Raw genomic sequence first — 113,000 nt, 5'->3', positions numbered from 1 at the left:
GGCTTGTCTCAAACTTGGAATTCTTTGCTTCTTCCTTTTGACTACTCAGATTACAGGTAAGGGCTACCATGGCCAATCAGAGCTTTCCCCCTTCTTTTTTTTTTTTTTTTTTTTAAAGATTTTATTTTTAATTGTGTGTGTGTGTGTGTGTGTGTGTGTGTGTGTGTGTGTGTGTGTGTGTTTATATGTGTGTACCAGACAGAGGACAGAGACATCAGATCCCCTGATCCTCTGAAGCCTGAGTTACAGGTGGTTGCTAGCCACCTGTTGTGGTGCTTGGAACTAGGTCCTCTGCAAGAGCAGGACAAACATTCTTAACCACTGGGCCATCTCTCTAGCCTCTTAAACATATTTTATATATTCAGAAGAACTTGCTTTCACACTCTAGGAAAAGTTACAGACATTTTAGTGTATTACACAAAATACTCAGACATTTATAAAAATGGGGTTAGAACAAGTTTCCAAAAATATATACAGAATGTTAACATGTAATGTGCTTTGGTACTGGGAATCAGTCCAGAGCACTTTATCTTGCCAGCATGGGCTGATACTAAATATTCCTTTTGCATCCTCTGTTTTTAGTTCACATTTTATTCTCACAGAAAGGACTAGAAGGCTTTAGTGACAACAGGAGCCACTGTCAGATGCTTTGCTTGGCTCTAGTAGCTTTCTAAAGCACAACATCTAAGACTAATTTCTTCCTTCCTCCCTCCATCCTCTTCATTGTTCTCATGTTTTCTTGACTCAGCATTTCTAAAATCTCAGTCTTCCTTTGTCTCTTATCTTAAGGACTACACTCTCAACCCTTCTTTCTTTCTTCTTAGCCATACTTACATGTTTCCTTCCTTAATTGTTGTAAAATGCTTACTCTTTCTGCAAGGGCGGTGAGAAGAACCCTGTGGGAATTAGTTTTTGTAGTGGCTGTCTCTTGGCACTCAGTACCTTCAGCTCTATGGTGTCATAGGGAGGGAAACAATGAGCCTCGGTCTGACAGGTTGGATGTGAATACTGACTATATCAAGCACTTGCGGTGTGTGACTCTAGGCAACTCATTTGGTTTCTAAACTTCAGTGACCTCATGTTGCTAATGAAGACTACTTTTTTCACAGGGCTATCATAAGGATTAAAGGAGGCAATACATTTTAAACCTTTAACACTCACTTGGCAAATGAGAGGCACTTAGTAAGTCATTATCTTTTGCTGGTTTTAAGAGGCACAGAGAATCAGATGAGGAATTTGCTGACACCTAATACAGGGGGAAGCAGCTACTAGCAGAAAGTGACCAGAACCTCTGAACTCTACTTGGACAGAGAAGTGACCACAGAGCAGAGAACCTTACTCTAAAAACTGCCTAAGTAATAAGATATAAATGTCTGTTTCAAAGCAAGATGGAATACTAGGAACTAGATTGAAAAAACTGGCCGTGGGTCTGTAAGACGGCTCCACGGGTAAAGGTGTTGCCACCAAGCTTCAACTCAATTCAATCCCTGACCTCAGGGTGGAGGAGTAAACCAAGGACTCTTGCAAGTTGTCCTTTGACCTCTACTTGATAAACATGGCATGCCCCACTCCCAGTAAATAAATGTAATAACATAAAAAATATGGTCAAAATATATGAAAGTTTTCAAGACACAGGCCACCAAGCAACAAGACAGTGGTGTCTGGGAATGGAAACAATTTGCTCAACTTACTGTCAGAAAAAGTTTCCAGGCTGAGGACGGTGTGCCCTGTGAACTGAGGAGTGGAACTGGGAGTTCATGAAGGCCAAGGCGGCTAGAGTTCAGACCGAAGTAACAAGGAGAGCAGAAAGAGATCCTTGCAGAGGAAATTTGCAGAGGCCTCAAGTCTTCAGCTGAGAAGTGCTTAGTATATGAGTATGAATAAAGTAGCTGAGCTAGAATAGAACCACCTAGAAGGATCAGAGAAAATTATCTCTAGAGCTCACACAGGTTTGGAAATGACTCCTGTTTCCCCTAAGGCATAGCACATCAGGTGGGGGCTCACAGAGCATCAGTAAGAGTATGGAACACACGGGCAATGCCACCAACTCGATGTAACTGCATTTGTAGAACACAGTACCCAACAGCAGCAGAATGCACACTCTTATATATCACATACTGGGTCACAAAAGAAGTCTCAGTAAATTTCAAAGAACTGAAGTATGTTACTGATCTACAGTGTAACTAAATTAGAAATCAAAGCAGAAATGTATCTGGAAAGCCTCCCCAAAATTTGGAAACTCAACAACATACTTCTAAGTAAGTTACCACTCAGTGAAGACACTGAAAAGCCAGTCAGAAAGTATCTTAAACTGAATGATAACACATTAGCAGAACCATGCAAAGAACCTAAAGTAATATGTAGAAGGAATGTTTACCAAATGCCTCCACAACAAAGGGGAAAATGTCTAAAATCAATATCCCAGCCTCTACCTGAAAAAGTCATAAAAGAACAAATTAAATGCAAATTAAACAGAAGAAAGGAAATAATTAAAATCTAAGCAGAAATTACTAAAACAGAAAACAACAACAAATGAAACCCAAAGTTTGCTCATGGCGGAGAGCCATCTATCTGATGGACCACTATTAGAAACAAATGACCACAAAAACCAGGAGACAAAACCAACAGAAACAGAGTGGTGACTGGCATACCTACAGATGCTCCAGATGAGCAGATATCACAACATCATAAACAACTTCATACCAGGACCTTCAGTAATTTGGATTGAACCATTTTTTTTTTTTTTTACAGTAACAACAAAACCCAAGCTAAATTATCAGTCTATTAAAAGGAGAACAGCCTCTGGCTGGACACAGTGTCAGCATCAGCAAACCCAACAGAGGAAGGTAGACCATTCAAGGTCAGCCTGGTTTACATAGTGAGTTCTAGGCCAGTCTGGGCTATAAATGGAGATCCTGTCTCAGAAAGTCAGCCTTTTCCCAGCACTTTTTAAATTTTTAATTTTGAGATAGGGTTTCAGTAAGTTGCACAGGCTGGCCTTGAACTCACTCAGTAGTCTAGATCTTGAACTTGTGATCTTTCTGCCTCAGCCTGCAAGTAGCTGAATCATAGACCCGTGTCACCAGGATGTTTCTTAAAACACTAAATATATACCCATTATATATCCTAGTCAAAAGCATATGTTAGTAGTATTTATCCTACCCAAATTCAAGACTTATAAAATTATGATAAGTAACAATAATAAAAAATAGCCCAGAACAACCAAATGTCCACAACGAGTAGAAGGATAGTAGACATCTACAGCTATACAATGCAATATTGCTCAGTAATGAAAACAAATGAACTGTTAACACACAGTAATAATGTGTGATCCTCAATATCATCACACTGAGCTTTCAAAGTTCCATGCAGAAGAGTAGATATGATTCTCTTTATATAAATCCAGAATACAAACTAACCTAAAGTGCCAGGAAGTAGATCTGTGGTTAACTGAGGAATAGAAAATGAATGAGATTACAAAAGAGAATGAGGAAAATTTGAGAGAATAATAAATACGCTTATTGTCATAACTGGAATTCTTTTACTAGTGCCCACATATGTCAAAACATATCAGAATGTATACATTAAACATGTGCAATTGAATGTATGTTTTTCAACCTTCAATAAAGCTGCTGAAATATTAAGCTATATGTCAACTGGTCACACAGTACACAAAGATTTAACACAATCACTAATGGCACTGGAAATAAAACACCCAATGATACTTTAAAAAAAAAAAAAAGACCTACACAGTATTAAAACGACAGAGACTAGACGAACACAGAGAAACCCCATAGAGTAAGGGCATGAGGTCTGAGGGCTGTAGAGGCAGACACCTCTGGGTTCAAATGTCACCTCTTCTCACTCAGACTTTAAGGAGATACTGAGTCTCCCAAGCCTATCAGTTCATCTGTAAACACACTCAGAGTAACATATTAACTAACTGTTCTCATGTAGATAATGTACAAATACATCTGACATAACTAACACTCGAGCCCTACTCCTTGCTTTTAGTGGTGATTTAAGCTTAGATGATAAAATGGGGGAAAGTGCTTATCTTGAGGATGAGATGAATATTTTTTGACATGACTATGGGTAAGAAACTGTCACAGAACTTTAGTAGTATTATCGCTATTTTAATTATTTTTGAGAAAGGCTCTCATGTAGCCCAGGTTGGTCACAAATTCACTATGTAGCTGAGAATGACCTAGAACTTTTGATTCTCTTGCCTCTATTTCCTAAGTGCTAGGATTATAGGTATATGCCACCACATTTGGTTTAGGTGGTACTGGGGATTGAACCCAGGAGTTCATGCATGTTAGGCAAGTGTTCTAACAATCTAGCTACATCTCCAGCATACTTTTAAAAAGAAGAAACTAATTTTTGTATTCCATTGAAGTCAAAATGGATAAAACATTGAGTTTTAGCTGGGCAGTAGTGGCACATGCCTTTAATCCAACACTTGGGAAGCAGAGGCAGTAGATCTCTGAGTTTGAGGCTAGCCTGGTCTACACAGTGAGTTCTAGGACATCCAGGGCTACACAGAGAAACCCAGTGTCAAAAACCAAAAACCAAAAAAACTCCCCCCAAATTAAGTTTTTACAACTGTGAATTAGTAATTTCCTAAAAACTTTCATTACACATAAAATAAATATTGTTAACAATAATATTGGTAACATTTACATATTATTCCATTACTTAAGGGAAATATCACTACCTTTTTGTGTATTTATTTTGTTTTGGCTGCTCAGGCTAGCCTCAAATCCCTTCTCCCTTAACCTCTCAAGTAGCTGAGATTATGTGTACCAACCTATCTAGTTCATCTTCTTCTTTGTTGGACATTCAAGTGATTTCAGATGCACATGCACACTTTATTTAACCACACATTTCTGTGATGAGATCACATAGCATCTGCTTTTCTTACTATTTTTTTTTCAAGACTATGATAACAAACATTGGCAGTATTTCTCCCAGCATTGGGAAAAATACAGTAAACACATCACCACTGGTAACTATAGGGATTTTTAAAAAGAGATTTATATTATTTTAATTATGTGTATGCATGTGTAGGGGATATATGCACATGAATGCAAGTACCCAGAGGTCAGAGGTGTCAGATTCCCCCAGAGCTGGGGTTACAGGCTGCTGCATGCTGGGAATTGAACTCAGGTCCTCAGGAAGAGCACTATGTGCTTTTAACCACCGAGCCCTCTCCCCAGACCTCTACTATAGTGATTTGTGGCACAACGGATCTCTTGAGTTTCAGTTTTCTGATCTTATTACAGTTAGGTATCCTTTGACCAGTGCTCATCACCCTTGCTTCCTAACCATCCAAGCCTCAGGGAAACACTATTCAATTCTACCTCTAGGAGTTCAATGTTTTAAAATTACCATATTTTTTTGGGTGTGTGTTGTGTATGTGTGCATATAGTGGTCAGAGGGCAATTTCAGAAGTCAGTTTTCTCCTTCTACCATATGGGTCCCAGGTATCACTGAGGTCACCAAGCTTGGTGACAGGTACTTTCCTCTGTATATATGCCTATTAGTGGGATTAACAGTGTATTACAGCTATGCTGCAAGTCAACAAATTGTAATAATACAGCTGGATAGACTTCTCTCAGCGGGATTTTCAGTCCCACTCCCTTTTTGGTCTTGGCTAATGGCAAGTGAGACAAGTTCTCTCAACTGTAGATATTACTTAGATATAGTCAACACTCAGCAAAGGGTCTCATGAGAAGGACTGGCTGAAAGCAGTAAACTAAACTGATCTTACCAGAATTTGAAATGTCAATTTCACCAGAAGCTTGGGCTTTTTAGAGCATGGAACTTACTAGTTTCAATGTAAAAAAGACTGCCGTCCCTTTGAAGGTACTATAAATATGAAAGCAATTGAAGCTTTTTTGCAAGGATATTCTTTTTAACAATTTCTATTTGTTTCATTATAGAAATCCATTCTTTCTTTTAATTGGGATTAGCTCAAGCCACAAACAGGTTTTTCGTATTTTAAAAACAAATTCTATTTGACTGCAAGGACTATTAGGCAGTTGGAGAGTAAAGGTTAAGCATATTAGTCTCCTTGCCTTTCAACCACATTAATCAGCACAGTCTTCAAGATGACTGGAGTCAGGATTTATTTCTCTGCAATTCTGCAAATGTCAGATCCTTAGGGAGACTGCACAGCAAAGCAGACTGTCAGATCGCTTAGTATAACTGTTGAGGGAAGTCATGCAGACAGTGTCAGTTATAATCAGAAAATCTAGGAAAAAGGGAGACTAGAAAGAATAAAAATCTCACGCTTTGGGAATCTGTACAGAAAACAACCCTAAAATTGAAAAAAGAAATTTAGTTGTTTCTTAGTATCCAATGAGGAGTCTATTGAGGATCCCTTGTGGAAACCAATTCCATGGATGAGATCAGGTCCCTTACATAAAATGGTGTAGTATTAAATATTACCTATGCACATCTAACAGACTGTAAATGCTATAGAAATAGTTGCTATATTGTATACATGCTTAAGGTATACTGATCAAAGTCTCAATTTTCAGTACTAATGCAATTAAAAAAAACCAAACATTTCATATTTGTGTTGGTTAAATCCATGTATATAAAAGCCATATTTATTAAGAATGAACAATTGTATATATTCCCAAATGTTACATAGAATGACCATAGAGACTCTAAAAGGAGGATTATGAAGATTATCCAGTGACAAGGAACATTAGACTGAAAAAATTAAGCAAAATTAGTCTATTAGTCTTCCTTATTATTTGTTTATGTAATTTTAAGGGCGAGGCTCTAAACTGAGTTATGGGTTTAAATGAGAGAAGGCAGGACAATAAGAGAAGAGAGGGATGAGTGATTCAGTGGTTCATGATGTCACTGGCAGTAATCCATTCACGGGTAGGCTCTAGTTACTCAACAACTAAGTATCTCTCTGTCCCCTACTCCCTCTCTCAAACTGGGTCTGATTATGTAGTCCTGGATGTCCTGCCTATGTAGTCCAGGCTGAAGGTCAGCCTTGAACTCAGGAGATCCATCTGCAACTGTCACCTGAGTGCTGGGATCAAAGATGCGTATCACCATGCCCTGTAGCTCTTTTAAATGCGTCACCACATTCTGGGATTCTTTTCTTTCTTCCTCCTAATCCTATATTCTATATAACAGCATGAGACAGGAGGAAGAGTTATCATCTAAGTATGGTTCTCTAAGACAAATTATGTAGTTTAGTAACATTTACCTTCCATGAGACACTCTTTAGCTATACTGTTAATGTCTATGATAGTCATCATGTTCCCCAGATGACTAATGCTTTTGTTGGCATCTACAATGGAAGAAAATATTTGGTGGCCAGAATGTGTATTTCAGCCTCATGTTCCTCAGCCAGCTAGCTGTCAGTTTGAAGGGGTACAAAATTCTCTGAATCATTTCAGTGTTACTTAAGAAAAAGGTTAAATAAATATTGGGACCTCTTTAAGCTATTTTATGACTTCAGGTTTCCTTTAGTAATACAGCTGATAGATCTTCCATAAAATATAACCTCTTAAGCTGAAAAGGGGAATACAGGTTCTGTAAGACTGGCTAGAGGGTAGGAAAGGTGGGACAAGATTGCAAAGTACTGCTTTCCAAGGGGCTGACACTTCCTGATGAGCTGATGTCTAGAAGCCCCTATGCACATTTCATTTAGTCGCTTCCTTCAGACTCATAAGCACAGATTCTATTTAGCTCTTATTAAAGTCCATCAAGGCCTACTTCAGATGACATTTCTTTATGGGCAAACTCTTCTGGAACTAGTACTGAGGTTTTCTGATAGTCTGTCACAGAATAAAAAATTCTAGGGTTAGAGGAGATCATAAGAGTTGGTTAACCTAACATTCCCTAAGAAATCCAGAAAGGAGTGATTTTTTTTTTTGCAAGGTGTGCTGATGAATTTGACATAAATGACCTGAAGTTTGCCACGGACAGACCTAGTCACATACTGTCAAATACCACTAAGATCTATAAAGGTCTGCTGGTTCTCCCAGCAGCTAAACACTGAAGAAAGACCAAGTCCCATTCACCTCTAATATGCCTAGGAAGAAAGCCAAAGGTGAGGATATATGCCTGCTCAACGTAATTCATCCTCAAAAGGTGCTGACTCAAGCATAGTCATTTTGACTGATTGAAAGCAGGGCTGCTACAGAGCACAAAGAAGTTTGTGCCTCAAACCTGATGTTACCATAAACTGTAAAACAGAACCACCTGAGGTAGATGAGAAATTTAAAGATGTAATAGGAAGATGCTCCATGACATACAGACAAGCTCTTCTAACCTAAAAGTCAAGTATATGATGTGCATGATTTCCAACCCCACAAGCCAGCTTACCACTAGTAATGGAATAAAATAAACTTTCAATAGATTGTTTTTTTCTTATACCATAACCCCCCATATAGTCTTTTTAAATATATAAATGTATTCCCATTAGGAAATCAGAATGTTATGTGGAAAATGTGACAAAACTTCTAGGAATGTTTTTTAAAACTGGCCAGTTTATGTAACAAGGTTACCTAACATCTGCAGGGCACAAATATTAGAGGCATCGTGAACAAAGCTGGCTTTTTATTTACCACTATTGCATCCTTCCATTCATCCACTCAGGTCTTCCTTCAACAAACACTACGTATCTACTGTACCATGGTACTTTGCTGTGTGCAGCAGAGCCAGAAGACATGGCCATTATATTCCAGAGAGGATGACAGACAATAAAAGAAAACAAAAAAGAGAAACAGACACTGTAAGTTCTATGAAGAAAACAAGCTGTGTGCTGGTTATTACCTGTCAAACCCTACTTGCATTGGGTTCTAGCTCTGCCCTGGTAACTGAATTCACCTTTAAACTGAACCTGTGTTAGACTGAGCCTTGTATGTGTCTGTGTGTTTTTTGTTTTTTAATTTATTTTTATTTTATGTGCATTGGTGTTTTGCCTGCATGTATGTCTGTGTGAGGATGTCAGATCTTGGAGTTACAGGCAGGTGTGAACTGCCTAATGTGGGTGCTAGAAGTTGAACCCCGGTCCTCTGGAAACACAGTCAGTGCTCTCAACCTCTGAGCCATCTCTCCGGCCAGAGCCTTGTATGTGTTTTATGTGTGAGTATACATTCGTATTCACATGCATGTGGAGGCCAGAGGTCAGCACCTGGATATTATTTCTTAGGCACCACCCACCATGTTTTTTGAGACCGGGTCTCTTGTTGGCTAGGAACTTACCATTAGGCTAGCTCCACTGGCTGGCCAGGGAGCCCCAGGATCTGTCAGTCTCTATCTTCCCAGCACAGGAATCACAAACATGTGACACCAAGTCTGGCTATGTTACATAAGTTCTGGAGCTTGAACTCACATCACCATACTTGCATGATAAGCACTTTACTAACATATTTCTCTACCTCTGACCCTACATTTTAAAAAGACATTTTATAACTCTCCAATGTTCATGTCATGTCACTAGACCTCTGGGAACTTCAGAAACACTAGGTTTTCTCTTCTACTTTCAATTAAAATGCTATTTACCTTTAACTGGAATAATGGGTTTGGTGTTCAGACACTAACAGCCCAATTGTTGGCAAAGTATTCTTTACTGTATTAAAAAACAAAACACTAATACACTTGTTTTTTTCTCCCTCTTCTTTTACCTATATTAAGTTTAAATGAAGTGACAGAAACAACCTCCTAATATTTTTTTTAAATTTTCACCAAGTTTGGCTATAGAGCAAATAACAGTCAGTCCATGAAATCCAAGAAAAGAAACCATACCGAATGTAGAGTGCCGTTGCTGGTCACGGCTGGAGGGCGGGCCCACCGCTCATTTTCTAGTTCCTCCATTACTTGGTTCATGGCGCTCTTCAGCCACGTGTCCACAGAAACCCCAATCTGCTTTAGTAGCTCTAACCGGGCTTCAGCTTTCAATTTAATTATCTTAAAAAAAAAAAAACATGAAACAAATAAGGTTGAAGACCAAAGCAATTTCCCTTCACACTGATTAAATTATTTCCAACTTATTAACAACTTGATATTTACCAGCAACTGTTGTATACTAATTTTTCACCTACAGGACAGAGAGAGAACATGAACACAACAATAGGAATCTGGGCCTCCTCCTTGTGCATGTGATGCATGCGCTCTATCACTCAGTCACACCTGCTGCACTTTGCACTGCAAGAACACAGAACTGACGACACATAAAACAGACCATGACTAGGAAGAGATGAGAATGCTCCAAGAATAGGGCTTAGAACATTTTGAAATTCAGCATCTTCAGTAGTCTTCTAAACAAATTCTAATCATGTTATCCCTTGTTTTAAAATGCTATGACTTTGGACTAGGACTGTTTTATTCTTTTTTTTTTTTTTTTTTTTTTTAAAAGATTTATTTATTTATTATGTATACAGCATGTATGACTGCAGGCCAGAAGAGGGCACCAGATCTCATTACAGATGGTTGTGAGCCACCATGTGGTTGCTGGGAATTGAACTCAGGACCTCTGGAAGAGCAGTCAGTGCTCTTAACCTCTGAGCCATCTCTCCATACTCTGGTTTCTCTTCAGATCGTATAAATCTTTCGCCTTTTACTGTTTTATTCTTAAAAGAAAACAAAACACATTTATTTACTTAGTATACGTATGTACACCATATGAGTGCAGGAGCCTGAAGAAGTTAAAAGAAACATTAGATCCCCTGGAACTAGATACAGATGGTTGTGAGATAACATGTGGATGCTGAGATTGAACCCGGGTCCTCTGTAAGCAAAGTAAGTACTCTCAGCCACTGAGCCATCTCTCCAGCTCCAACTCTGGACTTTGCTGTCTTCTCTGTCTTTTCTGTCTTCTTTTCTGTCTTCTCATGGTCTCCTATGGTTCACATCATTACACACTCCTCCAGTACATCACAATCCCACCTGCTTGGTTGACACCAGTCCTTACATGCATTAGGATGGCTGCTTATCTTCTGAGGGTCAGTTAAAACATCCCTTCTGTGAAGGCTGTTCTAATGATTCTCCTTTCTTGGGCAGCAGCACATCATACCCTTCCCTCTATTCCTAAAGCACTCTGTGTAGATCTAGTCATAATGTGGAAGGCGTTAAACACCTAGCTGTTTAGCTCTTTACTTTTAGGACATAACTGAGCCTCCTTTAGCACTGGACACAGACATTCAAAGCTATTCTCCTAACACATGTTTAGTAATCATCTCTGAATGAATTCCTACACAAAAGCACTTAGACTGCTCTTCCAAGGAGATACTTTTCCTTAGAACTTTAGGTGAAATTAATCTTGAAAGACTGCCATTCAATGACACTGACATAAAGCATTTCTTTTAAATAATAATGCTTAATAATATTTCTTTTTAGTAATATTAACATTTTCCAGCGGAAGCTTCAAGAGCTTTGTTTTTGACTTGGCTGCCACTAGTGACTATTAACAAACAGTCCTTTTGATTTTAAATTAAATCATGATGAAGCTGCCGGAAACACTAGAGTTTGAGAATAAAGAGTTGTTCTGCGCCAAATTAAAGATGGAGAGTGATTGTCTACTTTCTGGCCTTTGTTCCTAAACCATAGGAAAGTACTCAAAATGACAAAAACGAGCATGCGTGCGCACACACACACACACACACACACACACATATACACTTATGGAAATTATAAATGTATGTCATTTGACCACTAATGCAGAGAAACAAGTGTATTTTATTTCCTCAACATTAAGTAGTCTAGTTTTACAGTAAGATTTATTTATTGATTGACTGACACAGGGTCTCACATAGCACAACTAGCCTCAAAATTGCAGCCTTGAACTTCTGATCCTAATGCCTTTTCCAACTGCAAGGATTATAGACATATTTTATTATGGCATATAGAATAAAATTTTCTATGATAACTATTTTTCTCCTATTCTTGAGATTATACTATAATTACAACATTTCTCTCCACACCTTTCTTTCTCCAATTCCTCCCTATAGATTCCTCCTTGCTCTCTTTAACAGCCACAGCATCTTTCTTCATTAATTATAATTACATCAGCCACAGCATCTTTTTCATTATTATTACATGCATATATGTATATACGTATACTATTTTAAATATACAGTTTAGTGGGTATTAAATATATTAACACTGTTGTGCAACAATTACACCATCTACTTCCTGATTGCTTGCGTCAGATACAACTAAACTAAGGTCTGGAGAGGTGGCTCAGTGGTTCAGAGCACTGGCTGCTCTTCCAGAGGTCTTGAGTTCAACTCCTAGCACCCACATGGCAGCTCACAAACTTTCTATAATGGGAGCCGATGCCTTCTTCTAGTATATAGATGTACATGTAAGAAAAACATACTCATATACATAAATAAACATTTAAAAATATTTTTTTAAAAAAACCTAAAATTCTATGCACCAAATAACAGTTTCCCATTCCCTTCCACAGTCCTGATAACTATAATTTGATTTCTGTCTCATGAATTCAACTGTTTTGGGTACAACATGCAGTACTTGTGACTGTCATCCTCTGGTTATTATTTGCATGGAATACTATTTTGTCTTTAGATTTAAAGTATTTTTTCAATAGACAACATATGGTTGAGTCATATTTTCAAAAGATTTTATTTAAATTTTATGTGTATAAATGTTTTGCCTGGATGTATATATGTGCACCATATGTATGCCTAGTCCTCACGGAATGTCAGAAGAGGGCATTGGATTCCCTGGATGTGGATTACAGAGAGTTGTAAGCTACCATGTGGGTGTTGTGAACCCAATCCAGGTTTTCTGCAACAGCAGCAAGTGCTCTTGATTCTAGTCCCTGTATCATTTTTAAAAAATCTATTCTGCTGATTTGTCTTTTAGTTAGAGAATTTAATACACTTATATTTAAAGTCATTAATAATACAGAAGGATTACTTCTGTCAGCTTGCATTTGTTTTGTATATGCTGATAGCTTTTTATTCCTCCCTTCCTGAAGTACTGTCTTCTTTGGAGTTTAGTTTTTATTTTTAAAGGTTACTTACTATGTAATTGTGTGTGTGAGAGAGTTGTTTGTCTTTGTGAGCTTATATCCACCATATGCATGCAGGAGCCTCTGGAGGCCAGAGGAGGGCAACAGATTCCCTGGAATCAGAGCTATAAGTGACTGTGTGCCCTCATGAGGGTGGTGGGAAGCAACCTGGGTCCCCTGCAAGAGCAGTAAGTACTCTTAACTGCTGAGACATCTCTCTAGCCCAAAGTTGGTTTTCATTTTTGTAGTGAGGTGTTTTAATTCCTTTCTCATTTTCTTTTACAAATATCTGTATATTATATATATTTAATGTATATATTTATAGGAAATTACATTTAATATCTTAATGCTATAACACTCAATTATTAATTTGCAATTATGTATCAGATAATTAATGTGTGTTTGTGGGTGACAAAAGGCATTACAAAAAATTTAAATACTTAAAAAAACCAGGATAAAAGTATGATTACTAATGTATTATTCAAACAATTGTCTCATTCTAATTTTTTTATTGTTGTTGTTGTTTGTGAGACAAGATTTCTTGGTGTAGCACTGGCCGTCCTAGAACTTAACTCTGTAGACCAGGCTGGAACTCACAGATAATCCGCTTGCCTCTGCCTCTCCAGTGCTGGGCTTAAAGGCGTGCAACACTATGCCCAGTTCATTGTAATTTTTAATTAGAAGCTGATGAGAATACCATGGCTAATGTAAATATTCTTGTGAGAATTGTAGAAATGATAACAATGTAATAATGGCTTATTGTGAGATGTTAATCTTTTTATAAGCATCTGGCACATAGGAAGCACTCATTAAATAGCTGAATTAATCAATATGACTTTGCCTCAAATTAACCAGCCACTTAAGAATTAATCATCACTACACAATCCTTATTTTCTGTATTTGAACTTTTAGTTTCTTCTCACTGAAAAAGTTTCTTTCATCTATTACAGAGTATACAACAGCTCTTATTCTAATTAGCAATAAAAATGGCATGGAACCACATAGAAAAGAGACTAGACAAAGCAGATTGATTAACAAGGAGGGAACCAATCATGCTGGTAGGAATTACAAAGAAAGCATGAAGAATATGATAAAATTTTAATCACTGTTTTTCTCTTTTGGAAAAGTATTTATAATAAACAACAACAACAAAACAATGCAAATAACAATACGAGTTAGGAAAAGGAAAAAACAGTGGATTGATTAGTCAGTTTCTCTGAAGAGTTCAGTGATCTAGTCTATCCAAAAACTTCAATAGGACAATCTTCAATTGTTGCCCTAATAAAATATGTCCTCATATCTGCTAACTAATTTTAGCATGGCTATTTTGACTATCCAATAAGTAGAAACTAAGTGAGAGCTCATTGAAGACAATTTCACAGATATTTAAAATAAGATAATGGCTATGATATCATGGTTCTATATTTTTAGTAAGAAAATTATCTTTGAGATTATAGACTTAACTGCCTGTGTCAGAGAGAGGTAAGACATTCTGTTGTAAAACTCTCACTTCATATTTTTAGTTTTAAAACTAACAAATAGCGAGTTTGGCATACTGAAAGGGATAGTAGTCACTCAATCTAAATGAAGACTGTGACCTATTACTGCTACACTAAGGGTGAAGTGGAGCAGCTTGGTGGAGTTAAGATACTAGACAGTGACACCATGGTGAGTCTGGAAATGGAAAATATAAAGACATCCCTTCAGAAAGTTTTGAGACTTGTCTTAAAATAGTCATTCCTGTTTCACTAATGTTTTCATCCAGTGTGGATAGGAACAAGGACAACTCTTTCACCACAAGCCAGTGTTTACCGCTCAGCAACTGCCTGCCAACAGTATTTGCCACCTTGTAGAGGTTTCCTTGGGACTCTGGGTTTAGAGAGGAAAAAAGTTATTCATTGCACACATTGCTCTCCTCTCTATGGAAGCTTGAGGTTCAGACTGTGCCAGGAATAACGTAGAGGAGGTACAAGAACAAATGGCATGTCTATTCTAACTCAGAGCACCTCCATGGGACAGTGCTCAAAAACTGCTTACATTCCCTGTGCTTACATACACTACCTCTCATTATCCAACTACTGAACCATTTTCTGAAAACTTTTAAAAGAATATAAAAAAAGTCACTAGTTTAGATGAACCCTCAACTAGTACAAGAATTCCTTATTCAGATGCCCTAAAGATTGTGTTTCAGAATCTGTGTGTTATATTATGTATGTATGTTCGTGTGTGTGCATTCGTTATATGGGGTATACACAATGAGGTCAGAGTCAATGTGGGTATCTCCTTGATTTAGCTCTACATTATTATTGTTGTTGTTATTATTTTGAGCAAGGTTTCACTCTGTAGTCCTAGCTGGTCTGGAACTCAGTATGAAGACCAGGCTGGCCTTGAACTCATAGATATCTGCCTCCCTCTGCCTCCCGAGTACTGGGTTAAAGGCAAGCACCACAACACACATATGCATTATTACCATTATTTTTTTAAAAAGGCCTCTTGGTTGGGCAGTGGTGGCGCACCCTTTAATCCCAGCACTTGGGAGCAGATCCAGGCAGATCTCTGTGAGTTCAAGGCCAGCCTGGTCTACAGAGCGATATCCAGGACAGGCACCAAACTACATAGAAAACCCTTGTCTCGGAAAAAAAAAAAAAAGAAAAGGAAGGAAGAAGGAAGGAAGAAGAAGGAGAGGAAGGAAGGAAGAAGAAGGAAGGAAGGAAGGAAGAAGAAAGAAAAGAGAAAAGGAAAGAAAAGGAAAAGAAGAAAGAAAGAAAGAAAAGAAAAAAGAAAGAAAGAAAGAAAGAAAAGAAAAAAAGAATGAAGAAAGAAAGAAAAGGCCTTCTCACTGAACCTAGAAGCTCAGGGATCTACTTGTCCCCACCTCCCCCTCCCCAGTATTAGATGGTGCTAGAGATCGAGCTCAGGTTCTCAGGCTTGCATGGCAAGCACTTGACTGAGCCAGCCCTCACCTAGACTCTTTTCTCTACTTACAACGCTATATGATATTCCATAGGGTGTATGCTTGGCCACCAGAAAGAAAATTTCCTAATCTCAAACTCAGGTTGCTTCCTTCCTATCTTCATCCTTTGGTTCAGATCTGGCCTGGCGGGTCTCATGACATACATCTGTGCTGCTTCTCTCACTGTGACTCATCATATACCACTTACTGGCTACGACTCCACTAAGTTCCACCTCTGTGCTGACAGAGCTCCTCTGTTCTGTGGGGCCCACCCTGTTCAACAGCCACTTTATGCCTCCTTAACAAGAACATAAATCTGGTTCTTTTATTTTATTTTTTTTATTCTTGCTTCATTTGTTTTAACATGTGTACAAGTTCTCAATGAATTGGCTCCAATCACAGTTTATCCCCTTTCCATAACCATATTTTCTTACTGCTACCTTGACTCTAATCTTATCCAATTGCCCAAGCTTACCCTATGTAAACTACTAATTCATTGCTTCACATTTCAACTTCCCCCTTCTACAGAAGAGTAACATAGTGGAACTTTTTTTTGGGGGGGGCGGAGTCGGGTAGGAAGAGTTTCATAGCTATACAAACCCTAAAAAGGTCTTATGACTCTGTGACACAGATGGTTTGTTGTCTTCAACTTAAAATTCCCATGTAGAAACTCAATTTCAAGATGCATGTTAAACTGTGACACCGTGCCTAGAACTGAGTGACATGCTATAACAGGCAGCTGTCCTTACCTCTGCTTTACGGATATTTTCTCTAGCTTCATCTATTTTCTGTTCCAGCTCTGCTCGACTTTGTTCTGATACAGCAACTCCATGACATTCCAGATCATTTAGAACCTATCAAAGAAAATAAAGATGACTGTTTTTGTTCTTGTGTTCTTTCCTTGAGCATTTAGGTAATTCCAAAGGGTTCAGTGGCTAAAGCCATGACTCATTTTTAAACTTTTACTTTTTATTTAACTAATTATAAACTGAAAGTTGTAAAACAGAGTCCCTGGCTTAGCTTCCCTGATGGAAACAACTTACAAAATCATGCAATAACAATGCAACTGGATCTCAAAAACAATGCATTTCAAGACTTCATGGGTACCCTAAACCACAGCAGTACGGAACCTTGTATTTACTATGGTTTCCAATGTGACCTACAGTACTGCATATGGCACCAGAGTTGACCTGCCCTTCTATGGCTCATAAGCTGGCGCCTCCTCAGTATGGCTTGCATGATAAGGCCACAATTAAGTGAAATTTGAACTTGAACACTAGCACTGTGACACTGTGACAGCTCATCTGCTAACAGATGGTGATGAAGTAACTCACAGGTGAGTAGAGTTGACAATGTGACATGCTTGATAAAGCAATATACAACCCCAGGGGGACAGAGTCACTTTGATTTTTTTTTTTAATTGATAGATGTAGTATATTTGTGTTGTTAAAACAGGGTCTTATGAAGTCACATTATTCTCAAATTCACTAGGTGACTAGCCTGGAGTTCTGATCTTCTAGTTTCTCTCTCTCTAGTTCTAGGATTACAGGATGACATTGCCACAATGCAATTCCTCAATGCTTGTACCAAACCTTGTCATGTCTGCAGAGACTGACCTCACTCTCCTTAAAGCACATGCCCAACAGTTTAATGGTAAACACTTACACTTAGAGCACTGCTACTAGGATTTTCAAACTTCTCAACACTGCAAATAGAACTACACAAAGAACCTGAGTAATGACTCCTTGAATGCACTCGAGTATTTATTTGAGATGAAAACATAACAGTGGAATTTGTATATGCTGTTTGTTTGTTCAGTTTTGCTGTATTGTGATCAACCAACTACCTTGCACACTTAATAAGCAGGTGCACAAAATAAAATAAAATCCAACCTCTTAAATCTAGCTAAAATCTGATTTCAGCTGCACACAGTCAGGGTGCAGTACCATACTTACCCGCTGCTGATGAACAATAGTTTTGTGCTCACGTGCCACACGTGTGGCCCATTTCCGAGCCTCCTTATTTAGACTGTGTTCCTCTGTGGTACCAGTTTCTGATTCTAATTTCGACTCTGCAACACAAGAGAGAACAGAGAGAGAAGCACTGTTATTTCCACTGCAACTCTACCAATTCGTAGTTGGACCAGAGGTCTTTCTTCAATCAGCACTGAGAATATAAGACATGCCCTACTACTGTGGGAAGCAAGGTCTCATGTCACAGAAAGTCAATATGAGGCAGCTACACAGAGATTAGCAGCTTTGGAGGCTACTGGGATGAACTCCTTCCTCTTTAAACACTTGATTAGCAACACTGAAAATTCCAGAAAACACCTGTCCTCTGAAAGTCAGCCTTTCATTGTTGGGACACTGTGCCCTCATATACCTAAGAGGATGTATCTATTTACTTAACAGGAGGACTTCCCACAAATTCTCTTATAACTATCTTCTCACTTATGAGAAACTGCTAAATGCAACAAAATTTCCACCAGAGGAAAGAGCCATCCCTCATGTTAAGAATTCTCATCTGGGCAGTAGTGCAGTATGCCTTTAATCCCAACACTTAGGAGGCAGAGTAGGTGGATCTGACTTCAAGGCCAGTTTGGTCTACAGAGCAAGTTCCAGGACAGTCAGGGCACACAGAGAAACCTCTCTCAAACAACAAAACAAAACAAACAAAAATAATCCTCAGGTAGTGCTGGAGAGAAGGCATAGTAGTTAAGAGTACAAACTGCTCTTGAGGAGGTCTGGAGTTTGGTTTCTAGCACCCACACTGGGTGGCTCACAACTGCCTGTAAACTCCAGCTCCATAGTACTCAACACTCTCTGGCCTCTTCAGCACCTATACTCATATATATATATATATACACACACACACACACACATACATACATACATACATACACACAGATACATACACATAAAGATAAATTTTAAAAATTTCAGGTACATTTCCCCAACAATATATTTGCCTTTTATATATTAGGGCAGTTATCAGAAATTATCAAAGCTCTTGTTTTTAAAAAAATTTTATTTACTTATTTTAAATTTTTATCTTTATTTACTTTTATTGTATGAATGTTTTGCCTTAAATGTCTGTCTGTTTGAATTGTGTGTCTGATCTGTGTGGAGGCCAGAAGAAAGTATCAGATCCCCGGAATAGGAGTTACAGGTGGCTATGAGCTACTGTGTGAATGCTGGGAATTGAACCTGGGTCCTATGCAATAGCAGTCAATGCTCTTAAATGCTGGGCCATCTCTCTGGCTCCATAGATTAAGGTAATTTTTTACTAATTTTTAAATAGATGCATAAGTAAAATTTAAATGTGCAAAAATCCTAAAGTAAGTGGGTATTTACTTAACCTGTGGAAAATGAAAATAAATATCAGAAATACTGGCTAGAATTATAGTAAAATATGATACAACAGAAATTTAATGTCAGAGTTTTGCTACTATTATATCCTAAAATCTTGTTATTCATAGTTCAAGGAAAATACAGATGAAAGACTCTTCTCTTTTCCGTCAGGAAATTGGAGGGAGAAACAGTCCTCATTTTTTTCTGCCTGTGTACATACTTATCTACATTTTACGGATGTTGACCTGTGCTTTTTCAAAGATGGTGCAACATTCTGAAGGACAGTCATTACTAGTTCTGGTAACGGGAGGAAGACACATTGAGATGTATGTAGGGTTGGAAATCGAAAATCCTGGTTCAGAACACAGACTGTGAGCTGTCAGAAACAGGTCTCCCGGTGTTGCCCAGGCTATTCTTGAACTATTCTTGATCCCCAGAAGCTAAGTAAAATATAGGGAGGAGTCATGTTGCTTGGATTGACCATTACTTATTCCACACACCTTTTGGGCTTATTGAAATGCTAAAGAACAGGGCAATGAGATCTATTTTTTGGAACAAAGTAAAAAAAATCAAGGGATTGATAGTTATCAGTCCCATAAAGAAGGTGAGTACCTCAGGGTTTCATCATCCTTGTCATCTCTTCTATCTTTGATAGTCTGGTATTTCCTATGGCAATTAGGAACAAAACTTAAAACAAAAAAGGAAAATTAGACTCCTCTTATGTGAAAATAACAAAAAAAAAGATGGCCAGTATTTACTACTATGTGCAAGACACCAAGTCATATTGCTTCTTTTCATACCTAGTAAGGTAGTCATTTCAGGTACAAGAAAGCTGAGTCAGCAAAGTTAAATACATAGAAATCAAACTGTTGGTTTTGGAACGAATCTATTATGTCTCTATCGTACAACTGCTCTATGGATATCTAATGCTCAATGACTCACATGACAGCTGGATGACTCTCTAACACAGATCCAAATAAATGTACCTGTCAATTCTTCACAGACTAGGCTTTATTGGTGTATGTGTAGTGTAGGGGTGTGTGTGTGTGTGTGTGTGTGTGTGTGTGTGTGTGTGTGTTTAGTACACAATATCCTCCCAAATAATTATACATTAAAAACTAATTTCAGCAAAGAAAGGTATACTTTACACACTTTAGGATTTTTTTTTTTTATTTATCTATCAAAACAGGGTCTCACTATGTAGACCTGGCCGACCTGAAACTTGTTATGTAGATTAGGCCAGTCTTTAACTTATGGTGATCCTCCTGCCTTCCGTGGTTTGCGATTATTGGTTTGTGTGAACCCATCTAACTTTAGAAGGACTTTTGATTTTATAGGTATCATCTAAGAAATGATAACATAAGGATATAAAGACTACTTTAGAATAACAAATTGACTATGAATAAGCTACACTAAACAACTTGACATTGGCTGGTGCCATTTGTAATCACATGTAATTAACACTACAATTCCTCAGTTTATGGTAGTAATGAATAACAATAAATATGGCTATAAAAGTTCATTTTAGTGGCTGGGAGATAGCTCAGTGGGTAAAGTGCCTGCCTTATAAACATTAGGATTTGAGTTCAAATCAGTTATAGGCACACATGTAAATGCATGCACAGGTGTACTAGAAAACACACACAATAGCCACAAACATGAACACATGGTACATAAAATTCAGTTTGGTAAGTTCCTTTCACTACAGTATTCTAAAACATAAGTCATAATAATATATTAACTTGAAACAGGTTTCATCAGTATGATATAAAAGATATGCCAAATAACAAGGTTCAATGGCTAGAAAGATGTCTAGGTAGTTAAAAACATGGCTGCCCTTCAAGAAGACCAGAGTTCCATTCCCAACATGCACATGGAGAAGCTGACAACTGCCTTCAAATCCTGATGAAGGGAATTCAACTTCTCTCTGTCTCTTGGGTACCTACACACACATACTCCCATGGGCAGTATACATAAACAGAAATAATCTTTAGGAAAAAAAAAAAAAGAAACAGTTAACTCTAAGCCTTAATAATAATACTGCAATGATATGTTTCAAGTAGATATTCTGGATTTATGCAGGAGTGCTATGTATGGTGCAATCTGAAATGGATATATATGTGAAAAGGTTCTCTTTTTAACAAAGATATATTTTTATTTTCTGTGTATGGTGTTTGCTTGCATATATGCCTGTGCAACCATGTATGTAGTTCACAGAGGCCAGAAGAAGGCTCTGGATTCTCTAGAACTGGAGTCACTGTTGATTGTCAGCCATGGGTCCTGGAACTGAACCTCTGCAAGAGCAGCAAGTGTTTTAATTGCTTGCATCTCTCTAGGTCTCCTCTAAATTTTTTTGTTTTTTTTCCCTGGGTAGCCAAGGCTGAACTCAAACTCACAATCCATCTCAACTTCCCAAGTGCTGGATTTCTAATATGCTATCTTATCAGAAAAAAAAAAAAGTGCTGTTTTTTTTTAATTTTACAAAGGATATGGAATTATTCATAAAAGTTCTATTTTATCATAGCAGTAAAGCTGGAAATCCAAATAATCTCTCATCTAAACCTGGATTAAATGTTAGTAGCTCAAAAATTCTTAATTCAAATTACAAAATTAAAAATAAAACTAAGGAACAATTATTCTATCCTTCCTCTGCAGGATATTACTGCATATCTAAGTATGTATATTACTCATATCTAAATACATTCTATAGTTCTCCACTTATAATAATTATAATTATCTATGAAACTCCCAACAAAAGCCTAGGTTATAACATGGTATTTCTCACATTCTCTCTCATCACCACAGGGTACTTTGTCATTTAGGACTAGATCATTCATCTTCAAACTTTCAGCTACAGTACTTGCTGAATGACTTTGAACAAACATCCTCAACTTTAAAGCAAAGGATTAAAAATTGCATCTAAAATAGAGTTTGTCATAAAGATGAAATGAATTAATAGTAGGCCATATAGTTAGAAAAATGTCCAGCATGAACTAAATGTTCAAAAATACCATCCAATAATTTTTGTTATTTTCCAATTTCTGCTATGTTGTTTCTTGATCCCTGCAGGATAAATTTTAGCTCATCATCAAGATTTAATTCATAACAAGAACCTGTGAGATGCTCAGTGGGTAAAGGCATGTGCCATTAAATCTGATGACCTGAGTTTAATCCCTGAGACCCACATAGAAGAAGCAGAGAATTAACTCTCATAATGTGTCCTTTGAATTCTGTATTAATAAATAAACATTTGAAAACACTTAATTAAAACAAAGACCTTTATAACAAGAAAATAACATAAAAGCAACATAAAATGTAAAAATGGATAAAAGATTGAAATAAAATATTTTACCAAAGTAGATCTATAAAGGTCTATTAAGCTCATGAAAACATTTAACAGCTAGTCATCGAGTAAACACAAACCAAAACTACCATAAAATACTATTTCCTAACCACAAGGATGGCTGAAATCAGAGATGGGCTAGTATGCAGCTCAGCAGCAGAGTGCTTGCCTAGTATGCACAAAGCCTTTGGTTTGACCTCCAGGCCTGTGATAAACAACAAACAAAAATAGACGACAATAACAAATATTTGTTAGGATGTGGAGAAATAAGAACCCGCATACAAAGCTGGTGGAAACAAAAAATGATGCGGTTACTTTGGCAAATAGTTTAGCAGTTTCCTAAAAATAATTTAAACATAATTTACCATAACCCAGCAACCCTAGCGAAATGAAGACACATTAATATAAATAAATACAGTAGCATTATCTCCCCCATCTCTTTCTGTGACTGTTTGTGTGTGCACACGCACTTGTACCATGTGGTCCAGAGGACAACCTTGACTGTTATTTCTTAGGTGTTGTCCATGTTTTTGTTGTTTGTTTTGTTTTTGTTTTTTTGAGATGGGGTTTCTCTGTGGTATAGCCCTGGCTGTCTTGGAACTTGCTCTGCAGACCAGGTTGGTCTTGAACTCAGAGATCCACCTACCTCTTCCTCTTGAGTGCTAGGATTAAAGGCGTGCATCATCACTGCCCAGCCCACCTTTTTTTGAGCTATAGTCTCTCGCTAGCTTGAAGCTCACCAACAAGGCTAGGCTGGTTGGTCAGCAAGCTATGTAGAGTTACCTGTGTTTACTAGCCATAGTACTGTGATTTTTAAAAATTATAATTACATTTCTCCCTTCCCTTCTTCCCTTCAAACCTCCCCATATCCCCATTCCTACTTGCTCTCAAATTCATGCTCTCTTCTTTCATTAATTGTTATTGCATGCATATATGTATACGTTTATACATATATACACACCTAAATATTACCTGCTCAGTCTGTTACTTACTATGTATGTTTTCAGGGCTGACCATTTGGCATCAGACAACCAATTGTTGTGCTTCCCTGTGGACTGTTAAGCAAAACAACAAGCCTGTTGTTTTTTTGTTTTGTTTTGAAAAAGTGGGTTCTGGGTATTGAACTGCTTACAAGAAAAGTACTTTATTGACTTCTTCCCAGCCTGGTAAGAGTCAAGGTGCAAGCAACCTAAATGTCCACCAAATAATTAACAGATAAACGAAATGTGGAATATTCATGCAATGCATATTAATCAGAAATTTAAAAACAAAAAACAAAAAACAAGTACATTCAACAACATGGATAAATCTGAAAGACATGTTAAATGAAAGAAGCAAGATACCACAGACTACACATACTGCATGATTTAATTTAGTGACATGCCCAGAAAAGGGAAATTACAGAGACAGAAAGTATAAGTTTGCCTGGATGAGGGGAGTCTTCTAATGATGATGTAAATGTTCTACAACTATTTATAATGATGCTTACATAATTTGGTAAATATACAAAAGTTATTGAATATACTGAACTGAGTAAATTATATAAGTATGCTTCAATAAACCTGTTTTAAAAAATCTTACCACATCAGGGTTTACTGATTATATCAGTCACTGGACACCAAGAAAATGCCACTACGTGCAGTTAATGCCTTAATCTTATCTGTGTATATGTTAGTGAGCTCATCTAGTCCATGGTCTGTAGATTACCATATAACCAAGTGACTTCCATGTGCAGTAGGGATTCAGTGTTTGCTGAAATTACATATGCTTCAAACAAGATGAGAACAAGAATGTTTTTAGAAATATGAATGAGGACAGAGGCAATTAGTCCTTCCTGCATGGCCAAAGTTCACCTCACAAGATGAGTGAGTTAACAGCTCTGACTTACACTCTTCACTCCATGGTAGTTTAGTGCTACCAACTCTAAAAGGAAGCAGTTAAATAGTGGCCCCATCCTCGTGAAGAAGAGTAGACTATATAGAGAAAAAAAATATTGGAGATGGTCTGTATGTATGTTATGTATGTATGTATGTATGTATGTATTGGTTTTTTGAGACAATTCTCTGTGTAGCTCTGGCTGTCCTGGAACTCTCTTTGTAGACCAGAATGGCCTTGAACTCACAGAGATCCACCTGCCTCTGCCTCCTTAGTGCTAGGATTAAAAGTGGGCACCACCACACCATCTGGCAATAAATTTACTTTTTACTTTATGTACACTGTGTGTTTTGCCTGCATGTATGTCTGTGGGGATGTTGGATTTCCTGGAACTGGAGTTACAGACAGTTGTGAGCTGCCATGTGGGTGCTGGGAATTGAACTCAGATCCTCTGGAAAAGCAGTCAGTGCCCTTAATTGCTGAGCCATCTCTCCAGCCCTGGGTGTTTATTTTTTCTGAGTAGAAAAAAATTACATACAAGAGCTAAAATTAGGCTGCTGGCTGCTCTTACAGAGGACCTGAGCTCAATTCCCAGCCCTTGCATAGTGCTCACAGCCATCTGTAACTCTGGACCCAGGGGATTCAGCACCCTCTTTGGGCTTCTGCAGGCACTAGGCACACACAAAGAACAGACATGCATGGAGGCTTTAAAAAACTCAAGACACATAAAAATTACACACAAAATTTTTATAGTTAACAATCTGGAATGATTTTTGTAAATTCACATTTATCTTCTTCCGTTACAAAAAAATTGTTCCAAAAGCACTGACCATTCCTTTTCAGAAGACAAAATGTATAGCAGGAAGAACATTAATACTGCCATCCTAACAGTTATGTGCCATTCATCCATGGTAAGACTTTGGTCAAGTTTCTTTACTTTTAGGCTCCATTTTTCTTTAATAAAGGTAGGATTAGTTCAATGCCCCTGTACTGAGGAAACTAAAGGTGATTCAGGTAAGGAAGAAGCCACTTTCTTGATTACAAATAGTAAAAAAAAAAAAAAAAAAAAAAAAAGCCTTCCTAATTTATAAGGTAAAACTGATAGCCATGGCTGATTCATTTAAGGCCCCCTAGACATATATATGACTTGTATGCCAACATCAGGCCCCGCCCTTCAACGACATGCAAGCCCACACATTCCACCCTTCCCCCCTTCCCATACCCATATACCTCAGCTATGGTCATTCTCAGAGCACTGACAGGGGAGAGCTCAATATCCACCAGTTGGGCGGCTTTTAAACTCTGCCCAAGTAAAGAGTGCACAAGGACAGAAACAGCAGAGAGTTAGAATTTTAAGGTAAACAGGGACATAACAGCTAAGAACATTAGCACAGTGTCTAGAAACAAAGAGAGGTATTAGGGCTATAGTTAAGCTTGGAAAAGTGAGGTAAGAGTCACTACTATTCTGTGGCAAATGGGCAAAGAAATAATCTCAAATTGGTCAGAATTTTAAGCTTATCAAACTCAAGAAACTTGTTCATACTCTTCATCTTCTTTTTTTTTTTTTTAAAAGCTACATCTCATTCTGTAGCCCATGTTAGCCTTCTCATACATCAGCCTCCCTGCTGCTGGAATTATAGGAATGAGTTGCCATACAGAATTATATCCTGTATCTCTAATGTTCCACTTATTCATGCCAGGCTTCAAAGAAGTCAAACTCTAAGAAAATGTCACTGAGTCATTAAGTAGAAGTTGAGTGCTTGTAAAGGGGGAACAGCTGGGGAGGTAGCTCAGCAAACAGAGCACCTGCCTAGCACTCACAAGGCCTTAGGTTTCATCCCCAACACTGCCAAAAATAAAAAAATAAAATTAAATTTTAAAAGGGAGGTATTACTATAACAAATAAAGATTATTATATAGAGAAGAATAAGGATTTCCTCCATTTCTTCCATATAGCCTCTGACACAAGGCTATTTAGAATGTAAGAAAACAAAACACTGGATATGGTGGCTGAAAGTGTAATTCCAGCACTTGGGAGGCAGAGGCAAGATTTCTGTGAATTTGAGGTCAGCTAGTGCTATAAAGCTGAGACTATTTTGTGGGGAGGGTGAAGAAAAATCAAGCATATATCTATTAAACTCATAACTATATTATAAGCTCCCTGCTACTGATTCTGGTTTTATCAAAAGACTTACAATATACTTTGCCTTCTATTTTAGCTTGCCTACTTTAGGAGAATGTGCTAGAAATGCTCAGACTATCATCACTCTATACCATTACATTTTGTATTTTTATTGTCAAATTGATATTTTGTCTCTTTCCAAACTTCAAATAATTGTAAACTTTTCTCATAAACTTGGAAAAAATGATCAATGTCTGCTATTTAAAAACTTCCCGCCGGGTGGTGGTAGCGTACACCTTCAATCCCAGCACTTGGGAGGCAGAGCCAGGTGGATCTCTGTGAATTCCAGGCCAGCCCGGGCTACAGAGGGAGATCCAGGACAGGCACCAAAACTACACAGAAAAATCCTGTCTCAGAAAAAAAAAAAAAAAAAGGAAAAAGAAAAAGAAACCCTTCCCATTGGGGCTTAACATTAATACTTTATATAATTTAAACTATGAAGGGAATTGTCAAAGTCCTATAATTTGTATAAAGCCAATGAAAATAATTTCATGTACATATTTATCATTCCATTTATTAATTCTATTCTGGTTAAAATTTAGCCACTGGTTGGTTTGAAGGAAATAGTATGAAGAAGGATATATAGTATGAAATATGGGCAGAAAACATAATTTATACTGGAAAAAAATCCATTGAATAATTTTTATTTTATGATTGTTTTCGGATTTTCTGTAACTTCTTTAACTCAACCTACAGTTCAAAGACATTGGATGTGCTAGCTGTACTAAGAAAGAACTGTTGTGGTTTCTCTGTGCCCTCACAGTTGTTAAAATCAATGAGACACACTCAGCTTCTGCTGCGTATTCAAGCACAAACGAGTGAAATGAAGATGTGGAATTCCCTTACAGTATCACTGTCACAAGGCTGGAACTGGAAGGGCTGAGGCTTGTGAAACACAGCATTCTCTTGTAGAAACAGCTGAAGGTTATAGTCCCGTACCACCTAAAGACAAAACAGGAACCTGTAAGTCTTAAGTAAGGTTAAAATGTCCAGTAATTATATTCTGAAGTTTAGTCTCAAGTTTAGAGGCTGTCCAGATGGCACACATCAGGTAAAGAGTGCTTTGCTGCACAAGACTGATGGCCTGAGCTCAATCGCCAGAACCCACGTAAAGGAGAAAAGAGAGAACCAATCCCACAAAGTTGTCCTCTGACCTTTACAAGCGTGCTGTAGCATATCTCCACATGCTCGTATGTGCATGTATACAAACACACACACACACACACACACACACACACACACACACACACACCCCACAGAAGAATATAATTAAATAAAATATTTAAAGCTTAAGATTTATTCTGCTACTTTCTTATTTACTTATTATTTTGACATAGTCTTAATATGGAGCTCTGGCTGGCCTGGAATATACTATGTAGACTAGACTGACCTGGACCTCATGAGAGATTGATCTGCCTCTGTCTTCCAAGTGCTGGGATTAAAGTCATGTATCACCATGCCTGGGTGTTCTTTGAAACAAACAACAATTATTTTAATTGTGTGTATACATACATGTCTGTGTATGGGTTTGTGTACCTGTGGATGCAGGTGCTCATGGAGTCTGGAAGGAGTCAAATACCCTAGAGCTGGAGTTACAGGCAGCCTGAAGTGGGTGCCGGGAACTCAGGTCCAAGATCACTACTTGCTCTTAACCACTGAGTTATCTCTCTAGCCCCTTGTTATATTCTAAACAAGTAAGAAATTTTCCAACACAATGTGGTAAAAAAGAAAGAAAAATGTTACACATCTTACTTTTCTTTTAACTAAGTTCTTATATGTCTGGTTTTCTCAAGAATATAAATTTGGAAAGTACTAGTTTAGAAACTAGTCCAGATTAGGAGACCAGATAAATAACATGCATTATTTTAAGATGACAAGAAGACAGCTACTATAAATCTTATTGGGGTTGCGGGGAGAGGGGAGGGGGAAAAGAATTGAAAGCACATAGTCCTTTTGGTTTCTCCCAGCTCATTTTCTTGTTTTTAAAAAAGTTGTATTTTCATTATGTGTATATGGTTCATGGGTCTCTTAAGTCTGAAAACCAACCTACTACATGATATACCTTGAGAAAAGCTAGGAGTAAGCAGTACTTAACTGAACACAAGCTGAGTTCTACTTGGCCTCACTGCTTGTCCTTTACTCAACTTTTAATTGCTGTACATTAGAGCAATAAAAACTGGGCAGAGGTACAACTCTGCTCTTTTACACATGGTTATGCACTTGCCTCAGTGCCTTCTCTGAAGATCATAGCCTTTTCAACTAAACAGTCAGAGTGCCTATATAAGTATAGGTTTATTTCAAGACTAAAACTTTATTTCACTGGCCACTTATGTCTCTTCTAATGTTCACACATACTGTCTTGATTTCTGTGACTTTATAGTAAGCTTTGTAAGCTGGAACTGTGAGTAGTTCAATTTTGCTTTTCCTTTTTAATATTATTCCAGCTAGTTAGGGTTTCCTCACAGTTCCATATAAACTTGAGGATTGTCTTTTCCACTTCTATAAACAAAAATGGCTACTAGAGTTTTGATAGGGACTGTATTAAATCTTTGGGTAGTACTATAAAGGCAGCAATATGAAACCTTCCAATCTATGAACATTTATCATTTATATTTATTTAGATCCTCTTTTGCAATATTTTATAATTTTCAGTACATAAGTCTTCAGCTAAATTTATTCCCAGGTACTTTATTCTTTGGATACTACTGTAGTTTGGAATTGATTTTTTAATTTTATTTTGAGATCATTCATTGATAAGACACACAATTGGTTATTATGCCTTTATCTTGTTTTTAGAGTAACTTTACAGAATTGCTTTTTTTTTTTTTTTTAAATCTGGGTTACTTTTTAGTAGTTTTTACATTTGTTCTGTTGATACATAGAGAATCATACCATTTCGAACCAACAGTAATTTTGATTCTTCTTTTTCTAACCTAACTGTTTAAGTTAGAACTTGCAGTACAGCAGTTAAGCCTGGCCATGAAAGCAGTTCTTGATCTTGGGAAACATTGAGCATTTCACTACTGAGAATGGTATTAGCTGTTGGCTTATGGCATGCTTTTTTTGTTTTGTTTTTTTGAGACAGGGTTTCTATGTGTATCCTGGCTGTCCTGGAACTCACTATGTAGACCAGGTTGTCCTCAAACTCACAGAGATCCTTCTTGGCTCTGCCTTCATGTGCTTGGGATAAAAAGGATGTGCCAACATGGCCAGCTTTCATGTCTACTGTAATGATCATAATTTTGTTCTTTATTTCACTAAATTCACCTTTTCTGGTGAGTTTTAAGGTATTACATAACAATGGACAGTTTCCAAAAAAAATAGGATAAATTTTCAAGTATGAACTGTTCAAGAGCTACATTACTAATTGGTAGAAGTATTCTTTGCAGGCAGAAAGTAAGCACACAGGAACATACTATACCGGACAATAGAGTTGCTTTTAGAGCTACTATCTTAGAGAAAATATCTATGGCAACATCTGCTTCAGTTACATATACAAAGCATTTCATTAAATATTAAGGAGAAGAGCAAGCTTCATAAATAATTAAAATTTAATAGAAGCTCCTAGGACCAGCTGTTTCCATTTACAGGATGAAAGCTATAGAGAACACTTTAACATTTATAGTATGTAGTGTCTGCATGAATTACCCTTACAACATCTTTGGGACTATGTTATGTGTAAGCAAGCAAAAAAAACCCTAACAAAGTAGTAAACAGTGTAGAATAAAAAAGTCTAGATTTAAACTTTCCATTTGGTTTGAAAAATGGTTGCTTTCTGAACCATAACCAGAGCAGCATAACGAACTCTTTATAACAGAAGAGCACATGGTATATAAACTTGTAGGTGTAAATACTTTTCGCTTGCAACAACAGGGCACATCTCCAAGCTACATCATTCATATCGAATTTTCATTCCTACATTTTCAGTCTTGACATAAAAGCATCTCATTTATACCTCACCCCCAGGGAGAGAGAGACTCATATGAGTGAAGACAGAAAATAAAAGTTTACCTCTTTGTCTCCAAAGAATTTCATAAATTTTTAATATATTTCAATAAAAATAATAAGATAAAGAGATAATAAATATAGTAGAAATAACACTAGTAATGGAAGTACTGTGTGTGTATTTGTGTGTGTGTGTGTGTGTGTGTGTGTGTGTGTGTGTGTGAGAGAGAGAGAGAGAGAGAGAGAGAGAGAGAGAGAGAGAGAGAGAGAGAGAGAGAGCGCAGAGACAGACAGAGAGAAAACACACTCTCAGGCTCAACCTATCTTTCTTTCCATAAAACAAACAATTTAAGAGACACTAAGAAGGCCTAGAAAATCAAATACATGTATAGTATATTTTCATGGCTCATTTATAAACTAAAAATAGTGTACTAACTTAACATTTCCTTTGAAAGAGAAGTTTCAAAAAATTATGACAAATAATTTTATTCTAACAAAATTAGAATAAAAATAGATTATATCTCTAGTTGGTTTAAAAATAAATATCAACTTCACTAAATCACTTCTAAATAAGTAAAGAAAATTCAGATTCAGAGGGGAGAGGGAGAGGAGAGGGAGAGGGGGAGGGAGAGGGAGAGGGAGAGGGGAGGGGAGGAGAGGGAGGGGGAAGGGGGAGGGGGGAGAGAGGAGGGAGGGGAGAGAGGGAGTTTAGGTAATTAAAAACAAGAAAAACAAGCTTCAAGAAATAGCAAGAACACAAAGTAAGGAATAAAGGAACTTGGAGAAAAGTAATATGAAACGAACTGAAAAACACTGGGAAAATTAACAAAACTGATTGGTATCACAAAAATAAATGAAGTGAACAAATAACAAGGAGATGGCCAGAAAGACAGCTCTTAAAAGACATGTGCTACCAGATCTGATAAATGGACAACTAATAGAGAAAAAATATAGCTAAAAATACTGAAATCAAAAATGAGAAAGAAAAATTCAGAAATCCTGAAGACTACTAAACAATTTTTTCAGCAGTCAAAAACATTGCTATGTAGAGAGCAAAAAACAACAAGCTCTATAGATTTTCCTCCAATATTCCCGTATGATTTCAAACATATACATTAAAATAAAAAGAATTGGCCAGGTGGGTGGGACACATTTAATCCCAGCACTTCAGAAGCAGAAGCAGTGGATCTCTGTGAGTTCAAGGACAGCCTGGTCTACACAGCAAGTCCTACCAGTCAGGGTTACACAGTGAGACCCTGTCTCAAAAAAAATGCATTAATCAATAAATAGTCTAAAAAGTTTTTCACAATGAACACCTGTATGCTTATTACTACAAATCTAATTATTTTACTTTTTCCATCCTTCTTTCTACGCATCAATATTTATATCTTTATTTCAGGGTAGGGATAGACATAGGACAAGATGTTAAAAGTATCATACTATTAATGTTTATATTTGATATCAACTTAGCATCGTAATGCTTTAAGTTTTTAAGAGAGATTAATTACATGACTTTATGTGGATGAGTGTTTTGTATGTATGATTGTGTACATTGCTACATGTGTGCCCCATGGAGGTCAAAAGGTGTGTAGATTCCTTGGACCTGGAGGACCACCATATGTGGGTGCTGGATCTAAACCTAGATCTTTTCAAGAGCAAGTGCCCTTAACTGCTGAGCCTTCTCTCCAGCCCATTAATGTTTAAAAAATTTTTTTTTAAAATTAAAACATAGAATCAGGAGTTCAAGTACACTGAAACAAGAATATTTGCATTAGGAGGTGTTTAGGATAAAGAATCTGTGTGCCTGCCTTTAATCCAGCACTCGGGAGGCAGAGCCAGGCGGATCTCTGTGAGTTCGAGGCCAGGCTTACCAAGTGAGTTCCAGGAAAGTCACAAAGCTACACAGAGAACCCCTGTCTCGAAACAAACAAACAAACAAACAAAAAAAAACCCAAACAAAGAATCTGTATACCCTTCTCATTCCATCTTGTGATTCCTAAACAGTTTCTAAATACATTAGCCAGTTCCTGTTCTCCTTGAAAATAAATAAATAAATAAATAATAATAAATAAAAAAATAAAAGAATTGAGCTAGATCTTTTAAAGGTGTAGATCTAGGTAGCAGAATGTATACACTTTAAAATGCATAGTCAGGAAATAATCATAATGCATTTTCCAGAAAGAAAGTAACATTTACAGGAACATTGTATCTTCTAAAGGAGATTCACTATTGCTAAAAAGAAACGTAAGTTATCCAATTCTGAGGAAAAACAATATTTATTTTCTTTCAGTGTGTATAATTCAGTATGTATATTCAGCATGGCATGTAGGCAAAATTAACAGATCAATATTTTAAATGAAAAGATTATCAAAGAATGATAGCATATAGAAAGTGAGTTAGAGCTGGCCTGGTGGTGCACACCTTTAAGCCCAGCACTCAGGAGGCAGAGGCAGGCAGATCTGTGAGTTCGAGGCCAGCCTGGTCTACAGAGTGAGTTCCAGGACAGCCAGGGCTACACAGAGAAACCCTGCCTTGAACACCTCCCCACACCCCAAAAAGAGAAAAAAAAAAAAAAAAGAAAGTGAGTTCAGGGCTAGGAGAGGTGGCTCCAGTGGTTAAGAGCACTGGTAGCTCTTCCCAAGGTCCTGAGTTCAATTCCCAGCAACCACATGGTATAGTTCAGAACCATCTATAATGGAATCTGATGTCCTCTTCTGTCATGCAGAAAAGAGCACTCATATACACAAATAAATACATCTTTTAAAAAAGTGAGTTTAATTTGTTAAAAACAAACTCCAAGGCACTACAGAATTTTATTTTTAAACCACTTATCAATGCTACATTCCCTGTGTATATCTTTCTGACTCTCTGCACTGATACATAACCTTGTTCTCTCAAATGACTGAGTCAATGGATTTGAACAGATCAGATTCTTCACTGATTCTTCTCAAAGGGAATGTGTATAGCAGCATATTGCAGGGGCTGATGTCTGAGCCAGCCTGCTACATCACCTCCCCTTTCATTCATGGCTGTGACAACAGTTTCTCCACTCATCAAGAACGTTCTCCACTTGATTAAGGAGACTTTTTTTTCAGAAATACATCCTTTAAAAACCTTCTTCTAATAAGTGGTATCTTCATTTTCAAAGTATGAAAAACTTTAGATTCTAAAATGGCAATACCATCCATGCATTAAAGACACATTACCTTGCTGGAGTTTTCTAGTAAAAACTGGAATGTGTTCTGTATAGCTTGGCAAGTTTCTAGCTCGGTCCGGCTGAAAGCTATTAAATAATCCTTGAGGTGGTCATACACATTTCCATCAAAGAGCCTAAAAGAGGAATACATAGAAGCCAAAAATTATGATAGAGCTTTGGCACATAATTCTTTTGTCTGTAAGAAAATTAGGGATGTTCAATTTAAAAATATATTAATAAACTGACAAAAGACACAGACAATTACCTAAGAACAGTGAGCAGTTACTAGGGAAGTGCTGAATCTTTAATGAATACCAACCAACAAAGGGAAATTCTAATATTGCTAAAGCTTATGAAAAAATAGAAACATTTTGGAAACAAAACACCTAGGTTCTGATCTTTGCTTATCTGCCTCTGTGGACACTTAATGACAATGAGGTAGGAATTTTACATGGAATAATCAAAAGAAAGCACAGAGCCTGGAAATGATACATAATCAATATTAATCTCCTCCATTTTTCTCATCCATTATTGGTAGAATTAGAGTTTTTTTTTATATATCTGCTACAGAGCAATCTGAGAGAAAATATAAAATGTCATGAACATTTATGCATGTTTTTGTTCGATTATCTACATAGAAAACATTCCTGTCACAGACACATCTAAAACAGAGCCGAAGAGAAAAACACTCAGATCTTGACAACCGTTCCAGGAACTTTCCTATCATTCCAACCCATGAAAACAGCAGCCTATCTTTGAAGTCTGTATTTTTCTTCTCATCAGCTAATAGAACTGGCATACAGCTAGCTCTGTGTATAGTGACTGCTGCTCTCTCCAGTCAGAGCTCATCAGCTCTCTCAAACAGTGCCCGTGAACTTTCTTAATAATGGCTTGAGTACACTTCTTTGCCAACAAAACCCGCCAACCTTTCCCTTGCTTCCAATATATTCTAGAGGTCAGTTTAGCATGTGTGCAAGTGTTCTAGATTTCAATATTATTTTATATTATTCCAAATAACTTTTGTTTTGGAGTTTCACTTTTACCTTGATTTCAACTTTGGTATCTGCTTCTAGTTCTCTGAGGATACACATGGGAGTAGAATTGTCTTTGGCCATCTGGCAACTTTGTTTTCCACAGTGCTGTACCTTATCAACTAGCAATACATGAAGATTCTAATTTCTCTATATCCTTGCCCATGACCTATTTTTTCATGTGTGTATTCTGCTTTGTATTTTTTAATGGTGTTGCTGTTGAGATTTTATTTATTAGTTTACATGCATGAGTGTTTGCCTGAATGTATGTCTGAACATCATACCTGTGCAGTGTTCATGGCAGTCAGAAGAGAATGTTAGATTGCCTTAGACTGTAGTTACAGATGGTTGTAAGCCACCATGTAGGGGCTAGGAACTGAACCCAGGTTCTCTGAAAGAACAGTCAGTGCTCTTAACCTCTAAGCTATCTTCTCCAGCCCCCTTGCTCTCTGTTTTAAATTATGACAGCCATTCTAGTGATGAGATGGTAAAGTCACCATGACTAAAGGTTTCATTTCTCTATTACCAATGCTGAGCATCCTTATATGTTTTACTCAAACCTTTGACCTTTTTTTTTGAGACAAGGTCTCCTGTAGTACCACTTGAACACTTGAACAAATGACATTGAACTTAAAAAAAAAGCCATTTATTTACTTATTTATTTATCTAGAGAGAAGACACACCATGTGCCATGGTTTATGTGAGACAGTCAAAAGAAGACAATTCTGATTTTTTCCTGCTGGTTTTCTGGGATCTGGGGATCAACTCCAGGTTGTCAGGCCTGCATACAAGTGCCTCTACCTACTGAACCATCTCAGTGGCCCAACCTCAGCTTCTGACACTTCTGCTTCCACTGGGGATTATGCAGTAATGGGCACTGAACCCAGAGCTTTGTGACTGCTGGCCAAGTTCTCTACCAACTGAGCTATCTCCAGCCTCTGACTCATCATTTTTAGTTGAGGTATCTTTCTAATTTCAAGTTGCAAGAATTCTTTATATATTGTAGATACTAGAGTTTTGAAAGATACATAATTTGAAAATATGTCCCCTCATTTGTGGGCTGCCTTTTTACTTTTCAAGCATCTTTTTGAAAGATACATTTTTAAGACAGTCAGTGGTGGCAAGTACCTTTAATCTCAGGTAGAGGCAGGCAGATATCTGAGTTCAAGGCCAGCCTGGTCTACAGAGTGGGTTCCAGGGCAGTCAGGGCTAAATTTTGATATCATTAACATTGCTGGTTTTTCTTTTATTCCTTATATGTTAGTGTTATTTATAAGAATTGTCTATAGAAGTTTTATAGTTAGTTCCTTCTGTGTTTTGTGCTCGGCTACATCAAGCTTTTAATATAAAATTGACAAAACAACAACAACAACAACCTCACCAAACCCATTCCCAAAGCATTGAGTAGTAATGCTGAATTGTGAGTGGTTGTTGCCACTTTCCGAGCTTCATCATGTCACCCAAGAAAAAGGCCACCAAGAAAGATCCACTAAAGAAAGTGATCCAAAGGTAAAGTTTGGACAAGCTCAACAATCTAGTCCTGTTTGACAAAGCTACATAGGTCAAACTTTGTAAGGAAGTTCCCAACTATAAGCTAATTACCAGTATGGTCTCCTAGGGACTGAAGATCGTGGTTCCTTAGCCAGGGCAGCCTTCAAGAGCTACTTAGTAAAGGACTTAGCAAGCTGGCTTCAAAGCAGAGCCCAAGTAATTTATACCAGAAACACAATGGGTGTAGATGGCCCAGCTTCTGGTGATGATGCATGAACAGGTTCAATCAACTGTACATTTGGAAAAATAAAACTTTATTTAAAAACAATAATGCCAAAATTGTCCATCTTTCACCACTAGATGGCACCGTTGAGTACTATAAACCCCAGCACTGAAATGCCTTTAAATATTATCTTCATGTAGTTATGAACATTATCAGACACTATGGTGTTGAGTTGGGGAATAAAAAATTCTACCTTCAATCATAATTTTCATGAACTTGTTCTAAAAAAAATATATATCTTCCAATATGAAGTTTTTAACTTAGAAATAATAATCTTGTTTGCAAGAAACCACTCAAAACATTTTACTTATACAACACACAATAATACAGGTGTCATGAACAAGGCATGCATTTTAAAGCCAACTAAATTCCCATGTAGTCTGAATGATCTTGCTACTGAGTGTCAACTGTACTTAGGCACTATGCTAGATACCTGAGTACGATTACTAGGAAGCAGGAAAGAAAAGAAAACCAAAGCCTTTAAAAGTTAATTAATTGTAGCAGTGCTAGGGATCAAACCTTTGCACTTCATGCATGCAAACACACTTTAAACAAAACTACATTGCTAGCCTTCAAAGTCCTTTTGTTATTTCTTATCTGGCTTTAGCCAACAATTTCCTATATCCAGCTGTTTCTGTCAATCCTTTCTTTCTTTTTCTTTTTCTTTCTTTGCATGATCTTATTTTGTAGCCGTGGCTGGCCTGAAACTCACTATGAAGACTAAGGCTGCCCCAAACTCAGAGATCTGCCTGACTCTGTTTCTGGAGAACTTGAATTAAAGGTATGTTACCACGCCTGGCCCTGCCAATCCATTTCACACTGTAGCTGGGAGGATATTTCTGAACTGCACACTTTATATGACTGTTCAACACTGTTCATTAGCTATGCATTACCTTCAGGAGAAAGTTTTGTTGTTTTAAACTTTACCATCGACTGCATGATTTAGACTTGGCTAACGTCTGCCCGTTTTTGCTCACCCATTCCCCATTTCCCTTTGCGGCCACAGTTTCCCTAAACTGTGTGTCTTTTGGCTCTACCAGTACTACTCTTTTGCCTCTGAGTTGTCACACGTGCCTTTGGACCACTTCTTTTATTCATTATTCATCTGTAAGAACTTTTCTTGATCGCCATGAACTCTAGATGTTTCTTATCATTTTGTCTCATGGTATAACCTTGTGTTTTATGACACTTGTCTGTCTTCCTTTGATTCTTGAACAGGAGGGGCCAGGTCAGCCTGTTTAGCACTGAATCTTGAGTGTCAAGTATGGAGCCTGACATACTGGCATTTAGCAAATTATATGTTTGACAAACAATGTATTGGATCAGAATCTACAGGTTTAAAAATATGGATGAATCCACATTGATCCTCATGACCTAAAAGCTTGATGGTATAAACATTAGCAAAAGAGAAGCAATAGAGTTTACACATCATATAATAAAGTAGTTCCAAACTTAAAAAAAAGTGTGTGTGTGTGTGTGCCAAATAAAACATATAAAACTTAGCCTTCCTTTTTCCTTCTATCATTACGAAATAATAACTGTTCATATCAGTCACATTCCAAACTCTGTCTTTTAATTACATTATAAGAAAAACCTTGATTTCCATAGATAATGATTGTATAAAGTACTTTGCCTTCCTATATTTTTGTTTCTTTTCAACTAAACAGATCAAAAGCCTTATAGCAGATTGCTGAGACCCTTGTGCCTTGAGTCCTGGAACCGTGACTAGGGATAGTGAGGGAATGAGGAAAGACAGACACACAGATACACATAGAAAAGCTGGGTCAGGTGGGGTACCACTACTTGCTACTATGGGCAACTCAGAACCTCAGTGTGTTTATTAGGGACAGGATGGAGGGAAGGGTTAGCTAGTCTTGGTAAGAGGTCTATGCAGGCAGCAGTCTGAGGCTGTAAACATTTGGGAGAGGAAGCTTGTTACTGGTTTTCACACACACTAGTCACTTGCACTCAAGACTCCTGAGGAAAACTTCGCCATCTCTCTTTTAGCTTGGCCCATATGGTAATATTAGCTTTGCTAATTCCCCATGGGTCCAAGGCCTTGGAGTCCTTGGCATAGCTGTGGCCCATGTCAACAATACACATTCACTCAAGATTTCACACAACTGGGGCTTCCTCTGTCCTTATCGTGAATAATTTTTATTTTAAACTCAATCAAGTGAATTCAAATGATGTGTATGTTCTTATAAATTTAAAGTAAGAACTATTTTTAAGATTTATTTTTAATTATTTGTATTTATGAGTGCTCATGGAGACTAGAATTATCAAATTCTTCCCTTGGAGCAAGACAATTGTAAGCAGCCTTAAGCAGGTGCTGAGAATTGAACTTGTGCCCTCTGTACCAGCAGTATATACCCTTAACCACTCTGTCATCACTCCATCCCCTTAAAGTAAAAACTATTTAAGTAACAAATGATAGAAGAATCTCTCCTGCCTGACCCAGAAAGCCCCATTTCACTGCCTCCGAACCCCACCCTCTAGCTAATCTCCAAACAAAGAAAAGGCACCCCAAAGCCCTGTTCCACCATGCTTGGCAGCTGTGGCAGCTTCTCCCCTGAAGTTGCTAGCAGCCCAAGACCCTTCCTAAAGTGGTCAGCTTTTGACCATACTCGGGCACAAACCCAGCTTGTGGCAGACACATCATCACTCCTCACCTACAGGTATATAAGCTCCTGCCCAATCTCTGGAACAGGAGGCTCACCCAGGAGTTGCTTTGCTCGAATAAATCTGTTCTTTTGCTTTTTCAATGTGGATTGATCTGGCTTACTGAGTCTGCAGAGAAATCTATTATTTCATTATAAAAAACCTATTATTGCCGGGCGGTGGTGGCGCACGCCTTTAATTCCAGCACTCGGGAGCAGAGCCAGGAGGATCTCTGTAAGTTCGAGGCCAGCCTGGGCTGCCAAGTGAGTTCCAGGAGAGGCGCAAAGCTACACAGAGAAACCCTGTCTCGAAAAAAAAAAAACAAAAACAAAACAAACAAAACAAAAAAAACAAAAAAAAAAAAAAAAAACAAAAAAAACAAAACCAAAAAACAAAAAACCTATTATTTAATACAAAAATTTTCAAAGCTTTTAAAATTATTTTATACATATGAGTGTTTTGGCTGTATGTATGCATATGTACCATGTGCATGCCCAGCGCCCGTAGAGATCAGAAGAGGGTGACAGAACTCCTGGGACTAAAATTACAGACAGTTGTAAGTCACCATGTGGGGTGATGGACTTGATCCCAGGTCCTCTGCAAGTTCAACAAGTGCTCTTAACTGTTGGACCAACTCTTCAGCCCTTAATACAAGTATATTGAAGAAAAGAATTCTGAAATATCCAAACTGAGGAACCATAAGGCCTTTAATCAGCACATTTAAATGGTTGGTTCAACAGCATTAAAACAACAAACTGAATTTGAATGCCTTCACGCAGCTGTTTCTTTGCAGCTAGCTACAGAATAAACGGAAATGTTTTTCTACATATTCTTCCTGGCTTCTTTACTCAGCCTATCTTCACGATCTCTAAAATCATGAGTTGGGGTTCCAAGTTCATAAGGACAAGTATTCAAAATAAAATGGAAAAAAGGGGCATCCTAAAGGCAACTTTAGAAACTTGGAATTCTAGGGTCCTCTACTCAATATCTTTACAGGAAAAGCATAAATTTCCTGGAACTGCTCAAAGTGGAAAATCATGATGAGCTAGGAATTAGGAGAAAAATACCATGTCATTTTTCTAAGCATTTGATGTAATTTCCCCTCAAGAGAGAACTTTAAACAGTGGCCTCCTTATTTAGATTCAGGAAGGTCAGATTCTATACTCAGCATTATGCTGAGATCTTCCTCCACACAGTTAGAAAAACAAACTCTCCTCTTTCTGAGAGCAGGGGGCATTTCTAAAATAGTGCTGGGTGAAAGTCAAGGAAACAAATATCACGATGATAAATGTGAGCTGTCTTAAAGCTAAATCATGAAATCCTTAAGTCCTCTGCTGATTATGGAAGAAGATACTGATCGCCAACTTGCTTTTATCTTTTTTAGAAGTCCCAAATTGTACCAGTAAAGAAAAAAAAAAATAGGTTTTTATAAATCTAAAGGAACCAAGGCAAGTCCTAGTTGCATTTCTTAATTGTTAATATCTTAACCCATGACTCAATTTGTCAATCAATATGAAGTAAAGGCCGGGCAGTGGTGATGCACGCCTTTAGTCCCAGCACTCAGGAGGCAGAACCAGGCGTATCTCTGTGAGTTCAAGGCCAGCCTGGTCTACAGAGCAAGATCCAGGACAGGTACCAAAGCTACACAGAGAAACCCTGTCTCAAAAAACCAAAAATAAAAAATAAATAAACAAAAAAAAAAGAAGTAAAATTAGAAACACCTTATCTAGGGGCTAGATGGCTCAGAGGTTAAGAGTACTGGCTGCTCTTCCAGAGTCCTGAGTTCAATTCTCAGCAACCACATCCTAGCTCACAATCATCTATAATGCGATCTGGTGCCTCCTCTGGCGTGCAGGCATACATGGAGGCAGAATGTTGTATACATAATAAATAAATATTAGAAAAAAAAAAGAAACAGCTTATCTAGTTTTATACTTGGTCATTTTACTTAAAAGCTCTGAGTTACTTTAGGTTCTGTAAAAAGGAAGTAAACAAAATACTTTTGTCTGAATTACAAAGCATAGCATAGGAAAGTCTTTCTGCTTTTCTAAAGTTTGTGGCATCCAATCAAGTACTGGTATGAAGAGAAGTCAGTCTGAGAGAGGTTTGCAAATTACTATGGCCATGTGCTTGTGAGTGTGCTACACTTCTGGAAGACTTAAGTTGCAGAGCTACTGCAGTATGAGCCAAGAGCAAGTCTCCAACCCACACATACACTTGCATTCAAATCCCATTTCCACCACTTCCTAGCAATATCATTCCAATATAAATGAAATAATAAGCTGGGTGGCGGTGCGGCGTGTGCCATTAATCCCAGCACTTAGGAGCAGAGGCCCACTTGGGCTACAGAGTAAGTTCCAGAAAAGGCGCAAAGCTACACAGAGAAAGCCTATATCAAAAAACTAAAAAAAAAAAAAAAAAAAAAAAAAAAAAAAAAAAGAAGAAGAAAGAAAGAAAAAAAAAATAGCTTCTCATGGAGTCTGTTAAAAGATATTTTACCAGCACTCGAGAGGTGGATCTCTGTGAGTTTGAGACCAGCCTGGTCTACATATTGAGTTCTAGGACAGCCAGGGGTACACAGAAAACCTGTCTTGAAAAACCAAAAAAGCAAGAGGGTTTTTTTTTTTTTTTTTTTTTTTTTGGTTTTTTCGAGACAGGGTTTCTCTGTGTAGCTTTGCGCCTTTCCTGGGACTCATTTGGTAGCCCAGGGGCCTCAAACTCACAGAGATCCGCCTGCCTCTGCCTCCCAAGTGCTAAAGCGTGCGCCGCCACCATCGCCCGGCAGCAAGAGGTATTTTATGCATCATTTTAATTACATTGTTTCTTTCACAATGTTTTTTAGGAATGATGTTTGTAGCATGAGTCTGAAGGTTAAAAGTAGCATTTTATTTCAAAACAATATGGTTTAGATTAATAAAGCACAAAATATACAGCAGCGTTGCTCCTGTATCGCTCCATTTTTCTCCCCACTCTGGCAAGCAATTACTGCTGTGCAAAAATATCTCTATGTTATAAAACATCACAGTGTTTTAAAATTATTTATTTTATGCACTGACTTCTTTTGATTTTTGAAACAAGTTTCATGTAATCAAGGCTGGTCTTGAACATGGTATGCAACTGAGGCTAGACTTGGACTTAAATTCCTCCCCCTTTTTTTCCTGAGACAGTTTCTCTATGTAGTCCTATCTGTCATGGGACTTACTCGTAGACAGGTTGGCCTTGAACTCACAAAGATCCAGCTACCTCTGCCTCCCCAGTACTGGAATAAAGGCATGTACCACCACTGCCAGGCTTTTTCTTTTTTGTTTTTCAGGACAGGGTTTCTCTGTGTAGCTGTGAGCCTGTTCTGAAACTCACCCTGTAAACTAGGCTAGTTTCAAACTTACAAAGATCTACCAGCCTCTGCCTCCCGAGTGCTGGATTAAAGGTGTTTGTCACCACTGCCTGGCAACCTTTTTTTTTTTTTTAACTTAAAAATATTCTCTTATTTATTTATTTATTTGTCTGTCTATCTATCTATCTATCATTGTGGGTGCACATACTATAATGTACATATGAAGGTCAATAATCAACTTGCAGCATTTGTTTTTCTCATCATGTGGGTTCTGAGGTCATCAACGTTGGCTGCAAGGCCCTTGCCCACTGAGCCATCTCACTGGCCTAACATTCTTTATTGACTCCTTTCCTCCTGTGTATGGGCCACCCATTCATGCTCTTTTCAAGTCTCAAAACCTTTTGTTAAAAACTGAACATTTAAATACCAGATTTCTGCTTAACAAGCAAACCGCCTCAGTAGCCAAGAGGAGCTCTTTCTTAGCAGTGCTCCTGCTCACCCCAAGCAAGTGAAGACCTGGCCATTGCTGCATATTTGGAAGCATACATTACAGAGGCCTGATAGAGAACTACTTCTAGGCAGCAGTTCAGATCTGCAGCTGTCTAAACTAGATAAACCTAACACATAGAACTGATACAAACAGAAGAATTCTTGACATTTTAATTTGATCAGAAAATTCTCATATTTATTTTTTGGCTGTATTATCCAAATGCTGCACTTTGTATGTATTTTTGACACTAAGGTACTGAAATATCAGAAATTACTTAGCATGAAGAATATAAAGCTATGTTCATAAAGCAGTATTACAGATGTTGGTAATCTGAATGTTCTTTACAGTGACATATTATGGCAGAATTAAAACAAATTTCTTAAGACATGTGAGACACTAATGGAAAGGAAATAGTCTGCTTCTTTTACATATTTTCTTTGCTTTCTTCCCAGACTACTAGTGGTGGTACCAAATATGGTCTGATCCTTTTCAGCTCCATAGCAGCTTCTGACAGGAACAATTTTAGATAAATATACTCACATATGACAGCTAGATTTCTTCATGTCTGCCTTATCTATGTAATCTGTTGTACTATGAAAAGGAGGGGCTGTGACTCTTAATGATAAAATAATTATATTCAATAGTTCAATGAAATATTTCTTGAGAACTTGTTCTGTGTTAAGAACTATGTTAAGGTTTGAGATTGGGTTTGTATGTGTGTTTCAATACATAACTGTGAGAAATTAACCAAACACTAAAAATAAGCCTAAAACAAGATAAATTTAATTACACAGGGTGACAGAAGAGAGGCCTCTAGACAAACATGGATGTTTAAGATTATTTTTCTGGAGAAAATGATGCCTCAGTGTGCTTAGTACAGTTCTGCATCCCTAATCCAAGTAGTATCTATAGTGCAAATGTTATGGTTTGAATATGAAATGTCTTCTACAGTCTTGTGTGTTGAATGTTTGGTCTCTAGCAAATGACACGACTTTAGGAGCTGGAGAGAAGTTTGGGAGGAAGGGCCTAGCTGAAGGAAATAGGCCGGAAAACAGTCTTTGGCAGGTTCTACCTGATTCTAGGTCTCTTCCACTTTCTCTGCTTCCTGGTCCCTACGCTGTGAATTGCTGTGCTTCATCATGTCCTCTCCATAGAGATGGAATGACAGCTTTGAAACCATGATCCAAAATATATCTTTTTTTCCCTTTGAAGTTTTTTGTATCTAGTATTTTTATCATAGCGAAAAGAAAGTCTGATCAACACAAAACCTCAAAAACATTGAAATCTGAAGCTATTCTGCTCTACGATTCTCAAAAAGTTGTGTATTTTAAAAAATTTACATTTCTAGATTAGGGATGCTCAACCATAAAAATGTTCTAAAATATGAAAAATTCTCAAGGCCTGGAGCTGGTCCTCAGTAATTCAGAGATTCGTAACCTGTAATGTCTTGTTTTGCTGGCTGTAGATACACCCTAACACTTGCAGCAGAGAATACAAGGTACATGGCATCATGTTTTGGTTCTTTCCAAGCCTGTTACTGATGCTTTCCCTCCTAAGCATCTATCATAAGCTCTTCCTGTCTATATCTTCGAAACTTTCTCACTGCTTCAAGCTATGTCATTATGCGGCTTATATTATGTTAGGTATCACAGAAAATACAAAATATGGAAAAATATCTAAGGTAGTTACAAAGTGTTAATACAAATTATAGACTGAAGCGAGGATGAATACTGCAAATAAATAGTAAGGGAAATAAAACTTGGCTTTATTTATTTATTTATAGTGTCTTGAGCAAAGATTCAAGTGTTGCATGAATTGAGATAGAAAGAGAGCATCCCAAGTAAAGAAAATATACCCCAGTGTCCTCAATGACATAATTTAGTCATCTGAAGTGAAACAAGAGTACAGAAGGTAGAGCTAAAGAAGTAAAATGGGTTTGGAATATGGAAGATTTACAATTCCAAGACTTGTATTGGAATTCGGGAGATAGCACAGTACAGGCTGGCAAGGCTATCCTTAGAAGTCTAAGCAACCTGACATGGCTTTTGAAGAAATGAGAAAGTAGAAAGACACAAACTCAATGCCATGTACCTTGTACTCAACAAGTGTCAAAGTGTGCCCTTAGCCAGCAAAACAAGTTGCAGACTTACAAGACATTCTCTGCTAGAGTGAATGAAGGGCAAAGAGGTCACAGCATCCTATTAGCTGGAACAATTTAGGAACCTTTGAGCAGGTGAAGGAGAGACTCTACAGGTTTATCATCAAAGGGTCACCTTTCACACACATTTCTACCCAAAGAACATGGGAAGGAGTTGTGTTCAGAGTCATTCAAGATTGCACTAAACATCATTTTTATTCACAAAATGCTTCAGCTCTTAATGACTAAAGTCAGTAGTTATTAAAGTTAGTATTAATACTGATTTCATTATTGTTTTGATCTTCCTCCACCCTAGCAAATCAACTTAGGTTTTTAAATAGCCTTTGAATTATCATCTATAGTAATTTTAAAAAATTGAGAGGTCTTACTTTGTAGCCAAGGCTAGCCCACTACTCACTATGCAGCACAGGCTACTTTTTAAACTCACAACAGTCCTCCTGTTTCAGCCTCCTTAGTACTGGAATTATAGGGGTGAATCATCACAATGAAGAAAATTATTTCTATAAACCATTTCTTTAAAAAATATATAAGCTTAGAGCCACCAAAGTTTTTGGTCTTTATATTTAATAAAAACTGACTCTGGCCAGTGATAGCACACACCTTTGATCCCAGCACTTTGGAGGCAGAGGCAAACAGATCTGTGAGTTGGAGGCCAGTCTGGTCTACAGAGCAACTCAGGACAGGCAGGGCTACAGAGAAACCCTTTCCTGAAAAACCAAAACAACAAAAACAAACAAACAAACAAAACACACACACACAAAAACAACAACAACAACAAAAAACTGACTCTGACTCTGAGCTACTGAGCTGATAAAGTAGGTAATTTTCAAAGGGCAATACTGTAGCCAAATTATACTTTTTTGATAGTTATTCAGAATTGTGAACCTTTCAAATAGAAAAGAGTCTGTGAAAAATGAATTTGGCTTTCCTTACTGTAAACAGAAGTCTACACTGAAGTCAATTCCAATAACACTTCTGCTGAACCAAGCAATATTTAAGCTTTTTTTTTTTTTTAAAGACATTTAAGAAGGAAGGTCAAGAAACCAAGGTCCATTCCCTAGCAGCCCAACCTGGCCCTCATTATTAGATCATGTTTCAATAAATAGCTTTCTAAGAAATGGCCCTAAAATTATTAAGTTTGACTTCCTTAAAGTTTCAAGTATCTACAATTATCACTCCATTTCTTCTGAAGGGTTTGCAGACTTATTCAGATACTAAAATTTCACTAATGAAAAGTGATGGAGAGATGGATAGATCTATGATATTTAACTTTTATTTCTAAATAAGTCCTTTTTACCTTCAACTCATAAAGGGTCAGAGTTGTTTTAACACAAAAATAAAAATGTTCATTTTAATAGCAAACAAAAAAATAAATAGCAAATCTTAAGACAAGTTCAAGGGCTGAAGAGATGGCTTAATGGTTTAGAACACAGCTGCTCCTCTTCCAGAGGACTTAAGTTTGACTTCCAGCACCCACATGGTGGCTCACAACTGGCTATAACTCTAGCCCCAAAGGATGTGACACCCTCTTCTGGCCTTCACAAGCACTGCATGCACACATCATACATGCAGGCAGAAAACACACACATAAAAGTAAAAATTTTAAAAAGGATAGTTCAAGAAAAGGATGGTAGTGAACACTTATAATGCAAACATTTGGAGGAGGCAAAGGGAGGAAGATCACTATAACAGGAAGAGAAAGAAAAAGTCTACATTCATTTAAATTGTCCATAATTTATATTTATTTCATTAGAAACACAAGGACGGTTTTTGTTTATTTTTAAAGTTTGGTGTGGGTTTTTTTTTTGTTTTGGTGTGTGTGTGTGTGTGTGTGTGTGTGTGTGTGTGTGTGGTTTTTGTTTTGTTGAGACAGTCTCTTCTATGTAGCCTTGACTGGCTGTAGACCAGGCTGGCCTCAAATTCATAGTGATCTGTCTGCCTCTGCCTCCCAAGTGCTGGGATTAGAGGTGTGCGCCATCATGCCAGGCTTGAAACACAGTTGACACAGGTGCATTGACAGGCATTACATATACTGCTTTGAGAAGTGTAAACTGATAGTGTCTTCCAGCAGTCAACTGGTCAGTTTACAAGTAAAGAATTAACAATGTTTTTGACCAGGAAATTCATTTCTTTTTTTTTTTTTTAATTTATTTATTATGTATACATTGTTCTGTCTATACATATCCCACAGGCCAGAAGAGGGCACCAGCTCTCATTACAGATGGTTGTGAGCCACCATGTGGTTGCTGGGAATTGAACTCAGGACCTCTGGAAGAGCAAGCAGTGCTCTTAACCTCTGAGCCATCTCTCCAGCCGGAAATTCATTTCTTAAAGTTACCTTTTAATTTAAAAAAAAAATTTAAAAAAAAGTTACCTTTTAAAAAATTACTAATGTGGGCTGAGAGAGATGGCTCAGAGGTTAAGAGCACTGGCTGTTCTTCCAGAGGTCCTGAGTTCAATTCCTAGCAACCACATGGAGCCTCACAACCATCTGTAATGATATCTGGTGCCTCTTCTGGCACCAGACATACATGCAGACAAAAAAAAAAAGATTTAAAAAGAAAATTACTAACAAAGTTTATGAGAGACTAGGAGTTAGACCCCCTGGCAGGCAGACAGAGAGAGAAAGGGCCATGGCTAAGTAATAAAGGTGGTGAATTTCCAAGATGGTCAGCTTTTTTCTCATCCTCTTAACTTGGACAAAAGCCTAACAGCTTAAAACAAAGGCTTGCAGGCCCTCTGCTGATGGACTGGCACAACAAGTTCACGGCATGCTCAGGACATCCACACATCAGTTCTGAGACAATCAACCATCCTAGCTTTCTTCAAACTGACCAACTCTAAGTTAGGGAGGAAGCTCCCAAAAGGCTTTATAGCCACCAGCACTCCAGTAGAGACTGGTCCTCTGCTTTGCAGAGGGTCTTTTCTCTGTGTGTTTCCTCACTCCTGACTGCCGATTCTATCTTCATGTTTGAGATTTCTAAGCTGCACTGGTTGCACTTCAGATTTTTCCTAACTTTTAATTCTTTAACTGGCAGAGAAAACAAAGCTGATCAAGACCTCTAGACTGCATCATGTACAAGATTTCTAAAAAAGGATGTTCACCACAAACTTATAAAAGCAGAAAGGGCTAAGAAAATTTGTGGTTATCAAGAAAAAATACTTAAAATCTTTTTGAAGACAGGGTGCTGTGCATCCATGGCTAGTTTGGAACTCACTATGTAGACCATGATGGCCTTGAACTTAGAGCAATGCTGCTGTCTCTGCCTGTGGAGTGCTGTGCAACACCATCCCTGACTGAAAATAGTATTTTCAAGTATGTTTAAAGTCAGAAATAACTCAGAGCACTTAAGAGAAAAAAAGTGATGTTATTTTTGAAATAATATATGAAATACACATCTAGAAAGAAAGAACTCACCAAAGTGACAATGGTTACTGAACTTCCGCAGAGTGGGATTTACTTTGATTTTTTTTTTTTTTTTTTTTTTTTTTTTCCTGTACTTCAAAAATTTTCTTTTGGTGATCAAACGGAAATCTATCTCTTAAAAATAAAATAAAAAGGATATTGCTTTTTATTTTTATAAAATGTTATGCCATCTCATATTATTCATTTTTTTATTCCAACTACATTAGTGAGTGAGAAAGACCAGCCAGAAGAAATAAAAGACACTACTGAAGGGGGGGGGGGGAAGGACTGAGAAAAAAGGGAGTGGTAGCAAATGGTGCTGTAAGGGAAAGAGTAATAAGGGTAAAGGACAACAAAGGTGCTGCTACTAACCCTGCTGAGACTGGCTTCATTGACGGTGGAAGTGGAAGCCAGTCTGTAACAGGATGAATGGTGGGGGAACAGAGGGCCAAGACAAGTAACCACAGAATGTCATCGCAAGCAAACACACTGGAAAGGAAGGTATCTCAAGTACATAAATGTTACACCTCCCAAAAGACAGACACAAGAAGGCAACCAAGGACTCAAGAAACAAAGAGGTCATTCTATAAAAATATTTCTATAAAATATTCTATTCTCTAAAAATAGTTCTAACAGGAATGTATAGACTCCAAACTCATTTTTAGGATTAGCATTATTTTGAAACAATCCAAATTACAAAGAAGGTAATTAACAATGAGTTTAACTTCAAGCAGCAGAAGCTGGGTGTGGTGGCCTATGCCTTAATCCCAGCACACAGGAGGTAGAAGCAAGTAGATCTCTGTGAGTTCAAGGCCAGCCTGCTCTGCAGAGCGAGATCCAGGACAGACACCAAAACTACACAGAGAAATCCTGTCTCGAAAAAAACCAAAAACCAAAACCAAAAAACATCACACATACACACACACACACACACACACACACACACACACACACACACGGTATAAAAAAGAAAACTCATGTGCTCTTCCTAAAAATGCCAGACAAAAACCCCTACCAAAATCCAGAATACAAGCTCCCATTACCAATTTTCTCTGTGATACTGGGGTAAGTGGTAGCTTCTTAAGCCTGGCAAAGAGCTATCTCTTCTCTTCTTCTTTTTTTTTTTTTTTTTTGCAATCAAATGAAGGTTTTATTATAGCTTGATCAAAGGTACAGCCCATCATGGCAGGAAAGTCATGGCAACAGGAGCCTAAGGCAGCTGGTCACACTGCATCCACAGTCAGGAAGTGGAGAACAATGAATGCTGGTAAAGAGTTGTCTTCTAAAGTAAATATACACTTAAAAGCTTTCAAGTTTAGGTATTAAATTAGGTCTTGTTGTAGTGGAGGTATGACTAAATGTAACATTTAGGAAAAAAGAAATAAAGTATAAAAATTAGTAATAAAAATGATAGGGTATAGTGATGTATGCCTTTAATACTAGCACTCAAGAAGCAGAGCAGGCAGATCATTGTTGAGTTAGAAGTTAGCCAGAGCTAAGAGTCATAAGACTCTCAAAAAATTAGTAATTTATCAGCTGATATCTATATATACTAAAAACTGAAGAGACTTCATAAATTCTTGGACCTAGAAAAAAGTCAAATTTAGTGGAGATGTTAACTAAAAAAAGGAGTACAAAAAATATAGAAATGACCATGAAACCAAATTAAAAAATACAACAGGCAGATTGAAAGAAGACAGTCTACAAGGCTAGTAACTCCTAGAAGCAGTGAGTTACTAAGCAAAGTTCCCTGTGCCAGGTATGGGATACCTCTGTAAAGGTATTGGTCAGAAAAGTCACAGAGGTCCCTAACAGAGCAGAGGCTCTTGTCAGTCTTCTTGGTTGCCCCAAGAACTAGAGGCTAAGTAAGACCTTATTGTTGAAGACACCACATATTTTGGTTTCAAGACACAGGGAAAGCAAGCTGGAACTGAGCTAAAAATAGAAACTTCCTTAGTGTTTGCTAACTACTGGAAGGTACAATGTAGGCAGCTGGAGGAGAAAAAGCATCAGCAATCTTACCTAGCTGTAAACCCTATGAACTACAAAAACCAACCTGCCAGGTAAGATATGCACAGCAGCATGAGAGTGTCCTGATGGCTATTAGGGCAGCTAAGTACCATCTAATGGGATTCCAGGCCCACTCCACAGGAGGAATGCATACTATTGAGGTTTAGCCAAATTGATACAGAGTCAAACTAACTTCTAAGAATCTGTCTATACCTACTGACAACAGCTACTCTTAACCTTATCCAAAGAAGCCTATCTCAGCAGGGATGATGGTGAATGTAGAGACTCATGGCTGCCCAAGACACTGAAAATAAGTGATGGCTGAGGGCCCAGCCCTAAATGAGACATTTATACCACTTCCTCTAAGACTGAGAGAGCACCACAGAAGATAGTGAGAAGAATGCAAAAATTGGAACACAGGAAGAAGAGCTGTGAAATGCCATTCTCTGAGCATAACACAATCACTGCAATCATGAAATCAGAGCAGCTACGGTACTTGTGCTGGGACTACTTAAAACTGCCTGTCAATAATCAGTTATGGCTAGGGAAAGAACTCGTGGGGTTCTTCCTCTAATTCCTGGATTACTGATAGATTCTGGGAAAAGGGGCATCAGTATCTTCAGTTGTACACCCACTGTTAAGCCCACCAGACTCACCCTTGGTCACAGAGACGGCCCTGGTTAAACTTAGTGGGTCATAAAACAAGGCAAATAGGCAGGCATGTAAGAAAGTGATGCAGAAAGGAGGGAGTCAGACAGTAGTGGGCGGGTAAAAAAAGAGAACAGAGATTGGGAATAATCAGTATATATTATACACACGTATGAAATTACCCAAGAACAAATTGAAGTAATAAAAAAATTAACAGCCGGACGGTGGTGGCGCACGCCTTTAATCCCAATGGGAAGAGAATTAAGTATTTGGAAAACAGTGCTGGGATGATGGATAAAATAATCATATAAAAGAAACAAATCAACAAAACCTAAGTTAGACCGTTAACTAACCTTAAATATAAAATGCAAGCAGACATAAATATAAGAGCTAAAACTATAAAACTTCTAGAGGAATATCAGAGAAGTTCTATGATCTCAGAAAAAAGTTAACATTTCTCGCAGATATGATACCTGTGGGAGACCACAGAGGCTTTCTAGTGCGACCTTACTCAGGGTCAGACAATCTAAGCTTGCTTTGCCCAGCAGAGCTGTATAATGGGATGATTTGGCCATTGGCATGGTTACCAGGTGTTTTGAAGGTTCTACACTTGGCTGTACGTTGTGCTTTGATCTTGAAAGGGGGAGGTCTTTTGCCTAACCCCTTGGCATTGTATAAAAAGCCCTTTGGAATAAACCTCAAGGCAACTGGGTATTGACCCAAGGCCCTCCCAAAGCAATCCTGTGTCTCTTGTCATCTCTGTCTATATGTCTATCTAATACTTCCTCATTCCTTTCTTCTCCCCACAAGAACCAATCCTTCAACAGGTTGGAGCGGAACTCCCACAGATACCTAAACCATAACACCAATAAACAAATTAGATTACAGAAAAACTGTACACTTCAAAACATATAACTTAAAAATAAGAATCTGGCACCTGGAGGATGGCTCAGTAGTTAAGAGCATGGCTGATTTTGCAGAGGACCCAGGTTTGGATCCCAGCACCAATATGGTGGCTTACAACCATCTGAACTCCAGTTTCAGGGAATCAGACTCCCTCTTCTGGCCTCCCAGGCCACTGCATGCACATGGTGCACTATGTATATGCAGGCAAAATACTCATACATAAAATAAAAATAGATAAAACCATAAAAATAAGAATCTACAGCCTGGGTGAAATGCTTGCAAACAGAGTTTCTGAAAAAAGAACTTTTGTTTAGAATATATAAGATCATAGCTGGCCATGGGGTACACATCCTTTAATACCAGAGGCAGAGGCAGGTGGATCTCTGAGTTTGAGGCTAGTGTGGTGTACAGAGTGAGTTCCAGAACAGCCAGGGCTACACAGACAAGTAAATACATAGGACTTGAAATAAGTAAATAAGAAAATATAAAAGGAAAGGAAAAATAGAAAACATAAGCTCATAATTCAGTAAGAAACACAACATAATTTTTAAAAATTGACGAAGGATCTATGTAAACGCTTCACCAACATGACATGTTGCTAAGCCCCTGAAGGGATCCAACATCATTAATGATTAGAAGGATGCACATTAAAACAGCACTGAGGGCTGGGGATATAACACAGGGGTAGTGCATTTGCTTCACATGCATAGGGCCCTAAGATTTTTTCCAAGCTTTGTTAAAAAAAAAAAAAAAAATGAAAGCAAGTACTTAAGAGATTGCTCATCAAGTAAAGGCACCTGCTGGCAAGCCTGATGTCTTGAGTTGGACACTTGGGATCCATGGAGTGAAAAACCTACTCCCACAGGTTGTCTTCTGGCCTCCACATTCATTACCTAACACACACACACCACACACACACACACACACACACACACACACACACACACATGTAAAACAAAACAAGCAAACCAAACCAAACCACAATGAAACACCACAGCAAGAATGGCTATGACCCAAAGGCAGCAAACAGTAAATATTGGTAAATTAAAAAATAGTTTTCAGTTTCTTAAAAAAGTTATTCAAAAATGCACCGTAATTCAACAAGCCCTCTCCTACATACCATGTATCTATCCACAACATACACAGATATTTGTAGAAAATTATTCATAATAGCCAAACTCCAGAAAAAAAAACCTTATATCTTTCAACTGAGAAGCCAATAAAAAAATTGCAAAAATAATTACAGTACTATCCAGCAACCAAAGGTGAACTACATGCTACAATATGAAGAAGGCTTAAAAAAAAAGTGCTAACTGAAAGAAGTCAGACACAATCACAGTATCTGATTCCATTCACATAAATGTCCAGAGAAGGTAAATCCACAGACAGCAAGCAGACTAGACCAGAGGGTAGGAGCAAGAACTAACTGTACACAGCTACAAGGAAACTTTTGGGGTGTGGAAAAGGGTGTATAAATATTTATTTTCTAAGAAAATCACTGAATTCTGTACTCATAAAGAATGAATTCTGTGGTATCAAGATTAAGAAAGCTGGAGCTGAGGAGACGGCTCAGTGGTTATGAGCCATTGTTGTACTTGCAGAAGACCTGGGTTTGATTTCCAGCACCCACATGAAGTAAAAAATAAATAACTCTTTTAAAAAAGATTAAGAAAGCTGCTTTTTAAAAAATAATAATGTTGTAGCCGGGCAGTGGTGGTGGCGCACGCCTTTAATCCCAGCACTCGGGAGGCAGAGTCAGGCGGATCTCTGTGAGTTCGAGGCCAGCCTGGTCTACCAAGTGAGTTCCAGGAAAGGCGCAAAGCTAACAGAGAAACCCTGTCTCGAAAAAAACGAAACAAAAAACAAAAAAACCTAATATTGTATCAGTAGTGTTTATAAAAAATATAAACAAATAAGATATAATGCAAGGAAAATCATTCAAAACTAGTAAAAACAAAGGAGAAGAAAAAGGTAATTTCCCAGTATAGGGATGAAAATTTAAACATTACTGGAAGGATTTAAGAATAAGCCTACTCAGGCTGAGTAGTAGTCCCAGGTACATAGGAGGCTGAGGCAAAAACTGTTAAGTTTATAAAGTACAAGTAACTGTAAACATGGGGAAATATATCATCAATTGAATTTAAAAAATAGGACTTTTGGTTTAGCCTGTTTCCTTCACCATCTATCTATCTATCTATCTATCTATCTATCTATCTATCTATCTATCTATATTTAAAGCGGACCAGGAATTAAAGATAACCCAGGTTGGGCAGCAGAAGTCATCAGGAAGGTTCAACTCCTAGGGAGAGACAAGCAATTCTGCAGGACACAACCATGATTCATGTGGTCATGACTTTAGAGTCTTCAGAAAAACACCCTCTGCTTCTTGACTCCCAGTGAGTTCACCAATCATTAGGGGTTTGTGGGAAGACAGCAGAGGTGAAATTCCCATCATCCTGGGTTAGTGATTAACAGTTTTAATGAAAAGGGAAGAAATGAAGAGAATGACAGATGAAGGGCTGGCGAGAAGGAAGTGAGGGATTACTGATGAAAGTACGAGTATGAAAGTAAGAGTGTCTTGAATTAGTGGATTCGATTTTTGAACATTTTTTGTTTTAAATGTTTTCTATATTAAAAATAAAATTGTATCTAAAAGAAAAAAAAACCCATACTGACCTCATTTTGTTGGATGTGAATCTCATCTAGGAAACTGGGGGAAGGGCTGGAATGGGAGGGGGTAGCTCTCAGTAGCTGCATGAGCTCTTGCACAGACTGTTCCCATGAAGAGGAACTCTGGGTAATGCTTTGCTGGTAGACTCTCACTTTTGCTCTGTATTGTTCTGAGTAGACCAGTGCTGACTAAGAATAGTATTAGCATAGTCGTCTTGTGTTTAGTTCAGTGTGTTTAGCTGAGCTAAGAAACTGACCCTCAGTGTTATGCTTGAGATTCAGTTTCCTGATTAGTAAAATGAAAATATTACTTGCTTTTCAGGGCTTTATGAAGACCAGAGATACTATACAAGGCTCAAGTCAAAGATTATTTAGGTATAAGATTTCTTTCTACATGATGGATATTGAATTCTTAACAAAATAGAGTTCTCTCTCTCTCTCTCTCCACACACACACACACACACACACACACACACACAGAGAGAGAGAGAGAAGAGAGAGAGAGAGAGAGAGAGAGAGAGAGAGAGAGAGAGAGAGAACGAGAACAGAATCCTAGGCATCTCAGCTTCCTGATTTCACTTCCCAAATGTACCAACATACACAGCTTCAGATACATAATGTGTACAGCTTTGACCAGTACCACCTGCTCATAGAGCACTCTTTCTCCCACTAAATAGTTTTGGTATTCTGTCAAAAATCAACTATCAACTCGTCTTCTGTACTTCTCTTTTTAAAACTGAATTTGTATCTTTTTTCTGTTAGGTGCTTTTATTTTTATATTATCTTCTTTTTTTTTAATCACACATTTTTTAACTTATTTATTTTTATTATTTTATGTGCATTAGTGTTATACCTGCATGAGGGTGTTGAATCCTGGAATTACAGACAGTTGTGAGCTTCCATGTGGGTGCTGGGAATTGAACCTGGGTCCTCTGGAAGGGCAGTCAGTGCTCTTAACTGATAAGCCATCTCTCCAGCACCTCATGTGTTATCTGTTATCATGTGACTAGTAACTTATCAGGTGTCTAGAAGCAGTTGTGGAAGAAACTGTTTGTCTACCCAAATCTGTATACGGTGAGACTGCACTTCCTAGCCTTCTCTACTATTGCTAGGTATGGCCAGGCCACTAAGCTTTCTCTATTATAACATGAGCAAAGAAATTAATGCATGTCACTGTTCAGACTAGATCTCAGGAAAATATAGGTATGTCTTCTCCATGTTCTCACACTCTTACCCACTGGCTAGAATCTAAATAAGTCAGTACCTGACTACTGGTCAGGCCAATGATGAGAGTTAAGTAATATAGCCACTCTGGTACCTGGATCGTTGAATAACTTCAGCAGACAGAACCCACTTAATAACCTTTAACTACTTCATGAGAAGTAGTTAGGATTTATCTTGTATGAACCATCATTTGGGGTCTTGGTAATGTAAATTTAGTTTTTTTTTTTTTTTTGGTTTTTTTTCAGGTTTCTCTGTGTAGCTTTGCGCCTTTCCTGGAGCTCACTTGGTAGCCCAGGCTGGCCTCGAACTCACAGAGATTCGCCTGCTCTGCCTCCGAGTGCTGGATTAAAGGCGTGCACCACCACGCCCGGCAAGTTTTTATCCTAATTAATATAGACTTACTATCTTACAGTGGAATACTGCTATAACAGAAGACTAACAGAGGTGGTATCTGCTAAGTGATGGTATATATAGAAAACAGTGAGGAAATGTGTTACAAGACTAGGAAGCAGGCCAGGAGTATAGATTGTGTGCTCTAGGGCAACATATCTAACTCTCCTCCCTGCTAGGATTCTCACCTAGATGTAAAGCACCAGGCTTGATACTTAGCTCAATAAATGTCACCTGCTATTGTTGTCATACATTTTTAAAAACTGGGATTGTTGGGGCTAAGAGATGGCTCAGAGGTTAAGTGCTTGCTGCTCTTGCAGAAGACCCAGAGTTGGGTTCTAAGCATCTATGTCAGGCAGCTCACAACCTCCTGTGATTCCAGTTCCAGGGGATCTGATTCCCTCTGGCCTCTATTGGCAACTACATGTGCATGGTGCAAACACACACACACATACATGCACACGCACAAGGGGTGCATGTGTTAAATTTGGAATTGTCAAATCAATTACTATTTTCCCACGTAGTACTTTTGTCTTTGCTGGAATACTTTTAAAATCACACTCTAACACTAAGATTGGATAAATATTCATTCATATTTTTGTCTATTTATCTTTCACAAACATATCATCAACTTTAGGTTGGTATGCTGTAAAAAAATTTTTTTAAGAGCCTAAACACCCTATCTTTCATAATCTGTTGCTTTTCCACTGACTTGAGTCATTTTTTTCAGTCTTACAAGTTCTGAATATCTAGCTGCAACCAATCATGCTTTAAGAGGAAATGAGATAAATAAAATTCCTGTTTCCATATGGCTGAGGGAAAAATCCTAGCTGACAAAAATCACAAACAACCATATGCTTTCTCTTCACGTAAAAGACAACTTTCTGAATTCACACTCAACAGTACATTTTAGAACATTTCTATTTGGAGCAAGAACAACAACAAAAAAAACTCCCCAGTTTCCTGGTACATCTGCCTGTTTTACCAAAGGAAGACAAAGGCTAGGAGGAAGAGCCCCAAAAGTGTCTTTTGGAAACTCCCCATGAACTGTAACTGTGTTGGTCCTGCTTGGTCACTCAGATGAAGCAACCACTCTCTATTTTAATGCCAGAAAGATACACAAGCCCTGTAAGAGGAAAACTAATATTAGCCTTCATCAGATTAGAGCAGAAACAGGTGTAATCTTTTTCTTAAGACTTATTTATGTTGTTTTATATGTAAGAGTGTTTTCTATCACATGTATATCTATGTACCACATATTCCTGGTGCCTGTGGAAGTCAGAAGAAGGTGTCAGATCCTCTAGAACTGGAGTTACAGATAGTTGTGAGTTGTCATGTGGATGCTGGGAACTGAACCCTGGTCTCCTGCAAGAACAAAGCTCTAACTCCTGAGCCATTTTTCTGGCCCTCTCTTGTTCCTTACTTATATTCTCATCTTCACTTTAAAATAAGAAATTAATATATGTAAGAGTTTACTTATGAGGCAATGTTACATTAATAAGATGATGAAGTAAGAAAAATGAATATGTTGAAATTCTTTTTTGCTTATAGACAGGGTATTGCTAGCCCAGTTCTGTGGCCAAGAAAACAAGATTTCACCAGTTAGTAAGCACAGTAAAGCAATCAGTATACTCTGGAGGAGAGGGCTTCCTGGCAGAACAGGGCACAAATGCTTCCTTTCTTTCAATTTGATTTTTTTTTTTTTTTTTTTTGAGACAGGTTTCAAAATCTTTTTTTCCGAGAACTTTTGGCTGGCCTCGAACTCACAGAGATCCGCCTGTTTCTGCTTCCCAAGTGCTGGGATTAAAGGCGGCGCGGCCGCCACCCGGTGATTTTTTAAGATCTCATACCATAACTCAGGCTGGCTTTGAAACCATGGTGATTCTTGCCTCCGTCACCCCCCAAACTCCACGTGCTTAGATTGCAAGGTTGAACTGCCACACCTGGCAAGACCTACTCTTCCTATGGTGAAGACTTCACCTTCTCTAAAGCCTCAGATGTCCTAATGCAAACACAACTACTCTTCTACTTGTTTTACATACCGATCTTTTCAAAACTTGGGTTACTAAAAGGAAAAAGAGAAACTACAAGTATGGGTTTAAAAAAAAAAACAAAAACGTACCAGATATTAAGGAAACACAAGACAGTTCTGGGGCAGAAAGTCTATTGCTATTAAAAAGAAAATTCTTTTGAGACATGGTATAGAGAAGACCTAACAAGCACCAGAAACTAGAGCACCAAGGCAAACCCCAGGACTTAGTGTTCCAGACACTTCACTTCTCAATTCCATTAACAGCTTGTGTTTCAAGATCTCTAATTTCAAATTCAATTTCATTTTAAGACAGGTTCTCTCTACTTAACCCCTGGCTGTCCTGAAACTCACTGTGTCGACCAGGCTGGCCTTGAACTCACAGCAATCAGCCTGCCTCTGCCTCCCAGAGGGCTGGAATTAAAGGTGTGTACCACCATACCAAGCTCAAATTCAATTTTAGAAACATTTGAACTTAAAAAGCTAACCCCTTTCATAACATCAGTTTTGACAAGTTACACTAAACTTCTTGTAAATAGTAAACACTTCACTTATAGCTATAAAAGACAATATGCTCTTAACAAAGCAGCATGGCACTGGCACAAACCAGACACAAAACAGTGGAACAGAACAGAGGACCCAGAAATAAACCCACACATCTATGACCACCTCATGTGTGACAAAGTATCATAAATATTCAGTGGGAAAAGCCTCTTTAACACATGGATCTTCGAAAACTAGATATCGACATGTAAGAATGAAACCAGATCCACATCCTGACCAAAAATAAATTCAAAATGGAGCCAAGATATGGAACCATCCTAAAAGGCTGAACGGATTAAAAAATATATAAAAACAAATACTTATATGAACAATGGAATTTTATTAAGCTATAATGAAGAACAAAATGATGACTTCTGCAAGAAAATGGATGGAACTGGAGATCATAAGGTTAAGTAAAACAAACCAGACTCAGAATAACAAACACTGCACTTTTTCATCTGTAGAGTCTAAATTAAATTTACATGGGTGCACATGTACTCCCCACCATATATGATATGGAAGGAGAAAGAACATTGTAAGAGCAGAGGAAAGACCTCTTCTAAACTGGAAGAGGTCAGTAAAGGGCAAATAACTAAGTCTAAGAGTGTGTGAGTGTGTGTGAAAATGTCACTGTGAAATCTATCATGATGTACACTATTAAGAATAAAATAATACATCACCAAATAAACTTCATCCAAATTAAATTATTAAATTCCAATAAAATACTTATTTTAAATTTTAACTAGTGCATAAAAATTATAAATATCAACAGAGTACTACTTAATGTTTTGATGCATGCCTATGATATAGAGTGTTCAGGACTTGCCTAGCAGGTTTTAGAACACTTCATACTCTAACCAGCTGTTGTTCATTTATTATAACTGACCCTTAAATGAAACCTATTTGACATTTCCCTTTCTTTAAAGTTACAATTCTCAGTACAATATCATCTGTTATGTAAGCTGCCTAAAAGTTCTCTCTATCATGGTAAAGTTGGTGGTAGATATGGAGGATTGGATATAGAGTCCATAATAATGAAGAAACCCCGGGGTTGACGTGTACTTGGATAAGGATGCAGGTTAAAAAGGCTTTCATAAGAATTCTGAAGCTGCAGAAGGCTCACCAGAAATCTGAGGATAAATGCAGAGACAGTGAACTGTGCTCAGGAAGAGTAGGCATATATATTCTCCCACCATCCTTGCTCACTTTTGTTTGACCTAACGTACTTTTGAGTTGGTTCCTGTGGAGGTATGTTGCTTGTAATCTAAGAAATAAAACTTGCCTGAAGATCAGAGGACAGAGCCAGCCACAGAGTTAGCCATAGAGGTCAGGCAGTGGTGGCACACACCTTTAATCCCAGCACTTGGATCACACACCTTTAATCCAGCACTAGGAAGGTTGAGACAGGAAGTGATATGGCTGGGTAGAGAAAGGAATATAGGGGGGAAGAGAAAGGAATTGGCTCTTTCAGGCTGAGGAGTTGATGAGGTAAGAGGTGGTGGCTGTGGCTTGCTCTGCTTCTCTGATCTTTCAGCTTTCACCCTGATTATCTAGTTACAGGTTTTATCATAAGACCATTTAGGATTCGTGCAACAGTTCCACCATGGAGGAACTAGATACATGGTGACCTGGGAATGGAAAGGCATCATGCCTATGTGCTTTGCATTATCAATACTATAACTAGAGCTTGGACTTTCATGTGCAATTTTCAAATGTAGTCTTGGTCCTTTCACTTTTTGGTTGCTCTACGGGTATAGCAAACCAGGTGGTTCCAGGTAATTCTGAGGCCTTTACCGGGTAAAAGAAATAGGAAGTGTGTATAGCTGAGAAATAAACACTTTTGAGAAGTGAATTGAAGGCAACAATAATTGGTCTCTATTTACTCAAACCTTTCCAACTCGCTAAGTAAAACATAAACTAAAACTTTCTAAATTACATCATTTTTGCTTATAGTTAATTACATGTCAAGAGAGACTCATAAGCAGTCGAGCATACTGTACAGAAGTATGCAAGTTAAGTTATAAACTGCCGATGTTAGCTCAGTGGTAATCCAATGGGTTCACTGCTTGAAATGAACAGCACGTGATTTGTCCTTTTCCACTCTATTCTACTCCATCTGTAAGTGCGGTTTTCTCCTACCAAGACCAGGCTCTGGGAAGAAGCTGCAGCTCTTGACAGGGTAATGTTCCCGAATCTCCGGAACTCCACTCAAATAATCAGGTCTTCAATTTTAGTCTTGGAATTCTTCCAACTCAAGGAAGCAATAAAGTTATTAAGTAGATGGCAGAAGTTTTAAGGTGGGATTAAGGAAACACAGGAAAGATCCTGAAGACTCATTTATGAAGCCCTTGAGGTCTCAATTATTTTCCTATGAACACTGAGACATAATTAATTGTAGTGGGTAGCCATTCCAGTTTTGATCTGGAAGTTCCAACCCCACTGAGGCTTCGGCAACTGTCACGCCTACAAGGCGGGGCCAAGGGAGGCACCTAGAGACCCGATATCTGGATGGGCCAGCGCTCTCTCTGTTCCTGGACCCTAGACGGTGGAGGCTGACCAAGCAGAGCTCCAGAGAAACACCGCTGGATTTCGATACACCTTCCCCAGACCCCATGACCTACCTTTCCCTTTTTTGTAAGTTACCCACTAAATAAATCTTCCTTTTAACTACGTGGAGTGGCCATAATAATTTCACCAATAATTAATCTTTCCACTCTCATTCCCTCCAGAGGCATGTTGTAGAGTTTTCAGAGGATGGGTAATATGGATGACCCAATGACTCTGGTAGTCAAAGAAATCTGTTCTTGAACATTCTTTGTCTTAAAATTTCTCAGTTTAAATTTACAATACAGTAATTACATTCCACACTAACACAATCTTCTTGGGTTCCAATAGTTTTTAAGAGCAAAAAGTGGTTCTGAAACAAATAAACAAAAAGTTTGAGAACCACTGGTACTACACAAAAAATAGAAAAATGTTTATATGCAGTTTATGTAAGATAAGGATGAACAGATCACTTAAAAAGGGTTTCTTCACTGGGAGGTGGTAGCACACACCTTTAATCCCAGCACTCAGGAAGCAGAGGCAGTTGGATATGTGTGAGTTTGAGGCCAGCCTGGTCTACAGAGCAGTTCCAAGAGAGCCAGGGCTATACAAAAAAAAAAAAAAAAACAAACCAAAACAAAAAACCTTGTCTCAAAAAACAAAAACAAAGAAAATGTTTTTCTTTGCCTGGACACAGTGGTGCACACCTTTCATCCCAGCACTTTGGAGGCAGAGACGGCAGATCTGAGAGTATGAGGCCACCCTGCTCTACAGAGTGAGTTTCAGGACAGCCAGGGGTACACAGAGAAATCCTGTCTGGAAAAACAAACAAACAAACAAACAAAAAGTTTTTCTTCTTCAACCACTCTACTAAGGACATACATTCATTCCAATTCTTGTCTTTGTATTGATTCTTCCTTCTTTTTTTTTTTACTTTTTAAAATATAATTTATTTATTGACAATTTCACTTAGTATACAATGTATTATGATCATATTCACCCTCAACTCCACCTTTCCAGTCTCCCCACACACATATCCCAACAAGTTCACTTCCTGTTTTCTTTTGGGGGGGGGGATTCTTCCTTCTTTTAAAGCTATTACCAAATTTCTTGAGTGGAAGAATGCCATTTCATTAGTCCCAACACAAAATGTCACTACCACACAAGAGGAAAAATCTAGAGACAGAAAATACTAACGGCTGACGACTGGGAGGTGCAGAGAACAGAGAGCAGTAGCAGAAGGGGTACAGTGTTTCTTGGGGATGAGAGAAATATTCTGGAGAGAATAGTGGTGACAGCTGTAAAATCTATATAAATACTAAAATCATCAGCCTGTATCCTTTCGGATGGTGAATTTTAGGGTGTGTACATGATACCTGAATATTAAAAAGAAGTTGGTAGAGAACATAGGCCTTTCAAGGTTTCACATGTTGTCTTGAGAGTAGTCAGAAGCTGCTGGAGGTTAGGTAGGTACAATGCAGATGTTCCAAAACTACTTTCTGCATAAATAAAAGATATATTAGAGATTCATGACCTAGAATTCAAATCACAGCACAGAGAGCTTCTTTTTTTTTTTTTTTTTTTTTTTTTTTTTTTTTTTTTTTTTACTTGAAGCTATTACTTATAATTCTGCTTCTCAGAAAATTCCTTCAGGTGGGCCTGAAGTTTTTGTTCTGAAAGATGTATGCCCCCTCCAGAAGGTCAGCTATCAGATGTGCTATTTTGATCTGCAGTAACCCCTTGATGTACAGAAAGATAATTCATGAAGATCACCAAGGGACAGACTGCAAGAGAAAGGACTAGAACAACTGTGTCCTACATAGTTTTGCAGAGAGCTCTGGGGTGCACCCTTTTTGCCATGTGATATTTATGTCTTAATTATGTGGATATATGTATGATAAATTATAATTTCCATAAATAGGGAGTAGTTTTGACTTCTGAAATGAAAGTGCTGACATGGAATTCCAGAATTACAAACTTGCTTCATTTTGTTTGCATGATTCAAGATTCAGAACCTCTCTATGAGCATAAGATTCTGAATCTCTCTATGAGCATAAGATGTGCTCACAGAAGTCAGGCTGCTTTAGACAATCATCCTTACTTCAGAGGCCCAGCTCTCTCTGATTAATACTTTTCCTTGGAACTTCAGTGGTTTATATTAAGTGTTAAAAGGCATTAGTAAACAAAACAAAACATGGCTATTCTCTCATCTAAAAACTGCCAACACCAAGACTTATCCAAGGATTCATCTTACATGAAAACAGCTATTACTATATATACATGTATATATGTACATTTAAATTATATTTAAATAGATTTTCTCTGAAATCAACTTAAAGTAGTATACCCAGGGTATCAATTAGGCAGTTGGTTTTCTTAAATCCCTCAAGCTTTGTTCTCATTGTCACAGCTAAGGTAATATTTGAACTCCCTAAATGACAATGTTAAATCAACCTTCAAACACCCCAAGACAGAATGAGCTGCATCCCAATGCTTACTATCTTCATCTATGACTTTCTCCTTCTTGGATTATGTTAGAATGGTTTCATTTAATCTAATTTGGCTTTGAACAATTTACAAGTGGAACAAAAATTAGATTAATAATTGTGTAGAAAAGCTGATGAGGCTTTACCACCACCTGTTGCCAGTTGGCTTTTCAAAGTGTGTGTTTGAATGAGTGTAAGAAACTTAAGAAGAATAGTTTACCTTAATTTTTGAGTCTAAAGAGTATTACATTTCTTTACTTCTTCCTCTGTAGGTTATATAAAGTGGAAATTTAGACAAAATTACACTCCATTTTCTTTAAGACACTACAGAATATAGTAAGTATCACTAATTTTAAAAACATTAAAAAGCTAGCTAGTGTGGCAGTGCATCCCTTTAACCCATGCACTTAGCAGTAGAGGAAACTGATCTCAGTGAATTCCAGCCAGGGATACACAGTGAGACCCTGTCTTTAAAAAAAAAAAATTAGAAAAAAAGCTCAAATCTTAGAATCAAGGAAATCTGACATGTGCTGGTTAACTTAATAAGAAAAATTTGAAAATTCCTTAACATAAAATTAAGTGTGAAATGGAGCTCAACAAACTCCAGTGTTATCTGTAATAGAGAAGCAAAATTCTTAGGTCTAAATGCTTGACTGAATAAAATTTAATCTATTCATTGGCCATGTTAAGTAAAACATTACCTAGTGAAGCCTGATTCCTTCTACAAGAACAAAGCCTTTGCTCAGCTGCAACCCGTCTGTGGCTAGGGATTGTTTTTAACTTGGTTAAGCATATTTGTGAGTTCTACTGTATTTTGTAACATCAGTGAATAAGTCTGATGACCACAATCAACAGCCCCCAGAACAGAAAAATGAGCGATTTTTCCTCTTAAGCCAACCTGAAATGAACATCAGTAGAGGAAGATACACTGGTAAACTGACTGATACGCCAAGAAAACTTGCTAAGAAGTGGCTAAAATGTTAAAGATTTTGGTCTGTTCATATACCATTTTGTCCCCCCCTCCCAAGACAGACTTCACTGTGTAGTTTTTGGTGCCTGTCTTGGATCTCGCTCTTGTAGACTAGGCTGGCCTTGAACTCACAGAGATCCACCTGGCTCTGCCTCACGAGTACGCCACCCCTCACCCCAGGCACCACCAATGTTACCCCAGGTCCTCAAGTTTTTAACTAATGAAAATTGGTATAGAATCTAGGAAAATAGCAAAAAGTCTGAATGGTCTACAATGAAATGATGAAAAATAATTTGAAGTTTCAAATATATGAAAATTGTTGATATACAGAAACACATAATAAAATGTGTTTTATTCCACAATAATAAAATCTAATGGAAAAATATCATAGTCTATAGAAAACAGTATTAATATAATGGCAACAAATAGTTAAATACTCTATTCTAATCTGCTTATTTAAAAACATGCTTTAGTGGTATCTTTAAAGTTTGTTCCATAGCCAGGTAGTGGTGACCGACCGCCTTTAATCCTAGCACTCAGAAGGCAGAGGCAGGCAAATCTCTGAGTTGAGGCCAGCCTGGTCTACAGAGTGAATTCCGACAGTCAAAAACTACAGAGAAAAACTCTGTTCTCAAAAAACAACAAATTTATTCCTTAAGGTCAAAATAATTTCTTCAGCTGTGTGTGTGTGTGTGTGTGTGTGTGGTGTGGTGTGGTGTGTGTGTGTGTGTGTACATGTATGAGGGCTAGGGGTTGATGCTGGATATCTTCCCCTATCACTCTTCACCACATTTTGAGATAGGGTCTTTAACTGAACCTGGAGCTCACATTTTGGCTGGTGTGGCTGGCTAGTAAGTCCCCAGGGTCTGCCTGTTTGGGCTGCTCAGCAATGGACATCAGGAGTGGGCTGCCAGGCACAATTTTTTAAGTGGGTCCTAGAGATTCAAAGCAGGATCCTCATGCTTGCATACCAAGCACATTCCCCAATGAGTCAAGTCAGCCTCTCAGCCCTGAACTTAATTTAAAAACTACTGTGAACACTGTCAGCAAGTACTTTCTTGTATACTTTCACTCCCTACACCCAAGACTCCACTCTGTGAGATCCCATCCTTGTCCATCAGCTGACATCTAACTCATCACACAAAGTCAAGCTGAGAAGAAGGCAAATTCTCCAAAAAGGAAAGGCCACTGCAACCAGTACCACTCCATTCATTCTACACCAATTTTAGATACTAGGTACACAATAAATAAAACAAAATAACTGTCTCTCATAGATAGCTTTCCCTATCCTTTTCCTCTTTCTCTCCCTTCTCATTTAGGGGGCCGAGTAGCTAGCTTGGAATTCACTATTCTCCTGTCTCCGCCTCCTGAGTGCAATGATTACAGGCATGTGCCATAATATCTAAGTAAGAAGCTTATATTCTTTTTTTTTTTTTTTTTGGTTAGGCTCACAACCAAAAATGTAAGAAGCTTATATTCTAAAGAGAGCTGATAGTTAGCAGCTGCACTCATAGAAATACATGTATAACAATGAATTACTTATGTACATATGGAGTTGTTATAAGGATTAAATGAGAAAACAAAGCCTATGTAAAATAAAAATCTCAATACTGATGGCTTATTATATGCTTTTAGGTGTAATATCCTTGCTGTCCTGGAACTCACTCTGTAGACCAGGCTAGCCTTAAACTCACAGGGATCCATGTGCCTCTGCATCCTAGGTTTGGGATTAAAAGCAAAATGCCACCACCACCTGGCCCAGATTTTTATGCTTTAGGTCTACTTCTAATTTTTAAGATCCTCATGGTAAGAATTCATTAAACATTCATTTTATTACTTTGTTAAAGAAGTACTTACAGAAAAAAAAGAAAAACCAAACCAAATAAATAAATACCTAAATAAGTAAATAAATAAAAGAAGTACTTACAGTATTGCTATATAGAAAATAAAAATGGCAAGCATTTTTATATGCTTGTTTGATAGCATGTTTTTACCATTAACTGTTCTTTTTATTAAACAAAAAAGTTTTTCAACATTAATTGACAAGCTCTTGGAGATTTCTGAACCCTTCCTGGAGGCCTACTAGTCAAATCTTTTTAAAACAAATACTAAGGCTTATCTCCTTTTGTACTGTGTTACCATTGACATCAATTTTTCAAAAGCAATGGTGGGTTAGCGACATGAAGCTAGGTAGTGGCACAAAACTAAACTGTTAGCCATTATATTATTTTTGCTTTTAATTTTAGCTCTATTTCATTTTATTGTTTCACTTTTATGTATGGGTATTTGGCATGTGTCTATGTACCACATACATGCAGTGCTCAAGGAAGGCAGGAGAAGGCATGAAATCTTCTGGAACTGGAGTTGTTAGCTACCATGTGGGTCCTGGGAATTGAATCCAGGTCCTCTGAAAGAGCAGCTAGTTCTCTTAACAGCTGAGCCCTCTCTCCAACTCCAGTCATGACATTTTTCAGTCAAGCTTTTACAAGGAATTAGGGGAGAGAAAGGTGAGAAGAAATGCAAAGATAAAATATTAGATGCTGGAAAAGATGCAGAAAAACTGCTATTTTTACTTACTGAATGAAATGTAAAATGGCACAGCCCTTGGGCAAAACCCAGTATGGTTGTTTCTCAAATAATTAAACATAACCCAAAGGTTAAAAATAAACAAATACTTAAGTGTCCATCAAAGGGTGAGGAGGTGAAACAGAATGTGATATGTAAATACAACAGAAAATCATTTAGCTTTAAAAAAGAAAGAAACTGAGACAAACTACAGCATGAAGGAATCTCTGCCTGCCTCTTTTGAGGCAGTGAGAGGATTAAACACACAGGGCCTGAAGCATGCTCAGAAAGCACTTAACTACTAAGTCATGCCACTAGACCCAATGGATAAACCTTGAAGATACTGTGCTAAGCAAAATAAGCCAGACACAAAAGAACATATACCATATGATTCCACTTACATGAGATTCTTAAAGTAGTCAAATTTATCCAGACAAAATAATAATAGTCAGAGGCTGGAGAAAGGGGAGTTACTGTCCAATGACTAGAGTTTCAGGTTAGGGAAAATGAAAAGGTCCTGGGCTAGATGGCTCTAATAGTTTCCTAACAACGAGCATGATCTTAATGCTAATGAATCATGTTCTTAACTGGTTTAAACACAAAGTTTTGTGTTATGTATATTTTACTACAGTTTTTAAAACTTAGTTTTCTTGATTTCATTAAACATCCTATATTAGCATGTTTACTCACTACTTGTATTTAGCATTATACTGAGCATCCTAACCAGTGTAATAAAACTAAAAAAAAAAAATGCAGATTAGGAAAAAGAAATTTTCTTTAATATAAAATTACTTTTACATTATTTAATTCAGTATAAACATGGTCACTGAAAACTGTATAGCCCACCCAAAAAGTTACTTAAACAAATAAGCACAGTTAGAAAGTCTACAGATATAAAAGGTCATATGGCAGACTATATTTGTCAAAAGTGGCTACAACAATATTCTGTTTATATGTGTACTTCTGTAGCATCACCAGACTCCATTAAAAAGTAAAATCTGGCCGGGCGGTGGTGGCACACGCCTTTAATCCCAGCACTCGGGAGGCAGAGCCAGGCGGATCTCTGTGAGTTCGAGGCCAGCCTGGTCTACAGAGTGAGATCCAGGACAGGCACCAAAATGACACAGAGAAACCCTGTCTCGAAAAAGAAAAAAAAAAAAAAAAAAAGTAAAATCTGAACTGGTGGTGGTGGTACATGCCTTTAGTCCCAGCATGCTGAGGCAGAGACAGGTGGATCAAAATAAAATAAAATAAAAATAAAAATAAAATAAAAAATCTCTTCCTTCAACACCAAACTTTGTAACTGCTTCAACAGAAGCAATGTATTAGAGAAACTGCATGAACTCTCTGACTCTTCATAAAAGGTGATGTTGGCTTTATCTGCATCTGGTCCAAAATTTCTCCCTCCCTTTTTCTGTTTCCTATTTGGAAACCAACCATAATATTGTGAGAAAAACCTAAGAGATAAAAGGAAGCCATCCATGAACAAAGACTCTACTTTACATCCATGGAAAAAGTTTTAGCCACAAGGCAGCACCAACCACCAAATATCAGTTGAAAGCAAGCCCCTCAGTTCAGCTGCTAGCCTTTGAACCACACTAGCTGATACAGGGTGGTGCAGAGATAGGTTCTTCCTATTGGACTCTAACCAAAGTGCAGACATGACAGCAAAATAAATGGTGCTATGTTTCAGGCCACTAAACTGTGCAGTGATCAGTTACATTCACAGAGCAGCATATTAACTAGGACAGATCAATAACTAAAAACACCAATTTTATTTCCAGACATTAGCAAAAAATATTGAAAGGAAAGATTAAAACATAACAGCTGTTGTAAGTGAACGACATTACTTAAGAATAAATTTAACAAAAATAGATGCCAGATTGCCATTGTAGGCAGAAATCAGGCAACACCTTTGTGCTACTGGCTCCCTGTGAGCATAGACAGATGAGGCTGATGAATGTGATGTTACAGCAGAGAAGCCAGAGAGTTTTTCTTCAGCTGGCAGCAAACAGAAATTCATGAATGGGATCTATCATGCTACTGCTGGTTTATTAATGGAGGGAGTCTATATAAAGGATAGAGCAACAAACTTCAGCAACTGAGAATGATCCCAGCCTATGGTGATCAAGAAAACAAGAAACCAAATCCAACCACGGGAAAGCAGATTATTTCCTAGAATATCCAGATAACACAGCTCAGGCAACACCTTAATTCTTGTGAGGCCCTAGGCATAAAACCCAGCTAAGTCCACCTAGACTTCTAAACTATGGAATTATGAGATGATAAAGGATGGAGTGTAAAAATGTACTACATTATGCTAGGAACCAATTATATAACAAAGGAAGACAGAAATATTCGAAACTTATAAAGAACTGATTTCTTTAAAAATTCATTCCTAATGCTTTCCTTTTCACCTTGAGTTTGGGAAGTTCAAATCCAGAGCCGGGGACCCTCTAGGGAAGTACTGTCCCTACACCCCTGCCACTCGACATACTACTCTCATAGTTTTATACTTTCTCCGCTCTGTGCCCCTCACTCAGACTCCTTGAGGATATGAACAGATTACATGTTCTGATCTGCATTTTAAATACTACTTAAAAAAAAACCTGGGGTAGTAACATATCCCTTTAGTCCTAGCATTCAGAAAGCATGAGTAGGCAAATCTTTTGTGAATTATAAGCCAACAGTCTACATAGCATGTTCCAAGCCAGCCAGAGCTATATAGTAAGATGTTTCAAATAAATAAACAAACAAACAAACAAATAAATCTAGAAGAAATTGTACAGGCAAAACTTAGAATCTATAAGAAACTTACGAGTTGGAAAACTTTTATTTCCAGCAACGTGTGGTAACACATATTAGTAATCTCAGTACTTGGCAGGTAGAAGCATAAAGATCAGGAGTTCAAAGTCAAACTGGCTAAATAGTGAGCTTGAGTCCAGCTACATGAGACCTTCCAAATAGCCAAACTAGTGGAAACACATGAACTATGAACCAATAGCTGAGGAGCCCCCAACTGGATCAGGCCCTCTAGATAAGTGAGACAGTCGATTATCTTGAACTGTTTAGGAGGCCCCAGGCAGTGGGACCAGGACCCATCCTTAGTTCATGGGCTGGCTTTTTGAGCCTGGGGCCTATGCTTTGCTCAGCCTGGGTGAAGGGAGGAGGGAACTGGACCTGCCTGGACTGAATCTACCAGGCTGAGCTGGAATCCCCAGGGGAGTCCTTGCCCTGAGAGAGATGGGAATGGTGGGTGGATTGGGGAGGGGAAGGGTGGGGTGGAGGATGAAGAACAGGGAATTCATGCTGATATGTAAAATTAAATTAAATTATAAAATTAAAAAAAAATTAAACCAATGTCTGTGAAGCGTGTTCCAGGACAGCGAGGGCTGTTACACAGAGAACCCTATTCAAAAACAAAACAAAAAAAACAAACAACAACAACAAAAAAAAAACCAACCAGCCAACCAAACAAACAAAGCAACGTAATTGGAGAGATGTCTCAGTGGTTAAGAGTATGTACTGCTCTTGCAGAGACCCACGTTTGATTCCCAGTACCATGTCAGGCTGTTGACAATCTCATGTAATTCTAGATCCAAGAGATCCAATACCATCTTCTTTTCTCCATGGGCATCTGCACTCATGTGTACAAACCCACACAAAACACGTACACATGCACACACATAATTAAAAACAAGATGGGTGTGAGGGCACGGTCTAATCCCAGCACTTGGAGACAAAGGCAGGCAGATCACTGTGAATTTGAGACCAGCTTGGTCTATATTGCAAGTTCCAGTCAGCCAGGGCTACACAGAAAGACTCTGCCTCAAATAAATAAATGAATGAATGAATAAATAAATACCAAAACCTAATTGTTTTCAAACTATATTCCAAGGAAGCCTGGAATTATGCAAGATGCTCAGAAACCAGGAAAAGAAATGGAAGGCTGTATCGGGATTTGTAGAAGCAAAATAACCAATGGTCTGCAAAGCGTGTTCCAGGACAGCCAAAGAAAAGCGGAAAGAGGATCACAATTTTTAATCACATAATTTCCTTTTATCTGCTTTAAATATAAAGATTCTCTGTAAGACAGGTTAAAAAGATGTTTTGCTCAAAAAATAATTTAAGACACTGCTTTAGATGTTTGTTAAAAAAAATGGCAGGAGGAATTATCTTCATTTTTCTCTTTTGTGTCACAGGAGCTACTCATAATATAAACCACTACAGCAAAATAGAGATCTATTTATATTCCATAAGCCCCATAGGGGATACTCCAGACATTGATGTGGATTATACCCAATTCATCTCCATATTACATAGTGTCTATCACTTAGTAAAGACTCAATCACTTGCTACATTAAAAGTGAATACACAAACAATGCTAAAGGGTAAAGGAAGTATTGTAATTCAGTAACAGAATCTGGCAGTAAAGCTCATAACACACACCAATTCTAGATATATAGTTTGAGATCTCTTGTACAGGTTTATCATGAGGTATGATCAAGATCAAAGATGACAGCATTGTTTATAAGAGCAAAGCAATAAACAACTAAAATTTCCAATGGCAAATGAGCGGGTTATGAAAGGAACAGGCAAAAGCACCTTGTCCTAAGTACTGCCATTTTGACTTCAGACTCCATTTTATCTGTAAACTGAAACAAAGTTTCAGATTCCCAAGCCTTAGGGGAGCTGAGAACTTTCCAAAGCTGACCAATCTCCTCCTTAAACAATAGAAATAGTCTGTTATGCCCCTTAGTTGTCTAAAACATTATAGCTGTTCCTAAGAACAGAAAGAACAAATGAATCTGGTTGGACTAAGAAGTTTACATTCTGCGTTGGTTGACAATGGTGAAACACATAGGGGAAGCCCCTAATCTTTGAATCCTGATTGGTGAAAAATGTAACTGTAACTTGGCAACAAGTGTTTGTGGTTTTGCACTTATAAACCCTGCTCCTGCCCCTGCACACTGTCAGAAAAAGCAAGGCTCCTGAGTCCTTGTCCTGCAGCCCTGATCATCAGCAACTCCGCTTATGAGGTAATTTATTAAGTACTCTGGAACCTGTAAAGTGCTGTCTCTCTCCTTCCTTGTGGCACATAATGGACATAGGTGTAACAGTTTACTTATGACAGATCCACAATGAAGTACTATACAGCAAAGCAAAAATTTAAAGTCCATATGGATGAATCTCAACATAAAATGGAGAAAAAAAAAAACAACTTGTACTTAGCTAATCAGTGAGTCTGAGGCCAGGCTGTATGTACTACATGAAACCCTGCCTAAAAAAAAAAAAAAAAAAAAAAAAGAAAGAAGAAAGAAAAAAAAAGAAAGTTGCCTATCTTTATTCTTTTGCCCAATTACCAACCAGGACACATCTATTTAACTTTCATTGAAGACAAATTTGGTTTAAAAATAAAACTCAAAATTATTAAGCCTTTAAAGTCTTTCGTTAGACCAATATTTAATATATTTTCCACTCTGATCTATAAAAAGTGACATGAAAGGGCAAGCTGCCTCACTTCTCAGCTAGCTGAGTTGCTTTCTCATCGGTGATCTTATTTCCAGATCTCTTATCCCTAGTCTTTGTTTCCTTTAGTTGAAGTAAAAGAAAAACAAATAAAAGGCCGGGCAGCGTGGCACATGCCTTTTTATCCCAGAACTTTAATCCCAGAGCAGAGCCAGGTGGATCTTTGTGAGTTCGAGGACAACCTGGTCTACAGATTGAGATCCAGGACAGGCACAAAACACACAGAGAACCCTGTCTCAAAAACCAAAACAACATCACATACACAATAATAAATAAAACAAAGAATGTAAAAACAGGTGAAACTGCAAGGCTGGTGGCCGACAGCAACCAAGGCAGTGAAAAGGTAACAATGTAGCTGCTTCCCCAGTGGCAACTGTGACGGCAGTCCTAGTTTAAGAGCAGCAGAACGCTTGAGAAGCAGCTGGAACAGGGGGACAGCAGAAACAGAGAGGAGGCACTGAGGCTGAAGAAGGAGAAAACAATCAAGAAGAGAAACTGCAGGCCCTGGCTGTGGAGTTAAGAACTGTCAAGTCTTTAGGACTAGTAGTCTCAGATACTCAAGCTTGGCAACTAAAACACTGGTTACTAGGAAGGGTTTTAAAATCCCAGCAACTAGGCTTTCCTGGACACAGCAACACTTGATGCTACTAAGGGCTAAAGGAATGAAAGCGAGAAAGGGCTAAGAGGCTGCTCCATAGGTAAAAGTACTTGTTGCACAAGCAGAAGGAACTGGGTTCAAATCCCCAGCACGTGAGGGGGTAGGGATCACAGGAAGATTACTGGGTTTACTGGCTGCCAGCCTAGCTCCTGGTTCCAGGAGACATCTTGCCCCAAGTGAGTAAGCAGAAGACACCCAACCTTCTCCTGCATTCTCCATGTGAATACACAGGCGCGCACACACCTACATAAACAAGAAAAACAGAAGGAGTTGGGGGTGGGATAAGAGAAAAAAGCACCCTCCTACCCAGTGTTTGGTATTGAATCCAGGGCATTGTGGCATTATATGTGCTAGACAAGCACTGTACCTCTGAGCTATGTCCATAATCAAAGAAAAAAATTAAACTTAGAAGGAAAAAAAAAGCCAGACATGGAGGCATACACCTGTAATCCTGGGCTCAAAAATTCTGAGGCAGGAGAACCTTAAGTTCAAGGACAGACATCAAGATCACTGCAGTAAGGTACACGTACACACACACACACACACACACACACACACACACACACACACACTCACGGGGGGGGGAGAGGTGTCACTTGTTTAAGTGTAACAGTGTAAATGTGAAGAAAAAACTCTGAAATCATTTGTTAAAATTCACAGGAAACGTTAACTCCAGAAATGCAGAAAGAACACCCGAGCAGTGTTGAGTGCCCCTTTGGACTAGTTCTACATCTTATATGATAGAGAATGTCCACTGAAAATTTCTTTAGGATGGCTTTCCTTAGCTATAGATAAAAAGAAATGATCTCATTCACTAAGTTGAAATTCACTTTATTTGCAGGTCAAAGATGGTTAAGAGTGTTACCTAAGTAATGAACTATGAACTCTACTCACAATAAAGTAATAAAAAAGGATGATTATAAAGTGACCAAGAAAACCTCAGAGCAATATTAAGCAATAACAGATAACAAACATTATTGACCAAGATTCTCTAGCAGTAAATGACTTTATTATTCTAACAAAACCACTTAGAAGGGCTGGACAGAAGGTTCAGTAGGTAAAGTGTCTGCAATATAAACATGAGGACCTGAGTTTGTATTTCCTACACCCATGTAAAAATCCAGTGCAGCAGTGTACTTCCATAATCCAGTACTGGGAAGGTGAGTGACAAGTAGATCCTGGAGCCCACTGGCCCAGCCAGCCTAGAAAAATCAGTGAGCTGCAGGTTCTGTGAAAGACCGTATCTCAAAAAAAGATCCAGAGGAGCTGGGAAGGCACCCAATGTTGACCTCTGGCCTTCATATTCATGCACACATAGGCATGAGCACTTGCATGAATATGCGCACATATGCAAATGAACACCCCCTCATAAATCACTTTTATATACTTATCTTTCATAGAGATTTTTGTTGTTGTTGTTTGATACAGGGTATCTGTGTAGCCTTGACTGTCCTAGGACTCTGTAGATCAGGTTGGATTTGAACTCACAGAGATCTACCTCCCTCTGCCTCCAGAGTGCTGGATTAAAGGTATGTGCCACAACACCAGTAGGGTCAAGATCTTTTTATTTTGTTTACGTGTATGTGTGTATGCTCTGTTTGTTCATGTACAAAGTGCACGCATGGGCCTGCAAGTACCAAAAGAAGGCATTGGATCCTCTGGAACTGGAGTTATAGGCAGTCGTGAGCCAGCCACCAATAGAGTTGCAGGTAACTGACCTGAGATCCTCGGGAAGAGAAATAAGTGCCCTTAACTGTTGAGCCCCTCCTTCTCTAGCTCCAGATTGAGATCTTTATGTCTGAAAAGTGTTCCACTTGTCTTTGCCTCCTTCCACAACTTACCTCAGAAGCTACCATACTGTGACTATTAATTGCATGTGGTTAACTAACTAAATAAATCTCCTGCTTCTAAGGAACCTGCATACACATGTGAGTTTGTTTAGATATAATTTTGTGAGATTCAATATATCGCCCAGGTTGGCCTAGAACTCATTATATATACAAGGATGGCTTCAAACTTAGGTCTTCCTGACTCAGCTCCCAAGTAGCTCAAGTTTTCTCTTGCCCACAGTCAGCACACAAATCTCGGTCTCGCCAGTTCCACAACCGCTCAGACAACCAAGTAAAACACAGAGACTTATATATGCTTACAAACTGTATGGCCATGGCAGGCTTCTTGCCTAACTGTTTTTATAGCTTAAATGAATCCATTTCCATAAATCTATACCTTGCCACGTGGCGTGTGGCTTACTGAAGTCTTCACATGTGCTTGTCATGGCGGCGGCTGGCAGTGTCTCTCCTTCTGCCTTCCTGTTCTTTCTTTTCTCCTCTGTTAGTCCCACCTATACTTTCCTGCCTAGCCACTGGCCAATCAGTGTTTATTTACGGACCAATCAGAGCAACAGATTTGACATACAGACCATCCACAGCACAACACCCCTGACACACACACGTATACACAAAGATCCTAAATGGGACTATATCACCATAACATCTATTTATAAAAAAAGAGATATTTCCTCCAAAAAAGTGTATAAGCACTACTGTGATGACAGGATCTCCCTACATAGGCCTAGATATTCTGGAACTTGCTATGTCTACCAAGTACTGGAATTAAAGGCATACACACACCACGCCTGACAAAATGTATTTAATTCATAGTATTTAAAAAGAACAAAAAAGGAAGCCATCTTCATTCAAAGCAATTTGGTGCCCTAGTGAACAATCTACTTAATGTTGATAAAATACATACATGGAGACTTCAAAGTTAAGCTCAAAGATACCAATCACTGGACAGCCGATCAAGCCCATTAATTCTCCCTTTGTTTGTGACAGAGCAAAGTCAACCGCCCCAACATGTTGTACTTTTCCTGGCTTATTAAGATCATGTTTTTTGATGTTTGAGGAGGCTTCAATTTTTAATATATAAGGTATGATTTCTGAGGCAGTTTGAAAGAAAATGGCCCCCAAAGGGGGTGACACTATTAGAAGATGTGGCTGTGTTGGAGGAGGTGTGGCCTTGGAGGAGGTGTGTCACTGGAGCCGGGTGGGCTTTGAGCGCTCCTATGCTCAGTCTACTCCCAGTGAGACAGTCTACTTCTGTGGCCTGCACATCAATATGTAGCAGTTCCTTCTCCAGCACCATGTCTGCCTGGACACTGCCATGCTCCCCACCATGATGATAATGGACTGAACCTCTGAAACTGTAAGCTGCCACCTCAATTAAATATTTTCCTTTGGGACTGGAGAGATGGCTCAGTGGTTTAAGAGCACTGGCTGCTCTTCCAGAGGTCCTGAGTTCAATTCCCAGCACCCATATAGCAGCTCACAACTGTCTGTAACTCCAGTTCCAGGGGATCTGACACCTTCACACCAATGTACATAAAATAAAGTTAAATAAATTATTTAAAAAAAATATTTTCCTTTATAGGAGTTGCCATGGCCATGGTGTCTCTTCACAGCAATGGAAACCCTAAGATAATTACTATTCACCTTTTTTAAAAAAATCAGAGCTAAGGACTGAAGCCAGGGTCTTGTGCATGCTGGGCACATGATCACAGTGTACCACTGTGCTACACACTTAACCTGGGATTTTATTTTTGCTGCTGCTTAAGCTAATGTAATGTCAATTTTAAAAGTATATACAGAGGGAGATATATTTGAGAATAGCATCCCTCATTCAAATAGATGAAATCCAAAATACCCCAAATTCTGAAGCACTTTCTGATCCCATGCATTTCAAATAAAGGATATTCAACTTGTATTTATCAGGTCTGATTTAACAGTAGACACATATAGGATATATGGAATTACTACTTTCAATTACAACCTATACATTCAGCAATACATTGTTTGAAATTGCAAATAATATTCTCTAGAGAAACTGTGTTAGAATAGGAGCTTGCAGTTGGTCCTTGTAACTTTGTAGCACTAAAACAGCTCAAGGTCTGAATCCACTATTTTGGGGAAGTGTAAACAGAGTTCTTGTCTAACTCCCTGATCTCATTGTAACTTGGATTCTGATCACCAGCAGTCATACCAAGATAGTTAGAATGAAAACAGAATTCTGAACAATAAACAAGAAAGAAAAAATTTTGCAGTATGGTATTTCTTAGTCCAGTGACTTCCTCCAACATTTGTTTTTCCCTGAAGATCCCAAAAAAACACCTTGCCTCTACTTTCAAGGAAACGAACTTGTAGTTTCTGGACAGAGTTGATCTCTTTCCCTGAGATAGAGGAAAAGAATGCCCACCTCATCTGCAGCCCCACTCTTAACTGCTAGTCCCTTAGCAAACAATTCAACGTATCACTGTTTCCTGCACAGTCACAATAACCATATATCTGAGGCAGGTGTGGTGGCACAACGCCTTTAATCCAGCACTCAGGAAGCAGAGGCAAGAGGATCTCTGAGTTCAAGGTCAGCCTGGCCTACAGAGCAAGTCCCAGGATGGCTAGGGTTACCCGGAGAAACCCTGTCTCAAACAAGCAAGCAAATAAATAAAAAGTATCACATATATGAAAAGGATATGTTGAAAAGACAAAAGGAAAATAGTTTAATGTTTGAGTGCTTAAGGAAAGAAAAGAAGAAATTTCTTCTCTTCCACCCGCTTTCCTTTATAGCAGAAGGGAAAAATATAGGTAGTATAGCTGGAGAATGACCAAAATGTAGTCTGGGGACATAGCTGTAGTCCATTCTAGTACATTTCACAGTCATACTCAGAATAGACATATCTTCACATAACCATGAGATATTTTCTTTTGTTTGTCCAATACATACTTCAAAATCATCATATATTAATGTACAATTTTAAGATAAAATTAAATAATTCTGTTTGTCATTGTGGCACACACCTTTAATCCCAGCACTTGGGAAGCAAAGGCAGGTAATCTATGAGTTTGAGGCCAGCCTGGTCTACAGAGTGAGATCCAGGATAGCCAGAACTGTTCCACAGAGAAACATCTTGTCCTCTTCCAGGTGGTGCTCCTATAGTAGTCCCGGTAAACAGAGCATCTGCAGATCTCTGCATCAGATCTGCTGCTTCTCAGAGGCCAATCTGCCATACATGATACAGTGGGTACTAACAATAACAGGCATGTCTTTTTTTAATGTTCTGAGAGCTGACCTAGGGATTTCCACATTACCACTGGATCACATACTCAGCACTAAAGTATTAGCTTTCTAAATAAACTGAAATTTTTAAAAATTAATAGAAAATCAATAAAAAACCTAAAACTAAGCAAACAAAAAAGAAATTCACTTTACATAACAGATAGCCTATAAAAATATTTATTGATTCCACTGACTCCAGTCTCGGAAATCGGTCAGAAGCAGTTCCCCAACCCAAGAGTTAACACCTCATCTTATATACCCATCTTCTATCTTGTACATCAATAATGGCTAAAAACAATATAGTCTTTTTACTGTTTTTTGGGCTTAAACATTTTTGGTTTTTTTCTTTCTTTTTGTGGTATTATAGATCAAACCTCACACACATGCCAGGTAACAGCTAAGCTTTAATGCCAGCCCTAAACAGTTTCTTGCACTAAAAATCAGTTCAAAATTACTAGCTAAATCAACCAAACAATAGCAAGTACATTCCAATAAATATAAATAACTGTAATATTATAACTCAATTTCTCATGCCCAATACCTAGTTCACGAGCTGGTTTTATTCTTAATGAAGCAAAATTACCACAAATACAATGCATTACCTTCATAATGTTAACTAAATCTGTTTGATAGTAGCGGTCCTGATGTGCATTTGCGGCTGCTAGTGTAAGAAGGTAATCATTCCTTGCGTGGGTCGCTTTGGAATTACACTCAGATCGCCGGGCTTTTAACTACAACACAGTAAACAAAAACAAAAAATGAATGCAAACTGACATTACACTGAAAAACACGTATGACTACTGCTCTTAGGAGCATGGTAGCACATGTATGTAAACCCAGCTCTTGGTAGGCTGAAGCAGGAAGATGAGACAAAACTAGACTACATAAATAAGACCCTGAAAAGGAAGAATGCTATGGGTACTGGTAATTAATGAATGAATGATATCTCACCACAAATAAAGAACCAAGTAGAAAAAAAATCTTATGTATATAAAAAGTATTGATTATTACTAAGAAATGAAACATAACTACAAATGGAAGAGTATTTCATAATGTTTTGGTAAACTATTTTTTTTAATTTCATATAGAAGCATGGCATCTATGATTCCTGTGCCTTACCATGTTCCAATTCTTCCTGTGTCTCCTCCCAAATTCATGATCTCTTTAATCATATGTGTGTATATACATATGCTGATATCTGTATACATATGTGTAATACACACACACACACACACACACACACACACACACACACACACACACACGTATATATGACCAAATGAATACATTTAGCTTTACTTCTAAGTACCTGGGTCCAGGACTAACCACTTGGGATTGGACAACTTATATGTAAGTTTGTCCCTGGAAGAAACGGACTCTCCTCTCTTAGCAGCCACTGAAGACCTGTAGCTCTTTATCTAAGGTGAGACCGTGTGAAATTTCCCTTGTCTGTGTTGACGTCAACTGATGTTGTCATTATATGCTGGTCTTTGTTCAGGAAAACATATAGTTTGAAAGCTTATGGGCACATATTCATGTCTAGAGAACACTATATAACAGTTAAAGTATCTTAATCATATTTAACATACTTCTGAAGCTTTTATTCAGGTATGAAAAATAAATGTGTTTGAAATTAAATACATTACCTTCCAAAGCACTGATAAACCTAGTAGAGTTAGAAATTTTTTAAGAACTATTTAAATTTTTTGTAGCATTTCTTTATTTGTTAGCAGTATGTGCACACATGTTATGCATGCTTGTTAGAGGACAGCACATGGGAAGTAAGCTCTCGCCTTCTATTATGTAGGATCTGGGAACTGAACTCAGATCATCAGCCTTGGCTGAAGAAGCCTTTACCTGCTGAGCTAACTCACTGTCCAAAAGCTGTTTAAAAATTCCTTTAATCCCAGCACTTGGGAGGCAGAGGCAGGTGGATCTCTGTGAGTTCAAGGCCGGCCTGGACTACAAAGCAAGATCCAAAAAAGGCACAAAGCTACACAGAGAAACCTGTCTTGAAAAAATTCCTAATGTGCCAGAAAAACTGCCATCTGCTGGGGAGCCTCACAGGAGAGCCAACTTACCACCTCACTTACAGGTATTCTACAATTTGAAGGCCCATAGAAAAACTTACTTGCATCTGGTCCAGAAGGCCTGCTAGGGGTCTCTGACTAAGAGAAATAGATTCTGAGTACTTCCTAAAGTCCCTGTGCTGTATCTCTGAACTAAGAGATAAGGGTATATATGTGCATAAGGATTAAAAACCTATCCCTAAAGTAGTCTTGAAAAGCAAGCTGTGCTCAAAGTATTGACAGCCATGTGGAAATCCAAGATTTGGGAAAGAAAGTTTATGCTTGGGTTATTGACCTTGAAATGCTTTTCCACGGTAGAAATAACCCACCTCAAGCCTTGACAGATTCAATTGTTTGCTTTAGGAGTCAAGAAGCTTCTCATTTGTGACATATATTGTTCAAAAACTCACCTTCACACTTGCTTTCTGTAAACTGATTCTTGATTGAAAAAGACTAAGTTTAGACCTGTAATAAAAATAGAAAAGCATATTTAAAAAGATTGTAGACTATATAGTGAAATTATCTTAAAATTACTTAATTTTAAATGACTTTTTCAAGACACTGTTCTAAAACTAAGTTAAAATTAGAAAACCAGCCGGGTAATAGTGGCACACAACTTCAATCTCAGCATTCCTGAGGCAGAGGCAGGCAGATCTCTGTGAGTTCAAGGCCATCCTGTTCTACAGAGCAAGTTCCAGGACAGCCAACAAAGCCACACAGAAAAACCCTGTCCTAAAAAGCAAAAAATAAATAAATAAATAAATAAATAAATAAATAAATAATAAAATAAAAATAATTAAATTAAATGAAAAAGGGTAGAAAACCAAGAGTGACACTTATTTGCCTTTATCTGTATTTAACAAGCTGGAACAATAGCAGAATGCAATCCACAGGCTCTGGGACATCCCGTCCCAATAAGTTATTCATGTTTGCTTGCCAACCTGTGTTCCCCTTCTTCTAAAGGTATTCTGAAGTTACTAAGAAGGCCTTTAGACTCTGCCCTCAATAGATTGTTCTATTTAGTCATATTTCACTCAGTATTGGTACCTTAATTTTGCAAAAGAAACCATAATATAACCATTAGTAATAAAAACATGTTGACATATATATATATATTAAAGACTAGAGGTAACCACACAGAAAAAAGTCAGCAGCCAAATGCTAAGTGAGTAAGTAAGACTCCCATGAGCAGTGGTTTTCTGAAGCTACAAAGTTTTGTCTTGACTGCAGCGTCATGGTGATTGCATGGGAGAATTCAACACATGTGCTGGCAGCTATGCCTTAATGTTAAGTACAGTCTGGACCACTTGGGATTGGAAAACAAAGTAGTCAGTCTCCAAAGAGTAGCAAAGGCAGACTCTTAATTCTAACAAGAGAGAAGATATCCAGGGACAAACATGCACTCTCCCTAACCCTTCTCCACTGTTTGTTTGCTTATTAAAAAAAAAAAAAAAAAAAAAAAAAAGGGTCTCTTGCAGGTGACTTAAGTTTGTGGCTAAAGCACTTGCCAGCAGTACAAAGCCCTAGGATCAATCAACAGCATTAAAACAAACAAAACTTAAGATATTCTTGACTCTGGTTATTTCCAACTTTGTCATATTTATATTTCATGGGGTTTGTTTTTACTAATTAGATTTCTATTAATTTGATTCAGAAAACAAAGGTCAAAGGATTTAAGCTAAGAAACTTGCCTGGTTAGAGTAAGAAAGACTGTATTTAAAGTATTTTCAGTTCTCCTTTTTCTGTGAACATTATACAAACAGGCTGTACCTAGATCTTCCAATGCAAGGTTTTAAGTTTCTGACTTCTGCTTCATTTGCTAATCTGCACATATTCCTTAAGTAGTATTAAAATATAATATTAGTGACAAAATAAGACAGTACATGGCAAGGTGCTGTTCAGATGGCTCAGTGGGTAAAAATGCTTGCTGCCAAGTCTGATATTCCACCTCCAGGACCCAAATAGTGAAAGGAGAGAACACATTCTTTTGAGTTGTACTCTGACCTCCACATGCACACTATGGCATGCCTGAGTCCATAGACATGTGCACACACATGTGTACCCACACACAAGATAATTAAATACATAAATATAATTTTGAAGGCATTATCTGGGGCTGGGGAGATGGATAGTTGGTTAAATGCTTGGCATACAAGTATGAGGACTTAGAGTTCAAATACCAATTCTGGGGAAGCAGAGATAGAAGGATCCCTAGGGTTTGCTAATTAGCCATTTTAGCTGAAATCAGTGAGCTCCAGGTTCAATGAGAGGCTCTGTCTGAAAAATTAAGGTAGAGAGCAAGTGAGAAGGACACCTGAAACCTACTTCTGGTCCTCTCACAGACATACACAGACATGCACATGCATTTGCATACACATGTACACACATACATATAAAGAAAGACAGTACTTATCCTCAAAGACAGTCTTATAAAAAGTAGACAAGATTTTTACAAACATACACTATAAAATAAATTATGCTGCTCACTATTCCTTACCATCTACCTTTCAAATGTTCATGTTGTTAGGTTTCCAAACTCAAGTTCATATCTAATCATATATAAGATCATATCTTATAACTGCCATCTGGTGAGCAAATGACCCTCAAAGGAAGATCATCAGTCCTAAATTGCCATGCAGGAGCAAACATTGACTACCTACCAAATACACCCATGCCATTGTGTCTACTGGCTCTTCAGAATCTATACTCTAAAATGGAGTTCACTGTCTCCTTCAACTGTATCCCTCTCCTTTCTGTGACCCTCCTACAGTGACTATCACAATCTGTCAAATCGTCTCTCAATATTTGCAGTTCAATCTTCATGCCCCTTCCTGATACTCCTTCTCTACTTAGAAAAATCATACTAAAGCTTTAAGATCCTGCTCAAACATCACTGTTTCTATAAAAAGGCTTCCCTTATCATTATGAAATAGCATTCTTCATCTTCTATGCTTTTGTTAGTGTTTTCATATTATTTCTATAAATAGTTACTAAATGAGTGATTTGGGCACTTTATTTCCTTGAGTTTACTGTGAATGAACAAATCACTCATTAAGTTATGTTTAAATAAAATGTTCTTATTCTAGACTCCAAACTTGAGGGCACAAAGCTTACTTTATTATACTGATCTCTACTTCATAATACCCAAAATAAAGTACTAATTCAATGAGCACGAGTGAATGAATGAAAAAACTGGATTACTTTTTAGTTAACTTAATTTCTAGAGAAGTTGCATACTGACCTAAAATGTCTTGCTTTGCACTTGAGCCATGAAGGCAGCTCTGGGTACTCAGTTGTCACCTAGGCTCTACGAGGAAGTCAGCCAGACCTCTCAGGAAGCCAGTCAATGTTTCATTTTCACCCTTCGCATCATGGCTACTGAGGTATTTTACATAAGCTCTACAAATCTAAGAATTCTCAGGTCGAGACTCCATGAAAGATTAAAAAGTAAGTTCATTAAGCCCACTATGACTGAGGAGATTTTCCCAATTTAAAAGTTTCAGGTCAAGACTAGAGAGATGGCTCAGCAATTAAGAGCACTTGTTCTTGCAAACAACCTGGATCCAGTTACCAGCAACCACATGACAGCTGACAACTATTTGTAATCTTGCTCTGTCTCTTTTACATCTACATAGAAAATAATAACAACAACAACAACAACAATAAATTAAATAAAAAACCTTTTAGTGAGAACATGGACTCAGTAAAGTACATAAAATAATTATATAGTTAAAAAAAATAGAATAAAACCAAAAAATGTAATTAGGAAAATGTTAAATGTTTCTCTGTAACTAAAAACTGTGATGAGCATTCATATACCACTATTTTGAACTAAATTCAATTTTAGGTGCCTACCAATTTTATATGAAGTGAAGTTGTTTAAATTTTCTTGCAGACAGAGTACTGGAGTGAAACAACGGTCTTCTGAACATGACAGAACAGCTGCACTCATGAACTCAGAGAAGCTGTGGTTGCCAGCATAAGAGTGAGTCACAATTCTACTGTAGAGGAGGAAGAGTCTCAAGTGCCCCAAAATCAAGCTGATGAGCTTTTGGGGTGGGAAAGTCAGTTTTCTTTTAGAGTATGGCCCCTGGTAGTTGACAACACTCCAGTAAATATACCTATAAGTATACTCGCAGTACACTGGACTCTATGGATTATTAACAACAACTAAAAAGACATAAAGTTGTGAGGGGCTAGGAGGTTGACATGAATGTGGGAAGAGTTAGGAAGAAGAGAGGGAATTAATATAATAAAAATACATTGTACACATTTATAAAATTCTAGAAGAATTAATAAAAATATTACATTCAAAATTTCTTGCATATAAAAAATGTGCCGGGTGGTGGTGGTGGTGGTGGTGGTGGTGGTGGTGCACGCCTTTAATCCCAGCACTCGGGAGGCAGAGGCAAGTAGATCTCTGTGAGTTCAAGGCCAGCCTGGGCTACAGAGTGAGTTCCAGGAAAGGCGCAAAGCTACACAGAGAAACCCTGTCTTGGGAGATAACCAAGCCCTGTGTCAGGATGTACAGGAAGAGTGCAAGGCTGTTTGATTTCATGCCAAGGAATTCAGATTTCCAGATTTTGTGCAAGCCAACACAGTGAACATGAGTCTTAGCTCTTTTGCTCAGGAAGTCTTCAGAATCCAGCTCTGTAGCACAGGCAGTGGTGTTATTGGTGGCCTTTTCTCACCAATGCAAGAAATATCGATTTTTTTTCTGACAGATACTCTAAAACTTGTGTTTAGGACAAGGAATTAAAATCTTTTTATCTCTTCACTGATGTGGAATAATGCTTTTGTACACTGGTTTAATAAGACACTGATTGGCCAGTAGCCAGGCAAGAAGTATAGGTGGGATAAGCAGACAAGGAGAATTCGGGAAGGAAGACTTAATCAGGGGATGCCAGCCCACTGTCCAGGGGAGCAGCATGTAATAAATACAGGTAAAGCCATGGAAAACGTGGTGACATATAGATTAACAGAAATGGACTGAGTTTAAGTGTAATAGCTAAATCAGTAGTAAGCCTGAGCTAATGGACAAGCAGTTTAAATTAATATAAGCCTCTGTGTGCTTACTTGCGTCTGAGTGACTGTGGACTGGGTGGGACACAGGAAAACTTCCAGCTACACTTCACCTTGTAAGACTTTTATGCAAATGTTTTAATTGTCCCACCCAGTAAAATCTCTGTTTATACAAAGCCACTGCTCTGTCCTAGGAGTTAGAGACCTGAGCAGTAGCTTTTCTCTTTGGAGCAGTGACCCTTTTTCTACTTCCTTCATTTACTGTGCACCAATTTTTTTCATACTAGCCACTTGCAAGGCTAGACCCCAGCCAATGGGAAAAGGATACACCACCACCTGAGTTAGACTAAAAACCAAATGTACTTCCCGTCTTTGTGTTCCTCTTCCAAACATAGATGCTGTCAAGTTTTTCATTGGAAAAAGTCTATACTTTGTGTGCTTTATATATCTTATAGCTAATTAGAGTACCTTCTTTTCCGTTACTGCCAAAATAAGGAACTATAATGCATATACCTGAAAGTGAAATTAACCAACTGCTAAAGCATAGATGTAAATGTATATATACTAAATTTCATATAAAAAATAAAAGCAGTAGTCCAGAAAAACACTTACATGGGTCTAGCCCTTGTTCACTTGATGTACCCATGATCCTTCAATGGCATGTGAGATTCACAAAGGTTTTCAACAATTAGAACTAACATGATCAACACTAGGCTCTTAAACCCTGATTGTCAGCTAGCATAGCAACTTTAAACTGTTGGTAAGTTTTGAAGTCTGTAAATATAATGTATTTATTTTTTTCTTTTTTAAAACTCAATTTAATTACCAAATATCCCTCTTTTGCCATATTAAAAAAAACTTGCCAATAGAAGAAAAAAATGTGATCTACAGCACAAAATACATGAAGGTAAATGAATCCAGCATGACCTAAGAGCAAGTCTAGATCTTCTATTAAGAGAGAACAAAGCACTAGCAAAGATAACATTTATTTGCATAGCTGTTTTCTTAGAAATGCTAAAATACGTACTTTGCTTCAATGTCAGCTTTCTCTCTGACTGCATGAGCCATCTGTTCAGTCTCAAAGTACTTCTTTTGCCTTTCGCTAAATCTTTCACAGTTTCTTGTAATTCTGTTTGGATCTTTGTCAACTGGTCCACACACTGTAAAATACAAAAATGCAAATTATTAAAATTTTAGTTTTTAAGTTTACAGAAAATGAATTCGTCCTAAGGACTGTGCAATATGCCTTTAGGTTGGCAACTCGGGAGAAAAATCAGCAATTTATTGTCCTTGAGTTGCAAATTAAAAATCTGGAGAACAGCTGGTACTTCCCTCTCAAGTACTGTAGCAAATAGTGTCACAGTTGCCTACCCATCATTCTTTGGAAATAACCCTAATGCTGTCGCTGACATTAAGGTACGGCTGGGAAAAGCAACTATGAAAAGACTCATGCTGTTGCAAATATCTTGACAATAAAAATCAAAAGAATTAAGCATGTATTTTCATAATTTAATAAAGTCTATTTTAAGTATTAAGATTAAAGGAGTTAGTCTGGGCAATAGTGGCAAACGCCTTTAATCCAGCACTTGGGAGGCAGAGCCAGGCGGATCTCTGTGAGTTCCAGGTCAGGCTGGTCTACAGAGCGAGATCCAGGACAGACACCAAAACTACATAGAGAAACCCTGTCTTGAAAAACCAAAAAAAAAAAAAAAAAGAAAGAAAGAAAGAAAAAAGGCATTAAAATAACTATGGAATCTACTATGGAGGATATAGAGATGGCTCAGTGGTTAAAAACATGTACTACTTTTGTACAGGACCCTAGTTTGATTCTAGCACCCAAACTGCACAGCTCACAACAACCTATAACTCCAGCTCTAGGGGACCCAACACCCTCTTCAGGCCTCTGCAGGCACCTGCTGCACTCATGTGCACATCCTGACATATACATACATAGTTTAAAATAAAAGTTTACTATGTAAAGGACTTGTACACACTTTCCATAAATCTGTTCAAATATTAAACTTGAAAATTTTTTGAATTTTAATTTTTTAATTACATTCATGATATTAATTACATTTGTGGTATTCATTAATACATCGAATTATTCATTCAATAATTATATTTATGATTTCATTAATTTACATTAATTTTGTCATACAACTGTCCATATGTGGGTTTTCAGCCTGGACTATCTCAACAAAACAACAGCAAACAACAATAACACTAAACACCTGAAGTCTCACACACTCTCTCACACACACACAAACACACACACACACACTTTATTTGTTTGTTTGTTTGTTATTGTTTTTTTTTTTTTTTTGAGACAGGGTTTCTCTGTGCCTGGCTGTCCTGGAACTCACTCTGTAGACCAGGCTGGCCTCAAACACAGAGATCTGTCTGCCTCTAACTCCCAAGTACTGAGATTAAGGCATGCGCCACCACTGCTGGCTATAATTTCTGTTATCATAGACACTTAATAATTACAATGTGTCTATATTTTATCTCTAAGTACTACCAGACAAGATAGAGAAAATTTTAATGAGAACATGATTTAAGTTTTTTAATTATAATTATTCATTTTATGTGTGCCTGTATGTATGTGCACCTTGTGCATGCTTACTGCCCTGTGGAGGTCCAAAGAGGACATCAGATCTCCTGCAACAAAAAGTTACAGATGGTTGTGAATCACTATGTGGGGGCTGGGAATCAAACCCAGATCTTCTAAAAGAATAACAAGTGCTCTTAATCACTGAGCAAACTCTCTAACCCCAGAACATGAGCTTTAAAATGTCAACGAGAAGCCAGACATGTTGTTGCATGCTTGAAATCTCTGCAATTGGAGGCTGAGGTGGGACAATTGCCAGAAAAATCAAGGCTAGCCTGGTCAATAGTAAGTTCCAAGTCAGCTAGAGGTATAAAGTGAGATCTTATCACAAAAGATAAAAATAAAATTTAGAAAGTTGCAGAGAGAGTATTTTTGAGTAAAAATTAGTTCTGATAGTGAGAGAATAACTTGGATCAGTCTACCTTCCCACATTCAGGTAAGTATGTAAGTTGCTACAGCACACACAGACCATGTGACTGGGAGACCAGGGAGAAAGGAAGCATACCCAGATAAACTTTCCACCTGGCTTTTCCATCCACTTTCAATCCATGGCACCAATAATTATAGTCATGAGACTATAATTAGGGCTGGTAAGGTACCTCAGTGGGTAAGCCAAGCTGATGGCCTGAGTTTGATTCCTGGGACCCACATGATGGAAGGAGAGAATGAACTTCCATGTGAATATATATATGCATACACGTATATAGTATAATATTTCAAATTTTTAAAAAGCTATAAACAGAAATTGGTATTAGTCCTCTACTGTGTAGAGAAAGCTTACCCAAAGAGCAGGAACTTATAAAGCAAAGACCTAGAAAGAAAGCTACTGCAGAGGAGCAAGCAAGTCCAAAGAAACCAAATATAATTTCCCGAGTCATTAGCTGACTTCTAAAAAGCGTGTGTGAAATGAAACAAGGAATCTAGTCAACAGTAGCTGAGGGCCAAGCGTTCAGCAGAGCAGAGGGTCAGAGCAGCCACATGCTCTGAGAGGACAAAGGTTACAGTTTAAGCCTTCTCAGCAGAGAAAGCAGGTAAGTTAAGTCCACAGGAGTAAGTAAAATAAACCAAGCCTGAAAAAGTCCCAAATCAGACCACAATGGGACAAGGGCTAGAATTCTGCCAGCTTGTCAAACTTCATTCTCTTTGACAAAGACATCCCAGACCTCCAAAGTTTTTATCCATCGTATCCAGTACAAAATAGGCCAAAATTACTGAGTTTGACTGCTGGGACCCACATGATGGAAACCAAGAAAAGATGTTCAATAATAAAAGCGACCAGTATGACTCACATAGTAGAATTATGATTAGTATGTTTAACAGGATAAAAAAAAAAAAAAAAAGGTTAGGATATGGCTCAATGGTAAAGTTTTCCTACCACACATAAGGTCCTGTGTTTAACCTGTAGTATTATGGAAAAAAAGAAAAATGAAATATTTAAAGAAAACATAGAATAAAAGAAAAACAAAAATTATACCTGCACCCCCCCCAAAAAAAAAAACCTACACAGAGAAACCCTGTCTCAGAAAAAAAAATTACACCTGAAACATAGGATCTTTTTTTTTTTTTTTTTTTTTTTTGGATTTTCGAGACAGGGTTTCTCTGCGTAGCTTTGCGCCTTTCCTGGAGCTCACTTGGTAGCCCAGGCTGGCCTCGAACTCACAGAGATCCGCCTGGCTGTGCTCCCGAGTGCTGGGATTAAAGGCGTGCGACACCACCGCCCGGCAGGATCTATTTTTTTTTAGTAAGCCAAAAATTCTAAAACTAAAAACTACATTAAGATTTACTTAAAACCGGGCAGTGGTGGAACATGCCTTTAATACCAGCACTTGGGAGGCAGAAGCAGGTGGATCTCTGTGAGTTTAAGGCCGGCCTAGTCTACAGAGGGAGTTCCAGGACAGCCAGAGCTCTTACATAGAGAAACCCTGTCTCAAAAAAACAAACAAGCTGTCTCAAAAAACAAAACAAATAAACAAAAAATTTATTTAAATACCAAAATAAAAAGATTCAGTCAGTATGGAAATCAACTCTGGTAGGTTCACTGAAAATTCTAAGAAAGAAAAAAAAATCTAAGGTTGCCTACCTATAACCTAGTGAGAGAAGAATTACTAAAAAAGAAAGTAAGAGGCCATCAAGCCAAAGAGGTGGCTCATCAGGTAAAAATGCTTGCACACAGGCTTATCTAGCTCAGTCAGAGGCTGGGATCACATTGTAAAGAGAGAATAAGCTCCTGAATGTTGTCCTCCAACCTCTACACATGCATGCCCACACTTAATCACATACATCATACACACTTATAACACTACTATTAAAAAGCTTTTTCAAAAGGAAGACATTGGTAAAAGTAGAGCTGATGACTGATTTTTTTTAATGTGAGTTCTAAATATAAGCATTTGAGACCTTGGATCTGTCCATACTTGAAATCCCAGAAATTTTAGATATATAAACTAACATAGTCTCTCTGGGCTAAGGCCATTTAAAGGAGATGTCAGTTATGCTCAATATCAAAGTTTTGACAAGTATGCAATAAGTACGTAATGTTCGGTAACTTTCTAGATGAAATATAAATACATTATCAACTATAATAAAAACAAGGTCATTCATAGGAAAAAGAATTGTTAAATCTCATCAAATATTCCTTGCCCAAGATGATTGTTAGATTCAGGTCTGGGACTATTCAATAATGGAAGAGAGAAAAACATCAAAAGCAGTTATATTCTTTCAAACCATTGTGTTACTGAAAAAAGACGGAACTTTTCAGTAACCAAATTAGATTTGGCAAATGTACTGGCAACTGGAAATTAGTGTTTCTGCCAGGATAAACATTAGAATAAATTCTCTGTTTTACCTTCTACTCCTCCTACAAAATTACACACTTTCTCCTCAAAACCTCGGACACAAAAAAACTCATACACTATATTCTCTAACTAGAAATCATTGGCAGAGCTGTGTGTGGTGGTGGTGGTGGTGGTGGCGGTGCAGCATGCCTTTAATCCCAGCACTCGGGAGGCAGAGGCAGGTGGATCTCTGGAGTTCAAGGCCAGTCTGATCTACAGAGCGGAGTTCCAGGTTAGCCATGACTGTTAAACAGAGAAACTCTGTCTCAAAAATCCAAAAAGAAAAAAAAAGAAATCATTGGAGTAGTTGTATACTTTGTTTCACCACGTGTCCTGTTTGAAAGTGATCATCTTTGGCAAAAGCTATAGGCATTCTTACACCAATGTGTCTAAGCAAACGATATTAGATGAATGTTCTAGAAAAGTAAAAATTATGTGTACACATATAAATATTTAATATTAACTCTGGGCTACTGAAATCATAGTTTGGCCTACAGAATGAGTTTTTTTTTTAAATTTCTGAAATAAAAATAAAATTAAACCAAACATTGTATGACTCCTGAAATGCTATCTCCTTAAGTAATTACTTTACTATTTCCTAAAGTATTAGTAATTTCTAATAAAGAATTTATATCAGATATCATGGTAACTTAATTTGTCAAAAAAAGGACACAATTTAAACGTCTAATTTTTCCTACTAGGACTAATGCAGTTTTATTCAGGCTAAAGAAAAATTCAACTAGCCAGAGTGAGAAAATGTGAGAGACTCTGACATGCCAGGGTTCACAACGCATCAAGACCTTGGGCTTTGTGGAGGACAACCTGGGTTTACATCTCAGTATTTCCAGCTGTCATTACATGACACAGGGCTTTTAATCCCATTAGTCTTAGTTTCTCATCAATAAGAGAGGCTAAAGTAATATAACTGCCTCAACAGGTGACATTTACAAACCAAGTTAAGAGCCAACGAAGCACAGCTCTGACATACAGCAGCAGTTATGTATTAAACATCTTCCTTTAATAGCAAAACCTTTTAAAAAATGATATTCAACATTAACATTTTCCATCATTTTTTAAATAAATCAAAGAAACAAGTCCTTTGAAAATGTTTACTTTGTATATAATTAATCTTTTTTTTTTTTTTTTTTTTTTTTTTTTTGAGACAAAGTATTTGCTAGGTTGGCTTTAAACTGGCAGTCCTCAAATTTACATTGTTTCTTCCTTGGCCTTCTGAATAGCTAGGACTATAGGTATGCATCACCACATCCAGCTATTCTTAAACTAATCACTAGTCTTCTGGAGGGGTGAGGTGAGGGGTGAGACAGAATTGCACTGTAGCCTTGGCTGGCCTGCAACTCATTATGTATACCAGGATAGCCTCAAACATAAAGATCCATGTGCCTGGGTCTCCTAAATGCTGCGATTAAATGTGTGCACCATTACTCCCGGCTACTCACTAGGTTTTTAAAAATTAAAGTTACTAGTATATTTGGCAAAATGTGTCGATTCTTTCTTTTAAGTTTTCCCAAAAGGCCCAACTTGAATTAAGGACTGATTAACAAAAAACTTTCCAAGACTTAATGGGATTGAGAATGTAAGTATTTTAACACACATCAAACCAATATTGTATAACTATGTAGCTACATTTACTTGAACTATTTAAGTGGTCTCACTCTAGCTCTGACTGGTCTAGAATTTCCTATGTAGACCAGGTTGGCCTTGAACTCACAGAAATCTGTTTTGTTTCTACCTCCCAAGCGCTGGAATTAAAAGTGTGCACCACCAACCCTGATGTAAGTAGCACATGGCACAAATGATTTATTGAGCTTTCCCAATATCTATAAATTTAAATTATACTCAACTTTATCAGATAACAAAGTATTTAAGTTAAAGAGCACATGATACCAAGCAGTAGGCTCACGCCTTTAATTGCAACATTTGGGAAGCAGAGGCAGAGGTGAATCTCTGAGTTCAAGGCCAGCCTGGTCTACAGAGCAAGGTCCAGGACAGCCCAGGGCTACACAGAGAAACAAAACAAACAAGAAGCACATGTTGAAAAATCCTGGTAAAAATGTTATCCAGGAACATTTGTGAACACATTTTTTTAATAGCTCTAAGTTTTAAAAGCCATTATATAACATAATCTTACAGATTAGTATTAAAATACACAATAACAAAAGACAAAATAGAACAATACCGGTTTTAGTTGTTGTTCTTTTAAGCTTCTTACTGTCCTTGCAGGTTCAGAAATGAAGTTTTTATAGTTTTCACATATATTGATCCGAGACTGGGCTACCTGCATTGTCCCTCAAGAAAAGATTCCAAACAGGATACATACTCCTAAATTCAAAGAAGGACAGAAAAGTATTAGGCAGGAAAGTAAGGAAAAAAAATTGTGCTAGGTTTTTTGGAATTACAGGTACTCCTGACAGAATGACTATCCTATTTATTACTATAAATTTATCTTATGTTGTCTTATATGTATATATTTTAGCACATGTGTGCTGAATACTCTCTATTTCTATATAGCTCATGAGTAGGGAATTTTACTTAATAATGGAAATAAAAAGAACAAACATAACCTGAGACAAAATGGAACTGTAAAATAAATAGTAGTGTGGACTTTAAATGTTATGATCAATTTGTATTATTTCATTATGGGTAGTTTCCTATTTTACAGATAAGGTGAATAAGGCTCAGACTTAAGAGAGTAAGTAGGTCACTCAAGAATATGTAGTACAGAAATAAAGATGAAGGCTATATACATCTAAAGCACATTCTTCTTCAACTACATAAGTAGGTCTTACGTAAACTACTCAGTTGGAAAACTATATTGAAAACAAAATCTCTATGTGCTTGAGATGCCTATTTTGTCTAAAAAAGAAAACAGTGGTGGTGTTTTCTACATCTGTCCCTGCTGTAACATGCCTGGCCAGCATCACAGTGTGATGTACTCCAAGCAAACCACACACCTTGCCTGATACCATGCTGAGAACCTCTTGAGGAAGTCAAAGAATTATTCATCTTTTATTTTTCTAGCCAACTTCCTTTTCAAACCAATTTTTTCTAACTACCAAAAGTTTTAGTCAGTTCTAGAATTTTCTTCTATTATATTTTATAACTTATAAGAATGAATGGCACTTAGTTTTTAAATGAGAAACACTGAAACTGATGATAAATTTTAATTTTATTTTCCGAATTTCCCTCATATTTAAAAGAATTTTTCTACTACAGGATTATACAATACAAAAAAATATATAAACTGATGATATTATTAAGGTAGAAAAAGAGAAAACCCAAGCTAGTTCAAGGTCAAGCTGGGTCTAGATGGCAAGTTCCTGGTCAGTCAGAGCCACATAATAAGACCCTGCCTCAAAAAGACAAAACAAACCAAAGAAAGCAACAAACAAAACACACTTGATCAAACTATGATCTCCAACCAATGAGTCTTAGATATCACTCCATATAGTAAACCCAATTGGTTTAAATATGATCATATATTTAGGAAAAAATATACCACTTACCTCTTTGTAAAATTCAATGTATTATATAAGTATAAAATCATGGGTAGACTTAATACAGCAAAACTGGTGTCTTCCATGGCCTCACTACCTGACAATTGACAGGACTCAAAATGCAAACTATCATACAGTCAAATAACTGACATTTTTCCTCAGCACCGAGGGGGATCTCCAACCAATGAGTCTTAGATATCACTCCATATAGTAAAACTCAATTGGTTTAAATATGATCATATATTAGGAAAAATATACCACTTACCTCTTTGTAAAAATTCAATGTATTATATAAGTATAAAAATCATGGATAGACTTAATACAGCAAACTGGTGTCTTCCATGGCCTCACTACCTGACAATTGACAGGACTCAAAATGCAAACTATCATACAGTCAATAACTGACATTTTTCCTCAGCACCGAGGGGGAAATATCTCAGTGCTATTCTTGACAGTTATAAGTTCATACTTCAACATATTTCTAAACTGTAATGAAAAATGAACAGTAAATGAACAGAAGAAACTGTGGCATAGAAAGGGAGAGATGGAGGAGATGAAGTCCATGATCTTATGTCCTTCCTTTACTGCACAGCCCCTCCCCCTGGTTCACTGCTGTTCACAATTCAAAGTTCATCTGAAATGTAACTTCCTTTACGCAGTCTCATGATCACCACCACACCAACCTTGAGGCTCAACTAAACAACCCACCTCTGCTAGCTATTCAAAGGCTCCAGCATTTTTCCTTCAATAAATATTTTATACCCTGGCAAGGTGGCACACTCCTTTAATCCTAGCACAGAGAGGCAAAAGCAGGCAGATCTTTGTGAGTTAAAGGCCAACCTGATCTATAGTTGCAAGTTCCAGGAAAGTCAGGGCTGCATAAAAAAAATCTGGCTCAGAGGCAGGCGGATCTCTGTGAGTTCGAGGCCAGCCTGGGCTACCAAGTGAGTTCCAGGAAAGGCGCAAAGCTACACAGAGAAACCCTGTCTCGAAAAACCAAAAAAAAAAAAAATCTGCCTCAAAACAAAACAAACAAACAACAACAACAAAATCACACAAACCCAAAGCCCAAAACAAGTATTTCTGTAAAACTGCTTAATTATATAAAAATTAATTAATTTCCTTACATAGTGAAAACTTCATAAAAGAAACAGGAGTATGTGCTTATGAACAAGTGCACTGCAAACAGAAGAATTGGAAGAATATGTGACAATGAATGGATGAATGAATGAGTGTCATTTGAAATGCATAATAAAGAGAGATCTTTTCACTAAAAACGTTTTGAAATTACTAGATATCCAGTAGCAAACATGAAGCTCAACCCAACCTTGAACTGCCACAGTACTCTGGCCTCAGCCTCTCAGAGTGTTGGAATTACAAGGATGCACCACCACACCTGGCTCAAGTTCAAGTTCAAGCAACATAATCTTGTAGCACACCCCACACATTTTTATTGCCCAACTTACTAATAAGGTGGAAATATCAAGCTATACAATAGATATGTAGGATGTTGCTACTGAGAGACTTGAGTAAAGAATGTGAGTGGTCTTTATATATTGGTGGGGTATTAAATTACATTTACAAATGTAGTAATTCTCAGCTTGAGCTTACCATTCAAAAACTGTGCTTACTATTAAAAAATGACATCATGAAATTTGCAGGTAAATGCATGGAACTAGAAAAAAAATCACAAAGATAAATGTGGTATGTATTCACCTATAAAGCAACATTAGAAGTTAAAGTAAAGTAAATGATAACCAAGCTACAATCCGTAGACCCAGAGAGGTTATGTAAAGGAGGGGTCTAGAGAGGATTCAGGGATGTCCTGGGAGGGGGAAAGAGAATAGATTTTATGGGTTAACTGGGGGCAGGTGAGGGAAGAAGATGGGGTGGAAGGAGAGAGTGCCAGGAGAGACTGCAGGAATATGGAGCATACCTGGGAGGTTGTGTAGAAACCTAGTGCAGTGGAAATTTCCTGGAATCTATGAAGGTGGTCCTAATGAGGACTCCTAGTTATGGGGGATATGGAGTTTCAACTGGACATCTCTTGTAGCCAGGCAAGGCTTTCCAGTGGCGGGACTAGGTTACATTCACCTGAGTTGTTGGTCAAGTGGGTTCCATGGAAATCCCCAAACAATCCAGGATGTTGGTAAAACAAAAGGTTGTTCTCCACAAACTGACAGTGGGGCCCCGTTGCCAAGGATAACACCCACACAATTCATTGAAGATGGAGACATCAAGCTGGTGCCTACATGGAGCCTTCACCCCTATGTTCTAGTCTGTTTGGTTTGGGAAGGTACTCTGCAGGCTACCAAAAGAGAAACACGGACACCAACCCAACTACAAAACATTTGACCTGCAATCTGTCCTGCCTGCAAAATATGCTAGGGTGACGGTGGCACAGAACTTGTAGGAGTAGCCAACCAATGTCTGATTTGACTTAAGGCCCATTCCATGAGAAGGAACCCATACTCAACACTGCTTTGCTTGGGTAACCAAGACCCAGAGACTAGATAGCCCAGAGACCTGGGGTAAAACCAAACACTACCCACCTAAAAAAGAAAATCAATAAAATGATTTCTAATGATATTCTGCTATACTCATATATCAGTACCTCATCCAGTCAACATCTGTGGTGATATTTTATCTGTATCCTCCAATAACGTTTATCTGAAGATCAGAGGGAAAGCTCTATATTAAAGCTTCTATATTAAACATAGAAGTCAGGCAATCGTAGCACATGCCTTTAATCCTATCACTCGGGAGTCAGGGATCCGTCTGTATCTCTGTGAGTTCAAGGCCACACTGTGAACAGAGCCAGTCGTGGTGGCACACGCCTTAAATTCCAACACTAGTTAACCATAAGGGTCTCGAGGTCCACACAGACAGACAGGAAGTGACAGAGCTGGGCTGGAAGAGGAAGGGATGTAGCTGGGCGGGGAGGAAATGAGTTGGCAGAACAGAAAGCCATATTGGAATAGGTATACAAGAAGTAGGTCTCTTTGGAAGCTGCAGAGTTGGTGAGGTGAGGTTAGCTGTGGCTTTTTCATTCCTCTGATCTCTCAGGTTTTAAGCCCAATATCTGGCTCCAGGATTTTTATTTAATAAGACCTTTTAAGATCCATATTACAAACATCAGAGAGGCTTCCTCCAGCAGTAGATGGGAACAGATGCAGAGACCCACAGGCAGACATTATGTAGAGAGAGAATCTAAATGGGAGAGTTCCATCAAATCCCTCACCTCAGAGCTCAGGGAACTGCACAGAAGAGGAGGGAGAAAGATTACAAGAGCCAGAGGGGATGGAGGACACCAGGAGAACAGGGTCCTTTGGAAAAACTAAGCAACGCGCATAAAAAACTCAGAGACTGAAGTAGCAAGCACAGGTTCTACACGGGTCTGCAACCAGGTCCTCTGTATATACATTATAGCTGTTAGCTTAGTTATTAAGGGACTCCTAACTGCGAGAATGAGCATGTCTCTGACTCTTGTACCTGGCTCTTGGGACTCTTACTCCTGATGGGTTGTTGTGTCCAACTTTGATATGAAAGTTTTTGCTTTATCTTATTATATTTTATTTTGTCATGTTTGGTTATTATCTCTTAGAAGCTTGTTCATTAATATTCCTGACAGGAGGAAAGAAGACAACTTGCAGCCTGGACTACCAACTCAGCCACCACCCAGACACCTCCAGGGCTTTGAGTTGGCTCACCCCAACATCTACCCCATCTGTAGCATGCTGGAGTACAGCAAAGGACTGGTCTTATGGAACCACAGCCATAGGATCTCCATGACTCAAGGCAACAGCAGGGTATCTGAGAGGAGTTTCCGTAAGGGTCCAGTATTGACAGTGTACCTGACCAACAACACACTACACAATGCACATTTGCAAGTAAAGCTGTTTCGACAAAAGTGTATACCTCATGACACACAGCAACTTCCAATGCCACTAAGACGAATGATAAGGCAATAGGAGCCAGTTGTGGTGGCACACGCCTTAAATTCCTTTTGTTATGGTAAAACAAAAGGTTGCTCTCCACAAACTGACAGTGGGGCCCTGTTGCCAAGGATAACACCCACACAATTCATTGAAGATGGAGCAACGTGGTTTTGTTTTTTAATTAATATTCTTATTTGTATTTTTTATTTTTATCTTTTTTTTTTTTTACTTTTCTTGGGGGGACACTAAAGGGTGAAGGGTGAATACGAAGGAACTGGGAGATGAGTGAGATTTGGGGCGGGGGTGCATGATGTGAAATTCCCAAAGAATCAATAAAAAATTATGTTAATATAAAAAAAAGAACTGCAGCAAAACTGAAGCTAAGGCATTCCAGGTTAAACAAAAGGGAAGCTGCTGCAGATAAGACACAGGTAATTTGCAATCAGGTCTCTTCATGGCTTTGAATATGGTAAACAGAAATTTAAATTCCTTCTGCTGGCAAGGATAAAAACAAAAGATTTTTAAGCAGCTGAGTAGTGGAAGGCCTATTTTACAAAGACATGAAGACAGTCATAATGAAAAGTAAAGACAGTTTGTTGCACTGTAGAAAATGGAATTGTGAAAGGGAGCAATCATGGGCAGAGAGGAGCAGCTACTTAACATTCCAAAAAAGAGAAGATGAAATCTAGATGTGGAAGATATCTGAGTTTTTGTTTTCTAGGCTGAAATATATTTTCTAATAAAAAATGTCAGTGCCGGTTTACAGACAATAATTATTTATTTTATATGGGTGTTTTGTCTGCATGTCTGTCTACACATCAAAAGAGGGCATTGGATCCCAAGGGACTTCCATTATAGACAGCTGTGAACTGACATGGGAGCCAGGAATTGAACCCAGTATCACTGGAAGAGCAGCCAGTGCTTATAACCACTAAGTCATCTCTCCAGCCCCAACAAAAAATATTCAAAACCAGGATTGGTAAGGGAAATATCCAGAAAGCTGAGTAGGGGACTTTGAGGAGTACTGATAGTGAAAATACAGAAAACCTACCTGCAAAGATTACAAAAAACACCCCCAGAGATAGTATTACAAAAGTCTAGTTTTTAGTCAATGGGGTAGTTTCACAGCATTAATGGTTCATGCATCATCAGACTGGCAAATGAAATAAAGGACCATTCAGGAATGCTAATAATAATGTATAACTCAATTAATAGAAAAGAGTAATTTTAAATATCATTTGAAGAAATATAAATATATCAATAAAGAACTTATGGTAGACAATTTCTAATATCACCATTTTGAATGTACTAAACCTTTACCCAGAATTTCCTTCTCTGAGAATTTACCCCACAGATATAGTTACAGTTTCATAGTGTACAAAGATATATTTGTGAGGATAGGAGATTTATTCACTATAGCATTATTTATAATAGAAATTAACTACCAACAGGGAAATGAATAACAGACACAAGTCATCCACACCCTGACATTAAAACAACCATTAAAAAGAATGAACACTGATGTGAATGGCTGTCTAAAGTAGATTTTGTGCATGTGTGTAGGCATATGCACATTTGCTGGCAGAGAGACATTTGTAGGAACATATGTATACAGTAACTCTAATCCTGTTAAAAAGAACAAAGCTGTAAATATTATGGTCATGAATAAATCACATAGGAAAAAAAAAAGGTAAAAGAAGAGACCATGTGCCTCTTACAGCAATTGCTCCAGGGAATAGAATGTGAGTAGGTGATACCCGGGAAAGAAGAGGCTAGACTTTGTACTGTTTATACTCTTCTAAACTGTTTAACTAATGATAATCATGTATTACTTTGATAAGAATTTTTAAACTAAATCCAACTATAAATTAACTAAATTAAACAGGAAACTGAAATTACTAAAACCAAATAAGCTTCAAATGAATAAATAAAAATTGATAATTTCATTCTCAACAGATATATATATATAGATATGTATATATCTATATATATATATATACAAGTGTCTCTACAAGACACTCAGACATTTAAAGCTCAGAAGAGGGGGCGGAAGATTTTTAAAAGATAAGAAGATCATGGAGTTTTCTGTGAGATTATGTCTCCTAAGAATGTAAAAAGCTACACCCATAAAGACTCACCAACATGACTGTCTAAACATGAGCTGAACAAGGACAACACCAACAGACAAGTGGATGGAGGAAAAGCCCATGACACCTCAATCCTACAAAGAATTTCAGACAACTAAGGCATGCTGAGAGCAATAAAAATAATCTTCCCCAGGGAAGAGCACACCAACTGGGTATCCAATAACAAATGATCATCCCTGAAAATAACCATAAAGTAACATTATACTTCTGAACCAGCTGTATTTATGTATTTAGGAGTATATGTATGTATATATACACATACATAGGTAGCAATAATTAATTTTAAAAAGCAATGAATTTGAAAGAGATAATGGAAGGGCATATGGAAAGGTTTGGAGAGATGAAAGGGAAGGAAAGAAATGATATAATTGTATTATAATCCTCCGAATAAAAACAATTAAGTTTCTTAAATTGGCAATTGCCATTCTTACCCTCAATTCTGATCTCGCTATTATCTTCTCTAGAATACCTTCACCATCCTCTCAAATTGCCTAAGTTAAATTTTGTGGGAGTAGACCTTTTGCTACCACCAGAGCAGTCGGGAGCTCAGGAGCAAGCTTAGATGCTGCTGCTGAAAGTGACTCTGGAAAAGAGAGGAAAGACAGCACAGGCCCCGGGAGTGACCATGCTCGCCAACAGGCTGAGAACCCAAAGGTGGTGCAAGTGCAGTAAGGTCAGACATATGTGCATGAAAAACGTGGCAAAACCATGGAAGCCATGCAAAGGTAAAGTGTGGAACATTTCAGTGAAGTGGCCACAGAATAGAGTGAAGATGAAGTCAGGGGAGGGAGTGGCTTGGGCTGGATGACCAGAGGCTCCATGGTGGGACTATTTCAAGAAGCAGCATCTTCCTTGCCTGTAAATCGGGTAAGTCTGTTTACAGACCTACCAGTTACGACAAAAATTGGGTATCATATTACTAGGTTAAAGGAAGAAAATAAAATAATATGAAAGACTGAAAAGAAAACCTCCTGGGAGTCACTGTATAACCCTCCCTCCCTTCCCACTTTTTTTAAGTTGGTCAGTAAATATTTATCAAGGGTCTTCTGTGCCAAGAACTATTTTAGATACAGAGGAAGCTGTCTATACTTTGCCTCAGAATAAATATCACAAACCCCCAAACCAAATCAACTGTAAGTCCTCTGGCTTCACTCTTAGAAACCTCTGAAATTTCCCCCAAATCAACTGTAAGTAACTTCACTCTTAGAAACCTCTGAAATCTCCCCCATTTTTTACTATAATTTTCATGGTTCAAATGAAGATAAATGAGGAATTATGAAGTTTTATACTTTGTGGACATTTTTGTGCTACTCTACTCTACCTTGAACTATGACTGTGGAATTAGTCATGGGTTTCTCTACTGATAGTTCTTCAATGCCTCTGTTACCTTCTGAATAAAAATATAAATCCTAGGCATGATCATCAAAGCCCTTTATGATGCTTACTTATATATTCTCCACACCACTGCCAGGCTTATCCTCCAACTGCTGCATTTCACACCAGCCATCCTGAACTTTTACTGCTACCCAATACCGTTTTTTCGTATGCTCCACACCTTCAAGATGTTACTTCTGCTCGCATTCCTTTCACCAAGCTGTCTGCTTGGCAAAGTCTTGCACACTCCTTAAGACTAAGTGCTATATAAGCAGAGATTTTTCTGTCATATGACCCTCTACTTCCCAATCTGGCAACTGTTTATAGTGGCTATTTTCTGTAAGCTCCTGAAAAACAGACACCGTATCTTTCAGGGTCCCTAATCCTAACATCTACTTTAACAGCTAACTTACTATATAAAATAAGGATAATTATATTTTCCTCGCTGGGTTGTTTTAAGAATCACAAACATGAATAAAGTATTTACAAGGTGTTGGCATTTAGTAAATATTTGGTAACTGTTGGGTTAAAATACCTCTTACAATTAGGTTTTATAGGCTTGCCTGGGAGCACAGCCATTACTCTTTGTTCTTTAATAACCTACTCCTGAATTTCAAACAAACTAGAATACACCTCATCCATCACTTGTAATCCTGTATCAGCAACAAAGTCTCTTCTGGAGGACTGATTCACATCAGTAATATAGAGCCTGTTTACTAACCACTTTTACCTATTTCTTCTATATAGAATTTGATCCTCCTATCTATTTCCCTTCAGGTGAATTGTTTACATGCTGGTAAGTTCATAGGAAAATATCTATTTTTATTTCCTATTTTACTTTAATATTAAAATTATAACATCTATTATTTTGTAGCTATAGAAGTTGAAGTCTGCCAATGTGAATAACTTTTGGGATTTCTTCTAATATTCCACTTTCTAGCCCCATTCTTTGGAAGGTGGCGGTTCAAGACAGGGTTTCTCTGTCTAACAGTTCTGGCTGTCTTGGAACTCACTGTACACCAGGCTGGCCTTGAATTCACAGAGATCATACTGGGATTAAAGTTGTCCTCCACCACCACCCGGCTCTAGCCCCATTCTTAAGAAATGCTGTGATAATGTCAGTCTTCACCGACATTTCAGTTGCATGCTTTCTAACTCAGGCTTTAAATTGGACACTTCATACCGAGGTCTTAACTACTCAATTTTTTTTTTTTACTACTATTTGTTGGAATTGGTCTTAATTCCAAAAAGATGGTAAACGCTGAGTTGACTTGTCTACCTTCCAAACTAAGGATATCTCTAAGCACAAAAACCAATAAATATTTTCAAATTCTGATGCCCTACAAGGCATCAAAGTCTAAACAAATCACGAGATACTGGTAGGTTACTGAGGACTTGCTGTCACTGGCCTTCTTTAAAGGTTTCATGTAAAACATGAACTGGTAAGCTTTTGCACAACCTCTTACATATACATTTCTAATTAAGTATCCTATTACATAAAAGTACTTCTCGCTCATTATGTAAAAACTCTTTCACAAAGATCTCAACTTTCAAAATTTAAGATTTACTTTAAACAAGTTGGTGAGCATAATAGCAGTGTAATCTTGTTTCATTACTATTGCAACAATGTTCTAATATCATAGATTCATAAAAGAACCTAGCCAGGTGGTGGTGGCACATGTGTTTAATCCCAGCACTTGGGAGGCAGAGGCAGGAGGATCTCTGTGAGTTTGAGGCCAGCCTGGTCTACAGAGTGAGTTCCAGGATAGGTTTCAAAAGCTATACAGAGAACCCCCGTCTCAAAAAAACACAAAGAAAAACGAAACCCTGTCTCAAAAAAAAAAAAAAAAAAAAAGAGAGAGAGAGAGAGAGAAAACAATCTGTTTCTCTGTTCTTTCAATTCCATATGTGGGTACTGATTAATTAATATAATTTTTGATTAAGATGTGTTGAACTAATCTAATTCACAAAGCTTATTCATATGTTATGGAATATAAATTTTAAAATAATTGTCTTAAAAACATAGGCAAAGAAAGAAGTAATACTTTTAAAAACTGGAGTGTTACATTATCTAACTATAATAGGCCTCTGGGTAAAACCATTTTAAAAAAAGGAAAGGAACTAGAGTCATGATCAGTCTGTACAGTACATGCCATGCAAGCATGAGGACTGAGTTCAATTCCCAGTACCTACATAAAAAACCTGGTATGATGGCATGTGCTTATCATGCCAGTGCTGGGAAGGTGGAGAAAAGATGTTCCCTAGGGCTTGCTTGCCAAACAACCTAGCCTAACTGGCAAACTCCAGGGCCTAGTAAGAGACACTGTATTAAAAAATAAGTTGATGGTATCAGAGAAATGACATCTGAGGTTGACCTCTGAGACCACACACACACAGAGACAGAGACAGAGACAGAGACAGAGAAAGTTACCTGTAATCATTCCGCTCATCACTTTTTATTCCAGGCCAATCTCTCTTCAGATATTGACTAGCCAACTTCTGGATACCCTGTAAAATATATATATAAAGATGAGAAAAGTGGGACTTAAGGGATATCCATTTTATATCACCAAACTAACCTACCACACAGCTGGCATCTCAGGATCCTGCTGTAATTTGGCTGAGGCATGAGCCACATTTCTAAATTCCAGCAGCCAAACTCTTGTATACCAGAAGAGGAAAAATGTATCTACCCATATATCATCCAATGCATAGCAAGAACTAAAGCTCCTTTGGATCATAAGTTCTTCCTGAACTTGGCAATAGTTGGGTTTCACTATTTCCAGGTACTATGTATTCTGAGAACTCATCTTAACTACAATATCCAGTACTTCCACTTAACATCACTTGTACTCTGGGGAACCCAACTGGTAAGTCATCATTGACTATATAACAGTATTTTTCTCACTTCTGTACCTTGTTTATGTTGTTTCCATTACATGAAATATCTTTCTACCACTTCACAATCATACCTGCAAAATTCTTACTTCCATTTCTTTTAAAGACTCTTATATTTCCTAAATAAAACACTCATAAATATAAGCAGAAAAACATGAACAATTTTAATGCACAGGTATTTAATTTCATTCTATTGAAATAATTTGTTATTCTTTATTTATAGGTTGGAATTCTACATGAATAAACTATCTTTCTGAACTATTTAGTTCTCCTGAGATACAGTTCTTAAGGGAAAAACAGGATATTTGATTGTTCAGTTCTGGCCCATTATAAACTCATATTTTACATAATGGATGTGTTCTAATTAATCGCAGTCACATATACGGTCTGTAGGAGATCCTCCAAACTGGTTGCATTATCATGACCCCAACAGACTGTGACTTATTCTTTGTTTTCTTTTCCAGTTCCTGGCCCAGACCCAAAATAGGTTAGTTTTCCATGGACTCTTGAGAAACTACTTAGAGTGCATAAGTGAGGTGTGTCCTTATCTTTTTTCTCTCTTTAACCACTGTCTATACCTCCATTCAGTTGCTCTGTCACATAATCCTACTTATTCATAATCCTCATATCCTGTTACTATCTCGTTTAAATTTTTTTCTGTTTATTAACTATAAGTTCCATTAGGTAGGAATCATGTTTATTTATTTTTATTAATAAAGTACTTTATCCACAGCTATAAGAGTGGTTAGCATTTAGTTTATGCTAAAATATCCACTGACTGCATGAATAAATTTCATTCCTATTACTCTGATCCTAATGTATACCAATCTTTTGTGTTGTCATTGTAGATTTGAAATGGTTGGATCAAAATTTCTATGGTCCTTAATTTTTACATATGAAAAAATGATATTACAACTGTAAGTTTTAACTACAAATAAATTCCTCAGTAAAATTAGTCAAATTTGTCTATTGTCATGACTGATATATGTCTGTGTTCCGAAGCAATGAAAAGAATCCCCTGAAATTTATTTCATACCTATTTAATATTGCATATTAATTTTTGTAAAAGTTGAACTAAGTCAAGATCCCTGAATTAAAAGAGCTCACTGTCTGTAGAAAGAAATAAGAGGTATACAACATAAAATGCCAAGCAACATGCATGTTACTAGAGGGGGAAAAAAGTAATATAAATACCAAATATGGAACAGATGATATGACATAGAAATTTTATGAACATGATTTGATTTTCAGCTTATTTAACTCTAAAGTGTTTGCAGAACACTTCACATAGAACACAGTCTAAGAATTGAGCCTCTTAAGAGAAGGAAAAGGACAGAAAAAAGAGCACTCTTTAAGTGTATGCAGAAGAAATAAGCTGTTTAACAAGAACAGTCATACTTTTTCTTAATGCTGTAAGACCTAACTGTTAAACCACAAAAAAGGGGAAACTTTATAACATTCAGATTTTTCTTAAGGTAATATAGTTCATAGACAGTTAAATTCAGGCCAGGCATGGTGGCACACGCCTGTAATCCCAATACTTGGAAAACAGAGTTAAGAAGAATCACTACAAATTTGAGAGTAGCCTGGTCTACACAGGCAGTTCCAGGACAGAATCAAAATGACAAATTAAATTTGAGCTAGAATCCAAAGTTCTCAAAAGTTTTATTGAAAGACATCCTTTAAAGTAGATTTTATCTAATTCTAAAAAACTGTCATATTAATTTGTTAACTTTTTGTGTATTCTAAAACAAAAGCAGTTTCTAGAGTTCTAAACCACAAAGCTGGACTGTATTAAACTGAATGGACCTTTCATAGAGGAGTTGAGGGATTCATAAACTGGACAAACAGTGAGATCTCTAGATGAAAGACTGTATTCAAGTTAGTTCACAGAGACAGGAATCATGACTTCTATGTGCTCTATGCAGCTGTTCAAGATCTAATCTGCATAGATACTCAGAAATGCTCCATGGCCATTATCAATAAGGTCCTAAATAACATTTCATGCCTCTGAGGGCATTTTATATACTTATTAACTAGTTCACTTTTTAAATTATGCTTAAAGCTGTATCAGATAGATGAATGGTCTGTTTACAAAGAAAATTATCCACACTAACTAGTTTGCTAAAGAAAATAAAGTTATGGTTGGCTATCTTTAAAAGATTTTTCTTCAGTCACTCCCCTGGCCCATGGGGAGTAGTGTTACTCTCTAAAACTGGTCCACTAGGCATATATTTATTTACATTGACTTGAACACCAGATACAAAAAGTTCCTTTGACTAGCAATATAATTCACACTGAAGGAGTGACTTCCATAAAAATGTGGTACTATCAGACTGCCCCGGGAACATCCAATGACATCCTATTCCAACTTTTTAAAAAGCTGTCAGTGTCTGATATAAGACCTGCTTTGTTTTACCATTCAATAACACTTGCTGTATTTCCCTAACAAGTGAAAAAATACAAAGAAAGCCACTGTTAAGAAGACATTGGGAAATGGACTGATGGTTTAACCTTTGACCCATTCAAGCCAGCAAGCTGAGCAGGGATGTGCTCCTGGCTTCTCCCAGAGCCCTTCTGCATGTAGCAATTCTTTCCAAAGCACAGAGTAAAATTAAAACTTAAATTTTACTAGGAGACTGGCATTAGGAAACAACATTTTTTTATTAATATTATTTTTTCCCAGCCCCATCACAGTTTCCCCTCCATCCTCTCCTCCCAGTCCCTCCCCTCAGCCTCCCCCCTTATCCACTCCTCTTTTCTTTTCAGAAAAGGGTAGGCCTCCCCATGGATATCAGCCAGCCATGGCATATCAAGGTGCAGTGATACTAGGCACCTCCTTTCCTATTAAGGCTGGATGAGGCAATGCAGTAGAAGGAAAGGGTCCCAAAAGCAGGTAACGGAGTCAGACACCCCAGCTCCCTCTGTTATGGTTCTCACAAGAAGACAAAGCTACACAACTGTAACATATGTGCAGAGGGCCTAGGTCAGTCCTATGCAAGACATGGGTTGGTGGTTCAGTCTCTGGGAGCCCCTATGAGCCCAGGTTAGTTGATTCTGAGGGTTTTCTTTTGGTGTTCTTGGCCCCTCTGGCTCCCATAATCTTTCCGCCCCCTCTTCCACAGGATTCCCTGCAATATGCCTAATGTCTGGTTGTGGGTCTCTGCATCTGTTTCCATCAATTGCTAGGTGAAGCCTCTCTCATGCTAGGCAATGATCTTTGAGCGTAGCAGATCATTGAAATTCATTTCACTGATTTTTTTTTCCCAGTCATGTTTGGTTCCATCCTAGGTCTCTGGGCTGTTTGTGGTCCTGGCCTTCCAGGCAGTGTCAGAAGTGGGCCTCTCATGGTATGGGTCTTAAGCTGGACCCAAAGAATGGATAAAGAAAATGTGGTACATTTATACAATGGAGTATTACTCATCTGTTAAAAAACAATGAAATCATGAAATTTGCTGACAAATGGATGGAACTAGAAAAGATCATTCTGAGTGGGGTAACCCAGACCCAGAAAGACAAACATGGTATATACTTACTCATAAGTGAATATTAGCTGTAAAGTAAAAGGATAACCATACTATAACCCACAGACCCAAAGACGTTACATAACAAGGAAGACTCAAGGGGGGACACTGTAAAGGGGAAATAGACTAGGTGGACAGCGGGGACGGGGGTCTGGATGGGGGGTGGGCATGAGAACAGGAGGGATCAGGTGTGGGGGAGGATGGAGGGAGGGAGTACTGGGAAAGACAACATTCTTTGTATGCTATGCCTTCATATCACAAAATTCCCAATGTTACATAAATGACTTTTTTAAAAGTAAGTACACTGCATAAGCTAGATGGAAGGTGTGATGACAGCTTTTACCACACTCTCACATCATTTTAATAGTAACAAAGAGCTTTATCCCTCTCTTTTAAATGTATTTACTTTTGTGAGTGCTAGGAACTGAACCCAGATCCTCTGTAAGAGCAGCAAATGTTCTTAACTACTAAGCCATCTCTCTAGCCCACATTCTTTTTCAATTTTTTGTTTTTAAAATCAGGGTCTCACTGTGTAGCCCTGGATAGCCTAGAACTCTCTGTGGACCAGGCTGAGCTTGAACATACAGAGATTAGCCTGCCTCTGCCTGAGTGCTGGGATTAAAGGTGTGCACCACAACAGCAACCCTAATCCCACTCTTCTTAAGGAAAGATTTGAAATGCTTGTTGTTTTTTTAAAGACAATAACAATTGAATTTAAGTACATTACTAAAATAGATATAAGTTCACCAGTAAGTATAGAGAATTAAGAGGCAAAAAATCTGTAACTCTTTAAAACAATATTTTTACAAACCAATTCAAATGATTTTGGAGAATAATATTCCTACTAGAAATTATACAACAAAAGATAAAAGGAAAACAATACACAAACACTACCCTATTTGATAAATTTTTGCTCAATAGTTATATTTTTACAGTTCTACAATGTGTCATACAGATACCAGAATTAAACAAATACACAGAACACAGATGATAGAAGCCTAACATGTTACCCGATATTGGAAAGAGGAAATTAAAATAAACAAGAGAGGAATATGGAATAAGTAACTTAAGGAGATGAATTAAGAGTAGGAGGGATCTAAATCAAAATATACATAAAATAATTACAAAGATAGATGTACAATATATGAGAAGCAAAAAAATAATTACATAGATAGATGCACATATGTGAGTAGTAGAAAGCATGTTTCCTAGCTCTGTCCACTGAAAAGTCCTAGAAGCAATGACAGCAAAGCAGTGACTATATGTTCAGTGACAAGATCAGGGTTCCTTACAAAAAGGCTGACTTCTAGAGCTAGGGTAGTAAATAAACCATGTGCTCCTGAACCATCTTATAATGCCATAAGGCAAGGACACACACACACACACACACACACACACACACACACACACACACACACACACCCCAGAGGAGACATGTCAACAGGGTTCAGGAGTCAACAAGCTTCCCATTGGCCAAGAATGCAGTAATTTGGGGCTAGAGAGATGGTTCAGTGGTTAAGAGCATTGATTGGTGTTCCAGAGGACGTAGGTTTGATTCCCAGCACCAACATAGCATATATATAATGAACCATTGTCACAGACCATTAAAGAGACCAAAAACTAAATGTAATGTTGATAGACGCAAAGGATATGGGGGTGGGGGTGGGGATGGTGTTATCTAAGTGTGTAAAGTCTTTATTTGTGGTAATGCACTAATGTTGATTGTGAGAAATGTATCATAACAATGCTAACATATAATGCAGAAATCTGGGTACGATACCTATATTACCTTTGTATTTTTTTTCTAGTAAATTCAAAACTCTTAAAGAAATAGCTTTGGGGCCTTATTATAGGACTTCTGGGCTTTCCACATCAAAGACTTGTTACTTTGGGTTTTTTGTTTGTCTGTTTTAATGTGCTTTTCAACCAATGAAAAGATTATAGAATGCTATTAGAGTATTTATCTTCGATTTATATAGATGGTCATGTACAGATTTACTGGTACCAAGTAAACACCCAAACTGAATGTAATATAGTTCCAGTATTTTTAAGTAGTTTAAGATAGCTCAATGGGTTCAACAGGATTTTTGTCTTATTCTTTTCTTTCCTGTTAAGATAGGGTCCCATGGTGGTTTGAATGAGAATGACCCCTACAAGTTTGTTCCCAGTTGGTGGACTGTTTAGGAAGGATTAGGAAGTGTGGCCTTGTTGGAAGAGGTACATGTGTCACTGGGGGTGGGCTAACACATTTCAAAAGTCCAGGCTAGGCCCAATTTTCTCCTCCCTCCCTCTATCTCCTCCCCCTCCCTCTCTCTGCAACTTACAGATCAGATGTGAGCTCCAAACTACAGCTCTGGCATCATGTCTGCCTGCCTATAGCTTTGCTCCCTGCCATGATGATCATGGCCTAACCCTCTGTTCTGGAACTGCAAGCAAGCCCTCAATTATACTGTTACTTTCATACACTGTCTTGGGCATGGTGTCTCTTCACAGCAACAAAACAGTAACTAAGACAGGTCCCATGTAGCCCAGGCTGGCCTCAAATTCACCACAGAACCAATGATGACCTTGAACTCTTCCCGCCTCCACATGTTGGGATTATACGCATATGCTGTCATGCCCAGTTTTATGTAGTTTAGGGCCCAGTTTATTATAACATTACCAAAACTAGGATTAGCACTTGCCTAGAATGCTTGAGGTCCTAGGTTCTAACCTTAGCATCAGGAAAAAAAAAATTATCAATTGGAAAACACAAACTATAGCTTCGAAACTTTTAGAATAAAATGTGTAAAATTCTAGCTTTTTCAGAATATTAAAAGTCAGCAAACATCCTCAAAACAGTACCATTTAAAATGTCTCCTAAATTTAACATCCTATTTTCAGGGTAAAGAGTAGCAGGTAACTATTTAAAAGGCCCTGTCACAAGGTTTTTATTGAAGGAGAAATGATTTGGTTTCTGTTGTTTTCAAGCAATAAAAAGTGTTAACACTAGTCAGCATGACTGAGCTACCCACTGATGTCAAAGACAGCTGTAAAAGCAGTTCCTTCTCGAAAGCAGAAGCTGGAATGTATTTAATCAGCAAGCAAATGGTATCTTGTGTGCCTCAGCACAGCCATCTGGGAACAGAGGTAGAGATTCAGGAGAAATAAATGTGTCTGAACAGTTAAATCAAAGGAGAGCCATTCTTCTTTCCTCTTTCTTATTGGCTGGACACATACACAACTAATCACTGGAGCTAACATCTGAGAGTTTGCTCATTTTGAGATGTTCACACTTCTTTGTGAACTTCTATAAACATCATCTAATATAGTAAACAGACGTTTTTAAAAGTTAATTAATTTACATAAGATCACCCAGATAGTTACGTATATGCTCTAATTCAGGTCATTTTGCAACGTTTATAATACTTTCAGACTACTCAACTCAATCAGATAAAATCACACAAGCTATTTCAAATCACTATACATTTTGATTGACAGCTGTAAATGAGTTCTTTAAAGAACAGAACTATAAAAACCTGCATAGTTCACAATCTTTGTTCAGTTTATAATTGATGAGCTAATTCATTCCTCATTTTGGTGAACAACTATACATATACACTATAAAGTTAGTAGTCAATAAATAATTGATGAGCTAATTCATTCCTCACTTTGGTGAACAACTATACATATACACTATAAAATTAGTAGCCTAGGCCGGGTGGCGGTGGTGCACACCTTTAATCCTAGCACTTGGGAGACAGAGCCAGGCGTATCTCTGTGAGTTTGAGGCCAGCCAGGTCTACAGAGCAAGATCCAGGACAGACATCAAAACTACAAAGAGAAACCCTATCCAAAAAAAAAAAAAAGTAGCCTTTATTTTTCAGAGCAAAGAAATTGAACAGGAAGTACAAGGTTCCCACTCAGCTGTTCATACCAGTTCTTATTATTAAAATTTTTCTTTAGTATGATGCATTTATTACAATTAATGAAATATTAGTACATTGTTAACTAAAGTCATGACTTGCATTACTATTTACTATTTAAGAAATACCATGTTATTAGTTTTGACAAATGGACATCATGTATCTACCACTA

At 37.8% G+C, this 113,000-nt stretch overlaps 1 protein-coding gene across 1 annotated transcript; it reads right to left on the bottom strand.

The window, feature by feature from the left end:
- Positions 1-9,463: 9,463 nt before the first annotated feature.
- On the bottom strand, positions 9,464-89,875 carry LOC119087236 (F-BAR and double SH3 domains protein 2-like). The gene is made up of 10 exons (XM_037201930.1): positions 89,857-89,875; positions 87,113-87,245; positions 81,474-81,528; positions 79,592-79,725; positions 33,870-33,993; positions 27,565-27,660; positions 25,767-25,838; positions 17,924-18,037; positions 16,718-16,822; positions 9,464-9,948 (listed from the first exon to the last, which is right to left on the bottom strand). The coding sequence occupies exons 1-10, from the start codon at positions 89,873-89,875 to the stop codon at positions 9,754-9,756; spliced, it is 1,047 nt and encodes a 348-aa protein (XP_037057825.1). The 3' UTR covers positions 9,464-9,753.
- Positions 89,876-113,000: the final 23,125 nt, after the last annotated feature.

Source organism: Peromyscus leucopus, unplaced genomic scaffold, assembly GCF_004664715.2.
Source record: "Peromyscus leucopus breed LL Stock unplaced genomic scaffold, UCI_PerLeu_2.1 scaffold_420, whole genome shotgun sequence".
NCBI lineage: Eukaryota > Metazoa > Chordata > Mammalia > Rodentia > Cricetidae > Peromyscus > Peromyscus leucopus.
The sequence above is the reverse complement of the archived record's forward strand: the minus strand, read 5'-3'. Positions and strand labels throughout refer to the sequence as shown.

Bases quoted from the DNA above. Each gene is read 5' to 3' on its own strand.
- LOC119087236 (XM_037201930.1), bottom strand. The intron at 33,994-79,591 runs GCATTGTATTTG...TTCCTCTTTTAG, and splicing joins GTTAACATTATGAAGGTAAT to GCTCTTTGATGGAAATGTGT. The intron at 25,839-27,564 runs GTAAGGGAATTC...TTACTTGGGCAG, and splicing joins AGCCTTGTGACAGTGATACT to AGTTTAAAAGCCGCCCAACT.